Source organism: Vigna umbellata, chromosome 11, assembly GCF_029865625.1.
Source record: "Vigna umbellata cultivar VRB3 chromosome 11, Vumbellata_1.0, whole genome shotgun sequence".
In the NCBI taxonomy this organism is placed as follows: Eukaryota; Viridiplantae; Streptophyta; class Magnoliopsida; order Fabales; family Fabaceae; genus Vigna; species Vigna umbellata.
In genome coordinates this window covers 27,974,817-28,118,995 of record NC_142175.1, presented here as the reverse complement: position 1 = coordinate 28,118,995, position 144,179 = coordinate 27,974,817, and the positions used below count along the sequence as shown (strand labels likewise).

Below are 144,179 nucleotides of genomic sequence, written 5' to 3'. Positions count from 1 at the left end.
CTTATTTTGGGTTTTTGTGAGTATAAAATGAATTATTTGGAAATTCAATTGTGATAGATATTTAAATGATCATAACATTTGTTCCGGTTGACCGATTTGGTATTGTTATATATTGATTTGGGGTAGAAAAAAAGATTCAATCACTTGGCAACCCTTCTAGATTTTGAAAGAAGGACTGTTTTCTATTTTTCGTCATTTTTTTGTTTTTTTTTTAATTTTAAAGAATATTTCACATACTTAGACTTTAAATTTTGATCTAAAATTTTTTTGTGGGAGCTTCTCATGATATTTTCATGCTTTGAACACATTTTCAAGTCATTTGGAGTTGTTTTGAATATACTCTCAGTTTTACCCTAAATTTGGATGTATAACATGTATCAATAGAAGACAAGTTCAACAATATCAATATTAATAATACAACAAACAAGTTGAAAAATATCAATACCAACAAGTTCAACCTTCTTGAAAACAAAAACTAACCATCTTGAAAGTGGATTCGTCGAAATAAAGTGTTGTCGCTGGTGAGAGAGAAAGGAGAACGCCCTATGCTTCAAAGAGTACCTATGCACGAAACCAATCGGTCAAAATGAATGAAAATCATACATAAAGTAGTTAATCAACATGTATTTGTATAAAATAAAATAAAGATTACATGTGCTGGTCGCTGAAAACTTCGTCTGAGAAAGGTTTGAATAGAGAAATGCTCTCGTGCAAAGATAAAGTGAATAAATTTTCAGCCTCTTGCCCAAATTTTTAATGAATTCACTAACATATAATGTCTGACAATTGATATTTTGTCGTCTTATAGCCTTTTGACTTATGAAACTAAGGCATTCACGCCATACGTGAGTGCATTTTCACCTTCGCGCCAAATACTTTTGCAAAATTTATCCAATAATATCGGAATTCTCAATTTTCGACGTCTAATAACCAATTGACGTTGGAAAAATTTAAATTCTGACATCTTAATTGAATTTCTATTTACAAAAATGTCACCAGTCATTTTTAATGTTGACTTTTTTGTTTTTCGATGTTGAACGTGAGATGTTGAAACCTTATTTTGCACTCGTGATTATTCTCTTTTTAATTTCTTAAATTAATTCCTTACATTTTCTTCTCAGCTTTCGGTTGTTTTAGAGATGATGAGATTTTGAAACATAATTAACGAGATTTTCCTAAACAAATTATGATTAATATGTATATAAACAGCTGGAAAATATCAAGAGCACTAATTAGCAAATGAACCACTTGTGACTCTCAATGAGAATGAAAGGACAAATACAACATTGACATCAACAATTTTTATTATTCAGCCATAATTTTTTTCAATTCACTAACCAAATATCTTTTTTGTTTTATGACTGTGTGATTTGACGAATTTTTGCAATCAGAATGTCGTTGGTGTAGGATTATAAATCGATGTATATATTCAATAAAACAATAAAACATTATTCTGCCACCGACCAAAGCGTTACCAAAGACCTCACAGAAATTCCCTCTAGAGCACCTTTCAGCAAACTGTCTAAATTAATGTAGATTTTAGGATTTGCATTTTCAAAAGATTAAACACCTACTTTGTAAAATTTCTAAAAGAAAACCCTGTATCAATTGAACGTTACATTTGAGTTTGCGATCCTCGTAGTAAATGCTTAGAATATTGTGGTTAATTAAATTTTAATAGTTCAAAAGTAAATTGTATTCCCTAAACTAAATATGTAAATACACTTCGAGTCCCCTATATAGATATATATTAAATGAATTAGTTTTCATAGGATTATTTCTATTTTTTTTTAATTTGTATTTCACCATTCAAAGAAAATTATTTAGTAAATTACTTTTACCCACGGATGTACTGTGAAAAACCTTATAATACGCAGAAAATGGTAAAGATGAGCTTCAGTGGTGATTATTGTTTTTTTTTTCTTAACGAAAAGAGATAAAGAAGAAGAGGTATACAACACAACACAAACGATTGATTTATTTTTCAGTATTTATAATGTTTTTTTACGCATAGATATGTGAAGTTTATTTGGAAGTTTGAACACTGAAATGTCAAAGAATATCCGACCAAGAGATATTGGTGGTTGGTGCGCAGTCACATTAATGAACTGCTTGCTGTTGTTATTTTCTATTCTATCGCAATGTAGGAAAACTTTTTGGTGTATGTGGACTAGGGTTTCACGCTTTCGTTATCCATCCAAACATAATTGAAATAAAAAATTATAAATTTAACCCCTAATTCACCTTAGAGCTGTTTAATTTTCACTAATTATCTTGCATTAACCTCTATAATATATTTCACGCTAAAATGATGAAGTTTTTCTTCTTCAATGAGAATCGAGAGTACAGAAAACAACTATCGATTTGGTGGTGAGATATTTGCAGAAAAAAATTATTTCACACCATACAACTTTTATAAGAACAACATGATCTTAATAAAAATTAACTTACATTTTATAAAAAAAAAATACTAAAAGTAATATGAAAGATGTAAAGAAAATTTTGGTATCAAAATACCATTTTCCATGTATATATATTCACGTGAGGTTCTCAAATTGCTGCTTTCTCCCTTTTGGAGACTGTTGTGTGAGTGGGCCTCATCACAGTGTTTATTTTGTTTTTCCATTTTTGGTTTAAATTTTGTGAAAAAAGCTTTCTTTAAATGGCCACACAGCAAATCCACTATTGATATCAAGATCATCAAGTACAAAAACATATCTCTTTTTAATTTATGGTTAACAAATCACCATTCTTTTCACTTTTAAGCATAAACAATTCTGTTCAAGTTTGATAAAACTAATAAAAACAAGAAAAGTTTCTCTCCATCAGTTTAACTAAAGTTGAAATTTCAGAATATTAGTGAATTATGATTTTGTTACATTATTTGTTTTAATATGTATACATTTTATTAGAATATTTATGAAACGAATGAAGTACAGGAGTCAGGTATTTATCTTCTCGCTTGTTTGTTGTCCACTAACGACGGTGTAAGCTATAGTCCAACCAAGTCTTCCTCAATGCTGCAGTGTCTGCCACAGGAAAGAACTTTAATTTTTAGCCTTTTTCTTTAAGGAGATAATTTATAATATATTAATGTAAAAAGTAGAGTGTGATTGTGCGAAGCCGAAGAGGGACAATTTAGCAGGCAAAGCTTCCACGAGGGCAAACCAGACATTCACAAGAAGAATGTTCCATGAAAGTGAAAGCTTAGCTGGAGAAGCTTTCCAAGAAGGCTTAGCCAAGAGGAAACACATTCAAATGATGCTACCATGTTTTGACTCATAGCTGATTGTCTTCTTCTACCATTCAGCAAATGACATGCACCAATTCGAATGCACCCTTCATCTGTTGTCCCTTAATGCCTCTTAATGTTGCCTTAAAAACAAATAAATCGCTTTGGATTCTTCTTAAAGCTCAAAGCCTCTGTCACATATATGTTCATGCTGTCAAGTGGGTCATTATTGAGTACTTCCATCTTACTATCTTACCAATTCAGCTCACAGTTAAAAACTCTATCGAGATAATAATAACTCTCTATCCACAACTAAGGTTAGATACTGAGTAGATTTAAGAGTTAAATATATTTTTTATTTCTTAATTTTAATATGAAATTATAATTTATTACTTTATAAAACTTTGATATATTTAAGTTTTTAAACTTTCAAAATAACTAAAATTAGGTTTTTTCATGATTATAAGAATATTATTAGCTCAAGTCTTATATAATTGGATTGAGTTTTTATTAATATTATCACTTTGAGTAAATCGTCTTCTCCATAAACTCATACGAGGACAATTATTTCTATATCTGAAATATTAAAACAAAGGGGTTCTTCTAACTTTTTCTGCAATTTTTCTTTTGGACAGAAGGTCTATTATGATCCTAATAAGCTCCTTCACCATAGAAGGCAAGAACTTGAATGGATTAGTTGGGTTTTGAAATTTAATGTGTAGTTATGTAGGTATAAGAGAATACTAGAGACAGAGTAAACAGATAAACAACTAAAATAATGAGTTTTGCTGCATGTTTAAGTTTGTAATCTGAGTGATGATGGGACCATGACATGCAGAGACACACCGTACAAAAGCCACTGTTGCACCGCTTTCAGGTTTGTCCACACCATCTTTTCACTTTCTAGCTTCTTTCCCACATCCCATTTTCCTTTTCCCCCTTCTAAGGGTACCTACCCTTCACTCTGACTAATCTGTTAGGATGCACTGTCTTCCCTGCCCTGTTAACTATAAACGGTACATTGGCTTGCAGTTTGGATCTTCACCTAATTGTGGGACATCCTTGTTCTGTAATAATAAATTAAGCATGTGAAAAAGTGCCTATCCAAACAGCTCACAAAAGAAACAGCTGTCTGAACTAAGTTCGTTGAAGGGTTCAAAGATTCAGAATGTTAATCCCAGTACTGATGAAAACATGCACATACTTCAAACCCCTCTTAAGACATTAGAAAATCAAACATGGAATTCTGAATTTGACAAGGTGGTCTATTTTGTTTCAGGATACATTGTCCTTACGTGATTTCTCAATGCTGATTAGGTTCAATGGTCCATTCATGTTCGCATAATTGACCATATATAATGAATGTTTTTTAAAACCACTTTCTTAGTCCAACTTCATTAGCTTTAACTTCAAAACTTCATGGCCAAAGCTTTTCTTCTAGACCCCCATGAAAGATAGTTTGAAGGTAATTAATTACCCTTGTCAAATATGTATCTTGTTCAATGCATATGGAGGAACTTTTTGTCAACATGCAAGACCCACTTGAAAGTAATTGCTTGAAAAGTTGGAAAGTTATAAACACTATGAGTGAAATTTGGATAACCATTAGGAGTTATAATCTCATGCCATTAGCATCCAAAACAAGTTGAATTTGATTTTCTCCTTTTTGAGGTCAAGGACTCATTCAATCAATTCATAACGATTGGATTATAATACTAAAATATTTGCTAATACAAAAGAGCTTTCTTTCGTACATATCACCATTGAAACTGCTCCAAATTTGACTACAGATAAATTAAATCAGGAATTTATTCTACCTTATCTTCTTCCTAGGTAGATACTTTCAAATGCTGTCATTTCAGAGACAAAATAAATAACAGTGAGTTTTGATGAGTATGGCTGATAACTAATAGCTACGTATTTGAATAATTCAGTCTCCCTTTCTCCATAATGCGACGGTGATAACCTTTTCCTTTCAGTACCATTCAAAACTGTTCAATCTTACAATTATAATTCACATAATCGACATGCAATTCACAAGGTATGTAATATCATTATGACGTGTTTGGACCAATTTTTTTTCGCAAGAATTCTAATAGAAAAAAAAAGTAGTTAATATTAATTTCTAGATATATTAAAATTAACTTAAGCATAAATTAACTTTTATAAGCTTTTTTGAACCTGATAGAGAAATTTTTTTCATGTGTACAAATTAATGTTGTGATCTTAACAAATATTACTACAAAGAAGTATTTGCATGCAAAATATGTCCATAAAATAAAATTATCGTCAGGTAAAAATTTATTAATAAATTTTATTGATATACAATAAAAATATTCGATAATTATTAAAAATCAAAATTTATCGGTTATTATTTATTGAAATTGTACAAATTTTTTTTTAATAAATTATTATGATTTGATTTTTTTTCTTTTTCTTTTCTTTTTCTTTTTCCTTCTCTTCTTTCTCATTCCTTTCTTCTTTTTCTTTCTCTTCATCATCCTTCTCGTTTAGCTATATGGCTACCACTTCTTCCTTTTTCATCTTTTGTTTCATTTTTTTCCTTTGACTTTGTCATTACCACTATCTTTAGTTACTCTTTCTCTTCTTTTTTTTATCCTCGTCTTTCTTATCCTTTCTTCTTCTCACTATCTCCAATCACTACAAGAATGATTGAGATTACCGACGATCATAAGTCGTCGATAATGTATAAAATTCAACGGTAATTAGCATTTACCGACGGCTTACCGAGAGCCAACATACCGTCGGTAAAAACGTTGTTGGTAAACTTTACCGACGGATCTTTCATCCGTCGGTAATTACCGAAGGCTTTTGGCCGTCGGTAAAGCCTTCGGTAATTATCGAAAGATCTAGGCCTTCGGTAAATCCGTCGGTAAATGTCGCGACCTGGTTCATCTTCTTCCTCTTCCTTCGTCGCTGTGTCAATTTGTTTTTTCATTTCCACGAACTTCGCCACCAAAACGGCATCACGCGAGTAACAAACTAATTTCCAAAGTATCAAACAACCAATTTATTTTCAATAGTTAAAATCATAGGGAATCATTGAGAGTTTTTCTGCAATTCTCATATTTGTAAGAGAAATGTTCCTAATCGTAAAAATGTGGTGGAGAGAACGGTGGTAGAGGGCAGCGGTGGTGGAGAGAACGGTGGTAGAGGCCAGCGGTGGTAGAGGGCAGCGACGGTGGAGGGCAGCGGCGGAAGGGCAGCGGCGGAAGGGCAGCGACGGTGGAGAGCAACAACGGTGGAGAGCAACGGTGGTGGAGGGCAGCGGTGGTGGAGGGCAGCGGCGGTGGAGGGCAGCGGTGGTGGAGAACAGTGACGGTGGAGAGCAACGATAGGAAGAAATATTAGACTGAGATAGAGAGAAATGAGAGGAGAAATGAGTGTTTGTCACATATATTAGCACGGGATGCGAAGCTGGTCTCGAAAAACTCCTATTTTTTACCGACGGTCAGAGGCCTTCGGTAAATCAATCGGTAATGTCGTCCAGCGAAATAATGGGCGGGAAAAATCCCGCTCTTTTTATCGACGGCCAAAAGCCTTCGGTAAATCCGTCGGTAATTTTGTCCAGCGAAATAATGGGCGGGAAAAATCCCGCTCTTTTTACCGACGGCTAAAAGCCTTCGGTAAATCTGTCGGTAATGTGCATGTCACTTACCAACAGCCTTACCGAAGAGTTTTGACCGGCCGTAAAAAAGATAAAAAGCACCGTCGATAATTCTGTCGGAAATTAAGATATATCGACAGATATTGATCGTCGGTAAAAATCCGTCGGTAATATTAATATTTTTTTGTAGTGAATTAACTTTTAAATTATATTTTGCAAAAAGTTTGATCTTAATTGAAAAAAAAGCAATTACCAATAAGTTTTATGAATGGATTTTCAAAAGATTTAATTAACGACATAGTTTTAAAAACTTTAATCATCAGTGAATTTACCAAAATAATCTTAAAAAAAAATCACTTATCAAAACTTTAACTACTGATGAAGTTTACTTAAGAATTTTGAAAAGTTTAATTATTGACGAATTTAAAAAAATAAAATTACTGAGGATTTTATTGATAAATTTTATCACAAAATTATCAAAGTCTAAGTTGGACAGTTTAACACTTATTTTATCAACGAAATTTATGAAAAGATTCGTACCAACAAAAATATTTCCTGTTAATAAAATTTTTAAATTATTGACTGATTTTACTAACAAATGCAGTAAAGAAAAAAAATGTTGGAACAACAATTTTAAAATTCATCAACAATTTTTTTTTACCTATGATTTTCTTTTTTAATTAGTAATTATGCAATTTTTTACCGTGTGTAAAGTAAAATGGTGTTTAATCAAGACAAGTTATTGTATTCTTATGTACTTGTGACTATTATATATTATTTTAAATTTTCATCTTCAGCATTCTGGTTAAATAACATAATAAAAAAATAGAAAATAAGTACAACATGGGAGATTTAAGCCAAGGTGCAAGTGCTCACAAAACAAACACATGCACTGAACAAAATTAATCGAACTCCACTAGTTAAAAGTTGTACTGAATCAAAAAGTAGTTTGTCTAAATTGAATTAAATTAGAAAATAATTTAGACAAATTGAACTAAACTACTTTTTATTTTAACAAAATGAATTAAATTGAACTATTATTTAGAAACTTTGCAAAAAAAATAAAAATTAACTAAGTAGATAGGAAAGATTTGGCTGTATTCAAAAACATAGGTTCTCTCATAAACAACCAAATTAAAAATTTACGGTCAAGCCAAAGGTTAAGATAAACCAAGTCGAGCAAAATGTTGAAACGAGTTCCTCAATTCAAATTAGGTCGAGACAGGTGTCAAAACTCGGTCGAGTCAACTCTAGCCTAAAACGGACTAAATTTGGTCGAGAAGGTCATAAATGAAACTCAATCAAGTCAATCTCAATCGAAATTCGATCGAGTTGGCATCGATAAAAAATCGGCCGAATTCTATTGAAACAACCATGGCAAAAGCTTGATTGAATCGGCCCTCACAAAAAATTGGCCAAATTTGGCTGGGACATCCATAACCAAAACTTATTTGAGTTCGTTTCGATCGAAATTGGCCGAATTCGATTGAGTCGGCTCTGGTTGAAAATTAGTGGAATTCGGTTGGCATGACCACGAATGGTCGAGACGGTCTGACCAAAAATTGATTGACTTCGACCAAGTCAACCTCAACTAAAAATTGGTCAAGTCAGGTACAATTGAAACTCAATTAAATTAATCCAAACCGAGACTTGACTGAGTCAGCCATTGTCAAAAATTGGCCGAATTCAATGAGTCAGCTCGGGTCGAGTCGATAATAGCCAAATTGAATTACAACTTTAGAGACCTTCAAACAAATAAAAAGTATGACACAAATAAGTTTTAAGTTAATTAGTAGTTAACTTGAACTATAATTTTAGAGGTTTAATTTTCTAAAACTAAATTATAAAATGATAAAGTTCAGTTTTATTATAAACAATTAAGGTTTTTTTGTTTACTATAGTGTAGGTAATTAATAGTTTAGTATAGTTCAATTAATTTTGTCCAATACTAGCTACACTAAGAAAATATGATTTCTGATATACCAAACTTGTTTCTAACACTAGTACAATAAAGAGTATAGGCACCGGTTGTAAATGTTTATAGGCCTCGGTTCTACAACCGAGGCATTCGGAAACGAAGTAAAAAGATGAAGTTTTATGCTCCGGTTATTGACCGAGATAAATAGAAACAGAAATATGCTTCGGTTATCTAAGAACCGAGGCAATAGCTGTGTGTTTTTTTTTTTCAGACTTTCCTCGTATATGCCAACCAAACTCAATTTCCCATTCAGCTCCAGAATCTAACACAATCAAGAACAACCAGAATTTAACACAACCAAGAACAAGAAAATCATATCAGAAATGAAACAAATCCCAGTATTACAACAACCAATAATCGTCAACAATCTGTCTACAGATGCAGCAAAGATTATGAACTCACCAATGTCCAAATTACAATCCACAAATTACAAATTACAATGAGAAAAAAATCAGATTCAGAAACTCAGATTCAGAGATATGAAGATGGATGAAGAAACTCAGAAGGAGAGACGAAGAAACTCTGAAGGTGACCTTCGCTGTGGCCTCCTTCCGCGAATCCTCCGTCCACCGCCACAGATCTGCCCTCCGCCCCTCCATGCGCGCAGATCTGCTTTCGTCCACCGCCACAGATCGCTCGTCCTCGCCGCCGCTGCGTCCTCGTCGCCGTTGCGTTCGCGGTGTGACCTAGCCGCCACCTCGCCTCCACAGAAACCACCGCGATTCGTAGATCGATGAACCTCCCACCAAACGCCTTAGATCGCGCCTCCCCTCCGCTTTCGACGCCGGCCACCATCCCGACTCCCCTCCAATTTCGAAGCCGGCCACCATCGCGCCCCCTTCGCTTTCGACGCCGGCCATCATTGCGCCTCTCCTCCGCTTTCGACGCCCGCCACCATTGCGTCTCGTCCTCGCACCGTGGCTGTCAAGTGGGAGAGGAGAAGAGAGATCGCGCCCTCTCTATTTCTGCCGGATGAGAGTGGGATGAGGAAAGAACGAGAGGGGAGATGAGAGTGAGACGAGGAAGAACGAGAGTGAGACGAGAGGAAAGAATGAGAGTGAGATGAGTGTCAGAGGAAAGAAGAGGAAAAAGTGAAAAAGCGGGGCAGGTGCTGATTTGACCGGGTAATAGGCCTCGGTTTTATCTTTAACCGAGTCAATAGGAAGGAATAGGAAGGGGTTTAGGCACCGATTTCGTAGTAAACCGAGGCAGTAATTACGTTATACGCACTGGTTTTGTGTTAACCGAAGCAATATGACTTTTCGATTTCGGGTTGGATGGAGACCGAGGTATATAATCTTGTACGCTTCGGTTTCTCAATAACCGAAGCGTATATGGGGCGTCAAAATCTGCTTTTTTTACTAGTGTAAAAAAATCAAGAGAATAATTTGGTGCTAAACTATAAAGCCAAAAGAACTCACCTTGGTTGGTTAATTTTTCTGCACACTTGTTTCCTTTCTATATATGTGAGTAATCTTAAAATAGAAGTGTCTAACTTAACATTTTCTCCATTTGTTTTTTTATGTTCTAAGAAATAATGTTATGATTCACAAAGACTGTTGCAAAAAAATCAACTTCAAACCAAATATTTAGCCATACTCTATTCATTGCTAAATTTATTGAAAAAAAAAAGTTCTCATAAGCTCTACTCTACTCTAATGGCATATGAATTACCAAAATTAAAGAAACCTAAAAATTCATTAGTCTTACCACGAAAGATGTCAGCACAAGTTATTGGACTAGACATTTCTCTAGCTACTCCAAGATATTGGTAATGTGGATTGACATTTTAGGGTAGATGTTAATGTTGAAGTGCTTTAAAATAGAAAATTTTGTAATGACATTCTCCAATTTCCTTTTAGACAAATTACCTCTCATAGTGCAACTAAAAGAGAGGATGAGGTTGAAGTGTATTTTTATGGGCAATAACAAGTATAAATTGAAGTGGAACAATAAGGTTGTCAAAATGTCATAACCATAACATTTTGTAACAATAAAAAGAACAAAATGAAAAGTATATGATAGCAAAATTAACGCATAATTAAGTTATAATTATCTAATTAAGTTTGTATTAAAGTTTTTCTTTTATTATTGAATGTTTAATTTTTTCTTTATTTTGATCTACGTACCTTTTTGTTTAATTTTCTCAATGATATGATATTTGTATTTTTATTATCTTTATCTTACTAATCAATTCGTATAACCTTCTTTAATTTTAGTTGATCAATTTGGTTCCTAAAAAGGAAATAAACGAGTTGAGTAACAAATTATAAAAACAACGAAATAATAAATAAGTTTAAAACAAAATCACACTATCATGTTATTACTAACAGAAAAAAAATCGGATAAAAAAAAAGTTCAATATTTAATAGTATAAACTTATTTAATAAAATTAAGAAAGTATATGATATATTTAAAAAAATCACCAAACAATAGCTGGCCACATTCAACATTACACCTAATTAAATTTATTGTTAAGTCTAATGAATTCAAACTAACTAAAGTGCATTTCTGCATTATCATGATGAACAAAAGATTTTTTATCCAAGATTCACAAAGTTGTCATATTCGTGATGTTACCTTACAAGTAAAAAATAGACAACTCACAATATCATATAGGATAATGATACTTTGACAACATTATTTTGACAATATTTTAACATCATCTATGTATCATACCTATAGTACTTCTCAATTATACTCTTGTATTGCTTAGATTATGACGTCTTAACACTTTATTGATGAACACTCTCCATGCAGATAATTGAGTTGATGGAAAACCTTGAATTTTCCAGAACACATCATGACTAAACCCTCCATAAGCACTATTTTTCTTCATTAACTTTCTATAAGCATATTTGGCTATGTATTATTGTATTTCGTCGACCTTCTAATGCCATCGATTATCTTTGTTTTGTTTAGATTTTTTCCTTTGTATTTGTTTGAACAAGACAAACACCATAGTTTTCTCCCACTCAAACCAATGTTTTCTCCAAGGTATAAATCAATGCAATCGTTCCTCCTCTCAAAAACAAGAATCCCCTAATATGCATTTCTTCAAGATTGTATTGATATATATAGCCTTGGATATCCATCTTTTAGAAGCATTCCCCCGATTTAATTATCCTTCAAGACTTTATTCTATTATCCTATGCTCCATTTTATGTTTCTAGTAAACCAGTTATCTTTGTTCATCACCAATTATTATTTTAATATCTCTCCCCTATTATTTGAATCCTTAACCTCATATAAAGTTATCCACAATTCATACTTAGATTCTAAAATATCTTTTCATAATTGAAGTCTATGTGGTTATTATGTCTATTTCTAATACATTTATGCAAGCTTCTTTTTTGAGATCTTTTAATCGAGTGTTGCATATTGTATCTACATAAAGTGAGAACATTATTTATAGAAATAATAACTAAATAAAACAAAATTTTGTAGCCACCGCACAAAAGAAAAGATATTACCACAGTTTCATAGAGTCGGAAAGGCATATCTAGCCGAATGTCATTCTGTAGGGACTTAATTTAACCTGTCTCGTTACATGCAAACCTTAGACTTACTATGTGTTTCTACTGTTCACAATTATTTCATTTATTTAAATAATTCAAAAAGAAACCCTTTGGTTAAGGAACTCCATAGATATAATATAATCAATTCTTTAATCCTTAATTCTTTCTTCACTTGAATGGATTTGAGAAGAGTGATTGAGTGAATTTGAAAATAATTATTGTTGTTGTTTATTTGAGTGAATTTGGAGGTAAGTGAAATTTAATTTAGAAACAACGTTTGTGAGAATTAGTGTAGGATTTGATTGATGTGACACATTAAAAAAATTTACTTCCAAATTCATTCTCACCTACTTCCAAATCCATTCAAATAAACAACAACAAAATTTATTTTTAAATTCTTTCAAATCCATTCAATCACTCTCTCCCGAATTCATTCATGTGAACAAAGACTAAATCATATTTCCGTCCTTTATAATCAATCATTAAGAGTTGATTCGAATATGATTTAGATAATAATTGTTAGTTAATATCTAAATATCTAAACATATATAAGATAAGCCATCAAATCATTTCAGCACAAAATCAATCCACTGACATAAACAGTACATAAAAAAGTTAGATAGATAACATTTATTTCCAACAAAATGAAGATTAACTACTCATGATGTTTAAGAACAGTCTTTATCTACAAATAAAAGCATAAAGAAGAATAAATCAAACATGAGATTATGTTCTCAATTGATCTTTCAACTTCCACTCTTCTTTTCTTTCTCCATTTTGTTATTATCTTCTTTTTCAACGTCTTTGTTGCTTTCTGGTTCATTATGCGCAGTCCTTTATAATTTTGCTGAAAATGCTCTTTTTTAATCGCTGAGCGAAATAAAACAGCCAATGCTTTTGTTATTTAGAAAGCCTTGATAAAAATCTACAACAAAAACAAGACTCTGTGAATTTAAAATCCATTAACTCCTAACATCATATAAGATTTAAATATTCTTACATATTGAATTCAAAATCCATATAAGATTTGTCAAATGGCTAAATGCTTTTTAGCTAATGATTTTGTTGTTTTAATGTCCGTTTCTGTTTAATGGTGGTTGTCTCTTTCCTTTTATTTCGTGAGTCACAAACAAAAGATATGTATCACTTTCATTTATATGGCCAATGAATCCAATGTAAAGACGAGTCATTTTTGTAAAAATTTAACTAAAACAAATTGGCACAGGACTCGATTGAATGTCATAAAAAAATGAATTATTTTGAGAGAAAAAGCTTAATTGAATTGAATTGCATAAAATAATTGAGATAGTTCAAACCGTTTAATAAAAATTTAGAGGATATTAATTGGTTTAATTCAATTTGCTAAACTATAATATTGTTTAATTTAATACATCCAAGTATAATTATACAATCCATTTTAGTTTTATCAAACTACTTTTTAGAGTTTGTTTCATTTTTACTATATTTCAGTTCAATTCTTCCATTTTATAGGAAAAGGATAACATTATTTTTATAGGATTTATAAATCGGTTTTATAAATTGCACTTTGTTTAAATTTTATTTATAAGTTATCAAATTATTATTAATATATAATATCATATTTAAAATATATATGATAAAATATTTAAAATCTTACATTAATTAGAGATAGATATATATTTAGAGTATATAAATATTTATATATATATATATATATATATATATATATATATATTTCAGGGTCTCATTAAAGATAAAATAAATTTATAATATACAAAATAGATATAAAGCTTAATTTACATGATGATTTTATAAAATTTTATAAGTTTGGAGGTTTAAAATTTATTTCTTAAAAAATAAAAATATTATGCGGAAATATAGGATGAGATTGTTGGAAAGGTTGGTGTGAGAGTAATAATAATAATAATAATAATGATAATAATAATAAAAATAATAATAATAAGTGGTGGTGGGATGAACCAGGGAGGAGCAACACTGAAAAGTAGAAAGATATGTTAGCATGAAATAGAAGGAAGAGAAGTATGGAAAGTTGGAGAAGAAGATAGATATGAGTTAGAAATAGTGATTAGACTTAAAGGGAAAGTGCAATTCATTTGGTCTATACTCTTTAACCTTTTGGTGTTAGGCACAGGCAACCATTGTGATAGACAATTTAGGCACTATACCATGCAATTTCCTTCATTTCCATCATTCGTGGGATATGCCCTTATATTGCTGAATTATGAGGATATTATATTAGTTTTTTGCTTCAATGAATAATTCTGTCAAACTTTATTTCTTTTTCTTCAAATTTCGCTGCAAGTTTACTTTAAGATATATACGCATTGCTATTATATTTATTTTAATTTCCATTATTTAGGATAATATGGAAATATTTTTGTCAATAATTAATTCATGTTAAGTTAATATAATTTTAGTTCATTACTAAAGAGTCACGACATCAATTGGGATTAATTTTCTCTTTCATTCTAGTTTTAATTCATTTATCTAAATTTAGGTTTTTGTTTACTTATTTTTCTTTAAGACAACAGAAATATTTTCAAATTACATTAAAATTGTATAAACTTGTACTCTTCATCTTTACGATGAATATATAACACACTTATATCTTCATAAGCATACATTCTAGTTTATTTTGAAAGCTCCCCAGTTAACACTCAATTTCGTCCGCATAAGTAAATAATTAAAAATAAAGAATAAGAGAATAATAATTAATGGTGGATAAAAAGGGATAAAATAGTAATTATAATACCGAACACAATATGTTAGTTTAATATGGTAATTATTTGAATCAATATTATGCTAATAATTATAAACAGTAATTAAAATAGTATATTAATATAATTTGCTGACATCAATTGCTTTTAAAGAGAAAAATATGATTTTTTTTAAAATAGACAAAATAATCTAACAATATTGATAATCAATGTTTTGAATATTATTTAATTTCTTTTCTCACAACCAAGACCATTTTTTTCCCTATTTTGTTTTATTGTCATTTAATTCAAAGGCAAGATTGTCATAATATAATATTACAGTGTGAATATAAATACGCACTCTGTCATAGAAAAAGGAAACGAAAAAAAGAGAGGGAGAAACATGCATAAATAATCAAAAGAGAGGACAATTATCAAAGAAAAAATACAAGAGTACTGAAAGCTACTCTGAAGTTATTCCTTAGGTATTATTTTTCTTACAAGTATCTGTCGGCCTATGGCTAGTTTCTTTCTTTTTCCCACCATTCTTAAATAAAAAAAATACAAGATTTTTAAAACAAAAAAAAATGTCAATCTTGTTAAATCAAATCTTTGTCGGGTTCGCTTTTCAAAAATCTAAATCAATCTATAATAATTTTCAAACAAACTCACAAACATTTTTCTACATAAAGAACTACGCAATCCCTGATTGTCCATCATAAATGTATATACGTAGGAGCAAGGTCAATCCTTGTTGTGTTTATAAAACAAAAAAAAAATTGTTTCTTAATAGTTTTTTTATATTATTTTTTAGGAAAAATTAAACATTTTGAAAAAAATCACGTCAACTTTATACATTTAATTAAAGGTACTGCCTTTGGGTAGGAGTGCTAACACCTTCCTTACGCGTAACCGATTTTCGAACTTCAAATATATTTTTCGCAGACCATGTCTTATTTTTTGGTTTTCCATAGTTTTTCCATAATAAATTATGGTTGCTGTCGCAACCGAGATCGCGACGGAACGGCGAGCTTAAAACAAATGAGTTTGGGAAAAAGATTTTGGAGTCGCCACCATAATTTATTATGGAAAAACTATGGAAAACCAAAAAATAAGACATGCGAAAAGTAGATTTTAGGTTCGAGAATCGGTTACGAGTAAGGAAGGTATTAGCACCTATTGCGCCTGCCTAAAAGCAGTACCTCTAATTAAATGAATAAAGTTGACATGGTTTTGATAAATGTTTAATTTTCCCATAAAAATTAAACATTTAATAAAAAAATAAAGAAACTATTAATAAAAAAATATTTTTTTTATGAACCCGACAAGGATTGACCTTGCTCCTGCGTATATCCATTTATATAGAAAAAAGTTTGTAAGTTTGTTTTAAAATTTATTATAGATTGATTTAGATTTTTGAAAAGCAAACACAACAAAGATTTAATTTAACAAAATTGACATTTTTTTTGTTTTAAAGATCTCGTATTTTTTTATTATTTAAGAATGGTGGAAAAAAAAAACTGGTTATAAAAAAATAAATTTATGATTTAAAAAAAACATTATTTGTGTGTAGAAAAAATAATACCTTTAGAAAAAATTCCACGATAAAAAGAAAAAGAATGGTGTAGAGATGACATACCTCCTTTTTAGCTTTCAGTACTCTCGTATTTCTTCTTTGATTATTGTCGTTGACAAAATCTGTGAGAACTTATTTTTCTCTATCCTCTCTTTCTCTCTTTTTATTATTTCTGCATGTTTCTCCTTCTCTTTTTTTCTCTCCCTCTTTTCATGACAGTGTGCGTATTTATATACACAGACTGTAATATTATGATAATCTTATCCTTAATTGTGAATTAATTGACAACGAACAAAATAGGAAAAGAAAATGTGTTGGTTCCAAAAAAAGAAATCAAATAATATTCAAGACATTGATTATAATTATTGTCAGAAAATTTATCCATTTTTAAAATCATTTTTTCCTCTTTAAGAGCAACTGACGCGGCAAATTATTACCATATTAAACTAACATTTCAAAAATATTATGTCTGATATTATAGTTATTATTTTATCCTTTTTACCCAGTATTAATTATTATTCTTTTATTCTCTATTTTTATTTATTTACTTGCCCGGACGAAATTGGGTGTTGATAGTGACGATTCCAAAATCTTTTCTTAATCCCGTTTGTTTTTCGGCTCGCCATCCCATCGTGATCCGGTTGCAACAGCACCCTTTAAAATATTATTATTTAATTTTTCTTTAAAGTACATTTTAGTTGTAGTTTTCTATTTTATTTAAAGTTTTAAATGTCTGCTTTGGTAGACAGTGGCATAAAAAGGAATTTATTCAACAATAATGGATTTTATGGGTCTTTTTCGACTTGAGTTTGATAAACCCATAATCCAATTCAATTAAAATTTTAGATTAGGTTGATTTTTATATAAATTTTTTATTCAAATTCATTCCCGATAAAGTAAATTATAAATAAATTGAGTTGGATTAAGTTAATTGGTTCTGAATATTTAAATTTATTTTTAAATTTCCTAAGAAGAAATAAATGATCGTTTAAACTCACTAAGCAATCCAATATTAATTGTATCAGTTTGGGTTAAGTTTTTTTTTTCTTCTAATCCAATAATAATCTAAATTAACCTGATCTTAAACAAATTAAGTTGAATTACCTTTTATATATATATATATATATATATATATATATATATATATATATATATATATATATAAATTATTCATATATTCATCTTTAGAATAACGTGAATATTAACGCGAATAAATTATTTTAAGTGGAAAGAAATTGAGTGAACAAATATTAGAGCAGTCAAAACTGTCTAAACTTGAATGTTAATTTTGTTAATCAATGATTTGTACCGGGGAGTACAAGATTAAATCTTGTATTTTATAGTGAGTAGAAAAAAGTGAATGTGACACATTAATTTTAAATCTTCAATCCAACTAAAAAGAAAAAAAAATTAGCATAACAAGAAAACCTAGAAAATTTTAAGTTAGTGATGATTTATGAGTGAGCTAGTGTGAAATTTTTTATTCTTTAATACATTATTGCATTATAAATAAAAATCTTTATTGTATTAAGGATTCTTTGTATCATAGAGACCACAATCATTTAGATAATCATTTGTTGAAGTTATTAGTTATTTTAATTTAAATTTATATACGTTTTCTAAATAAAACTTTTTAAAAAAAATTCTATACTTGTTTATTATTTTCTTTAAATAAATTTTTATAAACAAACCTAAATGTTTTATATATTACTAATTTTAACTTTATATTAAATTTATTTTCAAATATATTTACCTGTAATTATATTATTATTTAATTTTATCTTTCTGACTTATTACACGCAAAAAAAAAATTACATAAATTATTTTAATCAAATAACTATACATTTATCAAATTTACTTTTACATATAACAACCATAATTACAATATTGTATTATAATAATTTTTCTATTACCATAATTACAATATATTTAAATTATCTTATATCTTAATCATTCTTCAAATTTTTATTTCCAAATAATTTATAAATATTAAATCAAATATAGTTTTTAAATTTATACTTACACGAATTTATAAAAGTTTATAAATTTTTAATAAAGTAATGTATTATAAATAAGTAAATAAATACTACATAACACACAATGGAATTACATAAGATAGGTTAGAAAGGCCACAATAGACTTACAAATAGGTTTCAAAACCTTTTTGTTAAAAGGACACCGAAATAAGGCTCCAACTATTAACCCATTGTAAGGTTAGTCTAACTTGTGTGGCTCTTTTTCATGAAATTCATCAAGAACGAAACATGAACCAAATTAATGTAAAGAAAATGTCATTACTTTGTACCTGTATATCTAATGTTTAACTTTCATTTTGCATTAATATGAAGCTTAAATTGACAGTTTGATTCCTAACAATGACTCTGAACTATTTTTTGTGCCTAATACATTTCAACACGTAGAAAAGTTCAGAAGAAAGAAGATAGAAGTAATAACTTGAGACGCCACCTTAGAACTTATCCTTAATAAGATTCATACCTGGATTACGGTGAGTGCAACTGCTGTTGAAGACCATTGAGTTGTTCACACACAGCACGTTGCTGTTAGCGTAGACAACAGTCATATTAAGTCGTTTCTTCTGGGATTGATTTCTTTGCATTTCAGCACCTGTATTTTCCCGCGCGACTGTCACCACCCTTATGCCATTGGCCATATCAGAATCCGACAGCTCTATGCGAATACCTTTGCTTTCGTTTTCTATGCTTCTGATTTGTTCTGCGGTCTGAGATGGCAGATGTGACTGTGGTGGAGAGTACAAGGACGCCAATCGGGGCCATGGACGAATTGGGATTTCGTTGGGCATGGAGTTTGGAATGGAAATTCTCTATTCAAGACAAAGAGAGAAAATGATAATGTGAATGAGGAGCTTCTTTGATGTGAGCACGTACCCATAATAATGTGTGACAACCTTATTTATAGAAGCCACAATAAACGCTAAAACCAGAAGGGCTTTGCATTAGATTAGGTTGGCATGTGGCACTTCCAGCCCAGAAACTATGTTAGTAAGTATCGCGTAAGTGATGCTCCTAGAATTTGCTTTTGATAACTCCACATTGATAAAAATAGATAAAATAATTAAAGTAAAAGTCTCGTTTCCATTAGTGATAGAAAAATAGGTAAAAATATTTAATTGAAACAAAAAAATAATAGAAAAAAATCGAGATTAATACGACCAATTAATCGATATGAAAAGTTTTAAATTGATTTACAGTTTCTGGTGAACTTTAAAACTTAACTCAATCTCACATAATTAATTTGTAAGATAAGATTTGCACTTCAATATATACTTTAAATTAGTCTTATTTCTACTTGATACGAGACTTCCAACACACCATCTTCCACCAAGGTATATACATATCATGTGTGAGACTAGATATTAATGGTAGTCTAATAAGGACCCGATAGCTGATAGAATGATATGTCTAACAACACAAATCTTGCTAGATTAGATTCTAACCTAACTCTAATACCATATTATTTTTACGAGTTTAATATGTTGATAAATACGCGGAACTAAAAATTCATTTCGAACAATTGAACCTTCTCAAATTGTTTCTTCTTAAGAACTAAAAAGATTTGTGCTAAAATAATAGATGCCAAAAAGAACAAGAGACACGAGATTTTAAGTCTTGTGTCTACACTAGTACAAAAATCGCGTACAACGTCGAATATTTTGAGTTTTTAACGACCAAATCGCAAACAACGTCATATCAGGAGACGTTAAATTGACGTCGAATTTAAAAAATTCGACGTGAATTTTCTCAATATACAACATTAACGTTAATGTCGAATTTTGTCAATATTCGACGTTAATCAATTTTTTTATTTAATTGTGATCACTTTTTACAACTTTACAAAACCTGAAAAGCAGAAAAACAAATTTTAGTTTTTGGTATTTTATAAAGCATGAACTATAAACGTGTAGTGTAGTATCAACAACAAACAATAATAACCAACAACAAACAAGTTCAATCAAACAACAACAAACAAATTCAACCAACAACAACAACAAACAAGTTCAACAAAAAAAAAACAACAAACAAGTTCAACACATAAGTTCTTCAAAACGAAATCGAAAACTAACCTTCAAAAGGTGGGTTCATCGGAACAAAATTTCGTCACCAGTGAGAGAGAAAACAGAATGCGCTTATGAAGAATAAGAACACGAAAATAATCAGTTAAAACAAACAAAAATCATACATAAAGTAGTTCATTAACATGCATTTGTATCAAATGAAAGAAAGATTACATGTGATGCTCGTGAAACTTCGTTTGAGAAAAGTTTGAGAAGAGAAAGGTATCGCGCGCTAAGATAAAGTGAATGAATTTTCCATTTCTCGCTCAAATTTTTATTGAATCCACTAACCTTTTGACGTCGAATTTAAAGAACATTCGACGTTTTATATTCTTTTACGTCGAATTACAATGCTAAACGACGTTTAATATTACATTTGTTTATAAAAATGTCACCGCTCATTTTTAACGTTGACTATTCAGTGGTTGGACGTTAAACGCGTGATGTTATACGCTGTTTTTGTACTAGTACTACCATTTCACGAGATTTTAAGACATCTTGAAAGTGAATGGTATTCCATGAATATGATATCTATTTAGTGTGATGTATGAAATATATGACAAAGGTAGAATTTTAGAGTCTATTTATTTATTGGTCATGTTATATAGACCCAAGTCAGACATCCAATTGGTTTGATTTGAATTATCAAGAGAATATCTTTTATATATATATATATATATATATATATATATATATATATATATATAAAATAAAATTTAAGTCTAATTCAATTTCATAATACTTATAAAATAATAAAATAAGGTATGTACTCATATATATTCTAAGTTTTATATCTAATCGAAATTAAACTTTTAATAAAATATGCAAATGAATTATTTTCTTTTATGTGAAATTAAGTTATGCCTCATTTCGTCTTTAGGCTATGTTCACTTGAGCTGATTTTACTGTTTAGGAGAGAATGAGAGCGCAGATTTGCGGAACCATGCGTGTTCACTTTAAGGTAAATGCGACGATGGAAAGGCGCGGATTTACGGGATTGGGGTATTTTTTGTCACCCGCTGGAGTGCAGAGATTTCCATGGATTTACCATACAATGTCTGAATTATCCTTTGCATACGTGAATCATAAACACGACCAAGCTGCTCCCGTTGTACTTCCCCTGCGTGAATGCGAAGTTCATGGCCATTAGAAACCCCAGTTCAGTTCATGGCCGATCCGTAGATCCCCTGCACCCTCCTGACCACCGTGGAGTGAGCATCCGAGAGCTCTGTGAACGGGTCGTCCATCATCACCACCGCGTCGAACAAGGTCGAGGACTTGTCCGTGGTGGGTGCCGCCACGATCCGCACCGCGGTCTGGTTGCGACCGCCAACAATGTCGTGGAAGAAGAAGTGGAGGTGGCTGAGCTTCTTCGGCTGGTGGAGACCTAAGGAGGAAGGAGGCTTTAGCGGTGGTGACGGACGAGAAAAAGAAGAAAGTAATGACCTTTCTTGTTTACAAGCTCTGCCCACAATCCACCAGCACCAGCACGATTGATTTCCTGCATAATCAAAACTTAGATACTTTATAACTATTTCACCATAAAAATACCTTTCAGTATTATATAACAGGCACTGTGAAAGGAAACTCAATATTTAGAAATTTGAATAACCCTGTAGTTTGTGACATTAGCACCGCAACCTCAAAATATTAGCCTTTGGAAACTGCAAAGAAAACTGCAACAAGCCTTTGGAAAAATCATACTTCTAATATATATCAACACAATATGATTCCTTTATTTTTATTTTTTTTTGCCTAATAAAAATATTATAATTAAAAATAAATTCATTTTACTAAAATAATTTTTTTTTACAATAATAAAATTAATTTTAAAAATTAATGTTAATTTTTTACTCTTTATAAACTTTTTTACAATTAAATATAACATAAACAAATATCATTTTATATCACCTTAATACCTAGGGGCATTTTGGTAATCTTTAATTTCTACCAATTAAACAAATTTTTTAAAATTGTCACATCAATCAAATCCTACACTAATTCTCACAAACTTTACTTCTAAATTCACTCTCAATTACCTCCAAATCTACTCAAATAAACACAAAAAAAATTACCCTCAAATCCCCTCAAATCCATTCAATCACTCTCCCCCAAATCATCTCCTCCCATCACTAGTAAAAAATTGGGTTTTTACAGCGTACATTATGCCACGGTTCACTAGAAACCGCAGCATAATGGTGCGCGGTGGCAGTTTTGTAAATAAATCGAAGGAATATGCCGCGGTTCAGAGGGAAACCGCGACATATACGCCAGTTAACCATCCCCTTTGACGCCACGTCTGAAAAAAAAATTAAATAACAGCGTATATGCCGCGGTTCTCTGGAAAACCGCGGCATATACCCCTGCCAATTTATTGCAGGGGCTGACTGAGTCAGAGAATTTCAGAAGTTACAGGGGTATATGCCGCGGTTCTCAAAGTAACCGCAACCTATTCTCCTACCTGAAATAAATTTAAAATGAATTTGAAATATTTAGAGGAATATACCGCGGTTGCCCGCCGAACCGCGGCATATAGTTTAAAAATAATTTCAAAAATGCCATCTTATACCGCAGTTAAGTAGTGAACCGCGGTAGATTCCCTAGTCAGAGTTAAAAAATAAAACTTTGGAACCGTATTGTCTTGTTCGCGCAGACGCTCGCTGGACTTCGAGTTTTCTTCTCCCGCCGACCACCCATCTCAGTTCCCTCATTTCTTCACCGTTTAAACTCAAAATTGTTCGGTCATTTCCCATTTTTGACGATAAGAAACAGTTTTAGCCGATCAAAATCGTTTGAAACGCCTGTCATTCCTCTCCGCTGCCATTCCCCTTTGTTGCACCAAGCTTTTTCGCCGCCCCTGTTCCAGGTATTTATGCCCTTTTGCATTCTTAACATGATTTCTTCATTAGTTTTTGCATAATAACAATTGCTATAGTTTTGGTAATGTATGAAATTACTATAGTTTTGGTAACTTTAACAAATTTTGATTTTTTTTCCCAAATGTTGAATTCATATACACTAATTAATATGAATTCTCTTTTGCAGGTCTGTTTTTGTGTACATGTTTTTATATGCAGGTCTGTTTTTGTGGTAGTGGATATCACAAAAACAGACCTGCAATTTTAAAAAACTGCAGGGGAATATGCCGCGGTTGTAACCACAATCGCGGCATATAGTGGACGAAATTTTTTTTTTTAAAAAAAGGATTTAGGCAGCGGTTCCTTGGACAACCGTGACATATTCCACAACCTATATACCGCGGTCATAACCGCGGCCTAAAGTCTCTGACTTACTACCGCGGCTGAATATGCCGCAGTTCGTAAACCGCGACGTATAGTAAAAAATAACCGCGGTAAAAGCCTCTCGCTGCACTAGTGCATCAACCCCAAATGAACACACCCTTAGGCTCTGTTCGTTTAGAGGGATTTGGGGGAGATGATTTAGGAGAGATGATTTGAATGGATTTGAGTGGATTTGAAGGTAATTTTTTTGTTGTTTTTTTGAGTGGATTTGTGGGTAATTGAGAGTGGATTTGGAAGTAAAGTTTGTGAGAATTAGTGTAGGATTTGATTGATGTGATAGATTTTAAAAATTAGTTTAATTGATAGAAATTAAAGATTACCAAAATGCCCCTAGTTATAAAAGTAATATAAAATGTTATTTATAAATGTTATATTTAATTGTAAAAATGTTTATAAAGAAAAAAAATTATGAATAATTTATAAAATTAATGTTTAAAAATTATAAAAACTAAATAATCAATTTATTTTTAATAAATTAGAAAATATAATAATCAATTTATTAAAAATAAATTAGAAAATATAATAATCAATTTATTTTTAATAAATTAAAAAATATAATATACCTAATTTTATTAATATTAAAATAATTATAAAAAAAACTTGAAAAAACAAAAAATAGAAAATTGCGTAACCGGTTACGCGAACGCTCGTAACCGGTTACGCGAACGCTCGTAACCGGTTACGCGAACTCGTAACCGGTTAGCTTGGAATGTGAATTATAGTTGAATCACGGCAATGTACATTCCATGGCTGCAATTCATTCCTTCAAATGAAGAATTTTGCAAAAAGGAAAAGCATAAGACCAATTGGAATCAAAGTGGGAACCACCAAATAGTATTGCATAATTTTTCTTTGGTTTAAGTGAAGTAAGCCGTGAAGTTGGATGGAAGAAGGGACCACTTTGTTGAAAAGTCAAGGCCATACCACTTATTGGAAAATTCAGCAATTGGAATAAAAGGGGGGGACCACGTTACTTTGACATTGCAAAGCATTGTTTCGATTTGCCGTGAAGTTTGATAGAAATAGAAAGCCACCTCACGTTTTTTTTTTGTTTAGCTTGGTGCAGAATTTTTGAAGTGCTTTTCCACTTGGGAGTTCACGGTTTTGAGAAGAGAGATATGCAGCAAGCTACATAATGTCATGGCCTTACACCATCATCCAGGGGCTAGAACGTTTGGAATTGATCATTAAATCAAGCTTTTGAGGAAACAACACAACAGCAAGGGACGGTCCAGCACCAACACTTTAAGCGTTCATGGCAGCAGCAAAATGAAGAAGGAAGTCCAGCAAAGAGAAGTCAATACATGGCCTTGGAAGAAGGGGAAGCATCCATAGAAGAGAATCATCTAGCAGCCATGAGTAAAGGGCTGGAATGAGGACGTGTTGAAGCAGCCGTGGAGGAAAAGATTTGATCCATTGTCTTGGCCTTGGAGAGGGAGACGTCATGTGCACAAGGAAGAAAGCATAAATGTTGGCTGGAAGAATCAAGGAGATGGAGTTGGACGTGTGAAACCTGGAATGGAGAAGGAGAAGCAGTGATGAGTTGAGCGAAGCAGAAGAAGTCGTTTCCAGGAAGCAGTGTAATCGGTTACAAGCCTCGTAACCGGTTACAGCTATGCACACTTTCTTTCACATTAGTGTAACCGCAAAGCCAAACCTTTAACCGGTTACGCCTGCATCATCCACTGTTCATCATCTTCTCAAAGACGCCCATCTCCTTTCTTCATCTTCAACATCCACCTGCTGCATTCCACCAACACGCACAACCTCCTTCTTCCTCGTCCTCTACAACCTTGCAAATCAAAACCAACACATTTGTTTAATATATACCCTTCGTAATCGGTTACCCTTCACCATAATCGGTTATCTGGTGCAGAATTAATAGGATGCACTGGAATTTAATATAAAGTTACGGGGCACACACGACATTTTACATAAAATCACTGCAAATCTTCTCACTTCCGCGGGTGATGAATATTGGATGTATCCCGCAAATCGGTCCGCGCTTTTCTTCGCCAATCCTCTCAAACGAACACCACCTCACTTTCAATTCATCGCCCGGTAATTCGCATGAACAGTAAATTCTGTTCATGCGAACACAGCCTTAGTGATCAAATGTGACCGTTTCTAAAATTTCAGCTGGCAGGAATCATATGTCTTGTCGAATGTAATAATGATTCCTCACAGACAAGGTGTACGATGCATAAACTTTTATATCAAAGTCTTACACCATTTTCTAGCAGCTTTTCAAAGTCTTAAATACAAAGTGGAATATGAACAATTGTAATAAAATAAATTTAGGCAACTTTTTTTTTCAAGTATCTCAAATTAACATCAATCTTGTTGAACCAGAGAGATACCTTCCGTGAAGAATTCAGCGTCTGTTATTGCAACTAAGATGACTCATAATCCTTGCTATATTTGTACATCGAAGATTTGTCGGTTAGGTTCATCAATTGTGATTAAAAACGCTATAAAGAAACCTCTCAGAATGTTAACTCGTTATTCATGTAGCAGTAATGTTGTTTAAACAACTATCTAATGATTATATATATATATATATATATATATATATATATATATATATATATATATATATATATATATATATATATATATATATATATATATATATATATATATATATATATATCCTAACAAAAAATTCTAAATAAGTGTGGACGTTTGTAAATATTTCAGCCATTAGAGAATCGTATGTGCTTTAGTAGAGATGGGTACGGTCCTTCTCAGATGAAAAGAGTGAGGTTCTTAGAAATCAGTTGATTGCTCCAATGATTAGTTTTCGAGTTAATCAAGAAGAGATCAAGCAAGAGTTTGAAAGAAATATTAAAATATAATGATGTAAAAGTACGTAAATCGAAGAAGAATTAAGTATTGATGAGTAATTCTATCATAGGTTTTTTAGGGTAAAGATGAAAAAACAGATTTAGTTATCTAAAATCTTCTAGGAGATAACCAGTTATCATATCAATATATCTTAATTGTTTGATAAAAGAAATGTAGAATATCTTTAGGTGGTATTAATATCTCAATATCAGTTCTAAATATATTATATTCGAGTATCTCGAATCAGATACTCAGATAGGATCGGGTAGATATTGTATGCAAAATTAATGTGAAATGTGGTTTCTGTTTATTTTAAACTGAGTATGATGTAGATTATGCTTTTTTATGTCCTCTTTCATTTCATATATTGAGCAGCTCCATGATTCTTCCAGGTACCTCTCTCATCATAGTTACCCTTGAGATTTTCAATGGTGCATGCTTATTACCAATTATCAAAATTCACTCACCGAAAAGACAGGTTTCTTTTAGGGTGAAAGGAAGAGATTGGATTTGATTATGCATGCAACATCAAATATTCCTTTATGTTGTAATTGAATAACATCATCATTTAGAATTTAATTCATTTATTTAAAAATTAAAAAATTTTAATATTAAAATGACTTGTTTGAATAAAGTTTAGAAAGAAATTAAAATTTAAGAATTTCATATATCTTAAAAAAATATAAAAAATTTAAAGTTTTACTCATTTTCATTTTAATCTATCTTCATTTATGAAGGTCAAGTTAAGATAATGACTCAGTGAAGTTAGTTCGAACTAAAGACTTAATCGAGTCGGCATGAAGGTTTAGTAGGGTTGGTTCAGACTGAAAGCTCAATCGAGTTGGTTCAGAATAAAGACACAACCAAGTCAGTAAAACTAAAAGTCGAATCAATTTAGTCTAAGCCAAAGTTCAAGACAAATTGGCCCGAGTTGAAGACCATAACAGGTTAGCTTGAGTCGAAGGACAAGAGTAGTCAATCAAGTCAAAGATTGAAACAAGTTTGTGCCTGAAAGTCGAGTTGATTCGTCACAGGCCAAAGGTCAAATTGATTCGACACAGTGAAGGTCACGCTAATTCAGCATAGGTTTAAGGTTGAGTAGTTTCAACCCAAGTCGAAGGTCAAACCAATTCGACCAGAGAAAAAAGGACAAGTTGAGTCAACTGTGGCCAAAGATCTAGATGAGTTGGTTGACAAATACGCCCTAGATGAAGGTCGAGCGGGTCAATCCGAGCCGAAGATCGAGATCAGTTTGTCAGGTTAAAAGTCGAGAAAAGTCAATTGAACCAAAGGTCAAGATAAGTTGGTCAGGCCGAAGGTTGAAGTCATTTGGCCTAGGTTGAAAGTCAAGTCAACTTAACTCAAGTCAAAGATTAAGATTAGTTGTCCCTGGCCCATACTCAAACTAAATCAGTCTAGGTCGAAAGTCGAACAAAGTTGACCCTAACCAAATGTTGAGATGAATTAGTCAGTGTCAATAGTCGAAACAAATTGGTCCAAATCGAAAGTGAAGATGAGCCAACTTCGATTAAGGTAACAAAACATGCTAGGTAGCCCATTAACTTCGTTCAAAGTGGAAGGATCTTGATTGACAATTTTAACTTGTTAGCCCATTTTAGTTTGACTTAATCAATCTGTCAATTTGACTGACCAAAATGCGAGTTAGTTCAGCATTGGTCATTTTTTTAAAATTAAAAATTAATATAAAAATAATTTAAAACATTAACTTTTTTATATTATGCTCTTATATTTTGAAAATCAATTTTCACCCGTCCGTTGTGCTGTCTTTTAATTTCCTATCACTTTCACAAGAATATATTTTTAACATTAATTATAATCAACTCAAAATTTAAGGAAGCCGTCCAATTAATACCCTTAAGGAATAAGTTCACCCAAAAGAAAGGTTTGACAATTTTTAGGAAGAATAACAAACTGAGTTTGAAAAGAACATTTTTCTATAGCGAGATTTTGAAAGTAGATGAAATTTTATGCTAGTCCTTTACATCAGGAGGAAAACTCAACGAAACTTTTCTCCTTTTTATTGTCATTGATTATTAATGCTATTGAAAAGTTGATTAATGTTTATAAATTTGAAAGACAGTGGCATAATGTGAAAAGCACATACACTATTTTAAACTCTCGTTAAAATTTATTGGAATACAAAATCACCCTAACAATATAGCAATTAGGGCTCTTACTCCTATAATACAATATGCTCAAAACGTAGAGCCAGTATAATTAATTCTTTACTTTTTTTTCTACTTTGTAGGAAATATCAACCACACCATACAAATAAGCTTAGCGAAAAAGAACCAAAGATCAACTGCGTTGAACTTCTCAACGTTCCTTGAGATGAAATCCTTCCCCAAATGGTTTTTTTGGGATAATGAGGTGCATTCCTGGGTCATGGCGGGTTAAACGAGTGTTCATCACAATTGAGTTGTTTACACACTGCACATTACTGTTAGCGTACACAGCTCTCAGTTTGTGAGTGGGTTTCTTGTGGGGTTTGGTTATTTGCATGCATGCACCTTTGTTTTCCCCTAAAATTGTTATGACCCTTATGCCATGGCCATCAGAACCCTTCCCTTTAGTTGTCACCTCTTTTGCAATGACTTCATTTTCATCCGAATCATTCTTCAATGAGCTTCTGCCATTTCCATTTCCATTAGGCTTTTCAGTGGTTACTTCTTCTAGCGCTATCTTAATCGCTTGAGACTTCATTCTGGAAGGTGGAAAGGTCACTGGGGTTGAGAGTTTGAGCTTTTGTGACTGCATTGGACTGTGAACATCTGGTGTTTTTGGTATAGATTTGGTGGCATTTTGGTTGTTGTCATGAGAGGATGTGTTAGTTGTTTTGGCAGAAAGTTCTGCAGACTGAGGTTTTGGAAGTGAGTCTGGAGCAGGAGGAGATCTTAGGGAGCCCAAGCGGGACCATGGACGAATTGGAGTTGGATTTGGATTGGTAGCCATTGGAATTGCTCGACTCAAACCAGAGAAATATCACAAATGAGATCTTGTTTGATGTGAGCACGAAAATGTATGAACTCATGCAGTCTTATTTATAGATGCATGAATCAATGCTGGAGCAATAGGAAATCGTATAAATCACAAGTTGTCCTATGGTCATGAAAATACCAAGGAATATTTATTTGACCATGTGAAAAATAGCTATCACCTAGTACAGAAACACCGAATGACAGAAAATGTGAAAAGAAAATGTGAAAAGCATTAGATTCCATTACAATTTGGCACTTTCCAGCTGACACAAGCTACATACATTGGTCCCCAAAGTGACAAAGAATTTGCTTTTAGGGCCCACAGTGCGACTAATTTCAATGGAAAGATGACTATTTAGTCACTTTTGCTACATTTGTCATCCTTGGTATATTGTGGTAGACCATTTATTGTTAGAGAAATGCAGAGAATGAAAACTGATAGAAGATATCAGAACAGAAAAAATGAACGTGGAAATATTGAATGTGTATTATTAAACAGCAAATGTGTAATACAGACAGTGTTTTATAGTAAACAGAATAACAAAAAAAACTGTATAACAGCTTGCATTTAAAACTCCTAACACTCCTTCCTAAATCAAGCTGTCCAGAGGTAACACTCCTATCTCTTTTCTCAGAAACTCAATTCTATCAGTCTTAAGTGGTTTTGTGAGAAGATCTGCAAGTTGTAAGTCAGATTTGCAGTAGATCAGCTCAATTCTTCCTCTGGTTACCATGTCACGCAAGAAATGATATTTGATCTCAATGTGCTTACTCCTTCCATGGCTAACAGGATTTTTAGCCAAATTCATAGCCGAAGTGTTGTCCATTTTTAACAGCACTGGACTTTCTTCAACTATTCCTAACTCCTTCATTAGTTCCTTCAACCAAACTCCTTGACAAGCTGCATGGCATCCAGATATGTATTCTGCTTCACAGCTAGACAGAGCAACTACATTCTGCTTTCTAGAACTCCATGAAACAGGTGCTTTATTGATGAAGAATATGTTTCCAGACGTACTTTTCCTTTCAACAAGATCTCCACCATAGTCAGAATCTGCATAGCCAACAAACTTCAGTTCATCCTCACGCAAACCATATGGAAATAAAATTCCATAGTTAGTTGTCCCTTTTACGTATCTTAATATCCTTTTGGCAGCCACCATATGACTCTTCTTTGGATTTCCCATGAACCGACTCAGAAGACCTACACTGAACATCAAGTCAGGTCTACTATTACATAGGAATCGTAATGAACCAATAACCTGTTTGAAGATCGTTTCATTCACTCCTTCTTCAGTCTCATCTAACTTCAGCTTGGTATTTACTTCAAGAGGACTTCTAACATCATTGCATGAAGCCATCTTGAATCTTTCCAGTAACTCTTTCATGTATCTTTGCTGATGCATCAACAATCCTGCTGCTGTCTGAGTAAATTCCATGCCCAAGAAGTAATTAAGCTTCCCAAGATCAGTCATTTCGAACTCAGATTCCATCATACGCTTGAACTCGTCTATCTCCTTTAGGCTTGATCCAGATATCAACAAGTCATCTACGTATAGGCAGACAATCATTCTGTTGCCTTCAGTGCTCTCCCTTACATACACACCATGCTCCACAACACAGCGTTTAAATCCATGATCGAGGAAAAACCCGTCAATCCTTCTGTTCCATGCTCTTGGAGCTTGCCGCAAGCCATAGAGAGCCTTATGAAGCTTGTACACTTGCTGCTTCTTGTTCCCTTTGTTAAATCCTGGAGGTTGTTGAACATAGACTTCCTCCTCCAGTGGTCCATGCAAGAACGCAGATTTAACATCAAGTTGAATCATAGACCATCTTTTAGCACAGGCAATAGCAATTACTACACGAATTGTTTCTAACCTTGCTACTGGAGCGAACACCTCTGTGAAGTCAATTCCTTGTCTTTGCAAAAATCCTCTTGCCACAAGCCTAGCTTTGTGCTTTAAAACAGTGCCATCTGGATTCAGCTTTCGCTTGAAAACCCACTTCAATCCAATGCATTGCTTTCCATGTGGCAGATCGACCAAACTCCACGTTTTATTCTTCTCGATGGATTTGAGTTCTTCAATCATGGCTTCCTTCCATTCGGTTTCTGCCATAGCTTCATCAACATCTATTGGTTCAGTTCCAGCCATTAATGCCATGTGCACCAGATCACCTTCATCACTTACACCAGTATCCGTATATAACTCGTAATCTGAAAATCTGGGTGGTCTTTTAGACTGTCTTCTAGGTCTCCTTAGTGTATCATCACTATCAGCACCATCAACAACTTTCTTATCAGTTGCATCTGACATCTCAGTCACCACTGTCACCTTCTTGGTACTGGTCTGCCCTTTCTCCCAATCCCAACTTTCATCTTCCAGAATTACTACATCTCTGCTGATCACCATTCTGCCTTTGTTAGGATCGTAGAGCTTATATGCCCCTGTCGGATGGTATCCTACGAGAACCATCGCCTCCCCTTTATCTTCAAGCTTTGATCTCCTCTGATCTGCAATGTGGCTAAAGACCAAAGATCCAAACACTCTAAAATGACTTACACTTGGTTTCGTACCTGTCCATGCCTCGAGTGGAACTTTGTCTGTGAGTCTCTTGGTAGGACACCTGTTCAATATATGAACAGCTGTTGACACCGCTTCACCCCAGAGACTTCGTGGCAAGCACTTATCACGCAGCAAACACCTGGCCATGTTCATGATAGTTCTGTTTCTCCTTTCTACCAAACCGTTGTGCTGTGGAGTGTATGGTGCTGTTACTTCATGATTGACTCCACTGTCTTGGCAGAATTGTTCAAATGCATGAGATGTATACTCACCCCCTCCATCGGTTCTGAGTATTTTAATGGTTCTTCCACTCTCTGTTTCCACCTTAATCTTGAACCTCTTGAATATCTCAAGTGCTTCACTCTTCATCTGTATCAGAAACACCCAAACCATTCTACTAAATTCATCAACAAAAGTGATAAAATACCTGTTCCCAGCCAAGGTCGACACTTCCATAGGGCCGCATATATCTGAGTGCACCACATCAAGACATCCTTTGGATCTCATTTCCAATCTCGCTTGAAATGGTCTTCTGCTTTGTTTTCCAACAATGCAAGATTCACACACGTTTTCTGGTATGCTGGTTTCTGTCATTCCAGAAACCATACCTTTTCCACTTAGCTGCCTTAGATCTTTAAAGTTTAGATGGCCAAACCTTAAATGCCACTTCCAGGTATCATCATCCTTTACAGTTGACAAACACTGCCAGCTTCCTACTGCATCCATACACACTTGAAATGTTCGATTTTTAGAAATCTTGCTTCTCAAGATCAACACTTTATTTTTATCAAACACTTCTACCTGATCACAGCCTCCCATAACAACTGTAAATCCTTTCTCAACAAGTTGTCCAAGACTCAGAAGGTTGCATTTCATTGCTGGCACAAGTAGAACATCTTCTATGATTGCATGTGAGCCATCTTTTCTCCGTATAACCACATTTCCCATTCCTTCTACCTGGAGTGTGCTGTTATCTGCGAATCTGACCTTACTCTTCTTTGATTCATCTAATCTGATCAGCCACTCCTTATTGCATGTCATGTGATTTGAGCATCCCGAGTCCAAATACCACGATTTCACAAATGATTGTGAATTATCAGATGTTGTTGTCACCATCAGCGTCAATGGTTCTGAGTCAGAGTCCTCTTGAGCTAGATACGCCTCCTTGTTTTGTTGTTTCTTCTTCTGCTTACCTTTATTTGAGTAACATTCGAATGCATAATGCCCCATCTTGTGACAACTAAAACATTCTACATTCCTTCTATCTTTCTTCTTTAAGTTCTTTTCAGAACCACTTTTGCCTTCTGGACATTCAACCTTTTCATCTTGCTCATTTGCATTATACTCATTCTTCCATTTTCCTTTCTCTGGTTTTCCTTTCCATTTCTTGAACTTCTTTTTCTCTTCATTTCTGACATACAGCGCCTTGAGTGCTTGCTCATCATTCTTTATGGGATTTCGATCTACCAATCTCATTTCATGTGCCTCTAAGGAACTTTGCAATTCCTCAATCTTCATTTTCTCTGTATCTTTTGATTCTTCGATGGCCACAACAATGTAATCAAACCGCTGAGGTAGAGATCGCATAATCTTTTCAACTATCATGAAGTCACTAATGGACTCGCCACATCTCTTCATCTGGTTAGTAATACTCAGAATTCTTGTGAAGTAATCACTAACCTTATCACTATCCTCCATTTATGCCAATTCGTATTGTCTCCGCAGCGTCTGGAGTTTCACTTTTCTGATTTTCTCTCCACCAGAATGACACCGTACCAATATCTCCCATGCTTCTCTAGCCGTAGATGCATTTTGTATCTTCTCGAAATGCATATCATCCACACATTGGTGAATGATCAGCAAGGCTTTATCATCTTTCTTTCTTAGTATCTCCTTCTGATCTTCTGAACCACGGAAATCACTCATGGAATAATCTCCTTCTACCACACTGCTCACATCTTGAACACGAAACAACACGCGCATTTGCGTACTCCACCTACTCCAATTCTTGTCGGTGAGTACAGGAAGGTTTGTCGTAGAAAAATCAGCCATGGTCCACCCTTCTTCTCTGCCCAAGAACTTCTTTCTTGATCGTTCTAAACCACCCACAGTCAGCCGTACTGAACTTGGAAACGATACCCCTTAGGTCCTCTTTCAACCTGGGCTCTGATACCACTGTTAGAGAAATGCAGAGAATGAAAACTGATAGAAGATATCAGAACAGAAAAAATGAACGTGGAAATATTGAATGTGTATTATTAAACAGCAAATGTGTAATACAGACAGTGTTTTATAGTAAACAGAATAACAGAAAAAACTGTATAACAGCTTGCATTTAAAACTCCTAACATTTATCAGTTTATAGTTATTCAATGGTCTATAAAAAGGCCATAAAACTCTTGCATAATGTGAACAGGGTACTTAATTTGCAGTATAATGATTTTAAACAATGTATAACAATGTTATGTCCTACACCTAGCAAACTCTACTACATAGACCTAGGCTACTTTCAAACTTGTTCCTATAATACAAGCATATAGCAATTATAGAAGATTATATATGCCTTCATCAACTAGTTGACAATTTGATCAGGTGTCATCTGTAACTGTCTAACTAGCTAGATTCCTGTTATGAAATGAAATGAACTAATCGTATATATTAATAGTGGAGTTTGACATGGATCTGATACTTCTTTCCCGCTATTAGTAATAGTATGCATGCATGATATTGGATAATAGTTTTATTATCATCTGAAGTGTATTTTCGCATCATTTTATCTCTGCATAGGAAATGTTGTTCGTTGATGTTTGCTGATACTGGCATAGTTTTGTCTAAAGAGAAGTTCTGATAAATTGTATTTTAATAGAATTTACTGGAAATAAATGAAATAAAAACTACTTTAATATTAAGAAAAAAAAATTTCAAACACTTTCAAGAATCAACATAAGGAACAATTCTCCATTAACAAAATTAGATTAAGGAAAGGCAGAATTTTTTTATTTGGTGAAAGGGAAAAGTTGGATTTGGTTCTCACATCTCGTATATATAAGGTTAGAAATATTTAATGGTGAGAACAAATTAGAGTCTTAAACAAGGAACATATAATTATATTATATTCCACTTGCTTATACTGTCATTTTGATGCCATAGCATTCCCTCCTATTCGTTCGTTGCATTCCATCATTTCTGCAACACATAATAGCATCAGATATGCATGTTTGGGAATATGTAACAAGAAGTTGCTTTTTATAAGTTTTCAATGAATATGTAACAACTTACCATTAATTTGCTTCTTGGTGGCCGTATGAAGAAAATTTAATTAAAATACATTTTTTTTATCTAAATGATCACATTATTATTTCTCTAGGATTTTTCTTCTACTAAACATATAGTCTTAGTTAAAAATTAAAATATACATATTAGATTAAAGAAAAGCTATCTCGTCATTATTGAATAATGAATTGAACCATATGATTTTCTTCTTATTATTACGTGGAAAATCATTTATTATTCTTCTATCACTCTGACAGCAGGAAGACAAATTTTTAATCATTGATTATAATTTATCCAACTAAGCTTTTTCGAAGTCATCCAATTAACACCCTCAATGAATATATTCACGAAAAAGATATAGAATTATAGTGTTAATTTGATGAGTTTGAAAAAAAGATATAAGAGATTATAATAACTTTTCTTATTAATAAAATGTTAACACTCCTATAAAATAATACTACTGCTATTAGATACAATGTTTTCGTATAATATTATTTCCCATTAAATATCTCTAGTTCGTTTTAAAAGTATTAAATATTTTTGTCTAATATATATACTAAATTAAACACTTTATTAGTCTTTTTTATTTGAATATACTTATTAGCATTTTTTTTAATTACTATGCTCCAAACTAATAATATTATTCTTGGTTCAACCCTAAGAATACAAACAAGAACCTTCTAATTAAGGTTGTAATGCTTTTCAATGTGACATTTTCATATTTTCTGCAAGAATGAGTTTCTTTCTATTCTTCCTACTACACAAGCCTGAAACATAGATGAACTAAGTTAAGCGCCACCTTGGAATCCTTAAGAATATGGCTTCTTTGGGATAAAAAGATGGAGTCCTGGATCATGGTGAGTCAAACTCGTGTTCAGCACTATTGAGTTGTTGACACACTGCACATTGCTGTTGGCATACAGAACTCGCAATGGAGATGAACATGGTATCGTTAATTTCCCACTCTTGTTCTTCATTTTTCCATTCACGTCCTCACCACTGGAATTTCCCATCTTGTTAAAGGGTTTATTTTGAATGTGTGCACCTTTGCTTTCCCCTGAAGTTGTTACGACCCTAATGATGCCTCGGCCCCCAGAACCCCAAATACCTTTCTCTTTCATTTCGTCAATGCCTTGCTTTTGAGTTTCTCCATATTCCTTCTTCCACGAAACACTGCCATATCCGTTTCCAGTAGGCTTCTTCTCAAGCTGAACCTGACCCTTCAGTTTGGACGGAGGAAAGGAAATGGGAGTAGTGAGTTTGAGCTTTTCTGACTGAATTGTTGGACAATGAACATCTGGTGTTGGTCGTCGAGATTTGGTAGTACTTTCATTGCCATCATGTGAGGAAGTGTTAACTGATTTGAGAGAAAGTTCTGCATGTTGAGTTTCGGGAAGTGTTTTTGGTGCAGGAGGGGGAATTGTTACAGAGGCCAAGCGAGACCATGGACGAATTGGAATTGGATTTTCCATTGCTTTTGGGATAGCTCGACTTGATTGCAGAGAAATGTTACTAATGAGGAGGTTTTATATTTACTAGACCATGCGAAAAATACCTATTAAGAAAGAAATAGGGAATGATAGAAAGAAGTTAAAAAGCATTAGATTCGAATAGCATATTAATTTGGCACTTCCAGCTCACACAATGTTCATCAAAGTCCTAAGTTTAGGTTAATTTTAATTTCCAAACTAGCGTATAAGATTGGATTAAATTTAAAATCTACTTTTTTTATTATTAATATCAGAATTATTCAAAAATTTATTCTAATAATTTATTATTTATTAGGTTTATCATTTTATCATTATTATTTAGATCATTATTAATATTTAGTCATATTTAATAAGTATATATATGGTTCGACGTGATGGAATGTAATGGAAACTACACGTCAACTCGAGATATGAATTAAAGATCATGTGGCATATATATAAGGTGTCTAGATTTAGATTCCTGGTATGAAATGGAATATTGCTTTTCATGATTAAGTGTATCTTTTTTGACATTTCAGCCGCCGAAAATCTTATAAATTGCGGAATGTTGTCTTTTTTTTTTAGTTATTGGATTCTCTTTCTATACTAAAAATAGATTTAAATAATGTAAACCATCATGTCTCACTTTGCTTTAGTCGAAAAATATTAGACTAGTAAAACACGTTAGAGTCATTTGAAAAGAGAGAAACCAAGTAAGAAAGAAAGAGAAAAAGTTTTTCCCACATAATATAAAGTCTACACTAGTGTTTTCGTTGTTGAGAAGTCGTTCGTTGTTGAATTGGGTTGATTTTTGGACAGTGGAGAAAAAAGTCTCACATGAGTGACTCTATTTTAAAAAAATTTCATTTTCTTTGTTCTCATTTGTAAGTATTCATGCTAAGTTACTTTAACTGATTGAAAACATTATTTGATGTTTTTATTAGAGACTTTTTTTGTAAAGTATTATTCATTATAGTGAATTTTTCTTTAGTCTGCACGAGTCATGAATTTTTCTTTAGATTTTATTTTTACTCTATTTGTTTTTGGTGTTTTTCGCATATTCTCACGGGAAGAAAAATTGCATTTATGTTGTGTTATTCCTCTTTGTTAAGTTGTTATTGTTTTTTTTTTCCTTTTCCCATCATTAGTATGGTGTACGGTGATTATGCTAAATTTACTGTGCATAGAGCAGCTCCATCATGCATTCAAATAAACTCATTCATGCCCTCAAGATTTTCAATCGTGCATGGTAACTGTCAATTATAAAAATCAAGTCAGTGAAAGTAACAAGAACAAGAAGTGAAGATAGACAATATTAAAGTTTCGGCACCAAATTCATCTTACCCAAAAAGGAAAAAGGGTTTGTAAAAATCTTCTTATTTGGACAAGAGAACTGAAAGCATTATGCTATCTAACAGTTAGAGAATGTTAAGACAGCAGCTGAGGTTTTAGAGACATGTATATTTTGTATTAAGGATTTGGATATCTCAAAGATTATGTTAAATATATATAACTATTTTGTTGATAAAAAACAAAGGACCATTGATCAGAACTTGAGGATAAAGATGCTTTTGACTTAAATGTGTGAACATTTTTTTTTCTAGTTGTTCTTCTTCATACACCGTTTATCAGTAATCTTATCTTGTAATTTTGCTTGCCATTAATATTATATTACATTACGCATACGTTACATTAGCAGCTAGATTTTCCATTAAAATACTAGCTAGGTGGAAATGGAAACAGAAGTTTTTGATGGAAATCCTTTCTGTTTAGTCTCAAAATGCATATATCTAAGATATTTGTTGGAATAAAAGTAAAAGTGATTAACTTTTAATTTGGGCCAAAATGAAGAAAAGAAAGGAGCCAATATGAGTCAATTAATTACTATATTTTTTTATTATTAGAAATTTAATTAAAATGAAAATTTTCATATTGAATAAAAGTGAAAAAATTGATTAATATATAAAAAAATAACAATTTATAAATATTAAATTCTAGAGTTCTACGTTAAAAGTAGTGTTATATCTCTTATAATAACTCATATATGATATATCTGATTAATCTTTTATCCCAGAAAAAAGAAAATTGAACTTTAAGTTAGTGAAAGTGTGTTGATATGGGTGGTGGAAACCGTTCAAGTCTATCTCACTAAAACATTTTCAACATTCACGTGATAATATTAAATACTAAATGTTTTAAAATTTTGCAATAATAATACCTTAAATATATTTTTAAATAACTTAATATATGATGAGTTCAGGATTTGATAATTAAAATTCTTTTCTTCATATATATTAAATATTTGGTGGATTGTACATTAATATTTAATATCATACAGATAATTTTTTTATAATAATAATAATATTAATAATTTCAAATATATAATCCTAAACAATAATTAAATATGATTTACCATTATAAGTTTATCACTTGTTTTATGGTTAAAGTTTTCATCCTTACATCTACAACCTAATTTTAATTTTAAAAGACCATTTCCCTTTTAAACAATGTAATTTTCGGTCTTTGCTTCATTTGATTTTCAGAGCTTTGTGGTTCCCAGAGGTACTAATTCTTCCTATGATTAGCTCAAAAAGCTATCTTTATTTCATGAAAAAAATTTAAAACAATATTCTTCTGACAATTTTGTTTATGAAAAATATTTTTTTAACAATTTTTTGAAAATTATTTTGCCATATGGTCAAAAAATTATTAAAAAAATTTCATATCATAGTTTTTTTTATACAATCTAGGAACACTTAATATATTATCAAGTTGTTAAAAAAAGTTTTTACATTATCACAGTCCTTGTTTAATTAGGAATATAGACATTTTTGTAATATGGAAAATGAGCTCCAAATACAGTGAAGATGATTTATAATAAAAAAAACTGATCCTATATATATAAGCAAAGCTCTGTTACAGTAAGGTGTCTCTTTTATTCTTCACTCAACACAACATATTATAATCACCTCATAATATACCAACTTTGAAGACTCTTTTTATACATCAATGGAGGACCTTTATTTCGGGGAAAACTAGAGTTACAACATCATGAATCTCAAACTGACATTGCTAACTTACGCTTAATATTTTCACTATATTTTTTTCTGTATTACATATCAACCACACCATAACCAGCATTAAAACAAAAAATAACAAGCTTAAAACAGTGCCTTCAAATCAACTGCATGGAACTTCACCACGTTCCTTGAGAAGAAATCCTTTACCAAATGGCTTTTTTGGTAACAAGGTGCACTCCTGGTTCGTGGTGGCTCAAACTAGCGTTGAACAGCATTGAGTTGTTGACACACTGCACGTTGCTGTTCCCATACAGAGCTCCGTTTGGAGGAGAAGATACTGTTCTCACTTTCTCACCGTCAGAATTCCCCGTCTTGTGAATGGGCTGTTTCTTGTGGGGTCGTGCTATTTGCATGTAAGCACCTCTGTTTTCCCCTGAAATGGTTACGACCCTTACGCCACGACCCTCTGAGAGCTTTGTGTGAATACCTTTCCCTTTGGTTTCAGTTGGGTCGATGACATGGTTCTGGTTTTTAGTTTCTTCTGATTCATGCTTCACCGAAGCATTGTCCTTGCCATCAGGCTTTTCAATGGTGAGTTCTACCACCGGTTGAGGGTGAACCTTGAATTTGGCAGGTGGAAAGATCATAGGGGTAGTAGATTTGAGGTTTTGTGAGCGAACTGGTGTTGTTGGTAGGGATTTGGTGACAGTGGCATTGGTGTTTGTTGTTTGGAGAGAAGGTTGTGGAAGCTGAGGTTTTGGCTGTGACTCTGCAGCAGAAGGAGAGCGCAAAGAGGCCAAGCGAGACCATGGACGAATCAGAATTGGGTTAGCCATGGAAATGATGAACTGAAGCCTGTGGTGGAAGCTTCTATGGTTTGAGTATGAAAATGTATGAGCCATAAAATGCTCTATTTATAGACGATGGATTTTTGTTACTGTACCTATTAACAGCTAACCAACCTGGAATGACAGAAAATGTGAAAGCATTAGATTCTATTGACTTTTGCTTCTTCCAGCTGACAAACACTGGTTTTGCCTTTTGGAATCACTCTTTCACCATTTTTTAGTCTCAAAAGTCTACAACATCACTATACCTTGATATAAGGGTTTTATAAGAAGGTTAGTGATGGTTCCTATTACTTACATTGCATTTATTTTGCATGTATGAAAAATGCAGTAAAAGTAGGCTGATACAAAGGACACGGTTTCTGATGTCTAGATGAGATTCCTTAACCGAGTTTAAGAACTTATTTGCATTATTATGTTGCATAAGGTACGAAGAATTTAAGATAGAAAAAACATTTATAAAGACTAATTGATATAAACCATTTCAAAGTCTAAAAAAGAACATTAAATATATTTTTAATCCTTTTTATTTAGAAATAAAACTAGAATTCGTTTATGTATAAACTGTAATATAACATATAATATTTTAACTTAAAGATATTAATTGTTTTTATATGTTAAATGTGTTGATATTGGAGTGTATCAAAATAGAGTAAACAGTTTAAATACCCTTCAATATAAAAAAAAAATTGACATTATTATATTAAAAAAGTTATATATTTTTATTTTTTAAGTTTAGGAACTAAATGTTTTAAAATTTAAAACCTAGATGAGTTTTAATTTTATATCCAAATTTAAAAATTAAAAATATATTTAATTTTTTAAAAAAAATAAATAATACAGTATTATTTTGTTTTTGTTTTTTACATCTGACAATAACATGACATGATCCAAACTATATTTGTATCTTGATTCTCTTAAACATATTTTGATTCTATGCTTATTCCCGATTCGATTTGCCACCAACACTACACAATTTAGAACCGTTCAATTTAAAAATTATAAAACTCCAAATTTCTGAGACTCCCAATACCTAAAGCTCCAAATCCTTCCATACTTGTCACATCCATGTAGCACTTGGAAGTTTAGATGAAAAATGGAGTGGGAGAAAAATATGAAAGAAAAACTTTAAAACAATGGATTTACAAACATTATAATTGTTCGTTATTTATTACAATTGTGAGTACGACATTAACATTTCAACTACTGAAACACACTTAAAGGATATGAATATGTAAATTTGTGAAATGTAGCATGAATAAAAGCAAGAAAAATAAAAAAGATGGAAATTTTAAATAAAAATGGAAAAGACAAAAACTATTTTAAATACTTTAAAAAAACTAAAAAACCAACGGACAAATTTTAAAGCATAAAAAATTAAAGTTGCAATTGCCAAAAGCGCAAGACATCAAAATAATATTTTTTATTAACATGATGACATCGACAAAAGTGAAAATATTAAAGTTAATGTTAGCTTAGCTCAGTTCTATTCGTTCCTTTTCAAGATGCATCCATGCCCAACTTCCCAGTATATCCCATTTCTGCAACACAAAAATGTCAACCGTTGTGCGTGTCCGAGAAAAGGTAACAAATAGTTATTTTTATTATTTTTAATGTAACACTTCACTCATTTTTCTAAGTGAGAATTATTTTCAATGTATAAAACATATTTTATGATAAAGGTTTGACTTTTTTTCATTTTATATACGGTTGACTATGGTAGTCATTTATTCGATAGAAACTTTGCATATATACTGTTTATATATAATATTAGAAATAATGTTGATGAAAACACAGAAATAACCGTTGAGTGTTGAAGCTTGAAACTTTTCATGAGAATCTTTACCCTATCTGAGAATTCACACCTAAAAAGTATGCTTGCATTGCATTTATACTTTCACACATTTGAAAGTCGATAATTTCCTTCTCGAAGAGTTCCTCACACCTTGTAACTAACTGTTTTTCTGAAAGATTCATGAAGAAAAAAACTAGTTACATAAAAATAAATAGACCATTTTGATCCTTAAAATGTTTGTGACAGTAGTCCTTAAATTTAGAACATAGCAATTACGGTAATTTCTTTAAAAAAATTATGAATATAGATATACCTATTCTACATGTTCACGTGTTGATAAAACTAGTGCAACGTATTAATTAAATTAATATAATTATTGGTTAACTTTATATTTGAACTAATATAGCAATTACAATGCAATTAAACATTACATAACCATTGAAGACCTTGTTAAACCTTGATAACTATCACCAACCTTGTCATGACAAAAAAAAACACAAACACCCCATCTTTCCCTCTAAATTCATCTAACTCTGATAAAATAACACTTTTATGTTAAAATATAAAATGATTTATGATGAATTAACTAGAAAAGTAGAAAATATTATTTTTTTAGTTAGTGTTGGTTTGGTGTAGAAAAATTAAAAGAAGTACATGTAAAATTTTCCAAAATCAATTATCACTTCATTATGATGGAAACACATGATATTTTATTTTTTTTCAAGACCACTACACCTTGATTAAACCATTGCTAAAGTTTTGGTTAAATTAAATAGATAGTGTCGAAGTTGGTGTATGAGATTTTAAACCATTGCTAAAGTTTTGGTAAAATTCAATAGGTACGGTCAAGTTGGTGTATGAGATTTTAGTGGTGTATATTTATCATCATTCTTTCTAAAAGTAGGTGTGATAATGTTTGATTTTATGGTATGTATATTTTCATGAATAAATAAACCCTTTCATAATTTTTATCTTATTTTGTGTTCAAGTTTAATGTATTTTTTTTCTTGTGTTTTAGTTCATATATATTTATTTTATCTCTAATTTCTCTGAGTGTGTAAAATAAGAAAATATGAAACAATTATGATAGAGGAAAACAAGCTACAACTCAAGGAAGTATGATTGGACAAAAGGAATTATTTTTAGACAAATATTCACTTTAAGAGCCCTAGAATCGCACCCGGAACTACAAACATGAAGATAAGATTCACTTGTAGGGTTATACTGCTATGGACTGCTCCGAACGATTGAAAATCCACCATTAAATGTCATGTTGAGTGGTTAGGCGAGTTAGTTTCTTGTTAGATGAAAATAACAATCCTAACCTACAATATTTGAGTCATTGGGTGAAAATATGGTTGGTCCAACGAGTTACAAGTCAAAGAACATCAATTTTTAGGCATCACTAAGTGAGAATGAAGTCGTTGAGTGAGTCTGTTGATACATGAAAGTAAGTATTTAATCATGTTTTTGCGAAGGTTTTCTGGATTCTTTATTTTTACATTAATAGAATTACATAGTATGTTTGGAAGAGACTCTTGAAGGTTACTTGGGGTGCTCATAAGCTCTTCCTTCCTTATTGGGCTAACTCCTTCATCCATGATGGTTTTTTCGCTTTGGGTTGAAGAGGAAGTGAGCCTACGAATTACATGTGTTTATGTGAATGGAAGACACAATTGAAGCATGGAATAGCTATCAAGAACCGTGGGAGAGGGCTTGCATCTTTTCTTTGGTTTCATTTATTTGCTATCTTTTCAATTTGTAGAACTCTAAGTTATCTACCGTTGAGGGCTATTCTTATTTGTTGACATTAGTTGTAAAACATGAAACTCTTGTGTTATATATTCTGCTGTTAATAATATATGTTTTTTCAATTTATGTTAATATTCAATTTATGATTGTTGATGTATTGGGAAACATGACTTGAACCTAGAACTGAAATTGAACATCTAATGAATGTTTGTATCTAGGAATAGAACTTGACTCATTAGTAATATTAGACTCTTAAAATTAATTTATAATTGTTAGTTGAGGATTTAAGGGATTGAAACTTGATGAGTGATTATAGATTCAAAGGTATCTAAGTATAATTATGAGTTGATTTCGATATGAATATAGATTTTAGATGTTTGTTAATGTATGAAAATGAAGCATGTGAACTCTAATGTTAATAAATTGTAAATAATCTATATTACATTTCCTTGCACACCAATTGTTTGATAAAAACAACAAAAATGTTTTTTGTATTTTTGTAAACTATGTAATCCAATTGAGTTATTAACTATAAAAATTGTTGAGTGTTACATAAGTTCAAGTTCATTGAGATATAACCATGTTTATCAATTATTACACTGTAATCAATGCACTTACGGTTAGTTTTGCAGGTTTTACAACAATAATATAAAATTAACTCTTAATGCTTAACCATCTATCAAAGTTGATCACTTTCTAAGTTTCACGGAAGTGTTTCAAGAGGAGACAATAATGAGAATTTGGCACCAATAATTTGTACACAAATTATATAAAAAATAAAAAACTTAAGAATCTTTTACTTATATATTATTCATGTTCCTCATTTTTACTCAATATAAAACGTTTAATTCATTTGGAATTTATAACATCAATAACTCCAAATTATTTGTATTTTTTCGAATTATAAGAAAAAAAATTGTAGACGAAGATGAGGAGACAAAATTACCATACAACCACTAGTACAGACAGGAGAAACGACAACGGTTATTTTTGTCTATAGGCAACGGTTCCCGAACCGAGGCATATCCAGACGAGGCGAAAAGTCTGCTACTTTTGGTCTCGGTTGAGAACCGAGGCATAAAATGACAGGATTTCGCCTCGGTTCAACATTAACCGAAGCAGTAAAGTTTTTGTTTTTTTTAATTTTTCTTTTCTGTAAGACTTTATGCCTCGGTTCAGGGGAACCGAGGCAGTATATTCCCCTAGGCTTATGGTGTTTCCAGTCCCTTTTGTCTCATCACCAAAATCAGTGTCTGCTCTTCCTAAGGTCAAAACCAAATTCATTGCTGCCTGTTAATAAAATAAACTGCCAAATTCTCTCTGTTGATCAATTCCAGTGTTAATCAATTCCAGAAGCCATCATATGAGAAATTCCACTACTATAGTAGGGAAACACACCTTCAAGGAACACAACTTATGTTTCCAGATTGCCTCCATAGGCATACTAAGTAACTGCAATTTAAGCCTAGGAACGTCCATGAGAAATCTCATGCGAAAACACAGAATGTTATAGGTGGATTAACATCAGAACCAAACATATTTGCTTACAATCACACACAGTCACATACCAAGCAATAAAAAGAAAAAAAAAAACAGTCACATAAGAGTCTGAACAAAAGCAATGGTTCCCATGAACCAGCTTATTCTGGAAGCATCCTCAGTCTCAAAGGCCATCTTGAACCTCATCCCAGAACACCACTGAATTCTCATAGCAGCCCTTACAAAAGAAGCCTTAATGCAAAACTCAGGAGTACTGGCTCTTGGATAATAAACAACCTCAAAAGGTTTGTTAGCAGCAGCCATGTTCACTGCTTCAACAACAGCCTCAGGCCTCACTTTGGCCCTGCCACTCAAATTCCCACCACCACCGCCGCTGCCACCATTCCTTAAGCTATTGTTCTCCTCTCTCAAGAAAAAAGAAAAAGGCCCGTAAGGACCAATCCCACAATTCCCACTTCCACCGATACTTCCAGACCCTGAACCAGAAGCAGAGTTCCACACCTCAAACCTGATTCCCTTCTTTGCCCTCCGAATCCCAACACACAACTCTCCATTCTCAGACCTCAGAAAACCTCGACTCTACCATCGTATTAAGAAACCCCAAAAAATTATCAACAGGAAGACAAGAAAACCCTTGCCACTGTCACCTCCTCCATGTGCGAGTTCTCTGCCCTCTACCCCACCATGTGTGAGTCCTCTGTCACCTTCTTGCAAGCGCACACGCACGAGTACAATGCCTTCCAGTTCCTCACCGGGGTCCAGTGGCTCGAGCCCCGTTCCCTCGACGGCGAGGCAGCAACGGGGAGGCAGCGACGGACGTTGTGAACGCAGCAGGGAGGGAGCAACGGCGAGGCAAAAACAGGGAGGCGCGGCAGCGAGGCAGTGGTTGGATGGCAGTACCGACGATGGCGACAATGGTGGCCGCATAAGCGAGTTCTTCTTCCTTGAGAGGGTTTCTTGGGAGCATGAAGTGCTTCATTTTAGGGCAGAGAGGAGAAGAACACCGCCAGGATCTCATTATTCACTCTTTCTCTTCACTCATTCCTCAACTTCCTTGCTTGATTCAGACCCCTAGAAACACGAAGAAACCTAAAATAGACCGTTGGAACCCTAGAAAAGGGGGAAAACATAAAATGAACCGATTAATCGGTGTGAAATGGAGATTGAACGGTGAGAATGACGTTAATCGAAGAATCAATCGGTAGAATGGTGTTTAATTGGTGGAAAAGGTGGAAAATGGATTTTAATCGATGAAAACAAAGGGAAAGGCGAAATGGAAGAGAAACCCTAACAAAGTATGAGGTTTGATGTTGGAGGAGACGCGCAAGGTAAAGAAGACGATAATGATTCGGTGAAGAAGAAGAAAAACCTTGAGGCGCAAGATGTGGTTAAAGAGAAATAAAGTTCTTTGAAGAAAGAATATAGACGAAGACGAACTGAGAACACTGCAAAGGATGTAGCGAAGGAGTTCGTGGGAGCAAAGGAAGAACAAGAGAACATTGTAGAGTAGAGTAATTTCTTGAAGATAAAAAACCAAATAGGCCTCGGGTCTGGGTGAAACCGAGGCCTAAAAGGCTCCCGTATGTTTCTCTACTGCATCGGGTCTAATTAAAACTGATGTTGTAGGTCATATTCAAAAAGTTGCCAGAGTTTGGTGAAAAAAAGTATAACATTACGTCTCAGTTTGGCCACTAACCGAGATAATTTGACCTTTATGCCTCGGTTCAAGGAAAACCGATGTTTATAAGTTTGTTTAAATTAGAAAAATACCACCGTCTTCATATATACTTCGGTTTTTTAAAAACCGAGACATATTACCCGAATTCTTTTCCGCATTTTGTACTAGTGAACATAGCTCCATTACTATATTACAACAGAAAAAGTTTAAAGATGTAAATGAAGATAAGGTTATTACAGTATACAACATAGCTCCATAACCATATCATCGACATACATAAAACGATTTACATTTACATAATATATTGTTTGAATCTGAATTTCACTACTCTAAGATTTCTCAATTATTAACAATGACACTCCTTCACTTTGATTAAACACACATTTGCACTTTGATAAAAAAAAAAGTGTAATTATAAAATATGGATTTGGGGTGATTGCAAGATGGAGAACATTCAATTCAAGGCCATTTTGTGAACTCAAACACTTTCAGTAAAATGTCAAATCCTGTGGGAAGTTGAGACACAAACAGAAGCACGTTTAACGTATTCAACGCAATGTGAAGACTTCTAGCTGTTTCATTCCCTCTCTGCATTGGTGGTACCAAAGCTGCTGCAAGTGCCCATAACACTGTAATTCCTGCTCACAAATTTGCCCATAACACTAACAAATTAACAATCATTTTCCATACATACCATTCACATTCATTTCTTAGGTGGAAAGATGCATGTTTAACCATCTCAGATAACTTACTATTTTTACCAAATGCATTAAGAAAGCTAACATTTCTGTCAAAATCTTCCAATTCCAGTTTTTCCCTCTTAAATTCTTACCCTCTTTGATCAATTTCATCATCAATTGCAAATTTAAATCTTTACCTGCTCCTCCAAACAGATGTGGACCTGGGAATAACTTTCCTGTCCTGATCCACGTGTTCAATCCTCCACCAACAGCTTCAAGCACCCCAAATCCAAGAAGTATGGATCCTGCATTATAGTGCCTATCCCTGTAAGAGCCTTTGATTAGCTCTTTCCTCTCCTGAATTTCATAAGCCAATGAATTAGGTTCTCCTCATAAATCACCAATTTTTTCAAGTGTTTGAATCAGATTCAGTTCTTCCATACCAAAACTAAAACAACAAATGGTTACAAACCTAAGAGTTTGTAAAAGATTGAAAACAAGAAATACAAGGAGCAAATTTCCCAGCTAATGAAATTGGGAAAACCAATGAAAGTAGAAAGATAACAATGAGAAGAAAGGCAAGGATATATATACCTCAGTGAGTTGCTGAATTTTGAGTTGAATTTGAGATGGTGGCACTTCTAGTGGTGTACCTTCTGCAGTGACTGGTGTAGGTTTGAGTTGTTTCTTGAGGTCATTAATCTCATTCTGAATAGTCCTGACTCTCCTCCATTGCCACCCCAAATATCCTGCCCACAAGGTATACAAGAACAAAGAAGCCATGACAATGGGGTGTATGAGAGCAAACGTTCTTCCCTCAAATACACCAAACTCCCCATCAACAGCAAGTGCTACATCCTGTCTCAACAACAATCATGCCACAAAGTGAGACACAGAATAACCCTTTTGACAAGAAAAACAACTGGGGGCATATTCCTTGCCTTTTGGTCTAACAAGAAGGGGAGTGCGAGTGATGTGAGGGAAAGAGAGGCAGTTTTGAGAACATTGCTGGATTGATCCAATATTTTTTGTGTGTTGAGAATGGGAGGATCTTTTGAAAGATTGAATCTTGAAGAGATCGGAGGAAGTGGATGAAGTTTTGTTGAATGATGATGGTGTGGCTTGTTAGGAAGAATTGAAAGTGTTTGGAAAGTGAGTGTGGAAGCCATCACCATCCCAGGAATGAAGAGTGTGGAAGGAGACAAAAGAAAGATCTGTTGGGGGTGAAAAAATAAAGTAAAATGTTCAAGAGTGGAACAGTAGAAGAAGATAAGGTACATAGATTCTGATATCTGATAGGGAGATTTAGGATTACGCTTTAATGATTAAGTTTACATGGCAAATGTTCACATGTCACCTACACATACTATAATTTCAATATCAAACGATAACTAAAGTTATCAAAATTAATTCAAAAATAAATTTAAACACATTCTACATTTGACACTATTAATTTATAAAAAAAATTAAAAAAAATTCTTTTATAAATTATTAATTTAATTAATTTATATATTATTAATTATTAATTATACTAATAATAACTTAAGCAAAACTTAATAATAACTGAATTTTAATTAATAATATAATAAGTTACAATAAAAAATTCATTTTACTTTTAATTAAAATATATGGTTATTATGGTGTTAACATGTGACAATATGTGTTTAAAAGAGACATTCTTTTATATATTTATTTATTTATTTATAATTTATATATTATATATTATATATTATTAATTACTAATCATACTAATAATAATAATTTTAATTAATAATTAATAATTTAACCACAAACTAAAAAATTACTGGATTTTAATCTCATGGACCCTTTTAATGTTCTTAAATAATTTTCATATATTTATCACCATCATGAATATTCGTATTTAAGATGGGAACAATATAAAAAATACGAAAAAATCAACAAATTTAATGGTACTTAAAAATTAATAATCTATTCTAACACGAAAAATTATTTAATAATAATATAATATAATAATAATAATAATAGGTGTGTTATGGGGTTCGGGCTTCGACTTCTAAAGTCATTTAGACGTCTCTCATGGGGGATCTGACTTATAAATACTCAGCCTATAAATTTAAAAAATCACTTTTTGACTCCATTTATATGTTTGATCCCGCCACTCCGACTTCTAAAGTCATTTAAACGTTTGTTATTGGGGAAACCGACTTCTAAATACTCAGCCCAGAAATTAAAAAAATCACTTTTTGACTCCATTTAGACGTCTGATCCTGCCACTCCGACTTCTAAAGTCATTTAGACGTCTGTTATGGGGGGAACCGACTTCTAAATACTCAATCGAGAAATTTAAAAAGTCACTTTTTGACTTCATTTAGACGTGTGATCCCGTCACTCCGACTTCTAAAGTCATTTAGAAGTTTGTTATAGGGGAATCGACTTCAAAATACTCAGCCCAAAAATTTAAAAAGTCACTTTTTGACTTCATTTATACGTCTGATCCTGCCACTCCGACTTAGACGTCTGTTATTGGGGGAACCGATTTCTAAATGTCTGCATTAAAACACTGTGAACGTGAGGCAGCCGTTACGCGCACTCGCTGTTCATTATCTTCCACGCGTTTTCTCTCCACGGGCTACGTTTTTTTAGGTTCTCTCACTTTTGCACCGTTTTAAATTAATTTTACTCCGATTACATTACTCTTTGATGAATTATCTTTTATTTGAACCTATTAAAATGCGTTTTCGTTGGGTTTTGGTGCAGTTTTTCTCGTGTCCTTGGGCAGCGTTCTTGGGCGGCGATTTCTTGCGTTTTGCACTCCTCCAATTCTCTCCAATACGTTTTTAAAATCATCCAATACAAAAAAAAAACGTACAATTCATTCTCTTCATGTAAAATATAAAGTTGTAAAATCGAATCACCATGAGCCAAGAGCAACCCGAGAGGCCTCAAGCAGAGAAAGATCCAATCAAATACGACGACATTTTAGATGTCTAATCTGTTTAGGTCCGACGTTTGATCTGTACAGGTTAGACATATATATAGACATTTGACTGGGGTACAACTTCCCATCAACGTCACTCGAGTGGACGTCAGGTCGAGATCAGACGTAAAAAGCCCAAAATAACAAACGTCTAAAGTCTTTTCTACACTAGTAATTAAAAGTTCCGACACCCTATGACACCCTGATAATATCTTGTGTTGCTTAATGAAAATATTTTAGAAAAAATAAAATTCTAAAGATGTATTGAATGAGAAGTTATCGGATGTTGATATCCGATCAAACAAACAATCAGATATAAAGATCTGATGTTGTTTTGTAAAAGTTTAATTGTATTACTTATTTAATTATTTCATTAGTTTATAATTATATTTAAATTTATATATAATTTTTATAAATTTATAATTTAATTAGATAAATTTTAATTGTTAAAAAATATTTTTATGAATTTTTTAAATTTAATATAAATATTTTAGAAAAAATAAAACTGTGAAAATATGTACTCGGATATGAAAATCCTAGAATAGAGTGATCGGACGTAGATATCCAATTAATGAAAAATGGAATGTATAAATCCGATGTGTATATGTTTGCTGCATTGCTTTTTTTTATGCTACGTTGCTTTATTAATGTTTGCAGTTTTTTAATGCATGGTTTTTTTTATATTGCATTTGATAAAAGTGTAGATGATTAAATAAAGTAGAGTGAAACTTTTATCAAATGTAATTTTATAATCAAATTTTGATAATATTCTATAAAGATGAAATTGGATTTCCACATTTAAACTCTGAAAAGCTCAACTTCGGATATCAATATCCGATATATGATTTTGTTAAATTCGGATCTCAACATCCGAGCATAATTTTCTTAAACTTTTCTTTTGTATACATTTCTTATCAAAAATATAGTTTTATATATATTGTGAGGTAATAATAATGAAATCATGGATTCTGAATTTTAGTTTTATATACATTATGAAACGTTTATAATAATAATGGATGAATGAATTTTTTTAAAATGAATCATGGCTTTTGTAATTCAATATTTATTAAATTTTAATGAGTTATTAAGTTTTTGAAGTTATAATTTTTTTAATTGATTTGATAGTATTGGATTTTGAATCTTTTATACAAAAATCATTGAGATGGCTTTCCAAATTTTTAATTCAATATTTATTAAATTTTAAAGGCTTTTGAATCAATTATAAAGGCTTAAACATGACTTTTTGAAATTTTTAATTTAATATTTATGAAAATTTAATGATTTATTAAGTCTTTCAAATTATAAATTTTTTTTAATTTATTTTTAAATGATTTATTAAATTTTATTTTTTTACATCATAAAAAATAAGTTCATAAAAAATCTAATAAAAAAAAGCTAATGAAGAGAGGAGAAATAAGAACGGAAAGAGAAACAGCAGATATAAATTTTGATTGAAGAAAGAGAAAACTGTTAAAAGAATATGGTCAAAGATTCTTTTTATTTTATTAAAATTTAATAACATTTTAATTAGTTTTAATTGAGGGTATATCCATAATATTTGAAAATTTGGAAGTGTAGGACGAAATTCTTGGAGGTACAGGGTGAAACACCCAAAGTCCAGTACCAACCTGTCATCTACTAAGCCCAGAACTGATCCATACAGTAATGCAACAATGGATATTACTTCCTACACCCCATTAAATTTCTCATCCACCATCCGAAGCTTTCCGGAAAAAAAATCGTAATAGAAAGAGAAGATTACTGAACCAAAAAAAATTCGGAATTGGTCCAGAGTGATAGATGCTGAAAAAATTATGATGGGGTGCAGTAAGTAATAACCTGCAACAACTTAGAGCTGACTGAAAAACTATTCTTCGCCTTCTCCGTCAAAAATATCAATGTGGTAATTTTTATATTTAAACTATTTGATTTAAAAAAGTTCTCCAAAGTATTTTGAAAAACCATCTCTATAAAAGTAATTTTTAATTCTTTACTTTTAGAGCAGTGAAAACCAGTTATCACAACAACCAACATTTAGGATCTCTTTCAAATTTAATCAAAACCTTTTTTAGGACAAAAACTTTATAAAATATGAAATTTTTTTCTTTAACTAAAATTAACATATACATTTAAATAATTTATAAAGGATATAAAATATTTATTATATGAATTATCTAAATTTAATTTTAATTTGTACATAGTTTGTAGAAAATTTTGTTTTATTTCTTTTAATTATTTACGGCAAAGTTTTTTATCCTAGAAATCGATATATTAAAAACGAGAATGAGTGCCCGATAGTAAATATTTTTTTTCATTAAATTTGAGATAATCGTAAACATATTAGTTAAAATATCATTCAGCTAAAATCATATTGTAAACATTTTTTTAATATCAGACTATCTCTAATACTAATTAACTTAAGTATAATTACTTATGATTATGATTAGATCATAATTAAATTAATGTTAATAAAAAATTCATTTAAAATTTATAAATAAAAATTTAAAATAAAAAATAAATTACATACATTTATTATTACATTAATTACTAATTATTAAACATTTTGAGAGAATTTTGTCAGAACCATTAAATCCATGCTGAGTGGAATCCAGGCGTTAGTGTGAGGGTTTAGAAAATTCAAAAAGTAGAAGACAGGTGTATGTATCTGCGGTTTTTTACGGTAGTATATAAGCAAAAGTTTCAACATTGAGTCACTTTTGCATGCACATCTTCTCTCCAGAATTCTGAGTTTCTCCTCCTTCTCTCTACAATTCTTCTTCTTCTCTCTACAAAACTCTCATTTTTTTCTCCTTTTGATCATCATCTAGGCTGTGTCTGAGTTCTTTCTTGGTGGCAAGAGTTTTATTTCCATCAATCCAGCTGCTGTGTGAAGTTGGTAAGTTAAAATCACTCATTCTTTGAAGTTATGCGTTTTCTTATACATGCAAGCATTGTTCAGCTTGCATGTGTTCTTCATTTATCTCTCTCTGAATCTGTTTGTCTTTGATTCTCTGGTTGGTCCCTGTTCACTGATCAGAAATTTTAGAAGGTTGCTTTAGAAGTGGTTGCTGGTTAGTCCAAACGGTGGAAGCTTAGGAAGTGTTGAGTGTATTCAAGGTAAGGGAAGCTAGTAATTTAATTATGCTTTTCTGTGTTTGGAATTTCTGTTTGAATGCCTGCATGTATGAATAATGGTATGTTTGATTGAATTTTGTATTCAAATTCTGTGTTGGCCGAGACTGTGAACTGGGTTGGAGTTTCTGATGTAGACCGTTCGGTTTTTTCTGGTTTGTATAAGAGGGGATGTGACATGTGAGTGGAGTTAAATAGGTTTAGTGGGATAGATTTAAAAGACATTATGAATCAAGTTTAGAGTTTTAGAAGTTCAGAAAAATATCTTGTTATGGTTTAGGGAGTACCATTCAACATTCAGTAGAAGTCTTACAAAATCATGTATAAAGCCGAACGGTTATTGTTGACCGTTCGGTTGTGTTCCATACTCAGTCATTTACTGGGTTTGGTCCAGTGGAAGTACTATTGAATCATGACCATTCGGTCTAGACACAGTTTTTGATATTAAACTAGTATCCAGTATAATCCAAGTGCTCAGTCTAGTATAAACATTTGGTCTAAGTTTTTAAGAGTTCGGTTTGAGCTATGAGTGTTCGGTGTAAGGTCTTCGGGTTTGGGCTAAGTTCCTAGTAGTTAGTTTTTCTATAGTGGTCGGTCAGTAATAGCGTTCGGTCATTTCTTCTGTTTTGTCTCTTATAAATCGTTCGGTTTTTCTCTCAGTTGGGTAGTGTGAAGGTGTTTGGTCTACAACGTTCACAGGTTTTCTCTTTATTATGTGTGAAAATTTAATTGATGAATGATGGTGTATGTTAAGAATTGAAGATTTATACTTTCAAATATTGTGGAAGAGAATTTCAAGGAGGAATGTCTCATGGATGGTTGTGGAATTGTAAAGTATGAATATGGATATGCTAAGCTGGCGTTCATCCTGATATTCTGTTATTACTCATTCTCAAGTAGAGAGGAGTAACTCATATGTGATAATGTCAAGAGGTCCTACCGCCTCAAGGTGCCGAGGTAGGTAATATGGGATTAACCTTGGGTAGTAGCTTGATTGGTATCAGCTGTTATACTACCATAAGTGCAAGGACGACTATAGCTACATATTCATACAATCCTAATGGTCAAGTCATAGTGTTCGGTTTATATATACTTATATGAATTATGATGTTTCGTTTGTATGTGATGAATTGTATTCATTGTTGTATATTGTACCGTTTGGTTTTGTATGGATTGAACTTGCATGAAATGCATATATGTGTTTATAATTAAATTACAATAACTTATCCTACTTTCTTGTTCTGTCTTATCTTGTCCGTTCGGTTTTCTTTTCCATTGCGATGATCATCCTATGAATGTGAGCAGAAGGTGACGAGTGTTCAGTAAAACAAGTGTTGGAAGACGAGGATCCTGCCGCTTAAGTTATGACCGCTCGGTCATCAGTTGTATATAGTTTTAAATTGGACTGTTCGGTCAATAGAGTTAATTTACTTCTTGTAAACCGATCGGTTTATACAGCGTGTTGTATAACCGTTTGGTTTATTTCTATATTTTGTATCTAACTGTAAAATTTTTAGTTTTATAATTATTTTGGATAACTGTAATTATTAAATATTTTATTAACTCTTAATGAACTGATTGTGATGTTATTATTATGTGTAATTAATCTTTGATACAATATCATGCGAATGTTACAAATTTAAATAAACGAACTGATACAACAGTTAAAATTCTAAACAGTTAAAATTCTAAACAGTATTCAGACCTTAAACTACACAACACAACTGGAACAATAATAATAATAATCACTTGTTAATAAATTTATGAGCATTGCCTGCAGCCTTTTGCCCTGAATAACAATGACAGTACACTAATGCCTTTTTCTCTATACATTCATTGCTTCATTAATTTCATCAACTTTTCGTGCTCTGTGCCTCTCAGTTCCCTTTTATGTGTCTATATATGTCCTGACTGCATTTCAAACTTCAACAAAATCTTCATATCAATGTAACTGCCAAAATCCTTTTACGTGTCTAATGTACAATCATGCTAAAATCGTCTGCTTCAATTTCAATCCTGCACTGACTTATCATGTTCAACAACTTCAATAACAAATAAAAAACCATCATGCTTCATAATCTTTAATATGTCTCACTGCCAAGAATCATTGTTTATATAAGAGATATCATAACTATTTTTAAAACTTAAGAATCGATCTCATAAACAACTAACTAGAATTGTTCCAATATGATAATACAAGAAAAAGAAACACAGTTGATAGATTAATGCATGTTTCATGCATGCTGCGGTGGATCAGTACTGCAGAAATAGATACTATAATATAAAGAGTGAAAGACAAGTATAAGGATCTCATATTCAGCTGATGCAAATACAAATAATTATTGTTGTGCAGAGACTTCCAATCGGCCACAGTATGCAGCTTTTGGTGGCTCCACCGAATCCTTAGTTTCTCATGCAGTTGTCGTATTTACCACTGATTTCATCATTAATTTGCAGAATCATACGTGTCGGCAATACATAGATAGAACCTCAAAATGTTATTACTTAAAAATATACAAAAAGCTAGCAAAACATCAAATTCACGTGTTGTACGGAACATAAAGGAGATGCATGCAACAATTTACGAAGTTGTGTTTTATCTGCTGATGTATAACAGTTAATTACGACAAAAGCAAAGGATGAAACAGTCCAAAAAGAGATATTGCGATGATGTCTTGGAGCTATGCTTAATTAATCAGTGAAGTGTTGTTGTTTTCTATTCTTACATGTCACAGTCAATGATGATGGGGATGATACTCATGGCTTGTGTGAAATGATGTAGTTTTTGCCCATTTTTTCAACTTTTTTTTTGGATTTTGACCATATGTTTCTTCTATTATTGGAATTTCAATATTTCTCACCATATAAGAGATTCCTCTGCTTGACTTTTTAATGTTAAAATCAAACATAAAATAATGATACCTAGAAAAGTGTTATACTTACATAAGAACTGAAGATTGAACCGGCAATAGTAGTTAGAAAGAAACCCACCACAGCTCATACCAATTGGAGAAGAACTAATATTATATAGTCTTGTGTATTTGTGTCCACAATTTCTTCAGCTCTTCGATGTTACAAGGGCTAAATTATGACAAAAACAAATCAAGCCATGCATAAAGGTGACGATGTACTAGACCAAAAATTACATAAGAAATAAGTGTGAACATAAAAAAAAAACAAAACCCTAGTTCATGAGAATAATTATTATTATTTTGACTTTCTTTCTTATTTTTCAAAATTTATAAAACGGTTTCCAAAATATGAGAAATAAAGAAATAACACATGTTATATGTACATGTTACTTTCATCATTTATGTACAAATCCTTAAAAAATAATAAGAAACCAAATATACATGTGACCCTTTTATAATTATTAATTCAAACATAAAAAAAATTAAAAAAAATTAAAAAAAAGCATTTTCACAAAGGTACTTACTTATTTTCAAAAATACCTTTTCTGTATTTTTGTTATAGGGGGCATTTGTTTATTTACCAAAGAATACTTCAAATATCAAAGTGGAAATATTTTTTTATAGAGATTTCGTATTTCTAATGTTTTAAAACGAGATCAAGAATTGAACAAGTAAACATATTACCATAGTATGTTAGTAAGAAAGAGGATAGCAACTAGGGTTATCTTGACTTTTGTTACAACATGAACCATATAATAATCGATTTCTTCAGTGGCAGTAAGACTTTTTCTAACAGTTAATTAATTACAATTCATTTTGCGTAACTTATAGAATTAGCACTTATAAAAAAGGTAAAATTAATTAAGTTAAAAAATAAAATTGGTTTTCAGATGAATTAATTCATATAAATTTTATTATTCAATTTCCTAAAAAAGTTTATTCAACTATTAAATAAATTAATTTAACTTCATGAAACAAATGTTATTAATTTCTTCTTTTGCTATATATTTTTAATAAATAGAATTACTTAATTTCTCTTCAGGTTTATTTTAATTTCTATATAAATTAATTTTAATTTATAAAAGAAATGTGACTTGTGTTTTATTTTACACACAAGTTAGTAGTCTTTTTATTCAGGAGAGAAGATATTTAAAGATACTTCTCATTGAAAATTAGGTTTAGGCCTGTTATAATTTTTAACCATCAAATCGACAATTTTTTTGTCAAATACAGATAATATTATTAAATTGGAAAGATAGTAGAATGAAAAAAAAGTAGCTAGTCACGGACTAACTGATGGAATTTGATGTCATGATTAAAGAAACAAATAAAAGATATATAATTAATTAAGCTTAAAAGTCATCTTTATTATATAATAAGCGAAAGTTGATGACGTGAATACAAACAATAGGAAGCCCTAAAGAGAATTTCAATTCAGTTTGGGAAGGGTGTATATTCAAGTTTTTTAAATATAGTTCAAAATTATGAGCAAGACAAATTATGAGACATAATTAAAAAAAAAAACTAAATCTTCATTATATAATAAAATAACTATTCGAAATTGCATTTTCATATGCCAATATTATTAATATTGATAAGACCTGCTATTTTTACTCTATATTATAATGATACATGCTATTTTTTTTGGTAAAATTCCAATTTTTTTTCCTTTTAATAGCTTCTTTTTTTTTTTTTCTTCTCTTTCAATTTTTTTAGCTAATATAAATAGTTTTTTTAAGAGATCATAAATAGTTTGCACATATCGAAACAAAATTTTGATTTTCCTAAAAGAAATTGTCTTTGCCGGCTTAAGAAATAATTAACTTTATAAAATTTGCTTCAGAAGATCTATTTGAGAGTGAAACATACGTGCTAGATGGTTGAAATTGTGAATGTTCAGAGAACTCAACTTGCAATATGGTACAAAAATAAGGAATAAAAAAAGAGAAAGCATCTGAATTTTTATAAGGAAAATTTTCAATAAGAGAAAAAAAAGAACATTAAAAAGTTGCATTTTAAGATTATAGTTCTCCTCTATAGTTTCTTTGTTCAAATATCCTGTTTTCTTCTTCTCTTTCTTTAAGATTACATCAGTTTTAATTTTCTTTTTTAAAGACTTGTTTCGTAGTTTCAAAACTATACGTTTTATTTATTTATTTATAAAAGATAATTAATATATAATTTCAACACATCAAAACAAATATTTGATTTTCCAAAAAATAATCATTCCTATTTAAGAAATAAGAAAGTTTTGATACATTACGATGAAAATATTGATAAAAATACACTATTAATTATCAACATTCTAAATACAAAACCATCATGAACGTACATATATTATATTATAAAGAAAAATATACATACTCTATATTATAATCAGAACCCTGCTCAACATCATTCTGAATAAAGACAAATTTATAGAAGAAAACAATTTGGAATATTTAGGTAATATGATATTGATGAAAATATCATTGAATTGGTCATATTAAAGAAAAATATTTTCTGTATAATCCTAACAGGTTTTTCTATCGTTTAACTTTCAGAAAGTTTAAAATAATGGTATTAGAACTTATAGGAAATTAATACAAGATAGCGGTGATAAGTGTTTTAATATGTCTCCCTTCAACTGATAAGTACATATTTATAGTAATTCACATAATTTGAAATATATATTTTAACATTTGTAAGTAAAAATATAATAATCTTCAATAGTTAACGGCTAAGAATATATAAATTACTCTTATATATGTATAACAAAGAACTAAATGGGTACATTCTTAATTCTTAGGAATCATGATCTTCTAAAAAAGTTACCTTGACGAAAAGCATCCATATAAGAATCTGTTCAATTTTGTAATATTTTAAAGCTTCTATAATTACAATAGAATAGTCATTCATTATGGCCATAGTTGAAATATAAATAACTGACTAATCATGGTTGACCCCCTGACTAATAATTGTTTTTAAAATTAATTTGAATTCATTAATTTTATAAGTATTAATTTATTATACATCCCCTCTCCCTCTTTTTCTATCATACATTCTATTTTAAGTTGTGTTCCGAAAAAAAAAAAATATATATATATATATATATATATATATATATATATATATATATATATATATATAAATAAATCGAACTAAAATAAAATAATATTGAAGAATTTCATGATTGAATTGAAAACTTAAAAATATAAGTTATAAAAAGGCCCTTAAACTTACTTATTTTATTTACCTATTATTAGTTTTATTATTGTGTGTATCTCTTTTTCATCTTTCACGCTTTAGGCAAATATACCCGGTAAGGAAGCTATACGCGTAATTGAGAAAAAAAAATGTGAATTATCTTCTTACACAATAAATATTAATTATTCAATTTTATCATAGATGGTCAATTTAATATACATGGAAATCTTGTATAGAAAATTCTCTAACTTTTTCTTTAATACATCTTCCTCTTTGTATAAATAAGGTTTGACTGTTTGACTCAATATATTTTCATATTATTGGAAAAGAATAATGAACATAATTAATTATAAATTTAATTTATTTATCTATTATGAATAAGTGGCAAATGGCTAGCGGCGTGGCAGAAGCTGATTGGCTAATTAATGAAACAAAATTGAAGTTTTGGTTTGGATGCCAGGCAAATAAAACAAATCATTAGTTTTGAAAGGAAAACAAGTGTAATGGTTATTTCACCTAATTCCGTGTTGAAAGAAAAATAATAAAAAGATTTCGTGACACAATGTGCTATATATTGAGGTCTCAACCCCAACGTGGAAATCCAAAATTGAGTTAAAGAAGAAGAAGAAGAAGCACGTAGACGTTGAATTGAATAGAATTATAACACGTAGCTAGCTGCAAGCAAAGATTAAGGAGGAGCAAGCAATTACAGAGTCTATCCATTATCCTCGACACCACATAACTCTTTCTTCTCCTTCTCCTATTCTTTGTCTAAATCTTCACACATTCCACTGCCAATTCCTCTACCAAAATGCAAATGTGATTTTCTTTCTTTATTCTAACCAAAAAATCCAACACACAATATCATTGTCGTCATGAGTGGTTACAACCCCGTATTCCTGGTGATCCTCAGCTTGGTCATAGGTTTCGTAATTCGATGGTTGCTGTTCAAAACGGGATTGATACAGAGCATGAGAAAAGTGTTGAGAAGGGTGCAGGATTGGTTCCACGTCCACCAGTTCCTCAAAGTTCCCGAATTCAACGACGCCATGCAACGGAATCACTTTCACCGCAAAGTTTCTCTCTATTTGCATTCTCTTCCTTCGTTAGAGGACGCTGACTTCACCAATCTCGTTTCCGGTCACGACCAGAACGACATCGTTTTGCGCCTCGACCCAAATCAAACCATCCAGGACCATTTTCTCGGGGCCACACTCTTCTGGTTCGAACAAAAAACCCAACCGGACCGGATTTCATCCTTCGTTCTCAAAATCAGAAAAACCGATAAACGCCGAATCCTCCGCCAGTACCTCCGCCATATCAATACCGTCGCCGAAGAGATGGAGAACCAAAGGAAGCGCCATTTGCGGTTGTTCATGAACGTCGCGGCCGGCGAAGGCAGCAGGGGAGAAACGCGATGGAGATCAGTTCCGTTCACTCATCCAGCGACTTTTGAAACGATAGCGATGGAGAAGGATCTCAAGAACAGAATCAAATCCGATATCGAATCGTTTCTCAAAGCGAAGCAATACTACCGTAAACTCGGCCGCGCGTGGAAGCGGAGCTTCCTATTGTACGGTGCCTCCGGCACCGGAAAATCGAGCTTCGTCGCTGCGATGGCGAACTTTCTCCGCTACGACGTGTACGACGTGGACCTCTCGAAGATTCGCTGCGATTCGGATCTTAAGTTTCTCCTAATGGAAACGACGGCGAAGTCGATCGTTGTGATAGAGGATCTCGACCGATTTCTCGAACCGCAAACGGAATCTGCGGTCACGGTGAGGGGGATCCAGAGCTTCATGGACGGGATTCTGAGCGCGTGTTGCGGTGAGGAGAGGGTGATGGTGTTCACGATGAACAGCAAGGAGTGGGTGGACCCGAACTTGATGCGGCCGGGTCGGGTCGACGTGCACATCCACTTTCCGGTTTGCGATTTCTCGGCATTCAAGACGCTTGCGAGCAGCTACCTCGGTGTGAGGGAGCACAAGCTGTTCGCGCAGGTTGAGGATATTTTCCGGCAGGGCGCTAGTCTCAGCCCCGCCGAGATCAGCGAGTTGATGATCGCGAACCGGAACTCGCCAAGTCGGGCCATAAAATCGGTAATCGGGGCGCTCCAATCGGACGGTGATGGGAGAAAGTACGCGGAGATGATTGGACGGCAGACAGGGGTTGATGACGTGGACGTACCATCCTTTGGTGGGGACGAGTTATTTACGGTTAAAGATTCGCGGAAGTTTTATGGTTTCTTCAAAAAACGGAACGGCAGAAGAACAAACTACCCCAAAATTCAACCCCTTGGCCCATAGATCATACAATAGATAAAAATTGAAAAAAAATAAAGCCGAAAGAGAAATTTCTCTTTTTTATTTTTTCTTTTTAATTAAAAAATAATAATAATGTTTTCTTGATAGGATACTTCACCGAAAAGTATCCATAGTGTTCCCTCTTAATTTATTTCCAATGGGATGGGATATCTTTAGTGACATTGTAGAAATTTAAGGATAGAATAGATAGAAACTTAGCCTGCAAAAGAAAACTACTCAATTGTAAAGTTTATTACTATAATTTTAATAAATGAGTCAATTGTATAGATTTCACATTCGAAAAAGTATTACATATTTTCTTTATTTGTTCTGTCATAAAATAATTTGATTTATTATTTTTAACCTGCTTAATAATAATTTTTTTTAAAAGAAAGTACATATTGAATATTTTGGAAAAAACTATGGTAATGAATTCAAACTATCTTCACATATCATAGAATGTAAAGCTAATTTCTTATTTAATGAAGGAAAATCATTTTCAAATTTCTGATAAATAGAGAAGATTAATTGAAAAATTTAATCATTTTAAAATTACTTACCTTGACATTTCTTTTGGTGATTAATTTCTTAATTCTCCAAGTGCTTATCATTGAAATATAGCCATTATATTAAAATACAATAAAAAATATATTGAAAAAAAATTTATTATATGATTACGATAACGGTATCAAAGATGTTTACCATTCATGTGTTAATTAGACATTATCTTTTATAAGAAAAGATCCACATTAAGATGTTATGTCTCTAGAGAAAAAAACAAAATGTTGGGACAAAATCTAATACAAAGTTATGACTTCATTCACTTGAAAACTTATTTGACTTAAACAGTTACTTAAATACTTATGATTTGAAGACGTCACTCAAATGACATTTACATGTGACAATTCATATTCATCATAATCTCATATTTTATAAAAGGACCAAAATTGATTGTGGAAAAATTTATATATAAAGACATCAAGACTGAGTTTGTTAATTCAAACGATACTAAGTCTTTATAGAAACTTAAACAGTATAAAATATTGATTGTAATTATTACATACTGATTAAATCTCACTCACAACAATGTCATTAAAATAAAACTTAACTTAAGAGTAAATTTAAACAATTTAACTATAAAAAGTTATATTATTTCTAGATTTAAAATTATTAATTATAAGCACAACAACACAATATTACTCTCATATCATAAGGTATCTATATTATCAAACTTTCAAGTAATTATACATTTAGCTACTAATAAACTCTAGAAAAATATTATGAATTTTCTATAATCAATCTACCAATTCAGTTGGTATCCAATTTCACAATCCAAATAAGCTCTCAAGTAATAGACTTATACACCAACAACATTTCTTCTTAACCATTTGCTTTAGAAGATAAAAAGAAGAAATATGATAAACACCAAACAAGATTACTCGCCAAAACTACTATCAAAACTTACATTTACTAAGAAAGGAAGAATATAGAGAGACAAAGTTTTGTATAAAGAGAATATTTTAAACTAAAAATAAATAAAAATTTAACTAAATATTATATCTAATTTATTTTTAAATTTTTTAACAAAATAATACTTATCTTACAATGTTTGTCATTTTTAATAATTTCAATTTTCTTACCAATAACAAAAATATAAGGTGTAAAATTATTGTTTTAATTTCAATTTTCTACCACTGAAGGTTATTTATTATTATTTTTCTAGTTCACATTTTTGTTTTGAAACTTTCCACGGTCAAAACTACTATGTTGATGACGAAAAAAATCAAATCAAAACTAATGAAAATGTATTAAATGTAATGAGCAAATCATTCCAGAGTCAAACTGGAAATAAATAAAAAAATTACATTTTAAAATTTGTCTTGAACAATATAATAGTTTTTTTTTTTATTGAAATGATCAATATATAAGTCAAACATCACATTATAAAGAAAAACGTTATAAAAGTTACATGTTAAAACTTTAAATAATGCTTTTACTTCCTACACTTTCACCCTATTAATTTAAAGGATGTATAATTCCAGAACTGTTCTAATGTTTTCTGACCATACTTTTAGATTTGGGTTATTAAATGTGAACATTACAATATCACAAACACACAATAATTAACACCAACAATCCTTTTTAATTTTTCTCCTATATCATTTATTATTTTTATATTTTGTTTCGCAAAAGATACCTTTGATGTACGGGAAAGAGTCCTGAATGAAAAAGATTAAAAGGTGATTTTATCATATAAACATATTTATTTATTTATCATGTTTAGTTATTTATAATATAAAAGTGAGAAAAAATATAGATAATTTATTATTTAAACCATTTTTTTATACTCTTTGAAATGTGATAATGTCTTAAAATACGTGATTATTCTCATACTCCATCATTCATTCCTTTAATAAGTAAACAAGTCAAATAAAATATAATCCCATATTTATATCTTAGTTTACTTTATAATTAGTTTTTATTTAAATCAGAAAGTAATTTAATGTGTATTGAATAATTATAACACCATGATCATTTTTTTTCTCCTTGTCCTTCTAATCTTTGCTGTCATTTTTGCAATTAAAACAATATTTTTTAGTGTGTCCTATTTTATTACAATAATAAAACTTATATTTTTTATATCTTGACTTGGATTTGTTCTTTCCTCTACCACCTTTCGATTCTTTTTTTTATATTTTTGTGATTAGCATCTTAGACTGAAATGAAAAATCATGTACTTTAGTTTTCACCTCTTCATTAAGAACATTGCTTTTTGTCATTTTGAAACATACAATATCATTTTGGGTTGAGATTGTAATTGAAATTTGAAATATCTTTCAAGATTCTGATAGAGTATTCAATAGCCATAATTTCAAGACTTCATCATCAAATTTTATATCCATTCTTCATAGTTGATCTAAGAACCCTTGAAATTCATTTAAATTATCTGAAATGGAAGAATTCTCCATGTACCTCAAATTCATCAAGCAATTCAACAAATGCAAATTATTATTTCCCAACTTAGAAGCACACAAAGACTCCATCTTCTCTCATAAAGTTCTAGCTTGTCTCATTTGCAATGTGATTATAAACATTGTCTTCAACATTTTGCCAAATAAAACCACACACATGTGAGTGCTTAAAGTCTTATATTCTTCACCAGAGCAAATATTGGAAGATGCAATTTCTTCATAAACAACAAGTCATTCATCTTATCCTTCCATAAGTGATGATTTGAACCATTCAAATCAATCATCTTTGCATTTGCCTCCAATATTCAAGCAAGTAAATATAACCCTTAATCAAGAACTCTGATGATAAAAACGACAACATAACTAAATTTTCAAAGAATACAATAGATATAATTTTCCTCAACTTACAAGAATCTAAAAGGAGCAATTATGAAAAAACAACAACAATAAATCACCAAAATCGCAAACAAAGACATCAAAATTTTTAACGTGAAAAATCCCTTAAAACAAGAGTAAAGATCTAAACTCATCTAGACTAAATAAATAGTTCCACTATATTTAATAAAGAGTATAAAATGAGTCTTAATCAATTACACATGTTATTCAATCAAACAACAAAATAACAAGTTTGTAAACAAAGAACAAGAAAGATAAAACTTAAATATATTATAATTTCAATTATTGGGGGTGCAAGATTGACTAGTTTATTAGGGAAGTATTTATTTAGATAAGGAAAAAACTCTAAATAATTGCAAGTGAGATTCTCTTTCCTTGTACTTGTAAAATAATTGAATATGGCACGTGCTAGTGAGGAATGTATAAATTTTAGGTGACAATAAGAGGAGATGCATTATTACAATTTTAAACTCTTTTTGAATAAAATTATTAAAATCATCAATTTAGATGCACTTTCATTTTTTATTAAAAAAATGTTATGAAAATGATGCATCTTTGCATGATACACTAAAGTCCACCCAGCATCACTGACATAGTCTGGCGGAAAAATAATTTATTATTCTTGTACTTATTCTTAATTTAAAATTTTCATTTTTCATTTTTTTCCTTCAAAATGTTGTATAGAAAACAGGAAAAAGCCAATTTCAGCTTTGGACACATTTGCTGATTTTCAAAAACCCAATTTTATTTATTTGCAGGTGGTCACAACATTTATAAGCATTAAAATATTGGGACCAGTTTGTTCCTATTCTCTTCATCACCAAAGGAAAATCCAATGGTGATTTTCTTTTTCAAGAAAGAAAATAAGAAAAAAAGTGAGATAATTTTTTAAGTATTCAATTATAATGAAAATAAACTATTAAAATTGTCAAAATTTATGCAATGGTTAAGTTAAAATAGTTGTGACATAAAAAGGAACGAGTCAATTTATCTCGCACTCACTATTCAACACAAATTAATTAAAGAAGGATTGACTGATTTACCATGATATCATCATTATATTTTGAAAAACTGTATAAATAAAGGTTTAAAAAACAGAAAAATCCATTTTAATTCAATTCGACAAATCACTAGTACAGTTAAGGGAAATGACATCGGTTATTTTCGCTGATAGGCACCGGTTCCTGAACCGAAGCATATTCGGGCGAGGTAAAAAGCGGTGGACTTTATGCCTCGGTTTTGAAACGGGACATATAATGATACGATTAGGCCTCGGTTCTAATAACCGAAATCGTTTCACTCCCTTTACTGCCTCGGTTGGAGCCTGAACCGAGGTAGTAGGGTCCTTTTTTTATTTTTTTTTCTTCTTCTTTAGCCACTCGTATAATTTTGGTGCCTCGGTAGGTCTTATGCCCTCTGCTCAAGCTTCTTTTATGTCTTTGCTCAAGCTTCTTGACAAAAAAATTTCACAAACAAACCAGACCAAAAACGCTTAAATCACGCTTCAATGGCAGACAAAACAAATTTTTTGGTACAAAGGATCCTTCTCAGATTCAATTCAACAAATCAATTTAACCAGTAAAGTCAAATTCAATTTAACAAAGGAACCAAACAAATCAAAACAAAATCAAATCTTCGGTGTGAACTCAAATTCAATTCAATTCAAAACAAAAAGAAATGAAATCTGGAGAAAAAAGCTTCTGGATTCGCCTCCGCCACCTCAATCGCCGCATCCGCCTCCGCCTCCGCCTCCGCCATCACCGCTGCCTCTGTCGCTTCTCCTCCTCCTCCGCCACATCCTCTGCATTCGCCTCCGCGCCCTCCGCATTCGCCCCCGCGCCCTCCGCATCCGCCTCCGCCACAAGGCCCTCATCCCCGCGCCGTTCTTCTCCGTTACAGAGCCTCAATCCCAGCATTCTCATCATTGTCGCTTCCTCCTCCGCCACCTCATTCGTCGCTGCCTCCGTCGCTTCTCCTCCTCCTCCGCCGCGCCCTCCGCATCCGCCACCGCCATGCCGATATTCTCCTCCAGCCGCCGCATCTCATCGGAGATTGTCCACTCCTCTGTCGCGCGCTGCTCTTCCTCCGCCGCCGCCGACTGCGCGATGCCTCTCCTTCCTCTTCATCGCGTGCTCTTTACGGAAACGGTGGCAGATCTGGGGCTGGCAGTGGCGTGGTGTGGTTTAGTTGTGGGAGGTTCGTGGGGGTAAGGAAGAAGCGGCAATGGAATGGAGGGAGAGAAGAATCCAAGAGCGAGAGGAGGCGAGAGCCAGGGGAGGGAGGGAGAGCCAGGGGAGGCGAGAGTGCGGAGGGAGCTAGGTTAACTTGGGGAAAATTTTGGGGAAAAAAAGAGAGGCTTATATGCCTCGGGTCTGAGGCAGTAGAGGCTTATGCCTCGGTCCTTCCGACCAACCGATGCCGTATAGTTCTTTCACCTCGGGTTTCTCTTAACCGCGTCAGACACTGATAATTAGGCACCGGTTGCCTTCACAACCGAAGTGATATCTCTTTTTGGCACCGGTCTCGTCTGAACCGAGGCCTATAAGGTCTCGTTAATTACGAAACTGCCACCGTGTCTGAATAGGCAGCGGTTTTGTGTAAAAAGAGGTCTATTGTGCGAGTTTAAAAGTATATTTTGTACTAGTGAATGAAAGGAAACCATAAAATATATTATTAAAAAAAGTTAAATTAAGTTTGGACAATTTTTTTTATCTTCACTCGTTTAATTCCAAGTAATTTTAAGGTTTAACTAACTTTTAAATTATAGATAATCGTGGATATTTTTAATTGAATATTTAAAAAAACTATGTTTTTTAATTAAGTTATTATTGTTTAAATGTTTTGATAATGTGATTCTTATCTTATTTCATTATCTTATTTATTTGTATTCACGTATTAAAAAAATTTGAAATTTTGTTGTTAATATAAAATGATATTACGATTAATATAAAATAATATTGTAGATGATATAAAATAATAAGTAATTTATTGAATGTTAAATAATAAGAATAATCTCGTCAATAGTGGTGATACACACAGTCCGTTAGTTATTATAAATGATGTCATATAAATAATCAATAAGTACGATGATATTATCCCTAACACATTTTTAATAAAAACCATAAAAATCAAAATCACCACTTTATATCATTTTATATTAATAAGAAAACTTTAGATTTTTTAGTGTGTACAAAAACAAATTAAGAAATAATATAATATAAAGTTAAACAACAAACGCCACTAAACAAATAAAAAATATAAAATTTAATTGAAAATACCTAAATTTATCAAATACTTGGAATATCATTAAATATATAAAAAAAATATAAGTATCTAGGACCATAAAATAATATTGATATGAGTTTTTAATATAAGATAACATTTCTTATATATTATCCATTTAAAAGAAGAAAAGATGTCAGAACTCTTAAAAATCCCAAGTTAGTGGAAGAAAGGTGTCGATGAAAGGGTTGAGATTTTCAGATAGTGGAAGACAAGTGTGCAGCGCTGAGTGGTCGATCGATTTTAGTGACACACTTTGTGCCACTTTTCTGCTTGCACTCTTCTTCTCCAAACTGCTGAACCCCATTTTCTCCTCCTTCTCTCTAGATTCCTCCACCTTTTCTCTAAGAATTCTTATCTTTTTCTTCTTCCGATCACCAATCAGGTAACGTTTGAACTCTTCCGGCGTCAAGGGCTTGCATTTAAACCGATCAAGTTGTGGTTTTTAGCTAGTGAGTTACTCCTCTTCTTAGAACGTTTGTTTCTGTCACATGCAAACCCAGATTTTGGTTGCATGGGTTTATCATCTCATTCTAAGCATATTTCTGGTCTTTTATTTGGTTTAATTTCACAAATTGTGAACCGTAGGATTCTAAGATTTCTGGTGGTGAGCTATTCTGTTCAAATTGTGAATGTTCGGCTACTTTTAGAGGTAAGGGAAGCTTATACAATTTGATTATGATTTTCTTGTTTTGAATGGTTGTATGTTCGTTTGATCCATGGATGAATATGAAGTGTTATTTTCAGTGCATGTTTTGTATATATGAGGGTATGAGTTACAAATGATGGGAACTGGATGATATAGGGTTTGCTCTTATCTATGTAGAATTTTGTATAATCCTGTGGTTGTTATCGAAAGTCATTATTGATTGTTCGGTTTTCCTTTGAGTATTCGGTCTGTATTGGATTCTTCTTATGTGGAGAATTTCAGTTAAGGACCGATCTGTTTCCTCTTAGTATACTTGTAAGTAAGCGTTCGGTCTAAGTATAGTTTCCTCTTTATGCTTCCTAAACATTTTAGTTAATGTATTTTATAATATTTAAAATCGTAGATGTTACCTTTATCCTTCATTGAAAATAAGCGTTGCGTAATTGTATATATATATTCCTTCATTTTGATTTAAGTTCAGTAGTGCTCGGTCTTGAACCAAGCGCTTGGTCTCATTAGTGCTCGGTCTTGAACCAAGCGCTCGATCTTTATAGTGGTTGGTCTTTAACCAAGCGCTCGGTATTTCTATTATACTCCATTGTTTACTATTTTTGAACTAAGAGTGTTCGGTCCAATTCAATAGTATTCGGTTTAATCCTGTAGGGTTGGGTTAAGTTCTTAGGTTTCACAAATATTTATCAGAATTTTCAGTTAAGTCTAAAATACACTTATTCTTTAGTATTCAGTACATTCTTAGAAGTTTTGTCTAGTAAAATCACGTCTTGTAGTAACTGATGAGTAACCAGTGAACGTTCAAATATTACCACGAGCGTTCAATTTTTTTTTTATGATAATGTTCGGCTTATGAGGAGTCTTATCTAGAATGGACCGTTCGGTCCTGTTCTTTGTATAAGTGGAAGATCGCTCGATCTTGCACTAAGTGTTCAGTTGTGTTAGTCTATAAAGTATTCAAAACGTTCAGTCTTGTCTTTGGGGGAATGTTATTGTTCAGTTTTGATTTCAGATGGGATCTGTGTGTGTTGGTTCGGTTTGATTGTATTATGGAATATAAATGGAATGGTATGGAAATGAAAGAGTATTCCAGGGAGGAATATCTCATGAGTGGTTATTGAATGGTAGAGTATGAATGTGGTTATGCTTAGCTGGCGGTTATCCTTAGTTGGCGGTTATCCTGATATTCTGTGATTACTCATTCTCAAGTAAAGAGGAGTAAGTCATGTGTGAGAATGGCAGTAGGTCCTAGTCCATAAGGTGAACTTGGATGGAACAGACTAATCTCGGGTGGCAGTTGTTGAGGGCATCCCAACTATTACATCACTCGGGTGCAAAAGCGTCGTAGCTACACAAAATTTATACAGTCTGGACAGTCAGAGTAAAGTGGTCGGTCATTGCATGCTTTACGTGTAATCTTTATTTGAAGTGCATGATTGGATGTTACATGATTGTATATTGAATTATGTTAGATTTATGTGAAGTATAAGTTTTACTGAATTAATTAAATTACATAAGCTTACCCTGTTTCCTGTCTTGTCTGTATTACCGTTCGATCGTCTTTTCCTGTTACAATGATCATCTTGTGGATGAGAGTAGAAGGAGAAGTTGGAAGAGACTCTGGAAGAACTGGAAGTGAAAGCGGAATCATAGGACCGTTCGGTCATTAGGTTGGATTTTATTTTGTAAAATCGATCAGTATGATCATAGTTTTGGTAAACCGTTCGGTCTATACTGTGTTTTGTAAATCTTAAAGTTTTTGTAGTATTTTTGTAAGGCCGTTCAGCCATGAATGTACCCCTTTGCTTTCAGAACTGAACTAGAATATTATTAATATGTGAATATTTTATGATATGATTTATAGTGTATTTTGGGATGTTACAAAAGACATACTTAATTAAGATCCTCTAATTTGTATCAAGGATTTAACATATCATTTTATGAGTTTTATAATTTTAAAATTTTAGAAGAGAATAGTATAAAAAAAATAACACTCATATATATTTAAATGAATTTAAGTTAAATTTAATAATAAAACATTAAATAATTCATATAAAAGAGTTTTCATAAATTAACTCATTCATACACTAATTTTAGTTCATTGAGAACTTTTATAATACTTTTTCTAAAATTTCTTATAGAGAAACTTATATAAATATACACTCTAATTAAAATTAATTTTTAAAAACATTATTGAAATCTGTTTGTTTTAGTTAAGGGGAAAACAATTCTTACCAACGAATTTCAAATATATATTGAAGTTGTCTTTTTGAAGGCGTCAAAAAGGTATAACTTCTTCAAAAAATAATTCTACATTTATATATATATATATATATATATATATATATATATATATATATATATATATATATATATTTTTGACTTCCAAAGTTTTGTTTCAAATTTTTGACTTTTTCAAAATTATTTCAAAGTTTTGATCCTTCAAAGTTTTCTGTAAAGTTGAATCTATCTTCACTAAAGAATTATTATTTTTTTGTTTTATTTATAAAAAAGGTGGTGTTAATTTAATAAAATACATTCAAATAATATTTTTTTTCTTTTTTATTAATTTAGTTCATTAGAATAAAATTATAAGAAGAAAATTATTTCCTTTAAGATTCATTAAGTAGTTGTATTTTTTTTTTTGTATTTTCAAGAATTATAATATTGTTTTTTCTTGGCTCAACAGAAAGAAATATTAGATTTTTTTTCTATTAAAAATACTATATTCTTATATTTTCTATATTTTTTTATATCATGAGTTATTTTTTTATCTAATATATGTATTCTATCTCTTATCCGTGCACACAAACACACACACACATATATATATATATATATATATATATATATATATATATATATATATATATATATATATATATATTTATAATCTCTCTTATATATCATCAATTAAAAAAAAAGTATTGTACAATCAGTACTTCACTTTTACTGCTTTCATTATATATAAAATTTTTTAAAATCAAATAATAGTACAAAACATTATTATATGTTACAAATCTATAAATTTGTTTTATATAGGTTTTTAGGTTTTAACTTTGAAATAGTTTTTAAAAAATAAGAAAGTTGACAGAAGACACAATGAAATAATATTTATTGAATTAAAGGGGATTCAGTTGAGGAAGTGTTGATATTTAATGGTGCGTCTTTCAGGGTGGATATGAACATGTTTCATTAAAACTTGTGAAGATATTTAGGGACATTCAAGGTCAACAACTTACATTATTTTGTCTCTGAAAATTGAAACACAGAGGGCTAAACAAGTAATAAAAAATTGACCAATCTCTGTTATAATTATGAATGAAAATGGAAAAAAATTGAAAACTGTTAATTTTAGGGTTTGGAGATAGGAAATTTCCCTTATTTAGAGGATTCATTCAATCATGTTGCACTTTTGTCTTCTTATAATTTATTCCTAATACCTATCATTAGGTCACAAGTTTTTCTCTATCTTTCAAAGCTCACGAGTTTATAGTTATATATATATATATATATATATATATATATATATATATATATATATATATATATATATATATATATATATATTTTTTTTTTTTTTATTTTTTTTTTCATTTTTATCTTACTAGAAATTTTCTTTTGCTTTTCTTATAATAAAAATACTTAAGTTTCTTGGACTTTTGATTTCTTCCAATTTCATCAAATAGTATATACTTTTAAATTGAACAGTCACTAAAATTATTACATAAACTCGTTTATATATTCTCATTCGACGAGTTTCTTAAACTTTAATTCTTACAAAATTCACTGTTTTATATTTTTTAATCCTTACAAAGTATGTTTATATTTTTAGTTTCTGCAAAATATCTATATTTTCTAATATTTGTTCCGTCCTTATTCTTGACGCTAAAAGAAATAGTGATTAATATAGTAAAGATATTAAAAAAAGTTTAAATTAAAATACTTTTTTAAATTAAAAAATAAAGATAATATATAAAAATCCTTATTTATAAAGAATAATAAATATATTATTAATTACATAACTTATATGATTAAAATATATTACAACTTTGATTATTTTTATGATTTAATTATACTTATTAATATTTTTATTTTAGTATTAAACTAATTAATTATAAACTAACGATAAAAACTGAATAAGCAGGGTGAGGAAATATCAAGGGTTTAAAACTGGGACCAAGTGCACACATAATTATATTTACAAGGATTAGAAATCTATTTAAATATAAATTAGCATGAAAAATGAAAGTTATTTAAAAAAAGTACATTGCTACGGGGAGCTTATGTGTTGGGCCTTCAAAATATTGCAAATCCATATATACATTAAGGGGTGAGGCAGTTAGTGAGATGTGCATGAACGGGCCATTAAGGTCCTTTCTTCTTGCACTTCCTTTTATTTTCTTCCTGCACTCCTATGAAAGTATATTATCACCATTTTACTCCTCCTAAATATATAATAAAATAAATAATAAAATAAGAATGATGGAAGGGAAAATTTGGGTTAGGGTTTTTACTTTGATCGAGGGTAAAGTTGGCATTTTAGAATTTAGGGAGGAGTAGGAAGAAAAAGTGGAATGCAGGAAGAAATCTCTAGCTATTGAGAGTGACCCATTATATTTGTTTATTTCATTGGCACTTTCAAATATTTCATCTCACACTTTCAATTTTCAAAAATAGTCTTAGGAGTTACATTTTTTTCATCAGATTTCGAAATTTGATGAATGATTTTTTCTTCATCAAATTTTGAAATTTGATAAAGAATTTTCAAAAACTACATCGAATTTCAAAATTTGACACAGAAAATAAAAAAAATCATTCGTTGGATTTTGAAATTTGATAAAAAAAAATTCTTCTCGTTTTTTGAATTATAGGAGTAGTTTTTGAATTTTTAAAAAATTTTGGAAGTGCAGATAAAATGATTGGAGATGCAAATGAAACAACCTTATATTTTCAACAAAAAGGGAATGGCCCATTACAAAACAAGTTTTTATAGACTGTTCTTTCATTTATTATGGACCTATATTTAACTTTTGAAATTTTATTTGTTGGCAGAAAATTAGACTCCATAAATAACAAAACCCTCTCATTATGTCCTAAAACTATCAAAAGTGCATTATATTAGTATTTCATGAGCTACTTACATGACTTGTTTATATATTTTAAACTTTTAGTAGCTACATAAGAGGACTAATCTGAAGTTAGTGGGAAGAATTAAAAGATTAAAATCACTAATATTACCATGAAAAGAAAATAAGTGGCTGAGCAAAATAACATAATTTTTACATTAAATTTTAGGCTTAATACCTGTTTTTGTCCCTCTTTATAAGGGAAATGTTCACTTTCGTCCTACCTTTTTCAAAAAGTTCAATGTGGTCCCACTTTGTGAAAAAAGTGTCCAAATTAATCCTTTTTGGTTACGGCATTAAATATTTAACGATTCTGCTGCCAGTGTGGATTGATGTGTGCAACGTGGCTTTAACGTGGCTTTCACCTGCAAGGACTTAATTGCAAACATGTTCTTTCTGCTTTCTTTTACTCCTCTTTCGCAAACAGTTCCCGAACTAGGATCTCTGTCACCCCAAAATTAAATACCCCAACATAGGACCAATATTGGGAACAGAACAAACTTGAAAAGCAAGCATTGGATAACTTCAGATTGGAGAGATGTTTAGTTTAAAGAAAGTGGTTCAAACCGATAACTCCAGAGGAAGGAGAATCAATGAAGATTCAAAGCGATGTGTTTGAGTTGAGGGTTATGAGGACGATGCTGTCAGGAACAGGGTTTTCTAGAAAGAGGGGGTGAGATTGTGTTGCTGTACTCTTATTCTTTAGGCCATTTCTTAGTCTCAGAGGCAAAAGAGATTCAGGAGTGGTGACCTTTGCTTTCAATGTTTTGTTGGGTGGCAAAAATTTCATCTTTTTTACGTTATGTTGTGGATTTTGCAAGGGTGACCATCTTCAAACTGCATTGTTTCTCTTCTATCCTATTAAATTTTTATTTTTCTTTCCATAGTAATTAATTGCAAACACACAATATCCTTTTCCCTGATAAACCCAAATTTAAAAAGAAAATCGCACAATAAATCTTAGAAACAAATATTTCTAACTGCATTTTCCAGCTTTTGCAAATCCTTCACTGCATTCTCAATTCTCAAAGACCCTTTGGCCCAGTTTTTTTGAAAACGAAGAACACCCTTGGGGAACCCATTCTCAATCCTCAAAGACCGAAATACCCAAACCAAACCCTAACACTCAGAACGTTAATGGAAACAGTGTCACTGCCACGTTACGAAGGTAAAAAGCCACGTTGCTCACATCAGGCCACGCTGTCAGCAGAATCGTTAAATATTTAACGCCGTGACAAAAAAGGATTAACTTGGACACTTTTTTCATAACGTGGGACCACATTGAACTTTTTGAAAAAGGTAGGACGAAAGTGAACATTTCCCTTAAAAAGAGGGACAAAAACAGGTATTAAGCCTAAATTTTATGTAATCGTTAAACAAGTTCGCTAAGTTATTAATTTATACATGAAGCCTCCAAACACTTATGTTTTGATTACAGTACACAACTAACCATTTTTTCAGAGGAAAGAACATAAAACAAATTTCCATTACAGAAGATACATCTTAGGTAAATGTTCCAAATAAATAGCAGATATATGTTTATATTTGAGACAACATTCCAAATTCTATCAGTACACGTTTTCAGAAAAATGTTCCATAACTGTAATGATTCATAATCTTGATCCAGCAGAACAACTATTACTCTTCAACAATTACCATGGAAAGCAATAGCTACTGAATCTATTTATCCTTCATCACTCACCACCACTAAGCATATATATATATATATATATATATATATATATATATATATATATATATATATATATATATATATATATATATATATATATATGTATATATATATATATATATATATATATGTATATATATATATACACATATATATATACACATATATATATATATATATATGTATATATACACATACATATATATACATATATATATACATATATATATATATATATACATATACATACATATATATACATATATATACATATATATACATATATACATATATATACATATATACATATATACATATATACATATATATACATATATATACATATATATACATATATATACATATATATACATATATATACATATATATACATATATATACATATATATACATATATATACATATATATACATATATATACATATATATACATATATATACATATATATACATATATACATATATATATATATATATATATATATGACTGTGTTCTTTTTTCCAAACTTAAAATCAAATACACTATCTAAAATCACAGTAGCAATATTAACAAGAGCAAGAAGACAATTTCTTCATCTCACTGATTTCCAATTCAGGAACTGAGAGTATATCAACCTTAGTTCCTTTGAGTGAGGCAAAATTGCTGTCACCATTGACCTTCCCACAACCACATTCCAATGCCTTTTTAGACACTACACTATTGATCTCCTCTAGCAGCTTGAGGAATGCACTCTCCACATTGTCACCACTGAGAGCTGAAGTCTCAGAGAAGAAGAGACCCTGATCCTCAGCAAACTCCACTGCATCTTCAGTTGGCACCATTCTCTGCTCCACAAGGTCAGCTTTGTTACCAACCAACATGATCACAATGGAGCTATCAGCGTGTGCACGCAGCTCCTCAAGCCACCTCGCAACATGGTCAAATGATTGCCTCTTTGTTATGTCGTACACCAGCATTGCCCCTAATGCACCTCTGTAGTAGGCACTTGTTACAGCCCTGTACCTATACCACATAGTATGTTAAATAGGAAACAATTTATCTGCACCAGAATGATCATATGTTATAGGTATATTCTACTGATATGCTGTTGAGTATCATAGAAGAGAATGATCATCCATGAGTCTAGTTTATTTTTGTGTTTTGCTCATGATCTATTAAACAACAGCTTCAAGATGTTTTCCTACTTCGTTTACCTCATTCCATAACATTTTCCTTTATCATTAGTTCACACAGTTTTCAATTTTTAATTCATAGGATTCTACATTTTACCAAAACTCTTAGCTGTCTATTGAGGACCCCTTATATTGAACCTTAATGCGACTTTTGGAACCCAATCTAGGAAAATGAAATACTTATAAAACAAAAGTCAAGAACATGTGCTTTTGGCCATGTGTGTTTCCTAAGTCAAATTGGTATCACGTTGAATAATCCATAGCATAACAACATTTGAATCCGTACAGTACCATCATTGAAACTCAATGTCTGTCCAGCCATTAGTTCAAAGCAAAATGAGCATAAAAGTGGAGAAAGAATGAAACACAAACATGAATGGGTGATACAGATAGAGCTATATAGTGAGAGAGAATGTGATGAACCTTTCTTGGCCAGCAGTATCCCAGATCTGAGCTTTGATGAGTTTGGCATTAATAGTGACAGTCTTGGTCTGGAATTCAACACCAATGGTGGACTTTGAGTCAAGGCAAAACTCATTCTTTGCAAACCTTGACAGTATTTGAGTCTTGCCAACTGCTGAGTCCCCTATCACAACCACCTTAAACACATAGTCTATTTTCTCCAGCACATCATAACCCATTTTCCCATTTCCATTCTCTTGCTGCTTCTCAGCCTCAACCCCATTCATTTCCTGGTTCATTTTCTCTCAATAGAAGGAAGACCCTGAGAAAAAGAAAGGTCAATGTGATCCTGTTTCTTCCTTGCCAAAAGTACGCCAAAAACCTTAGCTTTATGCTTCCCCAGCAAAACGAATCACCACTTGAACAAAGTATAAACTATTGGTCTATGGGGTGGGTTGAAGCAAGAAAAAGAACAGGGAACTCGTTGAAAAAACGATGAAGCGGACAAAACCTATGTAGAATGACCAGTGGAAGGAAAGTATAGGCAAGAAAATGGGGTCCAGTTCTGTGTCTCACTTTTTAATATTATGTGGCACTATTATTGAACTTTATTGTCGTAATGCCTTCTGCTGATGATACATTATGAGATGCTACTTAGCATATGGTTTTGGTCCAAAATGGAAACATAAATATAAATTAATCAAACATTAACTAAAAAGCTACGGTGGTCTGCCTCAGGTTAAGGAAACCTGGAATCATGAATTTTTTGAATGGTTGCAGTGTCTACTGTTTCAGATTACTTTGATCTTAATTCAAGGCGCAATCCAAGGATTGGTGAATCCTCTTTCCACGATCTTTTCCCTTTTCAATTTTCTCTTTTTCTTTCTTCTAATATATATGATTGATTGATTTTGGTCTTGCAAATGGCCCTATGAGATTTTGATGATTTGGTTTCTTAATATAACATGTTTGGTTGCAGTGTTTGTTTTTCTCTTTAAAACCCATCAAACAGATGTTCTATCAGAAGCAAGAATCTGTTTGGCCGCACAAAACTGAGTTTTGGAACGTTTGCCCATAAAGTGAAACGTAAAAACCGACACTTTACTGCGTTTGGCTTATGCATAATTTTTCTCACCGACACAGATTATGTAACAGTATCTCTAATTAGACATTTTAAGAGTGGTTTTGGTTTTGGATGGTTTCAAACACTTTTATTCAATAAATTTTAAGAAATAAATCTTTGATTATGTTTATTAAAGAAAATATAAGATTAAGAAATAATTAAGCATAATTCAAAACCTAATTCTTGGCGATATCTGTTATATTCAAACAAATTCATTCCTTATTAAAAACTAATTGCATGGCAAACTTAAACGGAAGTATTAACTATAGACCGGAAAATTGAAGACTCATTGAATTTATGTACGGCATGTACCATTTTGTTGGGAGTGGTAGGTATGGTTTGAGAGAATATGTAGCATGTGTGTATTTAATTTTGGTTTGCTTTCTGTCCATATTTTATATTTTAATCTCTAATCTACAAATTTTAAGTTTTTATTTTTATATGAGTAATTTCTTTGTATATTTTGATCTTTTTCTTTAGTCTTAAGTTTTTTTAACACATTTACAAAATTAAGATTAAAAATGGTAACGATCGAATATGAATAGCGTTTATTCACTATCGATTCACAACAAACAAAAGAATTACTTATTATTTGTTAGATATCTTTTAAAAAATATTTATGAGTTTTAAAGTATTTGTAGATATATATACATATTCACCAATATTTAAAAATATATATTTTATAAATTTTTAAAATAAAATTACAAAAAATTATAAAATATAATATAAATTAAAATTTAATTTTTACTAAATTTAATCTAATAAAATACAAATAAATTTAATTATATTTAATTTAACAAAATATAAATTTAATTTTTTTATTTTAATTTTTTACAGTAATATGATATTGCATTTAATCCATTTATAAATAAATATATTAGGAGATAGACTCTAGCCATGACTCTATATCATTTTAGAAAATGATTTTAAGTCTAACTTAACCTCACAAAAATCAATTTATAAGATAAAGTTTGCATCTCACTTATATATTATAATTTGGTTTTATTTCTATTCGGAGCGAGACTTCCAACAAAATATTATATTTTTATAAAATATTTATAATATTATTTATTTTTGATTTTATTTAAATGTAAATACAGATATTTTTGCTATTTTGATATTGTTTTTTTAGATTGTCACGCAGTGTATATGAAACTACAAAAAAAAAAAAGGAAAAACGTGATCGAATTTTTGTGATTTCCTTTGTGTTAATACTTTTTGGCCTTTTGTTTCTCATGGAACACGCAACATTTAAGTCGATTACAACAATCATTTTAAAGACGTGGCCAAGATACCAAGTCTCCTAACTAACTTATTTACACCATCTTTCTAAATATTTTTCTTCTCTCCATCCTATAATTAAAAATTGGCTAATTAATGTACATTGACCAAATGACATTAAATATAAATAATGATTTGTAGTAATTTTATTGTTTTCTTCTCATTTATGAGACTTGAATTTGATATTTCTTTAAAGAAATTGACTTCTGTGTCACTGTAACTGGAATCCATGATTTGTTAGAAATAGAATTGTCAAAACGGACCATGCGGCACGACCCGACCCGGTCCACCATTGGTTGCTCATTTAGTGAGTCAACCCAACCCGACTCATTTATTACCGAATTAAAAAAATTCAAATCTGACTCGACTCACCACAGGTTGGTGAATAAAGGGATTGGCTCACTGGGTCACTTAATTACAATTTTTTTTAAATAAAAAAAATTACAAATTTTCTATAATACAAATCTAAACAAATTTGATTCTCAAATTCACTCCCAACATGCAACATGGGTGTTTAATTAATTTTGAAAACAAGGAACTTAAATAACTTTTTCAAGCAAAAACAAAATAATAAATATTTTTTTATAAAATTAAAATTAAATTTTAATAAAATAAAATTATATAGGTGGGTTGGTGGGCCCACCACGGGTTCAACCCGCATGAGCCGGGTTTAAATGTAAGACCCATGAAAAAGAAAATAATTATAGTAGTAAATTTTAGTATTTTATTAGTAATAATAATTTTAATGGATAGAAAAATGTAAATTTTGGATATAAAATTATAGTAATTTTAGAAGGAGAGGTTCAAATTTTTGGTAACTTATTTAGTAAATTTTTTTAATTTGAATAGTAAAAAGTAAATAGTAAATAGTAAAAAGTAAATAGTAAATAGTAAAAAGTGAATAGTAAAAATAAATTTTCAGCATTTGGATTCCTTAGCATGGAAGAAAGTAGTAGGTAGAAATTAGGATCAGATTTGGTAAGAAAATGATTGAAATATTATTTTTAAATAATATTAAAATAATAAATAATATTAAAATATTAATGAATAGTAAATTTTTTTACCTATAAATAGCCATAGGAGGGAAGGTTATTTTGCACCAAGAAAAGAGGAATCAAGTGAGAGCTTGAGAAATAGAGAAGAAAGAGTTAGGGAGAAATTTTTAGTTGCAAGAAGAGTAGAGGTTCTGAAGGGTTTCGGGGAAACAAATTCGGAGCAGGAGATTAAGTCTGGAATAGAGGTAGGGGAGCTAACTTTTCTATGTTTTTATATTATGATTTAGTATTTCTATGCTTTTATATTATGATTTAGTATTGTTTTATTACTATTCATATCGTGAAATCCTGTGTAAATACTGTTAATGCTTACTGTATGTTTATCTATGTTGAAATTCGGTGTAAATATTGTATGCTGTTATTTTGAATCTGTAAATAAGAAATTTGTTAAAAACTAGTTGAGGAACACTTTGGCTAAGGAAAGACTTGGTACTTAAGTTGTCCATTGTGACGCACCTCTCTTTCCTGGAAGTCTACTCGACAAGTTTTTAACTTAAATCCTATTGAACAGATTATGTATTGTTAAATTATTGTGTAATATATCTGGTTGGAATATATTCAGTTTGTATGATTTCGGAAATGATTGGATTTTATTACATTTGAATTTATGCATCTGAACATGATTGTGAACTATAATGATGTTATTTATGTGGAAAGTATGTGAATGTATGAGATATGTTAGATTCACTGTGATAATATGATGGTATATGGTTATTCATGTCTTGGGTTAAGTTTCAAGGTAATAGTATGATTCATGAACGTAATTCCATGATCCTCAAGGAGAGGATACATGGTGGTGATTTGGGGGTGTATAGAATGATTGCATGGTAGCTCAGTTTTGGGGGTCATCCTGAAACTCCAATGGCCTTTCTTCTCATGTAGAGAGGATTGAACCATGTGGTGAGGAGTAGCAGGAGGTCCTAGTCTTGGATGCTTCCATATGATCCAAGGTGAGTGATAACGGATTAACCTCGTGACTGTGGCCGGGCGGTAGTGCCCAAGTTCCATAAGGCGGTAGTGCCCAAGTTCCATAAGGCGGCAGTGCCAAGTTCCATAAGGCGGTAGTGCCAAGTTTCATAAGGCGGTAGTGCCAAGTTTCACAAAGCGGTAGTGCCAAGTTTCATAAGGCGGTAGTGCCAAGTTTCATAAAGCCACCACGAGTGCAAGACCCGCCATAGCTCGGTAATCATTCTAGTCCGGACGAGTCGGGTTATAAAGTAACAAGTCTTGTGATGTCATTTTACCATGTGTATCAAAGTAATGGATGAGTATGTATGATGTGATTGTTGTATGATGGTATGAGTATGTATGACATAATTATTATATGAGGTTTGCATGCATGTTTCATAAATGATTGGTTGCATGTTAGCTCACCCTACTTGTTTGTGTTTGGGTATGTGCGATGATCGTATAATTCGTTATACGGGAGCAGATGGCAAAGAGGATACGTTGGAAACAGTACTTGATGGGGAAGACAATGTTGCAGCTTAGATTCGCTAGCTTTTATTAGTTAGCTTTGATGGACTTTTGTACGTTTAAAGCTTTAAATTCTATGTAATTTCTAGAGAGAAACCCTATTACTCTAAGTTTTCAATTCCACGTTATTCTAAGGATGATTGTAATCCTTAAATTACTCTTGACTGCTTTCCTATATTAATAAATGATGACGTCTTTATTATATATGTTTTATATATATAATTGGGATGTCACATTAATGGTATCAGAGCAGTTCGTCCTTAGGATGACCTCTGTGTTGTGGGTCTTTCGTGTCTTCTCTGTGAAGAATTGAGTCTAAATGGTATAATTTACCATTTCCTCCAAATCTAGATAGTAAAGTATTGTGTCTAACTACCATGACTTTTACCATAGATGATTTTTTTCTTAATTCTGAGGGTTTGAAGAAAGATATTACAATTAGTTAAAGCCTTCGAAAATAGGGAGATATAATACCAGAGTTTAGGTTTCAAAGGATGAGTGAAGATGTTAGTGTTTAGAAGCAATGTTTTAGGAAGTTTTCGAGAACAAAATGAAGAGGTGAGATATCTTACGTTACACAAGAAGAGTTGAGTTCAAAGGCTAGAATAAAGAGAGCTTTGGGAAAGCATTAGTGTAACAAGGTTAAAGGAATCAATCATGTTCTATATATCAGTGGTGTGAGGAGTGAAATTATCCTACGAACTCATTATAAAACGTAATAACAATAATTCTCTGTGTGAACAGAGAAATAACCCGCACCCAACCCAACCGTGAAACATGTAATATACTTAGCTTGGCAAGGGTTTGGGGAGTGAACTCATCTAGTTTTTAGTATGTGTACCGAATGAGAAAATTGAAATTAATTACTAGGGAATTACGATGCGTATATGTTTAACTATTTATGAATTATAAATTAATTAAGTAAATGAAGTCAATCTTTTGCTAATGGTTTTCACATGATATTATCTTTTATTAATAGTTATGTGAAATTTACATATATTATGTCTAGTATACGACTGCTCATGATTTCATAATTCATATGATGAACATATACTGCTTGTTATTATTTTATGGTATAGCGATTCGTGGTTGTTTTGAGTGAACTTCAAATTTATAAACATGTTTGATGCATTCTCAACTATTATTTGTCATTTACTTGTGTAATTTATAATTTTAGGGTATAGGATTTCGAGTTATAAGGCTAAAGTAATTCTGGATAGTGTACTAAATTATATTAGAATAGGTCTTAAAATTTTAAGTGTAGATATCAGTTAAGTAAATTAAGTAATAACTACCATTGCAAATTAAATCGATTAAGACACATATAAAGATAATAAGAAGATGTTTAGACTAAATGAATCAAGGAAAAACATAAGATAATATTAATTTCATTATAAAAAAAAAAAAAAAATAAAAAAAAAATATATATCAATAAATAAAATAAAATTACAATAATAGATTTTTCTCCTAAGCCTCTGAGAATTTCACTTCTGTCTTAAGTCTTGTAAATACCCAAAATTAATACAACTCTTCCAGTGTCCAAATTTACCTTAGTATAGACCGAGGGAGGAAGATTGAACATATAGAGAATTATTGCTGAAGAAACACCAATATGAGCAGAGTAAAAAAAAAAAAAAAAAAAAAAAAAAAAAAAAAACAAAAAAATAAAAATAAAAAAAAAAAAAAAAAAAAAAAAAAAATTCATTAACTAGAATATAAAACAAAGCAGATAAAGATTACAGTACATAAATAAAAATAAAATGTTCAAGTGTCGGCCACAAGTGACCGTTAAGAGTACAGTCCATAAAAATATAATAAATAAATAAAAATAGTCTCCTTAAGGAAACTATTGATCGGCAAACAACAATCTCAAAGAAAGCTTTGTGGAAGGGACTTTGATGCGAAACGGCATGGGTTGAGTAACTTTCTCTTCTTCTTTATAGCGGGGATGGGAAAGAGATCTAGGAGCCTTGGAGCCTGTGGAATTACCCATGAAGGATCTCTGGTGGTGCAAAAATAATAGTAGTTAGAGATAAATAAAATAAAATTAAAATAAAAAAAAAAAAAAAAAAAAAAAAAAAAAACTAAAAATATAAAACTTTAAAATGGAAAGTGGTTACTGGGTGGCAATCTTAAGGTAAGCTCCGTCGAGGGAGCTCTGGTACGGAATGCAGGAGGCATGGGTGGAGGGATTTTTCGTTCATCTCTTTCGTCGTCGATGATGATCGGAATGGGGAACAGATCCAGCAGCTTCGGTGCCCTCATAACTACCCAATCGGTTTCTCCAAAAAAAAAAAAAAAAAAAAAAAAATTAAAAAAAAAAAATAAAATAAATAAATAAATAAATAATTGTGTCAAAAGAAGGGAAAAAAAAAAAAATTTAAAAAGACAGGGATGAAGTTAGGGTCTTACCATACATGTATCGCGGCAGCAAAGAAAAGATAGTGCCGGTAGGGTCCAATTCCGCTTGCCAACGTCTTACTCTATTCCCATGGTTGTTAAACCAGCACTGGACATTGTACTCCCCCGCTTCTCCGAATGCCCTGAGTTGAGCAGCAATCTCAAAAATCTGAGCTCGACTTGGGTGGGAGACTCCGTAATTGTAAATGTTTGTCATTATCCTGATTTGGTCGTCTGTCGGACGCCACCTTGGGCAAGTCTGTCTCTCCATCTCCATTCCCTTCTCATTCATTTCTCTTCTATAATTTGTCTAAATAAAAAAAAAAAAAAAAAAAAAAAAAAAAAAAAAAACAAAACAAACCATAAATAACAAAAATACTATGTTCATATTCTAATGTCTTCTTCCATTCTGTTTCTTTTAAGCTAATTTTGTTCTTTGTATTGGGTCTTTCGAGTCTTATTGTCCAGTTTGTGATCTGTTTCATGGACCTCGCAAAGGTTCCTAAACGGATCTAAGTCCATATTGTCCATGTCCAGTTCATACAAATAAAAATTCTCTTTTAAGTTTTCTGTTTTTATGGGGTACGTGGCGTTGTTCTACCCGAATGTCTCTTTCATACCTTCAAACGAAGGGAGATTAACAACGGTTTTCCAGCCTATATACCCCGTGTTTTAAGACAAAGTGTTCATTAATATAACAATGTGTATATAGATATATATATATATATATATATATATATATATATATATATATATATATATATATATATATATATATATATATATATATATATATATATAACGAGTAGAAAAAGAGAAAAAAAAAAAAGAGAAGTAATGAACATAATACTAAATAAGCGTAAAGCAGAAAAACATAGAAGAAAAGCTTGAACAAAGAAAAGAAGAGTTGAGAGAGAGAAAAACTTACGAACGCGGAAGTAGAGGCAGGGTCTCACTTGATAGAGGGTTCACTAAGAAACTCTTAGACACGCTCGAAGGAGGATCTCACTCGTGTTCAGATCCCACAAGCTCTCACACTAAGAACTCTCACACTCAGAACTCTCAACGCTCAGATCTCACTCACATCCAGAGGATCGCTCGAAAGCTCTTACTTAGAAGATCTCACACTCTCTCACACGCTCCAAAATTACAACGCCTCAAAGTGTCGCTCAACGCAATTCGCTCCTCCTTATATAGCCAAAATCTCACTGTGCCCACAGTTCCGGTCATGCATACCGGAGGCTTCAATAGTATCGGTAAAAAAAAAAAAAATAAAAAAAATAAAATAAAATAATAAAAAAAAAAAAAAATAAATAAATAAATGGTAGTAGTATATGATCTTTCCCGCATTTTGGAAGTATAAAATATTCAAATTAGAAAGGATCTCCTAGTAGAAATTTAACCATTCGGCATAGAAGGCCATATGATAAAATAGTTAGGAGAAATATCAACTTAGTCAGGGTAGTTTGGGATAAAAGGACATGTGACTCTACATGGGAGTTAGAAGAAGAAATGAAGCAATTATACCCTCAACTATTTTCTTGATGTATTGAATTTTCGAGGACGAAAATTTTTGTTGTTGGGGAGAATGTAAGACCCATGAAAAAGAAAATAATTATAGTAGTAAATTTTAGTATTTTATTAGTAATAATAATTTTAATGGATAGAAAAATGTAAATTTTGGATATAAAATTATAGTAATTTTAGAAGGAGAGGTTCAAATTTTTGGTAACTTATTTAGTAAATTTTTTTAATTTGAATAGTAAAAAGTAAATAGTAAATAGTAAAAAGTAAATAGTAAATAGTAAAAAGTGAATAGTAAAAATAAATTTTCAGCATTTGGATTCCTTAGCATGGAAGAAAGTAGTAGGTAGAAATTAGGATCAGATTTGGTAAGAAAATGATTGAAATATTATTTTTAAATAATATTAAAATAATAAATAATATTAAAATATTAATGAATAGTAAATTTTTTTTACCTATAAATAGCCATAGGAGGGAAGGTTATTTTGCACCAAGAAAAGAGGAATCAAGTGAGAGCTTGAGAAATAGAGAAGAAAGAGTTAGGGAGAAATTTTTAGTTGCAAGAAGAGTAGAGGTTCTGAAGGGTTTCGGGGAAACAAATTCGGAGCAGGAGATTAAGTCTGGAATAGAGGTAGGGGAGCTAACTTTTCTATGTTTTTATATTATGATTTAGTATTTCTATGCTTTTATATTATGATTTAGTATTGTTTTATTACTATTCATATCGTGAAATCCTGTGTAAATACTGTTAATGCTTACTGTATGTTTATCTATGTTGAAATTCGGTGTAAATATTGTATGCTGTTATTTTGAATCTGTAAATAAGAAATTTGTTAAAAACTAGTTGAGGAACACTTTGGCTAAGGAAAGACTTGGTACTTAAGTTGTCCATTGTGACGCACCTCTCTTTCCTGGAAGTCTACTCGACAAGTTTTTAACTTAAATCCTATTGAACAGATTATGTATTGTTAAATTATTGTGTAATATATCTGGTTGGAATATATTCAGTTTGTATGATTTCGGAAATGATTGGATTTTATTACATTTGAATTTATGCATCTGAACATGATTGTGAACTATAATGATGTTATTTATGTGGAAAGTATGTGAATGTATGAGATATGTTAGATTCACTGTGATAATATGATGGTATATGGTTATTCATGTCTTGGGTTAAGTTTCAAGGTAATAGTATGATTCATGAACGTAATTCCATGATCCTCAAGGAGAGGATACATGGTGGTGATTTGGGGGTGTATAGAATGATTGCATGGTAGCTCAGTTTTGGGGGTCATCCTGAAACTCCAATGGCCTTTCTTCTCATGTAGAGAGGATTGAACCATGTGGTGAGGAGTAGCAGGAGGTCCTAGTCTTGGGTGCTTCCATATGATCCAAGGTGAGTGATAACGGATTAACCTCGTGACTGTGGCCGGGCGGTAGTGCCCAAGTTTCCATAAGGCGGTAGTGCCCAAGTTCCATAAGGCGGCAGTGCCAAGTTCCATAAGGCGGTAGTGCCAAGTTTCATAAGGCGGTAGTGCCAAGTTTCACAAAGCGGTAGTGCCAAGTTTCATAAGGCGGTAGTGCCAAGTTTCATAAAGCCACCACGAGTGCAAGACCCGCCATAGCTCGGTAATCATTCTAGTCCGGACGAGTCGGGTTATAAAGTAACAAGTCTTGTGATGTCATTTTACCATGTGTATCAAAGTAATGGATGAGTATGTATGATGTGATTGTTGTATGATGGTATGAGTATGTATGACATAATTATTATATGAGGTTTGCATGCATGTTTCATAAATGATTGGTTGCATGTTAGCTCACCCTACTTGTTTGTGTTTGGGTATGTGCGATGATCGTATAATTCGTTATACGGGAGCAGATGGCAAGGAGGATACGTTGGAAACAGTACTTGATGGGGAAGACAATGTTGCAGCTTAGATTCGCTAGCTTTTATTAGTTAGCTTTGATGGACTTTTGTACGTTTAAAGCTTTAAATTCTATGTAATTTCTAGAGAGAAACCCTATTACTCTAAGTTTTCAATTCCACGTTATTCTAAGGATGATTGTAATCCTTAAATTACTCTTGACTGCTTTCTTATATTAATAAATGATGACGTCTTTATTATATATGTTTTATATATATAATTGGGATGTCACATTAAACGAGCCGGATTTAAATCTGACCCGCATAAAAAAATATAATTTTTTCTAACTCAACCCGACTCAAACCCGTAGTGGACCGGATTGGCTCACAGGTTGTGACCCATTTTGATAACTCTAGTTAGAAATTAACAACAATATAACTTACATAAATTATTATATCATTCATAACTTTTCTTATTAAAATTTCATCTTAAGATCAGTAGTTAGAAAATTTAATTTTCTTTCATAATTTTAACATACAATTAACGTAATATATAGTGACTACTTTAGTCCCATATATACTTGAATTATATAAATTGAGAGTAAACGGGTAAATGTACGATTCAAATAATTTATATTCCAATAAATCAATTAAATTATATTGTTTTTAATTTTTCCTGATTCTCATATATTATAATCTACCATATAATTCAGTATTATTTCTTACCTCAATTTATTCCTTCTTTGTTTTCATTCTCTCAATTTCTCTCATCAAAATCATATACACACCTGGACTAGCATAATATCTATCAGCTTTTTCATTAAAAAAAAACTATAAATTGACCCACAAAAACGAGTCCAAAACGAGTCCAAAACGAGTCCAAAACGAGGAATTCTACAACCACATAATTAAAAATAATAAAAAAAAATATATTTTGACCAACATAAATTTTTATATTTATTTTATATATTTTTTATTTTATTAATTTTTTAAAAAGAGATAACAAATTTATTTTTTTATGATTATTTTATTCTTATAATACATATCAAATAAATTTAAATACATAAATACGTATCATTACTCTAAACAAGGAAATCCCACTAAGGATCTGTTATGGTACTTGGAGTTTGCTTTCTATCTTCATGCTTCTAACTTCTGCAACTGTCTTCTGTCATTCACATACGGCAGGTAATATCTCTGCCTATTTGTGTTTGATGTTATGATAATTAATGTTGCTATAGTTGCATGCATCCTATTAGTAATGGAACTTGGAACTGTTGTCTGTGGGAAGGAGCAACCACATAGATATACTCATTATGTGTGATGTTTCTGAAGAAACGTTATATTATTATACCAGCTTTATTAAAAAAAATGCCCGCAGTCGTTTTTTTTAAGATAATTATACTTTGAAAACATTATTTTGACAACATTTTAATATCATCTACGGTTCATTATGTGATTGATCCAAAATTACTCCATAATCAATAATAATAATAATCATAAACACCAATATGGACCAATCACAGAATGACATATAGATGGTATTAAAATGTTGTAAAAAAAATGAAAATGTTGTTAACGTATCATTATTTTTTTTATTAGAAAAAGATTATGTATACAATTTGGAGAAGTTTATGAAAGCAAAATATGATACCAAAGAAGTGAAGAGATGCAATACCAAACAAAATCAATGAAATTATGGGGCATGCCAATATTTGTGAGAGTGTTTAATTTGTTGAGGAACAATAAGAAGTCAGCGAAGAAAGGAACAGCAAATGAATTTTTGTGTACTAGAATATGGATCGAAGTGATTTTTGAAAATTAATTTGGTCTGAAAATGCGTAGAGAATAGTCGTTAAACGAGATTTATGAAACTTAATTGTTTGAACAAACATGAACAAGAGTGGGGTAGTATCATTGAATGATATAGCTGTGGTTGCACTGTCAAAGATAGTGACGCCAGATACGTTTCTCCCTCCACCAACTATTTTAAAGTCTTCCTTTTTCTTTTCGTTTTTGGGCTTCTATACTTGCATTTTAGCAACACAAATTCTTGGACCATATTGAATACATTCTTCTTCCAACATAAATAAAAGTCATAGATGATTAAGGAAAGTCAAACTGATAAAATGAACAGATTTAATTTAATGTTCTACAATTCACAGTCCAAGATTATGAATCATCTATATATTTAATATAAACAATTAGATGTTGTTCTCAATGGACTCAGTACTCTAAGCGGACCACAACTTCTCTCAAGTCTTTCACACTCATATTTTACATAAGCAAGTCCATGTTTGCCTAAGATGGTCTTGGACAGATAACTAAGAGCATACATGAAAACTCATTTCTTATCATTACCATTACCTATATTTACAGGGTTGATTCTTACGTTTAATAGTGTTAATGGGTTAATCATGATCAAAGCATGTCTTAATAATGTTTCTTTTATTTTTTTTATAAGCAAAAACAAATATATTAAATAAGAATAATTGGATTGTTTCATCCTCATGTATAATGTAAAATATACAAAGTAAAAATAAAAGGCAATAATATAACTCCTCTCTATATGATGCTGAAAAAAAAATCATTTTCATAACACTGGACAATAACTATATTGAAAACTAAATTTTACATTTCGTATCCTGTAACAATTCTAAAATCATATAATTCTAAAATCATATATTTCCAAAATCATATATTGAAAAAAAATCATCCCTTTCCTCTTAATCATTTATAGTTCTTAATCATGTCTAATGTTAATTATTCAATGATATTTGTTGTTTTCTCTTTTCCATAAAATACCTCAAAATGAATAACTATTTGATTCTATAACTTAATGTATAATTTTGTCCTTTTCCATTGAATTTAAACAAAAAAACACACTAGTCAAGTCTAATAAAAAGTTCTAATAAGTGTGAAAAATAAGTAATTATTACACTTTTCACTAAGTCACTCTTGATTTTGGTAATAATATGCAATACCAAGTTTCAACATTATCTAACAAATATGTGATTATATTTAAGAAATTTTATTGTCAAACTTGTATGATCAAATGCATATAATAGATTACATCATCTAACACACATCTAAACATGTAAGAAACTTAAAAGAAGTGTTGAATGCAAGATCATGAAATTCAAAATGAATCTCTAAAAGAAGCGTTAAACAATGACCATAAAAACTATATGAGTTTAAATACACAAGACAATTACGACAAGATTGAAAAATTATGCACTCAACAAATGCACGAAAGATTGTTTATCTAAAAGGTAAAATATCATGGATTTCAAACATAATCCTAACATTCACAAAACCTAGTCATGAACATTATATACTTGCTCATACTAGTATGCACAAGATAGATAGTTGCACAAGAAAAACTTGTCGTACAACCATATAAAAAGTGTTTAACAATGATGTCAACTTAAAGTTAAACATCTTTAATAAAGCACTAATACAAAGGAAAAAATAGAAGCACGGGGTAAAACACATTGTGGTGCAATAAATAGAAGTCATGTCATGGATATGAAGCTTGATAACGATTTGTTTAACAAATGGACATATATAACTTTCCTTCTTTTATTATTTTAGTGCTTAGCAAAAAAATAACTTCTAGACAAATATAGACAAAGAGTTATTAATTTGTAAGTTCTTTACTATTGTGAAATTATCATCTGGTTGCATACTTTCTAGCCATGGTCCAAGAACATTCAAGAATAACTATAGTTATTTATGCAAGGTGAAGCAAAATTCTTTCTCTTGGCCACCAGGGAGCACATATAGTATATTAGGAGTATTTAGACCTTGTATTAAGGGTCAAATAGTGTAAGATTTCTTGTTAGGTCTTATATTAAGGACCAAGTAGTATAGGGTTTTTGAACAATCTTGGGTGATTAGCTTTGTAACCCTAGCTTAGTGGAGGGTGTCCCACATGAGACATTGTGGTCACATGGTAAGCTCTTAGAGAAGAGTTTTCTTACAAAGGTAGTGGTTATATGTCATTTTTCTGAGTAAGGAACTTTTGCTAAAGTGATTTTCCACATAGAAAAGCTCTTAATGGAGAGATTTATTACAAAGGCAGTGAGCATGTGTCATTTTCCTAGTGGGAAACTTTTGCTAAAGTGTGTTCCACATGGAAAGCTCTTAACGGAGAGTTTTCTTACAAAGGTAGTGGTCATGTGTCATTTTCCTAATGAGAAACTTTTGCTACAATGACTTTCCACATGACACTTTAAGAATAAAGAGTTTTTCTAAGAGTTAGAGTGTCACATGTCAAGCTCTCCTTCACCAAGATAAGATTTTTAGGGTTTGGTGCATGATAAGAATTTTGGTCTACTTTGGAGACACCTTCCTTTATAAATAGAGGTGTTTCCCCCTTTGTAAACCTAATTTAGTAATTATAATGTTATATTGCCAAAATATTTATGTAACCATATCTTGTCTTAAGTTAAGGTTAGAATAAACCACATGGGATGCTCTAGTCTTGACTCAATAAGTATCTTGGATGTATAAGGGACTTGGATAGTTGCACGTCATTGCAAGATTTGTAATTTTGGTAAAAAAAATGTAATTTTGTACATAAAAAGTTGTACGATGACTTACAATTTTGTCTACAAAAAAGTGTACGATAAGGGTTAAAACAAAATATCAGTCCATGTAAAACAAATTCTGCAAATGTTATAACTTAAACTGTTAATTTTCACATCAATAGTTGAAATTGTATTTCATCCTCCAAACTTCACCAACTCATTACATAAACGTCAAATTCCAACCCTTCTTCACAATATTACCATCTAAGTCCATAAAATAATTTCATAGATATCATTCTCTTTCTAAGACACAAGATAATATGTGTGTGTCTGGTGCTTTTACTAGGATCAAGAAGAAAAGAAAAAGATGAATCAATGTATCACTGCTCATATAATATAGGACACATTTATGGTCTTTCACTTTCGGAATGGGAATGAAAGTCACCATTATATATTATTTTCTAAGAAATTAATGTATTTACTTTGAAAACATTTTTTTACAATGAATCAATGAATAGGTTCTTTTCATTTCATTCCCATTCACTTTTTTTTCACCTTAAAATCACACTAGAGAAAACCCCAAATTCGTGAACCCTAATCGCAAGAAAGAACCCTCAAATCGCGCATTGCCTCCATCTTCGCATCTCGAGCTCTGTGAAGTAAAAATCCAAAAACACGAGCTGATGGGTTGAAATGGAGGAAGATTGGGCTGCCATGGGTGGGAGGAAGAGCATCAATGAAGGATGGGGGAGGGGTTCAAGCAATGTGGAGGTCGGCGACGTCGCAATGGTCACCAACGTCGATGGAGGAAATCCCTCTTTCTCTAAACCTTATTCAGTCCACAAATCCTTAATTTGAAATGCACAAAATCATTAATATGAATAAAATTAAATCCCTAACATAACAAATTAAATTTTGTGCCACGTCAAAAACTGTTAATTTAAATAAAAAAATCCACATAATATAACACTTTTACATCAGCATATTAAGTGTGCACCACGTTATCACATTTTAACGTCGTCTGTCAGCACTTAACGAAAAGGGTTTAATTGGTCCAAATTTTCAAAAATTAGGATACAATTGAGATTGTTTTCAACAAGAGGACTCACTTGAGATTCTCCTACAAATACGAAGACCATCCGAGGGTTTAAACCAAAAAAAAAAAATAAGAAACCCCAAAACCCTTACTCACCCCTCTCTCTCATCCCTTATTCCTCTCAACCATTTCTCTTTCATCTCTATCACTCTAACCTTCTTTTTGTAATCCCAACAGTAGCCCCAACTGAAAAAAATCAGAAACACTCACCTAACCTTAATCCACCTTCTTCACTTATCCAATTTGTTTCTCTCTCATCTTCATCCTTTCTCTCACTCACATACAGTAACCCGCGACACCTCAATTTGTCGCTCTTGCTCTATTTGTTCATTTATTTTCCACTTTCATAACAAAATAATTAATGATGTTGATATTGAGTTTTGATTGGAGGGTTGTGTTATATCTTTTCCCTTTTGATTGTTTTTCTTAATTTTAGTGCTTTTTGTTGGAGTCTCACATTGACTAGAGATAATGTCAATTTATAATATATAAGTGAGGTGCAAACCTCACCTTACAAGCCGATATTGTGGGGTTGAGTTAGGCTTAAAAATCCACTTTCTAATATGGTATCAGAACCAGGTTAGAGCCTATCCTAGCGAGTTCTAAGTGGGCATTTCTGTTTCCACCCGTTGTCGGGCCGCTATCGGACCACCCATTAATTTCTACTATCACGTATGAGATGTCTATACCTCGACGTGAAGGGGGTGTGTTGGAAGTCCCACATCAACTAGAGATAAAGCCAATTTATAATATATATAAGTGAGGTGCAAACCTCACCTTACAAGCCGATTTTGTAGGGTTGAGTTAGGCTTAAAAATCCACTTTCTAATACTTTTTGTTTTTCTTAATTTCACTTCTGCGTCAAACGATAAATTAGAATGACAACATCATGTTTATAATTTTGATAAAATCATAGAAATGAAGGAGTAGAAGTTAAACTATGAGTGTGATGGTAATAAATTTATTAAGTTTAAATTCTAATTTGAAATTCAGTGTGTTTTGTTTTTCTTAATTTCACTTTTGCGGCAAATGATAAATCAAAATGACAACATCAAGTCTATAATTTTGATAAAATCATAGAAATGAAAGGAGTAGAAGGTAAACTATGAGTGTGATGGTAACAAATTTATTAAGTTAAATTCCAATTTGAAATTCAGTGCGTTTTGTTTTTCTTAATTTCACTTTTGCGACAAATGATAAATCAAAATGACAACATCATGCTTACAATTTTGATAAAATCATAGAAATGAAAGGAGTAGAAGTTAAATTATAAGCGTGATGGTAACAAATTTATTAACTTTAAATTCCAATATGAAATTCAGTGCGTTTTGTTTTTCTTAATTTCACATCTACGACAAATGATAAATCAGAATGACAACATGTTTATATTGATCAAACAAATTGGAGATGTGAATTGTTTACAATAAACTTACATGATGTGATTTACTTTGGAAAGTAACTTTCTGGTCCAACTGAGAGCTAACAGGTTCATTATGACTAGTTTACTAATTTTAGGTTGATTTTATTTAGTTGGTATATCGATACAGATTTTTTTGGAAACTACTCAATATTCTACAATCTGCTCAAATTTAGAAGATGTGTGATTTGTTAGAATATTTTTATTCTTTTTGCAAAAATGAAATAAAAATATGCTTATCAATATGAAACATTCGAAATGGAACGAACAATGGTCTCCTTTCTGAATAAGGAGACATAGTCAATAACAATAATTTTATTTGTTCATAACTCTCTTCAATAATTTATTCCTGTTAAATCATTTAGTACGATGTGCAGGAGCTTCATTTTTTGTTGTGTTTTTACGTTGGTTATATGCAGGAAGGTGAAAAATATATTTCGAAATATTGTTTTCAGCGAAAAATATGTTTTTAGAATTATTTTTAAGAATGACCTCAGAAATCTATTTTTTAGACAATGAGTTACCCCTTCCGGAATCCCCTTTCCAGATAACAATTTTCCTCTTTTGGAAAATATTTCTGGACAACTTAATAGTCAAAATATCAAATCTCATAAACTACTAATTCTAAAATTTAAAAACGAAATTTAATATCAATCAGAAGGGAAAAGATATAACACAACTCTCCAATCAAAAATCGACATCAACATCATCAACTATTTTGTTATTAAAGTGGAAAACAAATGAACGAACAAAGCAAGAGCAATAAATTGCAGTGTAGTAGGTTAGTGTGTGTGGATGTGAAAGAGGATGAAGATGAGGGAGAAACAAATTGGATAAGTGAGGAATGTGTATTAGGATTAGGTGAGTGTTTCTGATTTTTTCAGTTGGGACTACTATAGGGATGATAGAAAGAACGTTGGAGTGAGAGAGATGAAAAAGAAAGAAAGGGTTGAGAGGAAGAAGGGATGAGAGATGTGACTAAGGGTTTTTAGTTTTGAGAATGAAAATTATTCAAATACCCTTGACCTTACAACTTAAAATACATAATATGAGAATATTTTTGTCTACTAAAACGCGTTACACTTTGCTAAAATGTACTAACTGAAAAAAAAAAAAAATATATATATATATATATATATATATATATATATATATATATATATATATATATATATATATATATATATATATATATATAAAGTTTACATCAATACACAACTTTTTCTTTTCAAAAAAATATCTCTAACAAATATTTAACAACATATTAATTGATTGTGTTATATTTGTAAATTGTAAAAGTGATGTATTGCAAATAATGGATTATTTCATTCCATAATTGATTAAGTTAAATAACCTAATATCATTAAATACGATAATCAATTATCATTAAATAATCTTTTCGAGTATTGAACTTTTACAAATGAACTAAGAATAATATAGGAATTAGATATAGTAAAAAGTACTTTTAATAAAAAGTTCTGTATACATTTTAAACCAATCAATAAGAACAATTACAAATACACTTTAACTTGTAAAAACTGTTCAATAAACCAAGACAATAATTTTGATAAAACATTTGATGAAAATATTATATGATTTATTGGTTTTAAATCCTTATGGAATATCTCTCATTAATTTTTCTGATATAATCGACTTGATATAATTAGTCTCTATGATGTCATCAGCTCGTGTATGCATATTTTTTTATTTTATTCTATCTGTATTTCTATTTACTACAGAGAATTGATACATAGAAAATTATCCAAACCTAAACCTATTGCTTTTAAATTTATATTTAGAAAACTTTTGACTGACAACGGAAATTCTGATCCCTGTAATATACAATGCACCTGACCATCGTAAAGTTCAGGAAAAAAGAGGCATAGATACATTAATATTGATCTTGTTAGGAACCCCAAGTTTACGAAATAAAAGTCATTATTCATATTATGAGCATGGAATATGACAGTAACGAGGACATTTTTGTTTCATAGTCTTTTTTCATCATTCTGCAGAAAACAATCTTATAGCAGTAAGATAAAAACTCGTGTTTTTCTGTTTATGTATTTATGTTCTAAGTAAGAAAATTAATTTTTAAAAATTGAGGATTTAAAGGTAAGAAATTATGTAGTTGAGATTGTATGATTATATATTTGATCGAATAATAAAATTATTTAATTAAAACTAAAAACAATTATAAAAAATTGTACCTTTTTAAGTAGTCTGCATCATATTTATCTGGGGTGAATACCAGAATTTCTTACAATATTTCAGCACTGGTTTTTGTATTATTGCAATATTTCAAAGGCTCATCCATCATGGTCAAAAGGGAATTTCTTCGAAAACCCTGTTACACGGTGGCTTTATATTTATGCATAGATTACATATTATAATGTTATATAACGTAATATAATAATTGTAATGGTAAAACCTTTACTTTTTGTCTGGTCAAACAATGCCAGGTAAGCTTGGATGGGTGGAAAAGTCCCCTAGACTTAGACAAGGGAGAGAGAGGTCTTGTGTGGTGATAGAAGAGAAACACATGGATGGAAGCGATACAAATACAACACAAACACAACACAACCTCTTTCAGCTTGTAATCTCAGCTTGTGTCATAGGATCTAGTTTCTCAGGGAAGTTTAGTTGCTTTTGCTGAAACCGGGTTGCTCAATTTCCATGGCTCCTTCAGGTATTTGTTGACTTTGACTCTTCCCTTGTTGCTTGTTCAAGAAATCAGAACATATATGTCAATGGGGTCACCCCACTTTTTTAGCTTTCTTGACCTTTCGTTTACCTGAAGTTTTTTGCACAAGATAGATACTTGTTCACTTGCAGGTAGTTAGTGAGTCCTTGCTATTTTGAGATTGGTGTTGTTGGCTAACCAAAAAGGGTAGTTTTTCTTATAGAAGGGGGTGGGGGGAGGTAGCTTTTCGGGAGATGAATTTGTCTTTTTCTTTGGCTAGGGAACTGAGAAAATGTTAATGGAGAAAGATAATTTGGAATGGCAGTATTTGTCATCGCACGAGTACATGGAAGAGAAGAGGTGTCATAAGTCAAGTCAACCGTACCCCTCTTGGACACAGTTCTCCAAATTTATAATGGCATATGCATTCTTCTTTTTCATTGAATATTGCAAATTGGAAAACACCAACTTCTATTTGTGAATGTAGTCAAAGCACTCTTAGCTTCTTGATTCATCTGAATTTTCTCTTCTTATCTTCCTTACAACTAGTTGGGCAAGATGCCAGGTCCAGAATCTGATGTTTGTGCTGAAGAAACTAAACTGAGAAATGTGACTTATTTTATAACAGCTCAAGAGGTTGTCGATATTGGATCCAAGTTTGCTGTGATTTCTTCATTCATAATAATATACCATCACAAACCAACTAGATACATTAATTGGTCTCTGAAAGATATAGCATCCCTCATGATTGTTTCTGGATTATGGAATATGCTTTTATTTGTTATGTTAGTAATGTGTATTCCTTTGGTCAATTTAGTTTATAGGGTTCTTGAGGTAGGGAGTTATTTAACTGAAAAATGCACATTCAAGAACCTCAAAACATAATTCCTGTTCAAGAAGTAATTTGACCGACACTACTTTTTTGGGACTTGTTTGATTGTTTACTTATTATAAATTCAGTATTAGTTCGATGTATAAAACATTTGGTAAATGTATCTGATAAGATCTTTTTTTAATATATTGATATCAAATTTAGGCATTTGGAATTGAATTGGAAGGAGTATGGAAGCGTATCCATTAGAAGTTTTGGGAAATTTCTGCTACCCTTCTTCCAACAAGAGTGACTGTGTTCTTGTTTCATGGGAAGGAAAAGGGTTTTATTTCCTTGCCTAAGTTGTGTTGCACGATGATGGTTGTGGATCTTTTATCTTCTGGTTCTGCTGGAACTGCCATTTCTCAAACTGTAGAGATCATTGCTGAGTTCGTAGTTAATGCTAAAAATGTTCTTGTGAAAAAGGATAGTTTTAATGAACTTGGTGCTTACATGGAAAGAATTAAGCCTGTCTTGGAAGAGTTGAAGAAAGGAAAAGTCAGTGATTCTGAGTCATTCAACAAAGCCATTGAGACCATGAACAAAGAAATTAAAGATGCAAAGGTACTAGCAGAAGAGTGCAGCAAGAAGAGCAAGGTTTATCTACTAATGAACTGCAGGTCCATTGCTAAGAAGATAGAGGATCACACAAAACAGCTGAGTTGGGCACTTAGTCTTCTTCCTTTAGCCACAACAGGTCTTTCTTCAGGAATAGTTGAAGATATTGAAAAGCTATGTGACAGCATGCAGACATCTGGATTTAAAGAAGCTCTAGATGAAGAAGCGATTTTAGATAAAATTGACTCAGTGATTAGGGAAAACAATGTTGATCGTTCCCATGCAAACAAAATGCTACTTCTCATAGCTGAAGCTGTTGGCATTAGGAATGAGAATTCAACAATAAAGTCGGAACTTGAAGAGTTTAAGAGTGAAATTGAAAAGGCCCGGGATAGGAAGGAGTTAGCTGAAGCTGTGCAGATGGATCAAATCATTGCTTTGTTGGAAAGGGCCGATGCAGCTTCATCCCCTAGGGAAAAGGAACGCAGATACTTTGCGAAACGCCAATCTTTGGGTAGTCAAATATTGGAGCCTTTGCAGTCATTTTATTGCCCCATCACCCAGGATGTTATGGTGGATCCTGTTGAAATTTCATCTGGGCAGACATTTGAGAGAAGTGCCATAGAAAAGTGGTTTGCAGAAGGAAATAAATTGTGCCCCTTGACCTTGATTCCCCTGGACACATCAGTTTTGAGACCTAACAAAATGTTGAAACGATCCATACAAGAGTGGAAGGACAGAAATACAATGATTACAATTGCTACATTGAAAGAAAAAATCCTGTCTGGAAATGATGTGGAAGTGCTGCATGATCTGCAGATTGTTCAGAATTTGTGTGAAGAAAAAGAACAACACAGGGAATGGGTCATTCTGGAGGGTTACATCCTAACTCTCATTCAAACTATATCAAGAAACCGTGATATAAGAAGACATTCTCTTTCCATCCTTGGCATGCTGGCAAAGGATAGTGAAGAAGCTAAGGTACATTAGTTGTTACTCCCTGCTTCTTCATTTTTTAACAAGCTGCATAGCAAATTTGCTACTTTCAGTATTTGGCTTTCTAAAGATATATATTCATCAATGAGAGCAATTGTTTTAAATAAAATAAGTTTATTCTAGAAATTTTGGTTAAAAGTGATTCAAGCTTCTCAATAACATGGACCTATAGCTCTCACTTTCCTTCTAAGCTAAATTCTACAAGTTGTTAGGAATTCAAGTGAGTTACAAGTCTCACATTAAGTAGAAAAAAACAAGACGAGTAATATATAAAGAGAAAGACTCATAAATTCATTTTTTCTTTTAGTTGAAGGTGATATCTTCTTCTCTTCTACAAGTTTGTTTATGACTAATTGGTTAGAATCCTTTTTATTCACTACCAGAATAATGAGCCTGTGAATTGAAAAAATCATTTTCAACACAATGGTATCTAGAATTTTGACCATGCTGTACTGGTCCTCTGTCTTCTATTAGCTAGCTTTCATCCTTGTGTTCTTCTCAGCATAATTAATCTTGTGTCTAAAAGATTGGTTGCTTATACTTCCTTTTTAAATGCCGCTTTACTTCATATTGAAATAAACACAACTTCAAAATGGACATTCAGCCATGTTATTGAATTTTCTTTCTGCAGGTAAAAATTTCAACCGTAGATGGTGCAATTGAATCAATTGTTCGGTCTCTTGGACGTAATATAGTGGAAAGGAAGTTAGCAGTAGCTTTGCTGCTTGAACTGTCCAAATATGATTTGGCACTAGAACACATTGGAAAAGTTCAAGGTTGCATACTACTATTGGTGACTATGTCTAGTGGAGATGACAATCAAGCTGCTAGAGATGCAACGGAGTTATTGGAGAATCTGTCATACTCTGATCAGAATGTTATTCAGATGACAAAAGTAAATTACTTCAAGCATTTATTGCAGCGTCTCTCCACAGGTTTATTCTTTAACCTACAATGGAGTTAGTGTATTAATATTCAAATTACAAATGAATTTTTTATCTTGTACAACTAATAGAGTAAGAAAATATGTGATGTTTTGTTATTAAGTTTCTAAGAACTGAATAAATTGCTTTAAGGATACTATAATCAATATGAATGTTGGCTAAAAAAGACAAGGGTGATTATGTGAGAACAGGCCTTTGACATAATCCGTTTCTCGCTTTCTCTGTACAGGACCAGAAGATGTAAAGATGATTATGGCCAAAACTTTAGCAGAAATGGAGTTAAATGACCATAATAGAGAGTCCTTGTTTGATGGTGGTGTACTGGTTCCTCTTCTAGAAATGTTCTCACACAATGATCTTAAGGTGAAAACAGTTGCTATCAAAGCTCTTAAGAATTTATCCAATTCAAAGAAAAATGGACAGGAAATGATAAGACGGGGGGCTGCACGGCCACTACTTAACCTTCTTTTCAACCAAAGCATATACACTGCAAGTTTGTGGGAAGATCTAACAACCATAATCGTGCAACTTGCTACATCAACTATCTCGCAGGACTCTCAAACACCTGTTTTATTGCTAGATTCTGATGATGATGTTTTCAATCTCTTCAATTTAGTTAATGTCACAGAGCCTGTTGTGCAACAGAACATTATCCAGACCTTTTATGCCTTGTGTCAAACACCCTCGGCATCGTGTATCAGAACCAAACTGAAAGAGGTATGAATCTTACTGAAGCCGAGTTCACTTACAGCATCTATAAATGTTTTTTTTTAATCACTACACCAGTGCTCTAAATAGGTATCAGTTGAATGGTTTTTCATCCCACTTTTCTTCCCATGTTTATGTTATCACTCATATGGGATTGTTTGGTTTCAAATGAAGATGTGTTAGGACTAATATTGTTGTATAAAAGCTGACATAATCACGAACAATATTTTCTGAGACGTGTAGATTCACTCTCCTTAAGGACTTATTCGCGGTGTATTGTGCAAGTCTCCCAAGATACAACAGGAACTTCCAAGAATATCTCTGAGGATCTTAGAACTAGCAATGATCTCTAAAAAGAGTATAAAATAAATCCAGAATATTTTAGAAGAGGAAAGATGAAAGTAAGAAGTGAGGAGAATGAGAAAACTGATTTTTTGTGTGTCTTGGAATGGAGGAAGAGCTCTCTATTTATAGAGAGCTAGGGGAGAATAAAATCATTAAAAGAAAATAAAGGCAATAAATATTTTAACGTTGGAACACTTAAAATATTTTGATTGTTGCTCTTAAAATGTTTGAACTTGCACCTCTTTAAAACAATTAACGTTGCCAACTAATAAAAATTATTAATGTTCTAAAACTTCCTTCCAAAGCCAACGTTCAGAATCTACTTTTGCAATATAATATTAATATATTACAACAATCCCCCACATATTGCAAAAGTTGCAAAGAACAAAATGTCTTTAATTCAAACATTAAAAGAAAGATAAGAAACGTTTATTCTGGGTGTCATAGGATGTAATGCATCAGAGCTGGTATAGCAAGCTATATGAACCAGTCTTAGACTGAGATACTTAACACACAGTGTAGTTGGTATAGCAAGCTATATGAACCAAAAACACTTGACGTGTGTTAGAGATTTCTCAATCACAATACACCCCCACAATCCTTGTTGTTATCGCTGTGTTGCGCTTAATAGGCTATGCGCGTGCCCGGTATTCATGAGTGCTCTAGAGATCATGCCAAGATCTCATGCAAGCGGCCCCACTTGACACTCATATAGGTGATTTCATCAAGTGTATGCTACAAATCATAAACCACCCATAAGGGATATGAAAATCATTAAAAACTTTGTTTAAACTAAAATTCTTTCACCACATAGAATTTTAATAACAAAGTTTAGCCTCTCAATAATGCAATCTCTAGCACTTTCACACACACCATAGGAAGGGACATAATTGATTAAAATCAATTTAGTGCTATCAGAACTAACAAGTGACTTGTTTTTACCCATATGAACCTTATTCATGGGATCTCCAATCACAAAGGTTGGGTTATCATCACTTGTTTGTTTGCAAGTGGCTTAAGTTTTATTCCCCTTGATGTTTTTAATATCATTTGTCTTCCCAGGATTTTTTCAGAGGATCTGCTAGATTTCGTTCTGACTTCACATAATCAATGGAAATAGTTTCACTCTTTAGCAGCTGCTTCACCAAATTGTGTCTCAATTGAATATGTCTATTCTTTCCATTGCAATTCTTGTTTTTAGCTATAGCTATTGCCGATTGGCAATCACAGTGTATTGATACCGATGGGGTTGGTTTCATTCCCAGTGGAATGTTCGCTAAGAAGTTTTTCAACCACTCAGCCTCATTACCCGCCATCTCAAGAGCAACAAACTCAGATTCCATGGTTGATCTTGCAATAATTGTTTGCCTGGCTTATCTCCATGTAATCGCACCACCCTCAAGTGTGAATACATAACCACTAGTAGATTTTGTTTCATCTAAATCAGAGATCTAATTAGCATCACTGTACCCTTCTAGTACAGCGGGAAATCCACTATATTCAATGGCATAATCCATTGAACCTCTTAAGTATCTCATAAGCCTAGCAAGTGCATCCCAATGTTCCTGATTTGGACATTGAGTGTACCTACCCAGTCTACCTACTGCATAAGCAATATCAGGTCTAGAAAAGCTCATCAAGTGCAGTAAGCTCCCAATTATCTGGGCATATTGAGGCTGAGATAATGATTCTCCTTTATTTTTCATTAATTTAGAATTAGCATCATAAGGGGTACTCACTGGTTTTAAGTCATAAAACTCAAACTTCTTAAGAAGTTTCTCAATATATTGTTCTTGAGATAGTAATATACTATCTCCCTTCCTTATGACTCTAATACCTAAAATCACATTGGCTTCACCCATGTCTTTCATGTCAAAGTTTGATCCTAGAAACAATTTAGTTGTTGGTTTTGCTTTTCTCTTTGTAGGTAAAGTATACGAAAATTTACTCAAGTACCTCATCTTCTTCGTCCTCATCCGCGGTCCTTAGAAATGCGATCAGAAGCCATCGTTGCTGCAAGCACCTTGGCAGCCTCCGGAAGTTATGGGTTTCGCAAACATTGTCTGAGTTCTGAAAACAAAGTTTTGATCCTCTAGGATTGAGTTGTTGATGTCAACCCTAAGTCCTTAAGATTGTTGTATAAAAGCTGGTATAATCACGAACAATATTTCCTGAGGCGTGTAGATTCACGGTCCTTAAGGACTTATCCGCGGTGTATTGCGCAAGTCTCCCAGGATATATCCCAGAATATCTCTGAGGATCTCAGAACTAGCAAGGATATCTAAAAAGAGTATAAAATAAACCCATAATATTTTAGAAGAGGAAAAGAAGATGAAAGTAAGAAGAGAGGAGAATGAGAAAACTGATTTTTGGTGTGTCTTGGAATGGAGGAAGACCTCTCTATTTATAGAGAGCTAGGGGGGAGAATAAAATCATTAAAAGAAAATAAAGGCAATAAATATTTTAACGTTGGAACACTTAAAACATTTTGATTGTTGCTCTTAACAAGTTTGAACATTGCACCTCTTTAAAACAATTAACATTGCCAACTAATAAAAATTAATAATGTTCTAAAACTTCCAAAGCAAACGTCGAGAATTTACTTTTGCAATATAATATTAATATATTACAACAAATATTGGAGATCTTAGACCAATAATATATTAGTAGATGTTGTTCTCACTTTATAAGTTAGTTTTAGGAGACTGAGTTAGGTCTAAAATACACACTTTTGGTAAGAATGTTATACAAATATCTATTCTCATACTGAAGATGTCCAGTTGTGCATAAATACTGCTGTTATGTCATTCCTTCACTTGTTTCTTATCCAAATGTTGAGACTATTTTCCAATTTTGTTGCATTTACCATAACAGAATTACTCTGCTTATTTATGAACAGTACCCAGCTGTTCCAAAATTGGTTCAACTGTGCGAGAATGAAAACCAAAACCTACGAGCAAGTGCTGTAAAGTTGTTTTCTTGCTTGGCGGAGAATTGTGATGAAGCCATCATACAGGAGAGCGTGAACCAGAGATGCATCAATACACTACTCCGGATCATAAAATCTTCATCTGATGATGAGGAAAAACTTTCTGCCATGGGAATTATATGCTATCTTCCAGAAACTGACCAGATAACTAGATGGCTTCTGGATGCTGGGGCACTGGAAATCATTAAAAGTTGTGTCCAAGATGGGAAAGACAGGGATCATCAAAGGAGAACTTTAGTTGAGAATGCCATTGGTGCCCTTTGTCGTTTTACTGTTCCAACAAACTTGGAATGGCAAAAAAGTGCAGCTGAAACAGGAATCATAACTGTTTTGGTGCAACTGCTTGAAAATGGAACCACCTTGACAAAACAACGCGTGGCGCAGTGTCTTGCTCAATTTTCTAGAAGCTCATTTCTGCTAAGCAGGCCAATACCAAAGCGCAGAGGACTATGGTGTTTCTCAGCTCATGCTGATATTGGCTGCATGGTTCATGGTGGAATATGCTCAGTCAAATCATCATTTTGTCTCTTGGAGGCCAATGCAGTGGGACCACTCACAATAACTCTTGAGGAATCTGATCCTGGAGTTTGTGAAGCTTCTTTGGATGCCCTTTTAACGTTGATAGAAGGTGAAAGACTGCAGCATGGTAGTAAAGTGCTTGCAGATGCAAATGCCATACCACTCATAATCAAATATCTTGGTTCACACTCCCCTGGCTTGCTAGAGAAGTCTCTAAATGCTTTGGAAAGGATTTTCCGGCTGGTCGAATTCAAACAGAAGTATGGAGCCTCAGCTCAAATGCCTCTGGTTGATTTGACTCAGAGAGGTAATGGTACTGTTAGATCCATGTCAGCTAGAATATTGGCACAGTTGAACGTACTTCATGATCAATCTTCATACTTCTAAAGAATAACGTTGATGCAAGTTAGTGTAATGAGAAGCTATGCTTAACCGTGTGAAATAGCCTTCTCTTGATGCATCTGTGCCTGACATCAACTACATGCTTCGACAGGAAATGCAACCTGTGCTTTTTTAACAGACATAACTGCTTTCCTCAGTGTAATACCATGATGTTTCACCTACCATGAGAACCCCACACGGTGTTCCTCATCATTCTTGTAGCCATTTTGCCAAAAAGCTTTGCAAATGTGAACTTGGCTTGTTCTCATGAATGTTCTTTAGCCCTTGAACCAATGTGGCACAGGTTCAGTTTGGACTGTTATTGTGTCAAGGAAGCAGCACCATATTGAACATGCAGGGATTTATTTGAGGCCTATATTAAACGTCTCAAATAATATAGATTGTACATTTGAAGATTGATTGTTGTTATTGCTTGGTGTAAAAGGAATACAAAATAAACCTTTCGGGAATAATTGCATTCTTTGCTATTGAATTTCTGATTCTTCTTACATGGTGAAGATCTTTATCATCATCTTTTCTCTGCTATCATGTTGAATTAACTATTACTGTACAAAAATATCTGCATTTATACAACCAAGAATGTGTCAGCACAGGAGGCAAGAAGTAGCATCAGAGGTTATTTTGTTGTTCTAATTTACCTACTTAATAATCAAAATTTTCATTCATTAGATTAAGTTTTATGTGGTTGATGATGTAACTTTTCTGGTGACTACAGTAGTGTTTGTTATTCTGGTATCATGTCTTATTTTAAGTCATAAACTTCAACTTAAAAAATGGCATTTAAATAAAATTGTTCTTAAGATTTATTTTAATAAATTGAAGTCTACACCAGAGTATAACTGATTTCTCCTTTTGAATTTTAGAATGAAATTTGTGCTATAATATCACTGCAGCATTGCAACAGGTAAGTTGTGTGATGTTTATATTTTTGATACAGTTACTTCTAAAATTATTAATATTTAAAGAATATACTGATAGTATATGTTTTTAAAAATTAATGTAAAATTTTATTTATTGAAGTCTTAAAGCATATTCGTTTTTAAAGTATAAATATAGATATATTTTATAGATCTTTTCACTTTGTAGGAGATCAAAGGAGCTATATTAAATTGAGATTCCGAGATTTTTTAAAATTTTTTTTACAGTGTTTAATGAGATTTCAATCATTAAAAAAAGTTGTGATATTCAATTAAAACTATCAAGAACTTTTTAGAGAGAAACAAAATAATGTTGTATTTAATTGAGACCTAAAAAAAGGACTAAAAATAAATAATTTGACATTCAAAATCATATTTATTATTTTGTTAACTTAATTGGTATGAATTTTGCGTATGTATAAATATCATTTTCATGACAAAAATTCAGCCAAGTATATGATATTTCTCAACTCTTCTCAATCTGAACAGTAGAGTAGTATAATGTTCTTTTTTCAATTTCAAATTATTTTTTTCCTATTAGTTTGGATGAGTGATTTTCTACTACCAATTTTATATTTTATAGATCCTTTGAAATTTAAATTACAAAATCCTAATCATAAAAGTATTTTTAAAAAACCATTACACTCTTTTTAACCCTAATTTAAAGCTATGGCTAATCCCATTAACCGTTAGAAACCTGAACACTCTCAAAAATGAATTTTGACCCTTGCTTTTGTAAACCAACCAAACTGTCTTTAGAAGTGACATTATCTGAGACAACACATAACTTCAAGTGTACAACATTTGAAGGACTCAAACCCACAAAAAGTTTTGTGATGTTATGAGGCAAGTGAAGCAAATCCATGGTTACACTCTAAGAAATGGCATAGACCAAACCAAAATCCTCATTGAGAAGTTACTTGAAATCCCAAACCTTCACTATGCACACACGGTGTTGCATCATTCCCCAAAGCCGACCCTTTTTCTCTACAATAAGCTCATTCAAGCCTATTCCTCCCATCCCCAACACCAGCATCAATGTTTCTCCCTTTACTACCAAATGCGCCTTCATGGCTTCGCACCAAACCAACACACTTTCAACTTCCTCTTCTCTGCATGCACTTCCCTATCTTCCCATTCCCTTGGCCAAATGCTCCATACCCATTTCACCAAATCAGGCTTTGAACCTGACCTCTTTGCAGCCACTTCTTTGCTTGATATGTATTCCAAAGTGGGCATGTTGGGACTGGCCCGCCAATTGTTTGATGAAATGCCTGTAAGAGGGGTGCCCACATGGAATGCTATAATGTATGGGTATGCAAAATTTGGTGATATGGAGGGAGCGTTAGAGTTGTTTGGATTGATGCCTAAAAGGAATTTGGTGTCATGGACCACCATGATATCTGGTTACTCACGAAACAAACGGTTTGGTGAGGCTTTGGGGTTGTTCCTGAAGATGGAGAAGGAGAAAGGCATCGTGCCCAATGAAGTAACCTTGGCAAGCATTTTGCCAGCTTGTTCAAATCTTGGAGCATTGGAGATTGGGCAGAGGGTTGAAGCATACGCAAGGAAGAATGGGTTCTTTAAGAATTTATATGTGAGCAATGCTGTATTGGAGATGTATGCAAAATGTGGTAAGATTGATGTTGCTTGGCGGGTGTTCAATGAGATTGGCAGGTTCAGAAACTTGTGCTCTTGGAATTCAATGATCATGGGTTTGGCTGTCCATGGACAATGTTGCAAGGCCTTTGAGCTTTATGATCAAATGCTGGTAAGCAGCTTGGCCGGATTTCTTCTTTATTTCCTTTACAGATATCATATTAATGGTAAACCATTTTAAGGCACCGTGTGTTTGGAACTGTGAATGAAACAAATTTGCAATGACGTGAAAGATGCAACTGGTAATGTTGTACTTACTGTAAAAGCCAGTATAAATTTGTTTTTCTAATGCAAAAAAAGAAAAAATACGGTAATTTGTTTCAATTCAAAATAAACTGTGGACTCAGAATCATTTTATAACGCTGAACCAAACATTTGAACATTTACTTTAAAATCACATCAATTCGTATTTCAATGTGATACCGAAATTATTTTATGTGAATCCACTTACGCACACAGTTCCAAAAAGCCATGCAGTGGTTTTCAGCCTTGAGAAGTTGCAAATGATTCTAATTATGTGTCTGTGTCACTGATGATGCCAGGGGGAAGGAACTTCACCTGATGATGTGACATTTGTTGGGCTCCTCTTGGCATGCACTCATGGAGGCATGGTTGAAAAAGGCAGACATATCTTCAAGTCAATGACCACATCCTTCTACATTATTCCCAAACTAGAGCACTATGGATGCATGGTTGATCTTCTAGGCCGTGCCGGGCAATTGAGAGAAGCCTATGAGGTAATTCAAAGTATGCCCATGAAACCAGACTCAATGATGTGGGGGGCTTTGTTGGGAGCTTGCAGCTTCCACGGTAATGTGGAACTGGCTGAGATTGCGGCTGAGTCTCTATTTGTACTTGAGCCTTGGAATCCTGGGAACTATGTTATTCTTTCCAACATATATGCATCAGCTGGCCAATGGGATGGAGTTGCAAAGCTCAGGAAAGTCATGAAGGGCAGCCAAATTACAAAGTCAGCAGGACATAGTTTCATTGAAGAGGGAGGTCAACTGCATAAGTTCATTGTGGAAGATAGATCACATCCTAAAAGCAACGAAATTGTTGCGTTGCTTGATGGAGTTTATGAAATGATAAATCTTAATAGAAGTGCATTTGAATATCATTTGGATCTTGATTTTAGCAACTAACCATAAAGAGTTCGATTCATAGTGGATATGGCAAAGGTGCAACCCTGAAATTTTCCTCCATTCACATTTCGGCCAACCAAACGTCTTTACATGTAAGCAATTTTTAATACTAGCACGCAAATGGGTATAAAAAAAGTGTAGACTGTAAAATTAGTTTTAAAATTATAATAATTGATTATTTTAGTATTCTGAAAAACAAATTTTAATCATTGAAATTAGCACCCATATATCATTTTAGTTCCTAGTGTTAACGATCCATCAATTTAATCCCTGACTTGTATTGTGACCATCATTAGGTATTATGCTAACCTACAAAAATATGCATTTTTCCTGAAGGCATCACTTGCAGGAATTGTGCTAAAAAGGCTAAAACTTTTTAATATATTACTTGTAGTGTTGAACACCAAAACATAGATAGAACTTCCTTTTTTATTTTTTTCCTTTGAGTCAGCATTTAGATTTTTCTCAAAGGAAAAAAGTAAAAGAGCAATTGAACAAAATGTTTATACAATATATTTACTGCAATGATCATAAATAGTGACAAATTTCGTACCAGAAACTAATGAAACTGTAATTTCCCTAAAGTCAGAAAAATAAATGTATCAAAGAATTTGGATTGACACGTCATTTATCATCCAATCTTCATCTGGTCTTATTGCTTTCTATAGTGGTCATGTACCCAAGACTTCATGCCTTTTTCTCTTTTGTCAACCTCCTTTGACTTCTCGCTACTAACTTCAGAATCTCGTCAATAAGAATAACAGGTGCTGATATTAAAAGGACCATAAACCACTCATTAAAAGTAAGAGGAATAACTCCAAACACTTCTGCAAGGAATGGGGTGTAGAGTATGAGGCAATGGAGTCCAAATGATATTGACATGGCTACCAAAAGCCAAGGGTTCCTCCAAGGTGGTAGTTTCCTCAAGCTATTATCTTCTGAGAGGGCATTCAAAGAGTTAAACATCTCAATTGCCACCAAGACTGAGAGAGAGAGAGTCATGGCCTTTACTTTGCCAACTGAGAAATAGTCACAAGGATTTGAAAAGGTGATCAAGCGACCTCCTCCAACATTAAATGGAGCAACAGTGAAATTAGACCATGAGGGACACTCCCCCCAGTTTCGAAGTTGGGAGAATTCTATAATTGTGTGACCATCACTCACAAGATTGATTCCAAGAAAAGATGCTTGAGTGTACCACAAAACAAAAATGCCAACTGTTGCTAGTCCCACATAGGAACCAATTACCTGAAATGAGCATTAGTTTGGTTACAGTGTGATAAACGCAGTTTAAATTAAATTAAACTATGTTAGATGTAATTCGTTAGATGAATTTGGTATTAATCTTTAAATAGAATTAAAGTTTTATCTCAATGATATGTATTGCAAACGTTTGTATTTAAGGTCAGGAACTCAAATTCTGATTTAAGATCAACACGCAAAAAGCATTTAAGGAATTGCAGATAAGTGTTGTACAGAATGAGAATAGACTTGAGGATTAATATGCAAAGTTGTTTGTTAAATTGAAGAGACTGAAGAAAAATTTACCAGATAACGGAAAAGAACCCAAGAACTTATTAATGCATCATCACTTCTGCGAGGTGGCTTCTGCATGATATCAACATCAGCAGGGTTAAAACCAAGAGCTGTTGCAGGTGGACCATCAGTAACCAAATTCACCCATAGAAGTTGCACTGGTATCATGCATTCTGGGATCCCCAATGCAGCTGTCAAGAATATGGATATTACTTCCCCAACATTGGATGATATCATGTACCTGAAGAAGATTGAACAAATGTGAAGGACTACTGTAGATTAAATCAAATTTAAGATGAAATACCAAGAGAAATGGCATACCTTATAAATGACTTCATGTTATTATAAATAGAACGACCCTCAGCTACAGCTGAAACTATGGTACTAAAATTGTCATCTGCAAGCACCATATCTGATGCTTCTTTTGCAACCTGCAGGGTTTAGTAGGAAACGTACTCAGAATGCTAAAAGTTCAAGAAGACACGTCTCATCTCAACTTGTTTTTATTCAATGTACGGTTCACATTTCATGCTTATGTTTCTAAAGAATAGAAATTGGAAAGACCTTATATACTATGTTTTTATCCGATTAGAACTAGAATTTCACCTCCATAATCTATGTTCACATTTAATACATACCCTGTTTACACTAATTACGGAGATGAAACTTCAACTTTAATTGAAAAACAGTACCAAAAATACCTACAGAATTGTATCTAAGTTTTATTCAGGTCAATATAAATTCCAACCAATTATGACAATACTCACATAAATTCAATGCCACACCAGAAAAAAGGAAAGAAACGTAGGCCTATCAGATGACATTGACATAAAACAAAGTTGCACTCCACTAAAGCAAAAGTTGTGTTACCTCTGTCCCAGCTATGCCCATGGCAATCCCTATGTCGGCTAGCTTAAGTGCAGGTGCATCATTCACACCATCTCCAGTCATTGCAACGATCTCCCCCATTTCCTTCAGTAGTCTAACAATTTCTTGCTTGTGTCTAGGTTCAGCTCGGGAGAAAACCTTTCCTCCAGGTCTCAACAATATTTTAACTTGTTCTGAATGAGGAAGAGTGATGAATTCCTTACCGGTCAAACTTTGCCCTTTGAGATCCTCATCTTCAGAGAACAATCTGATTTCTCTACAAATAGCCTCTGCTGTTGACTTATTATCTCCAGTTATTACCATAACTCTAATGCCAGCTTCCTTACAATCCTCGATTGCTTTGTGAACTTCCTCACGAGGAGGATCCTGAATGATCAAGACAATTATTGTGAACTAAATGGATGTCCTCAAAGTTGCATGACAAAAGAGTGATGATTGATTCATTGATTGATCCATAGCTAAGGATATGATACAAACTTACTCTTAAGCCAACAATGCCAACAAAAATTAGATCACTTTCAATGGATGAATAGTAAGTTGGATCAAGCAACTTCTTGTGAGCAGGATGAGTATCAGCATAATAGTCTGAAAATTCTCCCAATTCATCTTTGTATGAAAAACCCAAGCAACGCAATCCCTTCGAACTCATCTCCTGGAGTCTTTGAAGAAGTAGTTCTCTACATTGGTTATCTATTGGAACCAGAGATCCATCAGCAAGTTGGACGTGTGAACTACGCTCCAGTAAACTCTCAACAGCACCCTGTGATTCGGCAACTTAAAAATTCAAAAAGCAGCAGTAGATGAAACCAGACACTAAAAGAAAAGGTCACAGTTTGTGAATAGAGAATACCGAAACAATTATCAATTTACACAAGGAGACAATTTACCATTATAGCTTAGATAAAGATAATATTTCTACCTATTGAAACATACCCCACAATTTAAGAATTGGTGAGACAAAATCAAAAGGCATAATGTCAGTGAAAACTGAAAATGTGACTTCGAGAATTGAAAATATAAGAAAGAAAAGTAAAGATAGCATACTAGCCTCACGCAAAGAAAGTAATAATCATTAAAAAATGTATGACACAAGAGACAAGAAAGATCCTGTCAAAATTTGAATCATAAGAATTCAAAAATCAGGCTCAGCATCACACACAAATCCCTTTGGGCCCCTTTCTGCCCAACTTGGAAATATAGTCAAATCAAGTTAACCTTGCCATTTCTACCAGTGTTAGTAAATTTTACTTGTCATCTCTACTTATTTTAGTAAAACATGCTAAAATCCTGAAAGATCATATTTTGAGTCACTTTAGTACATTTTTGTCTTTAAGAATACAACTTCCGGTGCATAGTGATAAGCTTCAGGTCAAACAACTGTTGATCATTTTTCTTTTTTTGATAAAAGCCAAAGCGGTGATAAAGCATCAGATGAAGTCACCTTGACAAGAAGCCGATTTTGACCATTTGGTTCACGAACAATAACACTCATTGACTTCCGAATGCGATCAAACTCCAATGTAGCTACCCTTTTGGATCTTTTATTCCACCACTCACAACATCCTGTACAACAAAAAATAAATAATACCTTGTCACACTCATGGCACTACAGCACTTCGACAGTTTATTCACCTTTCATAAAGTTGAGTCCATTTGCTAACCTAACTTCACCACAGTGTTGACATCCATCAAGTTGTTTGCAGCAAGTTGTGCATTATCACAAGTTTTGCTCCTTGACTTCACATCTGGAACTCCCATCTTTTCAACCAACACTTTGAGAGCAGCTTCGGTAGGCAAACCTGTGGCTCTAAAAAGGCGACCATCAAAGTAAATCCCAGCATCATTACAAACAGCACATATTTCAGCCATGACTTGCAAATTAGCATCCATGTTGTAGCATCCCCAATCAACAATTCCCCCATCTTTGGGATCATAAGTTGTGCCTTCAACACTAATGAGTCGAGAAGCAGTGGTTTTCCCTCCCAAAGTAAAGAACTGTGTCACAGCCATCTGATTTGTTGTCAAAGTGCCAGTTTTGTCTGAGCATATCACAGTAGTACATCCCAAAGTTTCCACACTTGGAAGCTTTCTCACAATTGCATTCTTTTGAGCCATTTTCCGTGTACCGAGTGCTAAACAAGTTGTGATAACAGCAGGAAGGCCTTCAGGGATTGCAGCCACTGCAAGGGCAACGGCAATTTTGAAATAGTAGGTACACTTTTGGAATGAAAATTTTACGTTTGAGGGCCATCCATCCACAACATCCCAAGAAATGAAATTCTTGTAGTTGATAGCCCAAACAATGAGACAAACTAGACCAATCGCAGTGGTAAGCCTGTTACCAAACTCATCCAGCTTCTTCTTCAAAGGGGTGTCACTGTCCTCTTGAGAAGCCTCGTGTATCTGCTTCTGTATCTTTCCAATTTCAGTGTCCATTCCTGTGGTGATAACGATACACACACAACTCCCATTGACAACAGTGGTGCCTGCAAATACCATGTTTTCTTTAGCCTGCAACTCACAGTCTTCCAAGAAAACAGGACTTGTCCCCTTGAGAACTGGCATTGCTTCTCCAGTTAAAGAACTTTGTTCAACCCTCAATGTTGAGGTTTTCAAAGCCGCAACTCTCATATCAGCAGGGACCTTATCTCCAACATTCAACTCCACAATATCACCAGGAATAAGCTCTCTAGCAGGCAAATCAGGCACAAAATAGCCATCCCTTAACACTTTCCCAGACTCGCTCTGCAACTCTTTGAGGGCTTCAAGAGCCTTCTCAGCATTGTTCTCTTGCCAAACTCCAACAATGGCATTAAGGACCAAAATCAAAATGATCACAAGTGGCTCCACATATGCATCAAATCCAGACTTCCCAGAGTCACTTCCGTGAAAATAAGCCAAAAGAAATGATAAGAAGGCTGCAGCCAAAAGTATCTTAACCAGCATGTCATCAAATTGTTCCAACACTAGTTCCCACAACGGCTTCCCTTTCTCCTTTGCTAACTCATTCCAACCATACTTCTCGCGCAGCTTCTGAACCTCATGAGTACTCAGACCTTTGTCCAGTTTCACTCCATACTCTTTCAAACACTGTTCAACAGACCATGACCATGCAGGGAATGGTTTTTCCTCCATTGGAACCTTCATGAGCTTGTCCAAATTCACCACTGAAATTATACATTAAAAATGTAACAAAACGAAACCATGTCCTACATCGTATTAAAAAATCACACACAATAAGGTATTCCCTAAATAGATGGTAAAAACTACAAAACAATCTCAACCATGTCAATTTGGACAAAACCACATGAAGGAAAAAAAAAAAAGCATTTCCTGTTTTTTCAGGTAGTAAACTGACAAAGTGCTTGGAGAAGACATATTATGAGGGCATTATGGTACATGAAAAACATTTTGAGAGCATCAAATCAAGACAAATTGCATACCTTATCTCTCTCACACACAGAGCATAAAGTGCATGGTGAAGCAAGATGTTTGGTTAAGTAACAGATGAAAAAAGTAAATTTTGTACCATTACAAGAAGCAGATAAACGTTGAATTGTCTTGGCTTGGAAACCAAGCAAAGCTAAGGCCTGGAATTTTCCAAAGGTACTGGGGGATGAAAATCCTGTCGTCCAAGAAACAGAAGTTGTTAAAACGACTGAGGACTGGTAACTGGTCAATTAGTCTTGTCTTTGAACACACCTTTGGATAAATTGTCTTGTTATGTGGTGTTGTGGGGTTAGGAAACTCCCATCTCTGAAAGAGAATTTTAGAATCTGATGCCTAAAAAATTCTTCTTCTTTCCAATATAATTTATAGCCAGTGCTCAAGTCCAGTCAGTTACTTTAGAATTTTCTAAAGGGGTATGTGAGTTGGAATGAACTGCACAAACCCACTTTCTGCTTTTGACTTTGCTTAACAGTATTTATTAATTGTAAATAAAAACGGCATTTATTAACTGCAACGTTCCACATTTTGAAATTTGTCTGTCTCTGTATTTGATTCCATACAATAACACTCTGCTTTAAATCCATTATTTGCTATTATAATTATACTTGGATGCATATTTTGTGTAGCACTCATACTAGCGAACAGCTCTGTTGCTTACTGATTCGTCAAAGATATCATAAATGAGAATATTGATTGAAAACAAAGATAATATTAACAGTTAAAGATCAGCGAACAATACTATCATTAAAAAATTCAAAAGAACAATAATGTCTAAGGTGAGGGAAAGGTTGGTGAATAAACGCAGTGTCTGCAGGTAGTGGGAAACCCAACGACAACCACACAACACCCTTAACTTTCTCAAATGTATAGGTTGTTTTTATTCTGTTTTATTTTTTAGATTCACTCTTAAAATTTATAAGAGTTTAGTCTCATCCTTATGTATTAGGAAAATACTCTGAATAAAAAAACAGATTTTGTCATTTAAAAATAATTAAGTATTATATTTTAAAAATTATTATTATATAAAATTTAATTATAAACTATTATATTATAATATATTAAAAGTATAATAAAATTTAATAATAATTTTTTACAAGATAAGATATTTATCTATAGATATTTTAGGAACATTGCTATTTGGAATAACTATTCTAAAATTTAATTGTATTTGAAGTAATAATCTAAATCGATGTAAAATTTTAGGTTCCTAATGTTGAAGATCTAAATCAAAGTAACTTGAAAGATAGCTTGAAACGTGAAAAACAAAAATGAAAAGCTTTTTTGGATGCAATTATATTATCTGTTATACTTTAAAGAGACTGAGTGGTAGGGTGTTGGCCAGGTGTTAATGTCATAATTATGACAAGTGGCAACTGCACTGTAATTATAATCAGTGACAGCTTTATAGGTTTTATAAAATATCATTAAAAAATAAATTTTTATATTTAAAAAAAATTAAAAAAAATAATGTCAAATAAATATAAAATATTGATGAATGTGAAAGTATTATTTCTGGATTCAAAATTAGTACCTCACATTGTACCCAAAACAAACTGAACCAACATAATAAAAGCCTCTTCTTTTTCTGTGCTTTTTCTTCTTTTTAACGTTCTTTTTTTTTTGTTTTTCCCAACAACCTGGTTTGGTCATACCAAACCTAATTGTCAGATATAAGACTTTCTGAGTGTGGAAGCTTCCATGTAATTTCCTCCTTCCTTTTCTATCCATGATGATGTTTCGTGCTTTGCATTTTACAAAGATCACCAACCACACTTGTCTCTGTCATCGTGTATTCTTAACGTTAGAAACTAAAATAAGTTTCATTGACTTTTATCACCACAAGGAAAGTATGCATACCTGAACTCCAATGTCTTCCAAAACAACTCCAATGTTTTGTTTATTTGAGAAAGTAGAAATGGATGACTTTAAAGAAACAAATAGTACTATTTCTAGATTAAATATGATACTAGTTTTTAAACTTCAACTTGAACTTTTATATTTGAATTATTTATACACATATTTAAATATTATTTTGAAATATTGGTTAACATATTAACACAAAACTAATATTGTTGAAGTGAGAGATTATATTTATTAATTGTTAAATCTTAAAGATTAAAATAATTCTAATCTGATGTTTAAATTTAAGTATTAAAACATATTTAATCTCATTTATATTAAAGAGAAAATAATAGAAAAAGTAAAAAGATGGGAAGTTTAATTTATGAAAGTTTTGACTGATATATTAGTATATTTAAATACTAAAATATAAAATTAAATTTTAAAATAATTTAATATAAAATATATTAAAATTAATTATCAAAATTTAAATAAAATAATTTTGTTTTATTTATTGTTTTAATGTTTTAATATTAATTATTTAATCATTTTAACCAATTAGATATTTGATTCTGTTGAATTTTGCTACTTTCAGAGTTTTCAAGAAAAATATATATTGTTTTTTGTCTCGTGTTTTTGTACATTAATTTCTTCACTTTTTTTACATTCCATTAAGTTTCCTAGAAAAAAAAAACACACTATAATATAGTAAAGTTGTGATAAATTAGGTTTTTATGAAAGAAAAATAACAAATTAAATAGAAGAGTAAAGTGTTGGTTATGACTAAATGATAATGATAAATTAAATAGATGTTATTAGCATAAAAATTGGACAATGAACACACAATGAACATATGTCATTGTTCATTGTAATATATTCTACTTATATCATACAATGAACATGTGTCATTGTTTTATTTATTTTTTTATTAAGTGTTACTCTTAGTCTTTTTTTATTTTAATATAATACAAAATTACTTATGATAACGTAAAACTGGTAGAATTGATTTTTGAAAACAAATATAAAAAGTGATATTGGTTTTTTTATTAAGTGTCACTCTTAGTCTTTCAACTTCAGTTTAAGGTGATAATTATGTGATTAAAATTAAAATATTTTTTTGATTTTAATATAATACAAAATTCCTTATGATAAGGTACAACTGGTAGAATTGGTTTTTGAAAACAAATATAAGAAGAAACAAACAAACACAGTTTATAAACCTAAATTAAATTATAAAAAAAATGAAAAGAAATTATTTTATTTTGATTTTTTAACTAGGTTGGGTTGGATGAAGTGATATTAGTGTCATTATGACTGTAGATTGGATTATGGTAAGAGGTATGTTTTTGTTGGTTAATTTTTTTAACGAAGGTATTTTTTTTAATTTATCATACATCTTCATATACCTTCCAATTTTATCTCTTAGTTTTTCATTTTGAGTGTTGGAATGTACAATCCAAAGATATTTCATAATATACAATTTTGAATACAACTTTTTTTTTATTATGAATTATATATTATGAAATAAAATGTATTCTTGATTGCACAATTTAAAATATATTTTTTAATAAGAAGAAGAAAATGAAAAACAACATAAATGGGTGTGTTGCTGGAGGAAGAAAACGGTGAAGGGTGCACTAGTGGAGAAGAAAGAAGATGGAAGGAAGAAGATAAGGACAAATAGATCATTTCACAATTCTATGGTGGTGTAGGTTGAAATGTATAGAGGTGCATGAAGAAACTCTTTTTTTTTTTTTTATGTTGGGTGGGATCAGGGGACATTATCATACTGTTGGGTGTTGCTCCCTCCACCTCCACAGCCTTCTCCTCCACCTCCCCAATTATCTTTAATTCCAATTATATCCTTAAAGTTAAAATTTTTATTTTTATTATTTTATTATTTTAATATTTTAATATTTAAATATAAACTAATATAAATATACATTATTAAAATACATTAAAAAGATATTCAAAAATAATAAATCAAAATATTAAAATATCTAATAAAATAATAACAGAAACATAAAATTAAAACAAAGCTTAAACGGATGACATCCTTCAACGGATGTCAACATCCGTTTAAGGCGAAACGGATGTCGACATCCGTTTTGCCTTAAACGGATGTTGACATCCGTTGAAGGATGTCATCCGTTTAGGCTTCGTTTTCATTTTACGTTTTAGGGTTAAAGGATTATTGGAAAGATTATTGGAAGGATTATTGGAAGGATTATTGGAAGGGTTTAGGGTTTAGGGTTTAGGATTATTGGAAGGATTATGACTACGTACCTGGAGATGAACTACGACAAGCACATTATACCACAAACGCACTGCACCACGTACTGCACCGAAAGCAAGAGGAAGATTGCTTGATAATTCTTTTCACGATAACTGAGCTTTGCAGAAAAATATTTTATTCATACAAGGAACTACGTAGGTTATCAGTGAAATATGTTATAAATGAGTAAAATTAAAAACAATAATTCTAAAAATAAAATTTTACTGAGGGGCAAAATAGTAAAGGGGAGGTGGAGGGAGAAGGCTGTGGTGGTGGAGGGAGCAACACCCCATACTGTTTTATGAACCTTTGGTGAACCTTACAGATCAACTAGTTTAAATTTGTTTTATAACTTTAACTAAAAATAATGAGAAATAGGTTAATGGGTTAAAATATATTGTTGGGTGACTAAAATTAATTAGTAGGAAGGAATTTTGAATAAAAATATTTAAAACATATGTAGGAAGCTTTTCACCATGGATAAACTAGACACAATGTTCGATGGATTATATAATAATTTTATAAATACTTTCTAAGTTCTTTTAGAATGATTAATATCACTAAATAACCCACAAGTAATAAATATACAGTTAAAAAAAACATTTTAGTTCTCCAAAGCAAATAAAAATGCATTTCATTACTACAAATTTTATTACCATTAGTAAATTAAGAGTAAAAATTTCCCCTAACTATTCAAGTGCATCTTTTCCCAACATTCAACACTAAAATTCTTATAGGCTAAGTACACAAAACCTTTACAAACTGTACGCATGAAAGATTTATAATTCAATTTTTATGTACATATACTTAATCATTTAAAAAATAAAACTAATAACTATAATTGTAGTACTTGTAATGTTTATGATGTCTCTTCAGATTTCTTCTTCATACTACTTCTATTTTTCTTACTTCTGATGTTTTTCTTATATAAATGACTTAAAATAATTGTTGAAGGATGTATATTTTGAAGTCATTGTTTGTAACAACATTCTTAGAGTCATGTTTTCATGTTGACATCCTAAAACTTGTGGGAGGACTGAAACATTGTTCATTTATGCAATTTACTCCATGTCTGTTTCAATATAAAAAAGAGCTTTTGCTAGCTTATAATTATTATGCATATATTAATATCAAAACACTTTTTATTTTATTTTTATTATACTTTTCTTTAGTTATGTGGAAATTAATGTTTGTATAAATGTAATCTATTGTTAGACCCTACAAGAAAATTATTTGATCTTGGTTTTATTCAAAATGTTGTTTATCTTTCATAACTTAATGTCCTTATATTTCTTGATTTTGTTTTTTAATTTTATTTTATGTTTTCGTGACTCTGATGGAATGTTGTTTTATTGTAAAGGAACATATCGGCACATTATATAATCATTATGTACTTTCTTATTTTTTTTTCATAATATGAAGCTTTTCTCATATTTTTTTTTCTAATAAGGTTTTGTACTTATTAATGACTTAATTTGTTATTATTTATTCTATTATAAAAGTTATCTATCATAAACTCATTTAACCTTAATTTTTTTATTTTAATCATGATTTTATCTAAAAAGTAACTTTGTTTTCTATGTTTAAATATTATTATTTTAAATTTCTTGATAAAACATTAAATAAATTAAAATTATCTTATTAGTGACAATCAAATTTTAGATGTTAAAAAGCAAAACTTAAAATATATTAAACTTTTGTCCAACATAAACTTAAAATCACATAATAATCAATATAATAGTTATATCATCACTTAATGATTAGTACAAAAATAATAATTTAAAAAAAAATTAAATCCATCAAATATTCATTTAGAGATAAAAAAAATGAAATCTCTAAATATTAGTGAACTAAAATTATATTCACACGGAAAAAACTGAAATTAGGGTTCTTGATTTTGGGCTCACGACCGAGAATTGGATTAAACCCAATTCAACAGGCTACCCTACCATATTTAAACTTATCACTCTGGGTCTTCTGTACACCAAAAAATTTCGAAAGCCTTTATTTTTCTTTCAGGTAAGCTCTCACTTTCTCTCACCTTTTGCATTAGGGTTTCTGGGTAAAGAAATTCTCTGCGATTCCTCTGAAACTTTTGAAATACCTAAGTGGGGTTAGCGATAAAGGGGTTTAGGGCATTGTGGGTTTTACACCCTTCTTGATTCTGTATATTGGGTTAATTTATTGATGATTTTAATTCTGGAAGCTATTTGAGCAAAGAGGATGAGGCCGATTTTTGCTGGAAACTTGGAGTACGATACTCGTCAATCGGAGCTTGAAAGATTGTTTTCAAAGTATGGAAGGATTGACCGCGTGGACATGAAATCTGGTAAAGCACTCGTGGTTGTATCTGTTTCATTTTTTTTTTCATTAGTTTCCCTTATCTTGTAAATGGTGAGGATGAAGTACAAATTTGTTTTCATTAATTTTATTTTTTTGTTAAACCTTTTGTGAGCAAACCCTACCCTGTCGTCTTATTGAATTTTTATTTGACATGTTGAATTGTCAGTTGTTCAACTGATTTTGTGCTGTGTTGCCCATAGGCAGTGGCATCGGCTAGATGTCATTGTTTTTGTGAAGTTAGTGTATGAGTAAAAGAGAGGGTGTGGCTCAGGTTGAGCTTGTGGGGAAAGACAATGGTTTCTATTCCCCACAGAACACTTTCTTGGAGAGAGGCGAGGAACTTTAAGGTTGACTAAACCCCAGGTCTCAGTAGTGATCTCATAGGTGGTTCAAAGAGTGTGGCTTGTGGGATTTACCTTGGGCTTCCATTGGGGAGCCAAAGGACTTATTTATGGTGATTAAAGAAAATTAACAAAATAAGACGTTCATCTAAATGGGGTGGGGCGACCGTGTTTTGGAATTTGGATTTGAGCATATGGCTGCTTTTGTGGGCTGAATCTGTAGTTCCTATGGCCTGGTAGGAAATAAATGGAAGCCACAATTGCAGTGCCTGGAAAGAAAATCCTCTGGTTTTTAAGTGTTTGTTTTGGCGCAGGAACTTCTACTAAGGGGAAACATGCTGAGCTTCTGTCTTGGCTTGCCAACCTCTCTGCAAATTTTTTTTGGAAGAAAACCTTCTTGCTTGCCTGCTCTCCTTCTACCCACTGATCTGCATTTTCTCATCTGATCATTCGTCACTCACCTCACCATCTCCCAACATTGACATTTCCATCAGAATGTTCTTAGTGGGATCATCAATCAATTTATTAAGCAATGCATAGCTTATCTGAAAATAGGGGATCAATGAAATTCTGTCAAGTCATGCCATTCTATTTCTGAAATCACTTGTGCTGTCTGAATGGAGAAGCATGCTTAGCAGTCTCAGATCTGAATTTTGGATTTAACCTTTATTTGCAATCATGATTTTGTTCCTCATTCAACGCCTCTACAGCTTCATGTGCATCAGCCCTCATATATTCAGGTGTTGTATTCCTTTGTTCCTGACAGGGAAAATGATTTCCTGGTTTGGCTGATGTACTTCTGGTGAGGAATAACATGCTGATGTCTTTCATAATCATTTATGCCTCTAATACTAGCCTTGTTTCAGGTTTTGCTTTTGTCTATTATGAGGATGAGCGTGATGCAGAAGAAGCAATTCGTGCACTTGACAATGTTCCATTTGGTCATGAAAAGCGGAGGCTATCTGTGGAGTGGGCTAGGGTATGATAATGTTTTCATGATTGTATTTTGATTTTATTTATTGATGATAGCACACAAGAACAATAGTATCTTACCTGATTTTAATGGAAGCTTTTTCCTATTCTTTTCTATTGCAGGGTGAACGAGGACGCCATCGTGATGGATCAAAGGCAAACCAGAGGCCAACAAAAACCCTGTTTGTGATTAACTTTGATCCAATCCGGACTAGAGTTCGGGATATAGAAAAACACTTTGAACCATATGGAAATGTTCTTCACGTCCGGATTCGCCGGAACTTTGCTTTTGTGCAGTTTGAAACGCAAGAAGATGCCACTAAAGCATTAGAGTGTACAAATATGAGGTTAGTAATGGAATTATATTGTCTTGTAGTATAGTTACAAATATTAATTTTTTGGTTTCATTACACTTGCAGTAAGATCCTGGACAGAGTGGTGTCTGTGGAGTATGCTTTGAGGGATGATGGTGAGAGGGGTGACAATTATGATAGTCCCAGGAGAGGAGGTTATGATAGATCACCCAGTCCAGTTTATCACAGGCGACCAAGCCCCGACTATGGTCGTCCACGCAGTCCTGTCTATGATAGGTATAATGGTGGACCTGACAGGCGGAGGAGTCCTGATTATGGCAGACACAGAAGTCCTGATTATGGCAGGCGCAGGAGTCCTGATTATGGCAGGCGCAGGAGTCCTGATTATGTGAAGCCAAGGAGTCCTGATTATGTGAAGCCGAGGAGTCCTGACTTTGGGAAGCCGAGGAGTCCTGACTTTGGGAAGCCGAGGAGTCCTGATTTTGGGAAGCCAAGGAGTCCTGAATATGGTAGATTTCGCAGGTATTATATTCTTATCAGTAAATTTAAACCTTTCATGCACTCTTTTTCTTCACTCTTGCAGCTTATTTATTCTGCTTTATCTGCAGCCGTTCTCCAGTGCGCAGGTCTAGAACGTAAGGATGTCCGATTTTAGAGTAAGAAGAAAGGCTACAATGGCACTGTTACTTTCTAGTTGTTAGAATAGCAAGTGGTACATTATGTAGTAAAAGGGTATTTCTGAGTTTAATGTGGTTTGCGTCTTTATCTAGCAATTAGTGCCAATGGTTCCATAGGGACCTACTACGAGACCTTGTTTAGTGTGGGATTATTAATGCATATTTTTTCAATGACATCGTGCTTTGCTACAGCCCAAAGTCTCTTTCCGTAGCCTAGTATTAACACTATTGTGAATGAGTGTGCTCTTGCAGTTAATCTGTAATCAACTGTGCTCTAAAAGAAATGTTATTTGCTAACTCGCTCGTGCACTGATTCTACGGTGATATGCATTATTTTAAATGCCCTCTTTTTGCCGAAGAAACCTCATTCTTGTTTTTATCAAGTACTCCTATACACTAATTCTGCCCCAATTCTGAAAAAAAAAACTTGGTAAAAGTAGGTGTCTGAGTTGTATAAATAATTTCTTATTTGCTAGATGCTCGAAACCTTGGATGATATTCGTTTAGGTTTATTTGGTGTAGTAATTTTGGTAACCAGCATTGGCTTCTTTTTAGTCATTTTCAATTTAAGGTAGAATTGTAACGACTTTGATTATTCGCGTCTTGGATGCGCATCCCTACCTTTGCATGTTTCTGTAATGAATCAATTCTAAAAGCTAAATCCATCAAAAAAATGTTTATATTATTTAAGCGCTATTCGATTTGATAACCTTTTTTTTATGCTTTTTCTTAACAAACAACATCAAATGCTATTAGGGTGATAAAATAGGTTGGGTCTGACGGCTTGCCTATGTGGGTTGGGACGAATTGTGATTTTTTGTTCTTTCCCTTTTTTATTTTTATTTGAGATTTTGATTTTAGCGTTCTCAGAAGAGATCTATTGGTCTTTGTTTGATATTTTTAAGTGTAATTTTATATTTGAGAAAAAATATTAGATTTTAAATTTGGAAATGAAGGGGTGAGTTGAAGGTATTGAAAAATGACAGGTTTTTTGTGGCCTGTTTTTGTCACTCTTAAATGCTAATGGGTTTTTATTTTGTTTTTATATATCTTTTTAAGAATGAAAATATATATTAAAAAGTTAAGATAATAATTTCATACTAGTGAAAACGAAAAGTCAACTTTTTATATGGCAGGCTTGTTTGAACTTTTTTATTTGCTTAATGTGGTCTTAATAAACTTCTAGGGAAAACATCAAATAATTAGCCGTCGGCCTTCGGCAAGTGTTGAAATTAGAGTAATATAAGAAAAAATTTCGCATAATTCGGTCGAAGTTTCTCAAATTTCAACTCCTAAATAATAGGAGAATGGGTCTTGTTTTATCTATTTAATAGCTTTTTTAAAAAGAATTCAAATTTCATTAACCCATTTAGTAGAATTTAAAGTGATTTTAAGTAAGTGAAATGTATAGAATTTTTTTACAATTTTAAATTATTTTTTATAATATATAAAAATAAAGTATGCTTTTAATATTTAGTCTTCTTACTAAGGGTGTTAATAACGAAACCAACTAGGCAACCATCTTGGAAAGAAAGTAAAATTGATTTAAAGAAAATAAGAAAAAGCATCCACCATTATTTTGCCCTTTATCCTTTCATACATAACCACTGAATGTGATGAATCAGAATAGTCCTTTTTGCTCATCTCAATTTACTGAATTTGTGGCTCCTTTAACAGTCTCATGTCTACATCTTCCACTTCAATTTTTCAAAACTCATTTCCTCTTTCATTGACTTTTCCTCTTTCAACACTCACTCAATCATTTCAATAAGAGTAGTAATACAATGACACGCCTACGTGTCAGTTACATTCAAATGACACGGTCCACATCAGCGTTTTGGAAAAAAGAGTGCAGAGTGGATGAGGGTAAAATTGGAAAAAATAGAATTTGGGAAACGTTCTTCTTTCGCGCTCCTCGCTAGAAAATCCATTTAGGTTTTCTTTGTCACAAGCATTCTTCTCCATCAGTAGTGCCTCTATTCTGATTTCTGCTTCTTCGGTGCTTCCATCGCTAGTGCCGCTCCCAATCTCATCTCTCGATTGTGAGTTTGAGGTAGGGGTTTTGTTTTTTGATCTCTCCTAAGTGAGGGTTTTTCTATTTTGATTTCGCGTTTCCTTTTTGAAGTACATTGTGATGTATTTCTGCAAGATTATTTTCAGTACAAATGCTTTATCATTTTCGATGTGGGAACCAAACACAAAAATGGTATTAGTGAGTTTTATGTAACCAAAAACAATATGCTCTGGAATATCACATTGTGGTGATATACATTATGTCGTAATATGTACTCGTAATATACAGAGGTGGTAAAATAAACAAGTTTTATAGTTAAATATAAAATAAAAATTTGAAGCTTGTTGATGTATAGATTTTTTAGAAGAAATTGACGAGCTAGTCTTCGAAATGAAGACACACAAATGAAAGGAATCAAACCTACACTGCACTCTGCAGATGCAATTCCTCATTTTTTCCCATCCATCCATGTCATTGCTTTGTAACCACTCTTTATGCTAACCTCCCTATTTAAAACATGCCTTTATATATCATCCCCATCTTTTCCACTTTCTTCCCTCTATCAATGCTACGCCTTGTGAATGAAATCTTTACATGAATCATTCTAAACTTACTGAATTTTATCTATTTTTATTCAACTGGGAGGGGTCTATAAAATATTTTTTAATCTTGTCAGTCTAGCGTTTGCCAATTGCAGTGATGCAATCTTACTTAATTTTTCACCATTTCTAGTGTTGTCGAGTTCACAAGGTTTTTTTCTTGGGTCCAATAATTGATTATTGGCAATTTTAAATTTAGTCCTTTTGAAATTTTTAAGCATGATTGGCTAAGCGGGATGTAGTTGCTTGGAATTTTCTGAAGCTATAATTAATGTTAGGAGATGGTTGTTTTGTTTGAAATTTGAAAATGGCTATGAAAGCTAACAGAATTTATGATCATTAGGGACCTTATCTTCCATGGATGTGAGACTCAAGAGGTAAGTAGTAGCCAGGTTTCTATGTGTCTTCTACCATCTGGCTTTGGCAAGGCTTTTTTATTGGCTTTGTTTACTTGATATTGGAATATTGCAGAATAGCATATTTACCTTGACTTCTAAAGATCGAAGGGTGGAAAGTTTTGCTTTTTAGTATGTGATCACTTGATTTTTCTGGATTTTGTGATGTGCATCATCATTTATTAGCAGTTGGGAAGTATCATTCTTCTTTTTCATTTTCATCCCACAAACCACATTTTTCCTCCAACCTCAATTAATATATAATTACTTTTTTCTTTTCTAATCAGACAACAAATCTTCTCTATCATCTATATAAAATAGTTTTGCATTTTCATTTAATTGTTTCATCTCGCAGGTCTCATTTAATTGTTTCATCTCGCAGGTTTATTTGTGTACAAAACCTCTTTCATAAATAACCACATACAACTTAGTAGATAACCACTTACTGCACCTAAAAAATGTGATGATGATATTCAATTAAACCACCTTTATTGTTGTACAGAACCTCTTTCACAAATAACCACATAGGACCTAGTAGATAACCACTTACTACACCCAAGATATTGATATTGAATGAAAAAACCACTTACTGCAGGAAAAAATCAAATGTTTAACTGCATTGACGGTAAGAATAATAAGATTACTATGAATACATTACTTGAAGAAATAAGATTACTATTGAATTGAATCACTTTTATTGTTGTACAAATCACCTTATGACTTAGTAAATAACCACTTACTGCACTAAAGAAATGTGGTCCATTTGTTTGTTTGTTGGGGAGCTTGAGAAAGGCAGTGATAATTTTTCATCTAAGAACTTTATTGACCGTGGTGGGTTTGGGTTGTTTCTTTAAATCTGTCATCTTCCTCTTTGTCATGATTAGCACTTTAGGAATGAAAAAGCTTTATTCTGATATAGAAAGAACAAAGGGATGGAGACCTCTTACCAAAGTATAACTGATTTTTAAGTTCCATTTAGTCATGATATACCAAGTATTGTTTTTAATTGTAATAAAAATACTGATGTTGTGTTTTTATAAAACAAATTGTACACTAAAATGCTGGTACTTTGTAGTATATTTTGAGTTCTTTATTTGCATCGAAATAATGTTGTTTACGCTGTTTTGGGCTGATTCAAATGTGATAAAACCTTGTTGTCCCATGCTGTTAAAAATGCACTAAAATTCTTGTTGTATTGTGCTGTTTTGATGGCTGTTACTGCACCAAAAACTATACTGTTTTAACATAAAAATGCTGTAGAAATTGTTGTTGTATCTTTTTATTTTTAGCTTCTTGTTTCCTGCCAAAAGCTTTGTTGTTTGCTCCCAAAAGCCTTGTTGTATGCTACCAAAAAGCTTTGCTATTTGTTGTTATGATACATATATAAAAGCTTTGCTATATTGCTGTAAATTCTGCAGAAAAATCTTTGATGTTTTGGTTAAAAAGCAGCATAAAATATTTGTTGTTGGTTGTTATAAAACTGGTATAAAATCTTGCTATTTTTCTAAAAACAATACTTCCTGAAATGATTTTGGTGGACCACGATTGATGTTAGAATGGTAAATTGATGGTAGAATATATATATATATATATATATATATATATATATATATATATATATATATATATATATATATATATATATATGTTTTAAAGATGTATAGTAATGCTAATATTACTTGTGTTATTATGATGGGTGTTAAAGGGTTGGGTGTTGTTAATCTAACTTTAAGACTCTAATGTTGGATGGAGTGATTGTGTTGACCTTAATTATGCTTTGTTGTACCCTTATACAAAAACATGTTTTAATAAAATGACTGCTTAAATGAGATAAGTAGACTTATACATGAACCTGATTCCATGATTATGTTTTGTTAAGACATATTAGATATTGAATAAAGTAGAGTGCATGATAAAATATGCTTTGTACATTATATGACTCTATGTTATGGTGCATGGGATGAAGGGTTGAATTGGGGATGTCTGTAAAATATGTTTGAACATGCACAGATGTATGAAAATGAAAGGGATATGTTTTACGCATTGGTACTGCCTTTATACTGTTTGGTGTGTAATGTTGTCCTTAGGTGATTGCAATGTGAATAATGTGTTGTTTTGGATAATTGAGTGAAAAATCTGATGATATGAATGAGTTAAATACATATTATTTTACCAATATATTAAATTGAACTTGTCACTCTCATTATACAATGATGTTGATTGTGTTTGGTAAAATGTGCAGGATATAGTGATATGGACAGAGAAGTCAATGAACCTGTAAATATGCTGTAATTGTTTCAATTTAATATTTATTAGGTAGATTGTTGCATTTATTATACTAAGATATGGTTTGGTTTATACTTGCAGGGTAGAGTTAGAGTTAGGCACCAAGTCAAACCCAACCTATAGTTGAATTAAATGTTTCTCTGTCATTCTTTCATAAGGAAAGAATAAAGTCGACACCTTTTAAATTTTTAGTCGATTTGGTAGACACTATAACTGCTTATGCAATACCAGATTCATTTATACAACAAATGCTTTGATTTTGAGTAGTCTTCACTCATTTTTTGTGAATTCTGTAAACATATATGTTACTGTTATTGTGATGACTTAAAGGTAAAATCGAAAGATTGCTAAAGAGACATTGCCTTAATCACCTCCTAATAATGCATAAGCTTTAAAACAGCAAAACCAAATATATATAAAAGAAAGACTTCATGTACAAGATAAACATAATGATTGATTCTGGTTGGTCTTTCAATAACGAAGAGGGAAAAATATGGGCATATAACCAAACTTAAGGGTTATTAACATTAGCTATAACATACTATGATAATTAAATTGTAATTGGTCCAAACAGAAAACATCACCCTTTGAAGTTAAGATGACAACAAAGGACATAATACATTACCAAGAACATGTTGACAACGATAGGTGCATGCATATCACAATTAGTATGTAACCACTTACTGCACCTAATACATTACTAAGTATATAACCACTTACTGCACCTAAGATATGTGATGATGATATTTAATTAAACCTTTTCTATTGTTGTACAAAACCTCTTTCATAAATAACCACATAGGACTAAGTACATAACCGCTTATGTGATGATGATATTTAATTAAACCTTTTCTATTGTTGTACAAAACCTCTTTTATAAATAACCACACAGGACTAAGTACATAACCGCTTACTGCACCTAAGATATGTGATGATGATATTTAATTAAACCTTTTCTATTCTTGTACAAAACCTCTTTCATAAATAACCATATAGGACTAAGTTCATAACTACTTACTGCACCTAAGAAATGAATGATTGATATTCAATTAAACCTTTTCTATTATTGTACAAAACCTCTTTCATAAATAACCACATAAGACTAAGTACATAACCACTTACTGCACCTAAGAAATGAATGATTGATATTCAATTAAACCACTTCTATTCTTGTACAAAACCTTTTTCATAAATAACCACATTCGACTTAATAGATAACCACTTACTGCACCTAAGATATGTGATGATGATATTGTATTAAACCACTTTTATTGTTTTACAATACCTCTTTCAAAAATAACCACATATACAAAACTTCTTTCATAAATAACCACATTGGACTTAATAGATAACCACTTACGGCACCTAAGATATGTCATGATCATATTGAATTAAACCACTTTTATTGTTGTACAGAACCTCTTTCACACATAACCACATAGGACTTAGTAAGTAAGCACTTATTGGACCTAAGATATGTGATCATTGATATTGAATTAAACCAATTTTATTGTTGTACAGAACCTCTTTCACAAATAACCACATAGGACCTATTACATAACCACTTACTACACCTAAGAAATGTGATAATTGATATTGAATTAAACCACTTTTATTATCATACATAACATACATCAGAAATAATCACATAGTACTTAGTAGATATCTGCTTACTGTACCTAACAAATGTTATGATTGATATTGAATTAAACCACTTTTATTGTTGTTCAAAACATCTTTCAGAAATAACCAAATAAGACTTTATACATAACCACTTAATACAACCAAGGATCATTAGGGAATAGTGGAACTCTATAACACGTGTTTTTCAAAGAACAAAATGGACTATCCAATATTTGTTTTGAAATTGTAAGGTGTGTAACACAACTTGAAACTGATATAATAAATGGACAAGTCTTAAAACAATTCAACATAATTATATCACAAAACATTTCCATCATTTCTACAAGCTTAAGATGAATAATAATGGAACATCATATAAAACTTGGAACATAACATACATTACATAACCACTTAATGCAACAACATATTCATGATTCTGACTTTAGTACTTCACTAATTATACTACATAACAAATCCATGTAAACACGGACAATATTCAAAACTGACAACAATGATAAAACTGAAATACAAAATAGCGTATTATGATAGTCCTCAATTTGTTCCACTTTTAGTTCTTCTTTGATCCACTGCATTCAGGTTTGTCGTTGTGAACAGGTGGTTGTGAACGGGTGGAGTCAATTTTCTAAGGATGTCATCAACGAAACGTGTTGGAGGCTTGTTGATAACAATTGGTATTGATAGACATACTAAGTCATCAATTGGGCAACCAATATCACTTGCAAAAACCTGCACATAAGCGGAATATCATTCAAAGTGGTAAAAAAAGTTCAGAATACATATATCACCACAGTACAAAACACTTTTAAACTTTACCATTGTCGTGATGTGATAGGTGGAAGACAAGTATTTGTCATCTTCTAGTAACTGCAGTCTGCATATGCAAAGCAGAAAATAAAATGATTTCAGATGAAATAAATTGTTGATGCATATTATGACTATTTAACCAAACTAAATTACTTAAAGTAATCCATGTCATGGAGTTCAATCAATAATATTTATTTTGCTAATTATTATTATTATTAAACCAATGACCAAAGTCAGACAAAGTGAGGATGGCAGTCGTGAAAATAAATTGCCCATTTTAGAAGCAACTATAGAGTTGGCCAATCAAAACTCATCAAAACAAGGACCTCATACTATGTCTAAGCAAGCCCAAAAACACAAAGGACGGTAAAGATTCCTACAGGTTTGCCCAATGGAGTTGATATTAGAATCTTAAATCTGTAATATGGGGTTTGGATATGTTGACAACATCTATTTCTCTAAAACTTTTTACCAAGAAATCCCTTCGCTCAATAAATGCTTTAACCATGGTAGAAACTGCTTCCCCACCAGCATAACCTAGACCTAACGCAGCAACTGCACCTTTCTGGGAAATACTAATGGCCCCTGAAGTGAACTAAATTCAATATAATGCATCGACCACTACATCTCACATATAATATGGTATAGAAACAAAAGTCCAACTGATTCCAAATGAATGCTAAAAGCTTAATGAAATGCTAAATCTCGCTAAATTCGTTTGATGTATTGTTCTATCAAAGGGAAATCAAGACAAGTATAGCATAGGATGAGCCAGATGAAATGCCAAAAAATAATAAAGCATACCTGACTTTGGATCTTTCCACATGCACCAACAAAATGTTTTGGACCAGCAATATAACCAAGCCGCCAACCTGTCATTGCAAAGGCCTATATGAAAACAACTCAAAAACATCATAATCAAGTTTATAGGCATCCGTGTCTAATCATTCATTGCAACCACACTGTGAAATAGACCATAAGCATTTCAATATAAAATAAAAATGAATGAACAACACACCATTCAAATCTACAAAAAGATTACATACTCACCTTAAAAAATCCATTTACACTTACAGTTCTGTCCCACATTCCCTGTAAAGATGCAAAGCTAGTGTCAGTTGTTGGGCCATAAATTATGTGTTCATTTTCATCCGAGAGAACCTGCATAAAACAACCATCAAGATCTTTAAAGAATATATCATTTAGGTTGAAAACATTGAAGCACTAGTGATCTTATTGTGAATGTATTCAATGACAATACCAGAAACCTAGAGTGCTTTGCAACCATCTGGGCTATATTTTCAAGTAATCCCTTAGGGTAGACAGATCCAATTGGGTTAGATGGCGAGCAAAGAATGAGCAGTCTCAAACTCAGTTCTTTTGGATTCAAGGAGTTTGGGATCTAAGAGGAAATTATCAAATATTGATGTTGGAAGAATCACACGAGTTGCATCAGCCAACCTTGCCATTTCTGGGTAACTAACCCATAATGGAGCTGGAATAATGACCTGAAAATTCTCACCACAAATGAAAGTCACCAAAGTCAGCAAAAGAAAAATTAACATATGGGCGTTACCATATATAATAATTAAATTTTCAACCTACTCAATTTCATCTGCCACTCATATACCAAAAAGACATCCAACTTATAGGAACCAACTCATACTTGTTTCTTAAAGTGTAACTGTCATCTAAATTACTTACCACTTTTATACTCTTTTATTCCCTTTCAACTAATTCCATAACAATATCACAGATTCAAAAAAATATAATGATTTTTTCGGTGGTTTTCAACATGGTGCCTCTTTAAATTAAATTAAGATAGCTAAAGTAACATTGCATAATACAAACAATAGTGCAAAGGAGGAATATGTCAGCTAAATCTGAAAAGTTTTCACACTTCTTTAAGGTATGCCAGATCTTGACAAAATTCTGAGATTGCCTGTATAGTGTCAAGTCGGTAATAACCACCTATAAAGTTCTCTTTATGTTGACCTGATTTTTGGGCTATGCATTGTCAATTTTCATTTTCTTTTTGTGTTATTTCAAGCATATTCTTTAACAATATATACTAAATCTAGCTAGATATGTTCTCTAGGTTTGAAATATAAAAACAAAGAGAAAGAAAATAGTTAGGAGTAATGCATAACCCAAGATTGTAAGTGCAGAATACAACTGAATCAATAATATTAACCTAAAACAAGTTAATAGCCCGAGGATCTCACCTATTAGACCATTTTCATAATGTTGAAACCGATACCCTTTCATCCAAATGCAATTTGTTTCGTGCTTCTTTGTTTTATTTTACATTTGAACAAAAATAAAATAAAACAAATTACTTGAAATCAGTGAACCAAACACATACTACAAACGTAGACACATTTTTTCTTCCTAAATAAGCAAAGAAAAGATAAGGCCCAAATTTGTTATAAAACACAAGGAATAGTGTCAAGGTTTTCATGATAAATGGCATAAGAGGTCTTATGCATTTAAAACTGCTCAACCTCATCTTTATCAAACCTTGCCCCTTTTAGTCTAGGGTTTTCGAAAATGAACACAAAAGAAGAAACGAAGAAGAAGCACCGCCCACCGTCCGATCACGTGCACCTTCCGATTAAGTCACACCGCTCAAATTCTCGCGTTATGAAGAGAAAAGAAGAGAGGAAGAAGAAGCACCACCCAAACTCTCTGTCTCACGCCTTTGCCCCTTTATTCTAGGGTTTTCGTAAATGAATAAAAAAGAAAACGAAAGATAGAGAAATGATGACAAAACAAGAAAGGAATAGAAAGGGGACAAACCTCATGCTTCGCACTTTGCCGGTTCCAACTCTTCTGATCACCGATCACGTCTAGCCTGTGGCAGCCATGGAGTTCTCCTTTTTTTTCTTTCTCGCTCTCTCTCAACCTTAACCCTAGACTTCCTCTTCCAAGATGAAAGGGTCGACTATGAAAGGAACGAAAAATTTCAATAAACTTTTCAGGCACCGCAAATGACAACTTTGCCCTTAATGACATTCAGAAAAATTGGGCCCCACCCGTGTCAAATGAGTGTCAATTTCTTTAGCCGTGTCAATTGGGCCCCACCATTATTTTGCCCTTTATCCTTTCATACATAACCACTGAATGTGATGAATCAGAATAGTCCTTTTTGCTCATCTCAATTTACTGAATTTGTGGCTCCTTTAACAGTCTCATGTCTACATCTTCCACTTCAATTTTTCAAAACTCATTTCCTCTTTCATTGACTTTTCCTCTTTCAACACTCACTCAATCATTTCAATAATAACTATTGATCGAAGATGAAACCATCAAATGAAACTATTATCAGATAAAAATGTAACAAAAATACCTTTCCTGAGATAAATTTATCTATAAACACTTACAAGATAACAGAAAAAAAAAAAGATTCAAAATTTATCTGTTATTGGCTATCATTTGATGATCATATTGTTTGGAGAAACTCATTTCATTAATAATGAACACCCCTTGAAGACAAACAAGAGTTTCATGAACTGCAGCACAGATCAAACCAGATAAGATTCTGATACATGATGACAGAAGGATCAATAACAAGAATAACATATCTAAGCTGAGGACTTGCTGAGTTCTTGATGAATTGCCTTTTCCAGCCATGCCTCAGCATGTTCCATGATTCCAGGGCTGAGCCTGATCATGAGAATGCAAAATTCAGTTTGATTAAGCTTTCCATCTCCATCAAGATCTCCTTGTCTAACCATGGCATCTGCATCCTCCATAGTCATGCCCTCCATGCCAAGAAGAGCTGAATTTCTCCTCAGACTCTCACTCGTTATCAAACCTGTTTCTGGGTCTGATAGAAGCTTGAAACCTCCACAGAGTTCTGAAACAAAGGATTCCACATCAAGCTTCTCTGCCATGACTGGTAGCAAGTCCTCAAACTCTGTCTCTGTCTCCATGCTGCTGCTTTGCTTCATGCTCTGTTGCTTGCTTTCCATTTTATGATACCAACCTTCCCTTTTCTTCTGCTTCTCAACGTTCCAAAGCAGAAAGCGACTTTTCAACACTCAATGAGAATTCGTTAGGACAAGTCCTCTTTTATAGACATGTAAAAGTTCTTCCTTTTCGAACGACTTATGAGGTTCATTGAAACTCCAAAATCACCATTTATAGATTCCATTCATCTTAAGATACACTTGGATCCGTAAAAAAGAGTTACTAAAACTAGTTTATTTGTTGCATAAATTTACTGTAATACACGTAATTTATTTATTTTTTATTTTATGCTTACTATTGACAAATGTAACTCATCATTTTTTACCCATAAAATTTAATATGAGAATTGAGAAATCATTGAGTTATTAATCATTCAAAATTGTAATTTGAGAATTTAGATTCTCTTCTGTTAGATTTTTTTGTGTGCTGTTTTTTTCGGAATATACTAATGAATATTAATTTTTATATTTTAAAATATATTAAAAAGATTTTTAAAATACCAGTATCAATGTATTTTAATGCTTAACAGAAAACAACATAAAAAATTCTAGTAAAAACTTCGGATTCTTAATTTGATATCATTATTAGTTTCTACCAAATTTGGAAGTTGGATTTTTCATTGGCTTTACACAGTATTTACTAAAGGAATCAAGAGCTAATATAAAGAATAACTATTTATTTTGGTAGTTACTGTGACTAACACTCTTTTTAACAATTGTTCTCTTAAATGTAACTTTATTTCTCTATGGGTAACTTCTAGAAACCATCACAGGATGCATACTTTTTTTCATAGTCTCAACATAGAATAATATAGAATAAATTATAAGATGATGTCTGTAGTTATTTATATATTATAAATTTATTTTATTTTTAATAAATATATTAATGCCGATCTAATAACAAATAATATTATAAATTCAACAAACAATAAATTTTATTAAAAAAGCTTCAAATGACTTTTTTAATATCATATTAAAAGATAAACTTTAAATATATTTAAAATTATATAAAATCAAGTTATAATATGAGATTTTTATTAATTTGATACTGTAATTTTGTCTTTTTGAAAATGATGAATAGAAAAGAAAAGGAAGTTGTGATGATAAGGTTGAGCATGAGAGACAAATATGTGGGTCAAAAGAATATTTAAGTAGTATTGGAGAATTGGGAATTGTTGTGAGTGAAGAAGTTGAGGAATCTAGAGAAGACGGTTATGTTATGTTATGTTATGTTATGTTATGTGTGTGATTGAGAAGTAGACATGTATATATGATTTGATTTTTCATTTTCATCATAGGAAGGTTTCTAGGAAGCTGCCTTTGGTGGGAACAAAAGGATATTCTACTTCAGACGCAATCTTCAGTTCCATTCTTTGCCTTCCATGAACCTTCCTCTTCTTCCATTTCTATTTCAATTTTTCCTATTCTGTCGTCTTCTCAATCAATCATATACATCACAACTGCCATAATAATTTATTTCTTCTGTAATCACAGCCTTTCCACATGGGCCATGCAATTCTCAATCGCAACATTTTATTATTTTTTTATATTTCTTTTTTCAAATCATACTAGCTAGTTTTACTTTGGTTTGCTTTCTTTGCATTTTATATTTCTCTTCCTTTGCTTTCTTTCGCAACATGCCCTTTTCACGTGTTTCACAACTCTACCAATCATAGTTAATCATTGTTTAGTGGCAATTTTTTATGATCATAATAAACTAATTAGCAACTTTTGATGATTAAGTTTTGTTGATTTTAAGTGTGAAACATGAAAAAAAAGTTGGATTTTAAAGAGGTAAAAAGAGAAGTAGGTTTCAGGAATTGATAAAGGTAGTATTCTATTTCCACATAAGAAAACAAGAGAGTTGGAAATCTTTTGTTGTTTTGGTTTAAATATTGTTCAAGTTGTTATAGGGTTCTTGGAATGATTGACGAAGACGCAAGCATCGAATACGATCGATCATGCAGAATGAAGTACTGTTGAACTGTTGGATTTAGGCATGAGAATAATGCTTCTGATTTTTGTGCCGACTTGCATAATGTGAGAACACAGACTTCAAATCAAAATAAATTCAAGATTGTGTTTTATTTTTTATTTTTTAAATTAAAGAAAAATTCGTCCGATCATACTTAATAATGTATTAGCTTCGTTATGTTATCATCCTGTTTTATGAAATTGTTTAGGCAATTTACTTTTTATGAGATTTAATTAAGTTTCGGGGTTTTTTTTTTTATCAATATGAGTATTTTTAATTGAGTGTTTAATACAAATTTTTAGCTTATAATTTTAATTTATCTATTAAGGAAGTGACATGACTCTTATTTTTTATAGTCGCTTTATTTATTTATTAGTGTTAATAAATATAAGACTTTGTGGTTAATATGGTTGATAAGAGATTTTGATTTTTTTTTGTTAAAAATTTGTTGGATAATGATGTCATGCTTTCCATTAGTTTTCATGTTATTATTAGACGATAAAAAATACTGTTCAGTAGTAAATAGTTGTTATTTTCGGATTTTTATTATCCGTAACTAATGGATATTTTAAATAGGTTAGGTGTATCTGATTGTCATTCTATCCGTACTTATGAATATTTGTCATTTGAAAAAAAAAGTTAAAATAAAATTTAATTTATATTTTATTACATTAAATTCTTTTTTAATTTTGTTTAGATTTATTTTATAAATTTATAAAATATATTTTTTAAATATTCATAGATAATTGTATATGCTTTCAAATTTTAAATACCCATAAATATATATTAAATTGATATCTAGCCATTACAACAAATAAATACTTTTATTACGGAGATACTATTCATATCTTACCTGACATAGTATCATTCCTATAAGTATTGTTGTCACCGTTATGTTAATATAAACAAAGAAAAACTCTCTTATAATCCAATATATTTTTAATAAAAATAATCGTTCTTCTTCTTAATATATATAGAGTAAAGTAAGACGACTAAGTAAAATATCAAATCATACTATCTTTAAAAAGTTAAAAAACAGAAATATAAAAAAGTTTGAGGATTGAATATACTAAGAACTCTTTGTAAACGATTAAAAACTTAAAATCTTTTTAAAATTGACATTGTCATCAAAATTCTTTTGGAGCTATAACATATTATTGTAATAAAAGCATAGAGTATTTTGTAAATTTCAATTTACTACTACCATTCCCCAGCTTATTAACAAAGAGTATTTGAACAAATTATAAATTTCAATTTTCAGCACAATTGTAACATCCCAAATTCTCACATTGGATAATTCATAATTTATATATTGTAACATTACATTTACGGTAACATCCCGTAATCTCACCCTTTAAAATTTCCTAGTTGATATAAGTCTATACATGTAAAAATGTTCTAATTATAGTTCTTCTACTTCTCCCTTCCTTGGCACTGAGTGAGGCAACATTCCTTCATCTGCTCCCGTATAACGAATTATACGATCATCGCACATACCCAAACACAAACAAGTAGGGTGAGCTAACATGCAACCAATCATTTATGAAACATGCATGCAAACCTCATATAATAATTATGTCATACATACTCATACCATCATACAACAATCACATCATACAAACACAAACAAGTAGGGTGAGCTAACATGCAACAAATCATTTATAAAACATATATAATTACCTTGATATAAACATCATATAATAATTATGTTCGACACTCTCATACCACAATTCCTATTAGACACTCGTCTCACAATACCCAATAGACACCACAATACCCAATAGACACTCATCCGGATGATACGTTGATGAGCGGTCACGGGAAGTTATGCACTTGTAATGACTTCTACTTCTTCTTTTTTTTTAATATACTTTCAAAATACTTCATACCATTTACAAGGTTAATCCCCTCACTATGTCCAAAACCGGCACATAGACCAGGACCTCCTGCTCCTCTCACCACATAATTCATCCCTCTCTACTTGAGACGAGATGATTATTAGAGTATCAGGATAACCTCCAACTACGGGACCCTCAACATCAACATATACACAAATACCATAACATTTATTTAATCTCTCCACAAGACTCATACCATACTAATATTCCTCAACTCACATTATACCCTTACAAAATCTCCCCATACTACCCATAACATGTTCAGATGCATAAATTCAAATGCAGTATAATAAAATGCAATTATCACAATTATAATTCATAATTCCATATCTACCACAAAAATGAATTCATCAGACATTTCCATTCCAACAAGATATATTGCACAATATTTTAATAGTACAAAATCTGTTCAATAAGATTTAAGTTAAAAACTTGTCGAGTAGACTTCCAGGAAAGAGAGGTGCGTCACAATGGACAACTTAAGTACCAAATCTTTCCTTAGCCAAAGTGTTCCTCAACTAGTTTTTAACAAATTTCTTATTTACAGATTCAAAACAACAGCATGTAATATTAACACCGAATTTCAATATAGATAAACATACAGTAAGCATTAACAGTATTCATACATAATTTCAAGATATGAATAGTAATAAAACAATACTAAGTCATAATATAAAAGCATAGAAATACTAAATCATAATATAAAAGCATAGAAAAGTTAGCTCCCCTACCTCTATTCCAGACGTCTCTTGCTCTGAATTTATTTCTCCGAAACCTTTCAGAACCTCTACTCTTCTTGCAACTAAAAATTTCTCTCTAACTTTCTCTCACTTGATTTCTCTTCTCTTGGTGCAGAATAATCTTCCCTCCCATGGTTATTTATAGTAAAAAAAATTTACTATTCATTAATATTTTAATATTATTTATTATTTTAATATTATTTAAAAATAATATTTCAATCATTTTCTCACCAAATCTGATCCTAATTTCTACCTACTACTTTCTTCCATGCTAAGAAATCCAAATGCTGAAAATTTATTTTTACTATTCACTTTTTACTATTTACTATTTACTTTTTTTACTATTTACTATTTACTTTTTACTATTCAAAAAAAATTTACTAAATAAGTTACCAAAAATTTGAACCTCTCCTTCTAAAATTACTATAATTTTATATCCAAAATTTACATTTTTCTATCCATTAAAATTATTATTACTAATAAAATACTAAAATTTACTACTATAAATATATATATATATATATATAGATTTTTTTTTTATGGGTCTTACATTCTCCCCAACAACAAAAATTTTCGTCCTCGAAAATTCAAAAATAAAAATTTTTAATTTAATACTCATCTGAACGCATTCAACTAGAAAAGTCTCACACTCATAACCTGAATCATTTCTCTACTTATTTTGTGCATAAAATTTCTAGCATCTCAAATTGAAATGTACTCACAAAAATTAAAATCATAAACCTTCCAAACACTCTTACTTTAGCCCTATCACAACCATCATTAAACCTACCTCAATTATAATGTGTTTCCCGAGATCAAAACCATATCCCAAGGATATTTAGTGTTAACTAAATCTAAATTTTTTTTTTTATCTTATGCGAATTAAAAGTAATTATCAACAAGTTCACTCATACACATCACTGGATAGAGATCAAGGTGCGACATCACCATTGAGGTTTGAATACTACCATATAACTATGCCTGATGAAATTGCTCCAATTACAACCTACAACTTCTTAATTATTCCTAATTCCCTAATCACATTAGTGTTGCAACCCTCCTTTTTATCTATTTCCAAACTCTTCTTCTTCCTTATCTTGCCATATTCATAATAATATTAATTCCACCTACACTACCTCTACTAACTTTAACATTCCAAAATCAATAAAATTTACAACCATAAATCATGACATTTTAATCCTATCATAAAAATACCAAATATTTTGCATAAGCCGAAAGCCAAAATTTTCGTACCTGGATTTTCTCCACTACTCCTCATACCAAAATCACATATTCTCAAATCTTATCTCTAATGTATTTACTGAAAAAAATCTAACCATCTCCTTTTAATCATCCATTTAGCTTAGAATCCTTCCAATACTTCATTCTTCTCTAAAGACCTCGTGTTCTCTTAACTTATAAATTTCTCCTCCTATTAAACTTTCTCTCAATCCTCTTTATGCCTTATACAACTTCTTATTTACTCTTCTTCGTCTAATATTTGATTTATTCTTAATCTACTTCAGTATTCCTATCCCTTTTTATTTTAAGCTTTATCTTCAAATCTTCATCTATTTTCTTTCTTCAGATTCCAATCATCACTGATACATCAATCCATGTTACCAATCTCACACAATGCCACTCTGTTTCTCATCAATACTTCCTTCTCTTCTGACTTCTAACGTTGCTGATATACTAAACCAAACTGATTTCTCAAACCTTGCCACATTCATGCTTATCCAAAGCTTCTCTTAATCTAGCCTTTGAACTCAACTCCTTTTTGTGAAACGTAAGATATCTCATCTATTAATTTTGTTCTAGAAACTTCTAAAAATTTACTTCTAAACACCAACATCTTCACTCATCCTTTGAAACTTAAACTCTAGTATTATATCTCCCTATCAAGGCTTTAACTAATTCTAATATATTTCCTCAAACCCTCATAATTAAGAAAGGAAAATCATCTATGGTAAAAGTCATGGTAGTTAGACACAATACTCTACTATCTAGATTTAGAGGAAATGGTAAATTATACCATTTAGACT

General features: G+C 32.0%; 10 protein-coding genes, 1 long non-coding RNA gene and 1 pseudogene across 20 annotated transcripts; 5 read left to right on the top strand and 7 right to left on the bottom strand.

Moving 5' to 3' along the window:
* Positions 1-28,992: 28,992 nt before the first annotated feature.
* LOC148191412 (uncharacterized) lies at positions 28,993-29,884 on the bottom strand. Its single transcript, XM_088101450.1, has one exon. It carries the CDS (start codon positions 29,841-29,843, stop codon positions 29,208-29,210), a length of 636 nt encoding a protein of 211 aa, XP_087957576.1. The 5' UTR covers positions 29,844-29,884; the 3' UTR covers positions 28,993-29,207.
* A 6,631-nt stretch (positions 29,885-36,515) lies between these two features.
* On the bottom strand, positions 36,516-41,061 carry LOC124822991 (uncharacterized; annotated as a pseudogene).
* Positions 41,062-48,016: 6,955 nt separating this feature from the next.
* Positions 48,017-49,678, bottom strand: LOC124822989 (uncharacterized). 2 transcript variants are annotated; one of them, XM_047295103.2, is made up of 4 exons: positions 49,390-49,675; positions 49,043-49,306; positions 48,646-48,805; positions 48,017-48,406 (listed from the first exon to the last, which is right to left on the bottom strand). In XM_047295103.2, the coding sequence occupies exons 1-4, from the start codon at positions 49,621-49,623 to the stop codon at positions 48,228-48,230; spliced, it is 837 nt and encodes a 278-aa protein (XP_047151059.1). In that variant the 5' UTR covers positions 49,624-49,675; the 3' UTR covers positions 48,017-48,227. The 2 variants fall into 2 exon arrangements, with proteins under 2 accessions (XP_047151059.1, XP_087958448.1); XM_088102322.1 differs by having other exon boundaries at positions 48,307-48,430; positions 49,390-49,678.
* Positions 49,679-61,237: 11,559 nt separating this feature from the next.
* LOC124822990 (AAA-ATPase At2g46620-like) lies at positions 61,238-63,232 on the top strand. The gene has a single exon (XM_047295104.2). It carries the CDS (start codon positions 61,513-61,515, stop codon positions 62,941-62,943), a length of 1,431 nt encoding a protein of 476 aa, XP_047151060.2. The 5' UTR covers positions 61,238-61,512; the 3' UTR covers positions 62,944-63,232.
* A 14,327-nt stretch (positions 63,233-77,559) lies between these two features.
* LOC124831543 (ras-related protein RABA3-like) lies at positions 77,560-79,222 on the bottom strand. Its single transcript, XM_047305557.2, has 2 exons — positions 78,691-79,222; positions 77,560-78,097 (listed from the first exon to the last, which is right to left on the bottom strand). Exons 1-2 carry the CDS (start codon positions 78,966-78,968, stop codon positions 77,641-77,643), a joined length of 735 nt encoding a protein of 244 aa, XP_047161513.1. The 5' UTR covers positions 78,969-79,222; the 3' UTR covers positions 77,560-77,640.
* Positions 79,223-98,910: 19,688 nt separating this feature from the next.
* On the top strand, positions 98,911-107,942 carry LOC124831542 (U-box domain-containing protein 44-like). The gene is made up of 5 exons (XM_088102013.1): positions 98,911-99,126; positions 100,157-101,530; positions 102,177-102,480; positions 102,719-103,206; positions 106,442-107,942. Exons 2-5 carry the CDS (start codon positions 100,307-100,309, stop codon positions 107,435-107,437), a joined length of 3,012 nt encoding a protein of 1,003 aa, XP_087958139.1. The 5' UTR covers positions 98,911-99,126; positions 100,157-100,306; the 3' UTR covers positions 107,438-107,942.
* A 1,104-nt stretch (positions 107,943-109,046) lies between these two features.
* Positions 109,047-111,359, top strand: LOC124831539 (Pentatricopeptide repeat (PPR) superfamily protein). Its single transcript, XM_047305554.2, has 2 exons — positions 109,047-110,140; positions 110,571-111,359. Exons 1-2 carry the CDS (start codon positions 109,211-109,213, stop codon positions 111,171-111,173), a joined length of 1,533 nt encoding a protein of 510 aa, XP_047161510.2. The 5' UTR covers positions 109,047-109,210; the 3' UTR covers positions 111,174-111,359.
* A 225-nt stretch (positions 111,360-111,584) lies between these two features.
* Positions 111,585-117,446, bottom strand: ECA2 (ER-type Ca2+-ATPase 2). 5 transcript variants are annotated; one of them, XM_088101882.1, is made up of 9 exons: positions 117,300-117,446; positions 117,127-117,222; positions 115,259-116,764; positions 115,039-115,160; positions 114,079-114,357; positions 113,580-113,963; positions 113,031-113,140; positions 112,722-112,950; positions 111,585-112,421 (listed from the first exon to the last, which is right to left on the bottom strand). In XM_088101882.1, exons 3-9 carry the CDS (start codon positions 116,742-116,744, stop codon positions 111,861-111,863), a joined length of 3,171 nt encoding a protein of 1,056 aa, XP_087958008.1. In that variant the 5' UTR covers positions 116,745-116,764; positions 117,127-117,222; positions 117,300-117,446; the 3' UTR covers positions 111,585-111,860. The 5 variants fall into 5 exon arrangements, with proteins under 5 accessions (XP_087958008.1, XP_087958007.1, XP_087958006.1 ...); XM_088101881.1 differs by having other exon boundaries at positions 115,259-117,222; XM_088101880.1 differs by having other exon boundaries at positions 117,041-117,397.
* Positions 117,447-123,050: 5,604 nt separating this feature from the next.
* Positions 123,051-125,999, top strand: LOC124831536 (serine/arginine-rich splicing factor RS31-like). Its single transcript, XM_047305550.2, has 6 exons — positions 123,051-123,180; positions 123,368-123,490; positions 124,712-124,824; positions 124,941-125,164; positions 125,237-125,653; positions 125,740-125,999. The coding sequence occupies exons 2-6, from the start codon at positions 123,385-123,387 to the stop codon at positions 125,768-125,770; spliced, it is 891 nt and encodes a 296-aa protein (XP_047161506.1). The 5' UTR covers positions 123,051-123,180; positions 123,368-123,384; the 3' UTR covers positions 125,771-125,999.
* A 1,381-nt stretch (positions 126,000-127,380) lies between these two features.
* LOC148191411 (uncharacterized) lies at positions 127,381-131,371 on the top strand. Its single transcript, XR_015782890.1, has 4 exons — positions 127,381-127,861; positions 128,765-128,798; positions 131,059-131,093; positions 131,184-131,371. It is a non-coding gene; the product is annotated as an uncharacterized LOC148191411 (long non-coding RNA).
* A 1,708-nt stretch (positions 131,372-133,079) lies between these two features.
* LOC124829423 (bifunctional aspartate aminotransferase and glutamate/aspartate-prephenate aminotransferase-like) lies at positions 133,080-136,732 on the bottom strand. Of its 5 annotated transcripts, XM_088102325.1 has the most exons (7): positions 136,350-136,732; positions 135,776-135,842; positions 134,812-135,058; positions 134,601-134,711; positions 134,355-134,422; positions 133,560-133,617; positions 133,080-133,472 (listed from the first exon to the last, which is right to left on the bottom strand). In XM_088102325.1, the coding sequence occupies exons 3-7, from the start codon at positions 134,836-134,838 to the stop codon at positions 133,278-133,280; spliced, it is 459 nt and encodes a 152-aa protein (XP_087958451.1). In that variant the 5' UTR covers positions 134,839-135,058; positions 135,776-135,842; positions 136,350-136,732; the 3' UTR covers positions 133,080-133,277. The 5 variants fall into 5 exon arrangements, with proteins under 5 accessions (XP_087958451.1, XP_047158881.1, XP_047158883.1 ...); XM_047302925.2 differs by lacking the exon at positions 135,776-135,842; XM_047302927.2 differs by lacking the exon at positions 135,776-135,842 and having other exon boundaries at positions 134,601-134,642.
* Positions 136,733-136,937: 205 nt separating this feature from the next.
* Positions 136,938-137,664, bottom strand: LOC124829432 (calcium-binding protein KIC-like). Its single transcript, XM_047302938.2, has one exon. It carries the CDS (start codon positions 137,522-137,524, stop codon positions 137,135-137,137), a length of 390 nt encoding a protein of 129 aa, XP_047158894.1. The 5' UTR covers positions 137,525-137,664; the 3' UTR covers positions 136,938-137,134.
* Between the last annotated feature and the right edge of the window lie 6,515 nt (positions 137,665-144,179).

Excerpts from the sequence above, each read along its gene's own strand:
- LOC124829423 (XM_088102324.1), bottom strand. The coding sequence starts at position 136,565 with ATGTCATTAAGGGCAAAGTTGTCATTTGCGGTGCCTGAAAAGTTTATT. Across the intron at positions 134,423-134,600 it reads GTGTAAATGGATTTTTTAAG|GTTGGCGGCTTGGTTATATT; the intron begins GTGAGTATGTAA and ends TTGCAATGACAG. Across the intron at positions 133,618-134,354 it reads GTGGAAAGATCCAAAGTCAG|ACTGCAGTTACTAGAAGATG; the intron begins GTATGCTTTATT and ends TTGCATATGCAG.
- LOC148191412 (XM_088101450.1), bottom strand. The coding sequence starts at position 29,843 with ATGGCTACCAATCCAAATCCAACTCCAATTCGTCCATGGTCCCGCTTG.
- LOC124822989 (XM_047295103.2), bottom strand. The coding sequence starts at position 49,623 with ATGGTGATGGCTTCCACACTCACTTTCCAAACACTTTCAATTCTTCCT. Across the intron at positions 49,307-49,389 it reads CCTTCTTGTTAGACCAAAAG|GATGTAGCACTTGCTGTTGA; the intron begins GCAAGGAATATG and ends TTGTTGAGACAG. Across the intron at positions 48,806-49,042 it reads AAATTCAGCAACTCACTGAG|GAGAGGAAAGAGCTAATCAA; the intron begins GTATATATATCC and ends TATGAAATTCAG.
- LOC124831536 (XM_047305550.2), top strand. The coding sequence starts at position 123,385 with ATGAGGCCGATTTTTGCTGGAAACTTGGAGTACGATACTCGTCAATCG. Across the intron at positions 125,165-125,236 it reads TTAGAGTGTACAAATATGAG|TAAGATCCTGGACAGAGTGG; the intron begins GTTAGTAATGGA and ends TTACACTTGCAG. Across the intron at positions 125,654-125,739 it reads GAATATGGTAGATTTCGCAG|CCGTTCTCCAGTGCGCAGGT; the intron begins GTATTATATTCT and ends CTTTATCTGCAG.
- LOC124822990 (XM_047295104.2), top strand. The coding sequence starts at position 61,513 with ATGAGTGGTTACAACCCCGTATTCCTGGTGATCCTCAGCTTGGTCATA.
- ECA2 (XM_088101881.1), bottom strand. The coding sequence starts at position 116,744 with ATGAAGGTTCCAATGGAGGAAAAACCATTCCCTGCATGGTCATGGTCT. Across the intron at positions 115,161-115,258 it reads CAACACTGTGGTGAAGTTAG|GATGTTGTGAGTGGTGGAAT; the intron begins GTTAGCAAATGG and ends TTTGTTGTACAG. Across the intron at positions 114,358-115,038 it reads AAAATCGGCTTCTTGTCAAG|GGTGCTGTTGAGAGTTTACT; the intron begins GTGACTTCATCT and ends GCCGAATCACAG.
- LOC124831539 (XM_047305554.2), top strand. The coding sequence starts at position 109,211 with ATGAGGCAAGTGAAGCAAATCCATGGTTACACTCTAAGAAATGGCATA. Across the intron at positions 110,141-110,570 it reads AGCTTTATGATCAAATGCTG|GGGGAAGGAACTTCACCTGA; the intron begins GTAAGCAGCTTG and ends TGATGATGCCAG.
- LOC124831542 (XM_088102013.1), top strand. The coding sequence starts at position 100,307 with ATGATGGTTGTGGATCTTTTATCTTCTGGTTCTGCTGGAACTGCCATT. Across the intron at positions 101,531-102,176 it reads AGGATAGTGAAGAAGCTAAG|GTAAAAATTTCAACCGTAGA; the intron begins GTACATTAGTTG and ends TTCTTTCTGCAG. Across the intron at positions 102,481-102,718 it reads ATTGCAGCGTCTCTCCACAG|GACCAGAAGATGTAAAGATG; the intron begins GTTTATTCTTTA and ends TTCTCTGTACAG.
- LOC124829432 (XM_047302938.2), bottom strand. The coding sequence starts at position 137,524 with ATGGAAAGCAAGCAACAGAGCATGAAGCAAAGCAGCAGCATGGAGACA.
- LOC124831543 (XM_047305557.2), bottom strand. The coding sequence starts at position 78,968 with ATGAACCAGGAAATGAATGGGGTTGAGGCTGAGAAGCAGCAAGAGAAT. Across the intron at positions 78,098-78,690 it reads GATACTGCTGGCCAAGAAAG|GTACAGGGCTGTAACAAGTG; the intron begins GTTCATCACATT and ends TATGTGGTATAG.